This window comes from Orcinus orca, chromosome 17 (assembly GCF_937001465.1).
Source record: "Orcinus orca chromosome 17, mOrcOrc1.1, whole genome shotgun sequence".
In the NCBI taxonomy this organism is placed as follows: Eukaryota; Metazoa; Chordata; class Mammalia; order Artiodactyla; family Delphinidae; genus Orcinus; species Orcinus orca.
Window position 1 is genome coordinate 69,940,672 of NC_064575.1, and position 144,179 is coordinate 70,084,850.

The 144,179-nt window shown below is 37.5% G+C and overlaps 1 long non-coding RNA gene and 1 other non-coding gene across 3 annotated transcripts; both read left to right on the forward strand.

Moving 5' to 3' along the window:
- Positions 1–12,402: 12,402 nt before the first annotated feature.
- On the forward strand, positions 12,403–12,475 carry TRNAM-CAU (transfer RNA methionine (anticodon CAU)). The gene has a single exon. It is a non-coding gene; the product is annotated as a tRNA-Met (tRNA).
- A 7,686-nt stretch (positions 12,476–20,161) lies between these two features.
- Positions 20,162–110,209, forward strand: LOC125961724 (uncharacterized). 2 transcript variants are annotated; one of them, XR_007472654.1, is made up of 7 exons: positions 20,162–20,287; positions 87,028–87,115; positions 93,371–93,512; positions 104,887–104,958; positions 105,110–105,220; positions 108,696–108,760; positions 110,039–110,209. It is a non-coding gene; the product is annotated as an uncharacterized LOC125961724 (long non-coding RNA). The 2 variants fall into 2 exon arrangements; XR_007472653.1 differs by lacking the exon at positions 20,162–20,287 and adding an exon at positions 81,661–81,715.
- Positions 110,210–144,179: the final 33,970 nt, after the last annotated feature.

Here is a 144,179-nt window from a genome sequence, read left to right on the forward strand (position 1 = left end):
AGGTCTATTTAGGTCTTTTGCCCATTTTTGGATTGGGTTGTTTGTTTCTTTAATATTGAGCTGCATGAGCTGTTTATATATTTTGGAGATTAATCCTTTGTCCATTGATTCGTTTGCAAATATTTTCTCCCATTCTGAGGGTTGTCTTTTCGTCTTGTTTATGGTTTCCTTTGCTGTGCAAAAGCTTTGAAGTTTCATTAGGTCCCATTTGTTTATTTTTGTTTTTATTTCCATTACTCTAGGAGGTGGATCAAAAAAGATCTTGCTGTGATTTATGTTAGAGAGTGTTCTTCCAATGTTTTCCTTTAAGGGTTTTATAGTGTCCGGTCTTACATTTAGGTCTGGAATCCATTTTGAGTTTATTTTTGTGCATCTGCAGTTTTACTTCTTCTTTTCCAATTTGTATTCCTTTTATTTCTTTTTCTTCTCTGATTGCCATGGCTAGGACTTCCAAAACTATGTTGAATAACAGTGGTGAGAGTGGACATCCTTGCCTCACTCCTGATCTTAGAGGAAATGCTTTCAGTTTTTCACCATTGCGAATGATGTTTGCTGTGGGTTGGTCGTATATGGCCTTTATTATATTGAGGTAGGTTCCCTCTATGCCCACTTTCTGGAGAGTTTTAATCATAAATCGGTGTTGAATTTTGTCAAAAGCTTTTTCTGCATCTATTGAGAGGATCATATGGTTTTTATTCTTCAATTTGTTAATATGGTGTATCACAATGATTGATTTGCATATATTGAAGAATCCTTGCATCCCTGGGATAAATCCCACTTGGTCATGGTGTATGACCCATTGAATGTGCTGTTGGATTCTGTTTGCTAGTATTTTGTTGAGGATTTTTGCATCTATATTAATCAGTGATATTGGTCTGTAATTTTCTTTTTTTGTAGTATCTCTGTCTGGTTTTGGTATCAGGGTGATGGTGGCCTCATAGAATGAGTTTGGGAGTGTTCCTTCCTCTACAATTTTTTGGAAGAGTTTGAGAAGAATGGGTGTTAGCTCTTCTCTAAATGTTTGATAGAATTCACCTGTGAAGCCATCTGGTCCTGGACTTTTGTTTGTTGGAAGATTTTTAATCACAGTTTCAATTTCATTACTTGTGATTGGTCTGTTCATATTTTCTGTTTCTTCCTGGCTCAGTCTTGGAAGGTTATACCTTTCTAAGAATTTGTCCATTTCTTCCAGGTTGTCCATTTTATTGGCATAGAGTTGCTTATAGTAGTCTCTTAGGATGCTTTGTTATTTCTGGGGTGTCTGTTGTAACTTCTCCTTTTTCATTTCTAATTTTATTGATTTGAGTCCTCTCCCTCTTTTTCTTGATGAGTCTGGCTAACGCTTTATCAATTTTGTTTATCTTCTCATAGAACCAGCTTTTAGCTTTATTGATCTTTGCTATTGTTTTCTTTGTTTCTATTTCATTTATTTCTGCTCTGATCTTTATGATTTCTTTCCTTCTGCTAACTTTGGGTTTTGTTTGTCCTTCTTTCTCTAGTTCCTTTAGGTGTAAGCTTACATTGTTTACCTGAGATTTTTCTTGTTTCTTGAGGTAGGCTTGTATAGCTATAAACTTCCCTCTTAGAACTGCTTTTGCTGCATCACATAGGTTTTGGATCGTTGTGTTTTCACTGTCATTTGTCGCTAGGTATTTTTTGATTTTTTGGTGGATGAGGCTATCTAAGAGGCTTGATGGGAGCGACTGGTGGTGGGTTGAGCTGTGAAAGCTTCTATATTATGTGTGTTCTAGGCCTCAGAACAGAAGACACTGTAGAGAGACATTTCCTCCCAGGACCTCCTTTAATTATGGAGGAAAATCTTTAAGCTCCTGCTCCTCTCCATCTGCTTTCCACCCTCCATGTCCACACCCCTCGCCCCTGCTCCAAGCTTTCCCCTTAGTTTTTATCAACCAGGGTTGTCCACATGGCAGTCACCAAACTGATCACTGATTTAATCAATTAGATACTCCATGATTGAATTAGACTGATCATGATTCAATTCAACTCCTGAGAAAGTGATACAAGTCACCTCTCTGAGTGCCGGGGAGGATAGCTATGTGATCAGTATTGGCTATCTGCCAACAGGGAAGAAGACAGGGTGTAAATCTATTTGGTAACCAATGGTTCTGTCACACTGAAACTCTGATATGGGTAAAAGAGTCTTGTGAAGAGGTGTATGACCTATTGTAAAAATGGGTACTGATGCTGAAAATCACTGGGAAACTCCTGCATGGTTTTGAGAGTTTTATTTACTATATAGTTAACAGAATAAAAGGATGAATGAAAGGGAATTGCTAAGTTGAAAGGGGCAGTAATTATAAAAATGACAATAAAATATATACGCTAATATTTATATAGTGCTGATCTTGTGCCACACTTAAAGCTTTATATAGTTCACACAGGACTTCCCTGGTGGTCCAGTGGTTAAGTCTCCAATCTTCCAATGCAGGGGGTGTGGGTTCGATCCCTGGTCAGGGAACTAAGATGCCACATGCTGCATGGTGCAGCCAAAAATCTAAAAAACAAACAAAAACACATGTATACACACATATACATTCTGTGTGTGTGTGTAGTATTTATAATATATGTGTTACTTTAGTTAATCCATGCCATTCCTATGAGCTGGGTAATATTATTATCTGACTCTACAGATCAGCAGACCTAAGCACAATGAGATTAAACTGGTCCAAAGTCACACTGCATGCAAGAATCAGCACCAATATTAGAACAGTTGGCCATTATGCTACATGATACCACTGAGAATCATGCCAATGCCTATTTTTATTTTTTTTAATTAAAAAAATAATATCTAGTTTTTATTTTCTTTTTCTTTTTTGGCCATGCTGTGTGCCATGCGGGATCTTAGTTCCCCAACCAGGGTTGGAATCCGTGCCCCCTGTAGTGGAAACGTGGAGTCCCAACCACTGGACCACCTGGGAATTCCCCCACTGCCTATTTTTAGACAGTATATAAAGAGCCAAAGACTCCAGTCACTTAATAAATAAAGCTAAATTCATTCTATTTTTAGTCAAATTCCATTTACATACTCTTACAAAGGCTAAGCAGATTTGCTGAAAACAGAAAGATATGTAAAGATTTTGTCTAAAATAAGGCTCAACACCAAGTCTAGGGGACTACATTTCAAAGCTTATTCATTCCTTGATAGTTCTTTATAATTTTACCTAAGACCAAGATTCAACCCAAGAGAAAGGATTCTTTACTCCTATTTTGACTCTGAGAAGGGTGGAGGGCAAATGGGCAAGAATAGCTTTAGAATGTGGGGAGATAGTCTTAGAGACACATCTATAACCTAATGTTCTTACGGGGAAGTTAAATAAAAACAGATCTGTCCAGTTCTCTGCCCGATGTGTCACGCTCGGTGGTCCTTTAGGGTTTATTTTGGACCCTAAGATATGTCATTAACTGATCCAGTCACCTGTCCCCTCATAGTCAGTATTTGTAACTTAAATAGGTATTAAGAGAATGGGAACATTACATGTGGAAATTTTTTAGTTTATGAAAAACTGAATGCATATTTTTTAAATAAATAATATAAAAAGAGATATGAACAAATGGTAATCATTTAAAATTTCAGATGGTGTGATTATGAATGATATTTATTTTTCAACGTTTTATGTTTTATCTAATGTGCTAAGTTGATACTAACAAAAACAAATTCACATTTGTAGAAATAGCTATCAGTTGGAGAGAATTTACAGGTGGCTCTTTCCAGGTGCTGTGCTTTAAATGTCTTATCTCATCTGAAAGAATGGTGTTGACATGACACAGCTTCCCAGTGTTTTATCTTCTGTTCTCTTATCTTTATTTCTTTAAAGCCTCCTCTCCCCTGTTCTCCCATTCCTACCCAGACTTAAGCAACAGTGAAGGTACTTCTCTCTTTGCATATCAGAAATATATAATTGTGATTACACAAAGAAGCCTGACTGTGTTACTACATATGTATTCCTATAATAATGCCTCTGAGGAACCAGAGTCTGAAAGCCACAGAAGAGAAACATTATTAGTTGAATTTGAGGCAGCAGGCTTAAGCTGGTCCTAGATCTCATATTCAGTGTCCCCTGCCATCTCTGATTACTTGGCCCTAGGATTTGAAATCTGGAAGTTTCCATCCTAGGCGAATGGTTAGAAGAGGAAAGACCACAGATGCTCTTGGAACTGTTTCATAAACATAGGCAGGGGCCTCCAAGTGAGGGCTAAATAGTAACAAGCTGCTGAGGAAGGCAATAGAAATCCTCCCAGGATTGTAATTAGTGCTAATCAGATATTTAGTGTTACCTGTGTATGTGTGTGTGTGTGTTGGGGGGGGTGTGATAACCATTACCAAATTATATTTGTACATGTATCTAAACCTTCAAAATGATCCTAGGATTTATAATTTTTTTCCACCATAGTTAAAGTGAAGAAACTAAGGATAATGAACGAGTATACACACACACACACACACACACACACACACACACTCACAGACACACACACACACACACACACACACACAACTTCTCTTTGTTCTTCTGATTATAAAAGCTCTACTCAAAGCATGTAATAAAAATTTTGTAGTCCTTTTTTATTATTATTTATTATACCCCACAGCATTTTTTAAATCTATACAATTTATTCTATGCCATGCGTTAATTTAGTCACTGACTTGACTCTAATCACACAGTGTAGAAATGGCAGATCTAAGAACCAGAAATATACTTGTGATCATAAATCCTATATATTTTTTCATATGCTACAACAGCTTTCAGTCTGATTCTCCCCATCCCCACTCCTCAAAATGGTACAGACTTACTTAATTCCAGTATGTTGAACTGTGGGCCTGTTGACCAGGATGTTTCCATATGACTTATTGGGTTGGCCAAAAGGTTCGTTCGTTTTTTTCCATAAGATGGCTCTAGTAGCACTTAGTTGTCTTAAACTTCATTCGAAACAATTTTGTGAGATTGTATGTGACAGATGTCATATCAGTGTGCATTTAAAAAAAGACATCAAAATTGGTGAATTTTTGTGTAGCCATTTTAATATCAAAGATGGAAGAAAAAGGCAATATTTTTGGCATATTATGCTTTATTATTTCAAGAAAGGTAAAAATGCAACCAAAATGCAAAAAAAAGCTTTGTGCAGTGTATGGAGAAGGTGCTGTGGCTGATCGAACATGTCAGAAGAGGCTTGTGAAGTTTCGTGCTGGAAATTTCTCGCTGGATGATGCTCCACGGTCAGGTAGACCAGTTGAAGTTGATAGCGATCAAATCGAGAGATGAATTGAGAACAATCAACGTTATACCACGCGGGAGACAGCCAACATACTCAAAATGTCCAAATCAAGTGTTGAAAATCATTTGCACCAGCTTGGTTATGTTCATTGCTTTGATGTTTGAGTGCCATATAAGTTAAGCGAAAAAAACCTTCTTGACTGTATTTCTGCATGCAATTCTCTACTTAAACATAATGAAAACGTTCCGTTTTTAAAACAAATTGTGATGGGCAATGAAAAGTGGATACTGTACAATAATGTGGAATGGAAGAGATCGTGGGGCAAGCAAAATGAACCACCACCAACCACAGCAAAGGCCGGTCTTCATCAAAGAAGGTGATGTCGTGAAGGTGAGATTGGAAGGGAGTCCTCTATTATGAGCTCCTTTCGGAAAACCAAACGATTAATTCCAACAAGTACTGCTCCCAATTAGGCCAAATGAAAGCTGCACTTGATGAAAAGTGTTTGGAATTAGTCAACAGAAAATGCATAATCTTCCATCAGGATAACGCAAGACCACATGTTTCTTTGATGACCAGGTAACAACTGTTACAGCTTGGCTGGGAAGTTCTCATTCATCTGCCGTACTCACCAGACATTGCACCTTTGGATTTCCATTTATTTTAGGTCTTTACAAAGTTCTTTTAATGGAAAAAACTTCAATTCCCTGGAAGACTGTGAAAGGCACATGGAACAGTTCATTGCTCAAAAAGATAAAAAGTTTTGGGAAGATGAAATTATGAAGTTGCCTGAAAAATGGCAGAAGGTAGTGGAATAAAAGGGTGAATATGTTTTTCAATAAACTTCTTGGTGAAAATGAAAAATGTTTCTTTTATTTTTACTGAAAAACTGAAGGCATTTTTTTTTTTTTTTTTTTTTCGGTACGCGAGCCTCTCACTGTTGTGGCCTCTCCCATTGCGGAGCACAGGCTCCAGACACGCAGGCTCAGCAGCCGTGGCTCACGGGCCCAGCCGCTCCGCAGCATGTGGGATCCTCCCGGACCGGGGCACGAACCCGTGTCCCCTGCATCGGCAGGCGGACTCTCAACCACTGCGCCACCAGGGAAGCCCATGGTTTTAGTTTTTATATTAAAATTATTTTGGGCCTCCTTCTTCTCTCCTCCTTAGAGTGCATCCTGTATATCATACCAGCCTTAAACATTCTAAAGCATGACTCCTATTATGTTGTGTCTACGCTGTGGTGGCTTCTGATGCTATTAGAATAAAAACAGTAACAATAATTAGAATAATAAAGCATATCCAGTACATTTTCAAGGTCTCAGCAAGAAACAGAATAAGGGACTTTAATGAAATGACTTCTTTTAAAATATGGACAAGATTAGGAGAAAAATGAGGAATGTTGAGGCAACTGGAGACTAGCATCAAGGGAAGCTGCTTGAGCAAGGAGAGAAATTATGTTATCAGAGCTTGGTGATATCTGGAGCCATGGAGAAGCTCCTGACCAACAGAGGCTATTGTCATGGAAGGACAGGATCACTTCCTAAATAAGGAAGGAGCAGAAAAATATTCCATGGCTTGTACCTTTTCCCACTTTCAGATCTCCTGCCAGGGCCTTCCATTGACCAAGCCCAACCCAAAGCCAGAGAGTGTGGAAACCAAGGTGATGCAGACCACAGAAGCCAGCCTCCATGGGAACAGAGCAACGCAGAGAAGGGAGGATAAAGGACCTGGAGAGGAGGCTAGTGGAAAGTCGATATCAAACAACCAGAATATGTAGCATGTAATGTGCTAAAAATATTACATTTTTATCTTTTCTAATTCCATCAGCATTCTTGAAAGTTATTATCATCTTTAGACTACAGTTTGAGAAACTGAGACTCATATTGGCCAAATAATTTGTATAGATTCTGGTCTCTAGAAATTGGCAAAGTCAGGATCCAAATTGAGGTATATCTGAATTCAAAAATCAAAGTTGTTCATAAGTAAAACCCTAATATTTTTGGCCTTATATTCAGGGATTCAAGTGCCTTTCCCAGTCTCTTACTTGAATTCACTTCTTAAGCCAGCCTGAGTCAGTGTTGCCTGAGTTCCACTATCTCTCCTGATTGGAAAGCCCTGCCTTCTTTCCAGTGATCAAATACATTTATATCCATCTCTCCAAGCCCAACTCGGATTATTCCCTCTTTTGAAAACTTCCCAGAGTGCACCAGCTTTCCCCCCAAATCCTGAACTCCTTCGATGTCTCATTTAGCACTCACTCTAATGCTGCCTGTAATGCTGTTGAACTGATGGCTCACCAACAGATAAGGCAAATAGAACCCAGATAGGGCAAAGAAACGGATAATGATAACATATCTAGTAGGCAGTAGAGATGGATTTCAAACCAAGGTCTTCTTAATTGCACGATCAGAAGTTTTTTCATGACATAATTGTAATTGCAGAGTTGTTCTGTTAACATTTTACCTAGTCATCTGATACGTAAAAGATCCGAGTCATTTTTTGAATGAAAGTTATAGAAGAGTTAGGAAATTAGCACTCAGTGGGAGACTTTGAAAGTTTGTGACCAGTGGAATAACATGAAAGGAAATATGACATAATTTAGAATGTATCTCAAACCCAGATACTTCACACTTTCCGATCAAGAGATACCTGAAGCTCTGTCTCTGTTTGGCTGACACTTTCTAGGTCTTTTTTTCTAAAAGTTGAGAATCACACAGTCCTTATTAGGGGGTATTTGAACTGGTCTCTCTCCAGTTTTCCAGGCCTGCAAAGCATTTCTTATACCTTCTGTGATGAAGCAGCCATGAATGTAAGTGTAAGCTTCAGAATTTTTGAAAAGAGCAAATTCATTGAAAAGAGCAAATTCATTCAAACCTTGAAAACTGAAGACACCAGTTTCTTTCTTCCATATCCTATTTGATCTGCTTCAGCTATATACAAGTAGACATCATCTTAACAGTCATTCAGTTCAACAGTGGAAAACCAACAATGTGGCATTTTAGAGGCTAAGTTGTTATTATTGTTCCACATAAGACCTGGACATTAAAAAGTCTCTTAAGTCCTGTCTCAAAGGCTCTTGTCAACATAGCAAAAAGATTTTGAACCAATAAAGAACTTTGGGGAGCTTTTGGATATACTCATTTAAAAGTTTCCATTTTTCAGGACAGACTTACTGCACCCTATTGATGGGAAAAAACGGCTTTGTCCTTCTAAACATTTCCAGCTTGCCAAAATGATTTTTTTTTTTTTTTGTGGTACTCGGGCCTCTCACTGTTGTGGCCTCTCCCGTCGCGGAGCACAGGCTCCGGACGCGCAGACTCAGCAGCCATGGCTCACGGGCCCAGCCACTCTGCAGCATGTGGGATCCTCCCGGACCGGGGCACGAACCCGTGTCCACTGCATCGGCAGGTGAACTCTCAACCACTGTGCCACCAGGGAAGTCCTTAATAAATATTTGATGAAAGAATCAATGCACTGCCATCACATAGTCAAGGCTATGTTTTAGGAAGGCAGCAATGTATAAAATGAGTTATAAAAGGGAAAGACTAGAGAAAGGGAAACTGTTGTGTTTCAATCAGGAAAGAAAATGTGGGAATTTCACCTAGGCTTCTGGCAGTGGAAATAGAATTCAAAGGAAAGACATGAGCATCAGCATTAATGAACATGGTCAACACATGTTGACTCACAGAATATATGGAGAAAACTGAAAAAGGGGTTAGACATGGAACTCAAACTTTGAACCTAATGAGAAAATAAGACACTTAACAGAAATAGTTGATTCAGGAGTTGGAGTTGATTTGTTCATATATTCAAAGAATATTTTTGAGGGACTGTTGTGTGCCAGGAACTTTTCTAAGGCATTTGATATACATTGGATACAAAACAGATGAAATCCCTGCTCTCCTTGTGTTTACATTCTATAACAGGTTGGAAGACAGTAGAATATAAAAAATAAACAGTAATTGAATTATTTAGTATATTAAGTGTTATGAAAAAATAGAGCATGATAATGGGATTTGGGGTGCAGTGGCAGAGAATAGTCATTTTAGTCAAAGTAGTAAGGGTAGGCATTAAGTTAAGGGGATATTTGAGGAAAGAATTGGGGAGGGTAAATGAGCTAGATGTCTGAGATCTGGGAAAGAGAGACATTAGAAGTCATTTGCTTTAAGATGACAATAGATGAAGTGTGAGAGGATAAGAAAAAAGAACATCTGTCTCTTCTATCTGAAGACTGAGGGTAGCACTTTGGGGAACATCTACATTTTATGGCTGAAAAATGCCAGCATAATTATGAAGGAACAAAGGGAAAAAAAACCTTTATACTCATTTACAGATGAACGTACTATATACTATTTTATCTGATTTAAAACATCTCCCTGCCTAGAAATTAAGCCCAAGTATTTACAGCTGTGTTCAAAATAATCCAGTTTCTCCTTAAGCCTAAGAGGAAGACCTTACATGATGAGCCTTCTATGAACCTTTCAATTTTCATATAACAGAAAAAGCCAGAGGATGAAACACCAGTTGTAAATATAATTTGGGAATGAATCTTTCAGTTTTGCTCTATTATTTCTTACACCTACCAATACACCCATCATGGAACTTGGCACATAGAAGATTCTCAGTGCTTGTCAGTTGAAGTAAAATTAAGCTAGTCAGTGTCTGATTTAGGGGGGAAGTGTTGATGATAAGCCTATGTTACTACTATTTAGCAGAACAGACTTGAGTGATGTGATACCGGCTTTGACTTAGGGACTCAATCCAGTGTGGACACCATCTGCTGATACAAGGACTGGAATGACCTTCCCACACAGAGCAGAGTCACCGGAAGGTCATGGGGTTCAGTTCTTCCTCTAGGCATTTGAAATCTAAAACATCAAAGCTAGCAATTTTCTATTCTCTTTCATTAGAGTGGATGCTAAAACTCCTTATACACTTAAGACAATATTTTATATTGAACCAACCAAGCCTCTCTTGATGAAATTGAAGTTTACTTTCAACTACTCTCATTGTGTGTTCGAGTGTGTAAGAGATTCTAACATTTACCTACTTTTTGACTACAAACCTATCAATTTGTTCTCCGAAGAAACCAGCCTCTGCTTTTACACTGCAGTTAATGAAATGCTGCGCTTTCAGGACATATTCATTTACAATAGACTTAAACTTTAATTTTTAAAATTTGATTTTCAAGAATTCTATAGCTAGATGTATATACTTCAGATTTGGCTTCTTAGAAATTTTCCCTCTTGACTCTTCTGCGGGCGAGCCAAAGATGGCAATAGAATCTGGGTTCTATATAAAATGAAGAGGAAAAAAACTGCTCTTGATTTTTTTTTTTACTGAGATTTGAAAGATTTCACCAATGTTTTCTCTATTCAGATAAGGGAGCCAAAGGCTATGATAGCAGCTTGTCTGGATTAGAAGGTTGATTGTTTGTACTCTTGTTTAGTTTCCTTCCTTAATGTGGACCAGGATGTCTTCTGTGAGAGCAGCTGAGGAGAGCAGAGGCACGGGGTGGGACCTGGGGAAGACTGACTGTGATGTATGTGTGGCGGCAGTGGGGGATAGGGAGGGAGACAGAGATCAAAGAATCATCCAGAGCTCCTCAGCCTTCCACAGCAGAAAAGCCTTTGGCAACCCTTTGATGTCCAGTGTACCCTCTGCCCTCAGTCAGAAGCATGTCTAGGGACCCGAGTGAGAAGTGGATTCGGGCAGGGCCATTTTATAGGTCAGTGAGGCAGATAGCATCCTGCCAGTACCTTCTAAAAAGGACGTACATGCAGAAAAAGTTGCTATGATTCCTGACCTACAGGAGCTTACACTCTGGTTCAGTAGATAAAACCTTGAGCGTCTTGACCAATTAACTTTGCCAGTTTCCTCCACAAACAACAGAAACATTTGATGTGTCATTGTTGTGTTTTTTATCCTTAACACGACAGTTTACTAAATCTGTCATTCTCAGGAATAAAAAAGCACCAATGTCATCATGTTTTCTGGTAGGGTATCCATCCTCAGTCATGTTCCTTTATTGACCCTCTTTTCCTTCCCTGTGATCCATTTCTGGTGTTTCATATTTTGTATTCAAAGTGGGTGTGAGTTTTATACAATGTTATGTGTGTGTATATATATATATATATATATTTTTTTTTTTTTTTCTTTCAGCTAACAAAATAATTGTCTTACCTGCCCTCTGGACGGCATAGGCTTTGGCAACCTTAAGTTCAGAGCTCTTAAAAAGATGATTATGAATAAATATCACTGACAATATGGAACTGATAAAAATGACAGCTGGGGTAGCTGCTGATTAAAAGGCAAACAATCAATGCTCTGTTTTCTAAAGTGAAACAGTAATACTGAAGATGTGTGGATATGCAAATTAAATAACTAATATATGGTTTCCTTTAAATCAATGTCCTTCCATGAAGTTAACTTCACATTGTGCTTACATCTAACACACAGATGGCCCTACAGAGAAGTTAAAAATAAATAAACTCCCTTCCTCATCCCACCCAGGTCTGCCAGCCCGTTTCTCTTTGTTCTGGCTTACTAGATTTGTACCTAGTCATTCTTTTACCTACTTGGACTGGAAACAGTCTCTCTTTTCATCTTAACTAGTCGTCAGGGAAAGCAGAGAAGATCTGCAGGGAAAAATCATCCAAAACTACTAGGAGCTTTAGAAGGTTACAGAAATTACCTTATGTGACCTGCCCGGAACGGCATGGCTGTTCAGCCAGGGCTTCAAGAAAATGCTATCGTTTGTTTCCAAATAAAGGACATAATTGAGCTGTATTCTTCTCAATTAAGTTATATTAAATATCAGGACAATAAGCAACATTTTGCAAGCCACCCTCCTCCAAAAAGTGTACCTGCCATTTCCTTAGTTCTTTCCTGATCTTTAAGGGCAAGAAGCTTAATATAAGGGAAAGGTCATATAAAAACACTAGTTAACTTTATCTTAGTGTATTGCATCTCTACACTAGAAAATTCCATCTATATAATTAAAGCAACTTCAATTTTGAAAGACAATTCGAGCCAATCAATGGAATATACTTTGAAAACCATAAAAGACATTTGATTCTAGTATTCTACCGCTTTTCCATCTTCAAAGGAAAACGTTGTCTGTTTGTGTCAGGAGAGGAGTGTTCACAGGGGCAGTACCTCTAATCTGCCTCCTTAGTGCAGTAGGCAGCGTGTCAGTCTCATAATCTGAAGGTCCTGAGTTCAAACCTCAGAGGAAGCAGTTCTATTTTGCCTCCCTCTTCTTCCTAAGAGAATTTTCAGAATAATTTTCTTTCAGTGATTTTACATTCCTCTTAGTAACTTTACTTTCTTTGAGTAATATTAGTTAATAACATTTAAAATGAAAATGAAGAGGTGGCCAATATCAAAGAGTAGGCCAATGGAAAGTTACAATTATAATATTACTAGATTTCAAAATTCATGTCATATTTCATCAAAGACATTGTTTCAGATAGGAAGTGCTCCAAGGATTGAGATTATAAAATATGAACTGGACATAAAACTAAATATATTGTATAGGAAAAACTGGTTGTAAACTAAGATAAACATACTTTTTTTTTTTTTTAAATTGTCTTTGTAAGAAACGCCTATGGATTGAGTGCACTCCTTTTGACACCAGGAAGGGTGCTAGTGGTTAAGAAATGTGTGTGGGTATTTTAACAGGATGTGCTTTGAACCTTAGGGAACATATACTGACAAAAAAAAAAAATCTATGTGTATGTGTGTTCATGGGTGTTTGAGGGAGTGGGAGAGAAGGCAGGGACCTGGTAGAGTTCAATGTGAATTCAGTTTCAAACACAGAAACTGGGCCAAGAGGCCCGTATGCTTAGATATACATTAGGATTAGTATAAGCAATCACTCTCAGGCTTTTAAGAAATGGAGCCGTCTTTAAAACGGAACATTGGGCAATCTGTAAAAATAATCAAAGAAATGTGGAAAGGCTTCCTTTTTATCCCAACACTATCAGCCAATCACCAAGCATCCTTTTTGCCCCAATTATCCTGGTTTGAAGAGAAACAGAATGGGTTGAAGAGAAATGGAGTGTTCTGGAAAAAATGTGAATGGAGTCTGAGTATGAGGAGGTGAAACTAATATTTTTTTCCTTAAAAAAGTGATTAAGATAGAGGTCCATCTCAGTAGTGGTCATAGTTTGAGGTATATTTAAAGAGCCCTCATATGATGATAGTGAATTTACAAAATAAAAGGAAATTGAGTGTTTAAACATTTTATGTCAAGGAAGATCAAGGCACCAAGACAATAACATGAAAAAACAATGCAACAGAAAAAACAGTCATAGTAGAGGACCCTGAAATTGTCCCTTGTATTTCCTGGGAAAAATAGCATGTGGGACCTGACTTCGAAAGCCAACAGAGAACAGATGCATCAAAGTCTGGGTTACATTACACTAATCTCTTAAGGGTCTTTTATCTAATCTCTTTCTGGCTATTGCTAAGTTCCAGGGATATGATTGCCACTATATAAATATCAGAGATTATCTAAACTTCTCAGGAGAAATCCATCTAATAGACATCAAAACCAGTCTAGGCAGTGTGTGTCCTTAGTCTTCCTTTGGCAGAAACAGAGGCAAAGGCAAATCAAATCTGTCCTTCACAAAGGACCCATAATTCAACAACTTCTAAATATTTTCATGTTACTTTTACTTCCTGCATCTATAATAGCATTTTTGAATGTTAGATCCTCTAAAAGCAAAGAGCAGTAGAGAGTTAATATTTATTAACTCCTGAGTTAAATAGTCATGCAAATTAGCCCTAATCTCTATGCCTAGTCACAAGACCAAAAAAAAAAAAAAAAAAACCAAAGAAAAACAGTCAAGATATGAAGCCGAGAAGTGAGACTGTAGTAAACATCACAGTGACCTGCATTTCAAAATGTCCTGTCTTGAGGCAGTAGGTTAACAATTTGCTTAAGCACATGATAGGCTCTGGAGTTCAACACACATGGGTCTGAAGACCATCTCTGCCATGTGATGGTGGTAAGATCCATTTCAAGGTACTAATAACTTTGAGTCTCTAAGTTTCCTTAATCTATAGAGAAAATACAAATCTCGCAGGGCTGTTGTGAAAACTAGAGAAGGCCGCTTATATAAAATGCTTGGCACTCAATAAACACTCAGTAAAGAGCAGATGTTTTGTTCTCATTACTTGTGACCAGTAAAAGAAACAAAAGACTTAGGAAGGGTGAAGAAAATGGGCTTTTGTCAAAGAAAGGAACACTGTCTGCACCTCTAAGGAAAATCTAGGGGGCAAAAGTGCTGAATCAGACATATTACAGGAATAAAGGGGCAGATTTATTTTCAGACCTTTTCTTTACCACTCTGAGTCCCAGCTTCCTGTTGCTCCTTTGTAAGACATCAGCAAACGGAGACCTAGGAATCTGTTTTGATGTGATTCTCATGATAAAAGATATCGACTGTATAGCACAGGGAACGAACTCTGTTTAATGTTACGTAACAACCTAAATGGGAAAAGAACTTGAAAAAGAATAGATACATGTATATGCATAACTGAATCACTGCTGTACACCTGAAATTAACACAATGTTGTTAATTAACTATACTCCAATATAAAATAAAAGTTTTTTAAAAAGTTAAAAAAAAAGAAGATATCGATTCTCTCCTGATAAAAGGTGCCCTCCTCTCTTCATCTTTCTATCTTAATGTCTAACAAAATGCATGAAAAATAGAAGTTACTCATATTTGATCAGCTTCATTCAGACAGACACTACAATACATCTAGTGCTGCTTCTTGTTCAATAACCATTAGGAATTTTGGCTTTTTGAAGTGTGTATGTGTGTGTATATAATTATCTTTTTTCTCTTTAACTCAGTATAGATTGAATTAATACACGGGATCCCTAATAGGCTGTGTGATCGACCATTGTGATTTTATTTTTCTGGATAAACATAGTAGGGCCAAAAGTTAGATTGACTTTTGTTGTATATCTCAAAGAGTTAACTGAGAAATTAAATTGCTTATGATTTGACCCTGAAATTTGCTTATATTTGCACTGTGACTGCTCTTCCACTAACCCATTATAATGTTTCGTTAGCATCTTGCCTAATGTGTGCACTTGTCTTTCTTTCCCCACACAGTTGCAAAATGGCAGAAGGTAGGGTTATTTTACACATTTGTTCAGTACCGACTCAAAGATCCTTATTGAGCTGCAAAACCTTAGCTTCCTGCCTGAGTCCTTCACACTTCCGTTTCTCTTTGCTTAGTTCCCCATTCCCCATTCTTACCAGCATTTCTATTGAGTAAGGAGAACAAAGGCTTAACTTTATTGACATTTCTCCTCCTATGGTTTTCTGGTACAGAGAAAAAGAAGCATCCAAAGTAAAGCATATTTATGTGCAGGGACCCAAATGGGCCCAAATTGACCCCCTAGTTTTCTGGATGCTTGACTGTTGTATTCAGGAAACAATAAACCCCAAGTTCCTTGAAAAGAGTATCATTATACACTTTCAGTATTTTCTGAAACAGAATTTACTAGAAGTGGGTGCTAGATCAAATGATACGCACACTTGTAGTTTAAAAGAATATAGCCAGATTTATTTTCCAAAATTTACAGAAATTTTTACTCATCACTACTCTTGAGACTGTGTGAATGTTGCTTTCCTCGTTGCCCTAATCTCATGGGCATTGGGTGTTAACAAAATCTTACATTTTTATCAATCTGAAGGGATAAAAGTTCTATTTTATTGTTGCTTTTATTTTCATTTTCCTGAATATCAATTTTCCTTGTGCTTTACATTGTTCATACTAACTTGAAGAACTACTTGTATCTTAAGAGTATTGGTCACTTTTTTGTGTACGTGTAGCAAATGTTTTTCCCAGTTGGTGATTGCTCTTTTAATTTGATTAAGTTGCCTTTTTCCATTCAAAGGTGTTTTTGTTTCATTGTTTTCTAATTTCATCTGGTATTTTATTTTTCCATTATAGCTTTTTGTTTCCATCTTCCTTACTAAGCTTCCCTTTACCCCTAAGGATATATACACCCCTAACTTATTTTTTTTTCTTTTAATTCTTTTATTTTTATGGTGGGAACTTTTGTCTTAAATTTATATTCGTCTATGAGCACACAGTTGGAGTTACATTTATTTTCTTCCAATAAATAATGATTACCTCAATACCAATTGCTAGTAAATTCATAATTTCCCCACTGACTTGTAGACTAGTTGTTTCATTTATTGAGTTCTCCTACACATGGGAAGTTTTTTCTGGCTTTTGAATTCAGTTCCTTGATTTAAGTGTCTATGCCTAAGCAAGCGCTTTATTATTTTGAATATAGTAGCTTTATATTGTTTCAATAAACAGTAAATCATTTCACCATATTACATTATTGTTTTAAGACTTTTAAGCAATTTTGTATATTTTTCTTCCACATGGACTTCATAATCAGTTTATCAAATCCTAAAAATAATTGCAGCACTTCTTTTTTGTTATTTTAAGAAGCTGGGAACAATGTAAGTGTCTATAAGTAGGAAAATAGTTGAATAATTCAGTGCTTCCAAATTATGGAATAAATGTAGATCATCCAAATTATGGAATACTATCTATCAAAGAGAATGAGGTAGACCAAGTGTTTACAGAAGTCGACACATATATGTGCAGCAAAGATGTCAAGTATAATAAATATAGGAAATTATAAGATAAAATATTTAATGCAATTCCACATTTGTAAGAAAAACAACAATCCCTTCTCCTACATGTGCATGTATATTTGAATAAGCAAATTAAAAAATATGGAGTGATACAATATTTTTGGTAATGACTTTCAGGGATGTGGGCTTATTTCTCTGTGAACTAATAATCTTACTTTAGATGCTTTAGATTCCCTCATTCATGTATTACTTATATAATTAAAACATTCAAATGTCTGAAATTAAAATTAGTATTCTTGCTATATGCAAGGAAGCAAACAACAACAAGAAAAAAAGAGTTAAACCTCCATTGACCCTTTTATATTGTTATACACTGCAGAATCTGTATTAGGTAGTAAGCCTCTCATCATGAGGTAATTTATCCAGCTGTCTCCTGTAGCATGCAATGCACAATGTTTTGCTTTCAATTTATGTACAAATCTCAAATAGCATATAAATCCAGATCAAAGTATCTTCAGATATCTTACAGACCAAGTTCCCCAATGCATAGATGAAGTATGTAAAATGTTAAATACTTTGGCCAAGTGTAACGTGTAATGTGCCCAGACAGAAATAAATCAGCTTTATGAATAAAACTTCAGGTGGCATACCTTGACTGGCTCTGCTCACATCTTGATATTACAGGTTTCTAGGATTCACAATTTCAACATTTAAAATACCTATGGAGTTCTTTTACTTAAGATCTTATAATGACCACAAAGAATTCTTTATGGATGACTGAACTCCACGTAGAAATAAAGAAATCAAATTTGCTATCAAGTAACCAATAAGCTGGATGAAGCCCACAGGTGGTTTTGTTCCCCTGAAGGAAATTTTTATAAAATTTAAAATAATTGAAAATATATTTGGAAATCATGATATTTTTCTTATTACTCTTGAAAAATCAGAATATCTGAGGAAACTGGATTTACTTTTTGGTACAGTAACTAATGGTCTTGTGGGAGGATTATTTGGAAATCTCAAGCGTTATCTGCTAATGAAATCTAGCAATTAAACTTACCACTTCCTCCTTGGTTGTTAACAGCTGGAAAATCAATTATATCCCGTGATTGGATTCACCATAAATAAGCGGCCTTTGGTCATTATAAACAACAGGCTCCAATTCTATACAAAATATAAACCTGACCCCAAGCTAAGAAATTGAAAGTTAAGTTGTCAGTGACTTAAGTGCTGAAGTCCCCCACATTGCCTAACATGATCCTCTCAGAAGTTTCTGTTCTTGGATGCAAACCAGGGGTCATGTGCTGATTTATCAGGAAGCAAGCCATATCAGCAAGACCTGACCTTGGAGACCACACAAGGGTGGGACTCAGACTTTACTGAAACGAGGAGTATCCGTATTATAGCAAGTGTCCCCTTAGCTAAAATAATATAGTGCCTTTTGGTTAAGAGCTAGGGGAATCTATTCTTTTACTTTGGCCAAACATACATAGAACACATATGTGGAGAGCTAGGGAAGCATGTAGGAAAGTGGAGCTCCTGTTTATATTCAATACAAACTCCCACAGTGGAGAGCTCACTCCCTCTCAGGGCAGCCCTTTCCCTCCCTAACTGGTTTGGACTGTGACACAGGAACTTGGAATCCTGGTTCCCCAGCCCCTCTCAATTTCTTAGTTCCCCCGCTGGGGTCTCTTAGGAGGCATCTGCTCAAGGTTCCTGGGGGTGGGGTGGGGGCACTGTGTTCAAGCTCCACCCTCACTCCAGCCCAACTCAAGAAACATATATACACTAATAAGTATAAAATGGATAACTAATAAGAACCTGCTGTATAAAAAATAAAATTCAAAAATTCAAAAAAAAAGAACTAAGAAGCATTAAAACAGAAATAATTTTTATATGTGATGCTTTCCTCCATAATTTCGAAATAAACTGCAAATAAAAAAAAGAAAAGAAACATTTGCTCATTTATTCATAGTTATTCAGAGTAGCCTAGAAGTTAAAAGCCTGGCTCCTGGAAACTGACAACCCTACAATTCAATCCTGGTTCTGTAATTTTATGCAAGTTACTAAACAACTATGAGCTTCCCCTTGCTATTCTGCAAGGATATCATGAAGCTACTGATCGCCAGGATTAAGTGGGATAATTACTGTAAACAGTTTAGCACAGGATCTGGCACATAGTAAGTGCTTATCCAGAGGGGTAAGAATAGTCAAATGCTGAGACCAAGACTTAATTCCTATACAATTGGAAAAGGAGGTCTATGTAGTTCAACTGGAGACCCATGTAGATATGCACTAATGAGGTTTTATCACCAAATAACTTCGGGGATACTAAATTATGCCAAATTAAATACACTCCTTTCCTCAAAACTGCTCTGAGTATTAATAAGCTAATATGCACTGTTACTTTCTAAGAAGGTACGTAGTAGGTAGCATCTCCTCAATTTTCTTTTCATCCAAGGAATAATTTTACAAAGGAGCGTTTTGAAGAATTATCGTTCCTAGGAACAGCAGTTTGGGAAAGGATCATCTATTAGGTATGACATTTCAGTCTTCTATATTTTGATTAAAAAAATGTCCAGGCCAGGGCTGTAGTTTTAGTTTCCTAAAACTCATTTATAATTTGCTTTGGGTAATTTAGCATTTTAAATAATAATTACAGTAATAGTAATAACAATAATATGAGAACAAAATATTATATAGTGCTTATATTCCAGACTTTGTGCCAAGTGCTTTACATATATGAACACATTTAGATATTTAGAAATATTTTATCTGCCTGAAAAAAAAAAAAAAACCTGTACTGCTGGATGTCAAAGATGGAAGTCTATCTAGTTCAACATGCCTATTTTTCTGAAGCTCATAATGCTCTCAAATGGTAGAGTTAGGACTAAGGTGCATGCCTGTTAACCCCTTGCACTATTTTCCTTTTAAATCCCCAGTCTCTGATGCTATGGCACCACCTGGTCTTTTTTCCAGAGATCTAAATATTTAAAATAGCTGGGAGAGGTCACTTTGCTCAACTACGCTTTTCTACCATTATGAGGTCTTTTAAAATTCCACACTATAATTTATTATCTTTCCAACTTTAACGATTTCAAAATAAGTCCTACAAATTCAGACAGAATTCAGCTGTTCAGAATTTTCCTCTACTGAAAATGTCCCCTGAAGAATTTGATTTAAGATGGTGACCTTACAAATATTGCATTTTCCTATCTAAAATCGAAAGGGAAATGATAAGCAAAGAGGCTTTACAAATATTTTTTGTTTCCTTCTAGTGCTGCTTTGAACTCTTGACTCCAGGCTCTTTGAGAAAGAAGCATAATGGTGGAAATTAAAGTTCTCTAATGGGACCAAGTGGTAGAACAAGATTTCTTACCTTTCCAGTCTGTCCTGGAAGGACCACCAAGGTGAGATGTGATTTTAATCTCTGGGCCCACTGTGTTCTTGGCGTTTCTGTGTGAACTGTCAACAAGGGTGCTAACGACTGCCAACTGTTATGGCAAAAAACAGGAGTCCATGCAGAATTGAGCTGATATAACTGCTTCGTTTCACTGAAAGCATTAAATCACCTTCTGCTGCCAGCAGCTTTCATTTACTCTCAGCGTAAGCCAGGTTGAACCAATGACCCACAAGGCAGAATTACCAAGCATCACATTACCAAGCCAGGCAGTCTGGGATCACATGGGCTGGTTTACATCTCTCAGGCTGTGCCCCACTAATGACACCTCTCACACTGGACTGGATTTTTCCTCTGGCCTGTGGGCTTAGTATCACCTTTCACTGTTTTGTCCTTCTTAAGTGGGATCTGCCACTAGAAACTGTAATGGTTCATTAGGTGGTCCACACTGTATTATATTATATGAATTTGGAATCTATTATCTTTTTTCCACCCTTTGTCTTATACTAAGTTGCTTACATAAGAAAAAGAGGGAGAGACAGATTTCGTGGAGATGTTTAAAAGCCTCTTAGGTTGAATATCAGCTAAAATTCTCTAGGAACTTACTTCGAAGTGTTTATACTCACAAAATGTCACTAGTATCACCAGGACAGTTAATTTTTTGTATTCAGTGAATCCATATTATATCATTTGAATGAGTATAACATAAACTAGAGGTTTCCTCATATAACCTAAATTATTTAGGAACAATTTTCCAGTGACTTCTATTTGAATACTCATGACCCTTGGCAGTGCTATGGGTAAATGTTTAGCAACCATGTGGGGGAATAAATGCACTGATTTGTAGCATTCACCTATTTCTGTGGTTTAAATAGTCCTAAGGTGGCCAATTTCAGGCTATCAATATGACATCACTAAAATCAGATTTGGGAAAAGATGTGCAATAGAGAAACATTATGTAGTATTCCCACCATACAGATACAATGGACACATAGTCTCAAGACCCTTGATAACAGTAAAATGTAGTAAAATAATTAGGATTTGGAAATGTAGTAAAATAATGTATGTGTAGTAAAGTATATAGTATTAACAGTGGTAATGGTATTTGTATTATTAGTGTAATTTATTATTAATGTTCCTATCATTAATATTATTAGTATTAAAAATAAAATGGGTCACAAAGGAACAAAAGGATTTACATTTATTTTTAATATATTTATTTGATTATAGGTTTATAAAATTTAATTCTTTTTTTTAACACCTTTATTGGAGTGTAACTGCTTTACAATGTTGTGTTAGTTTCTGCTGTATAGCAAAGTGAATCAGCTGTATGTATACATATATCCCCATATCCCCTCCCTCTGCGTCTCCCTCCCACCCTCCCTACCCCACCCCTCTAGGTGGTCACAAAGCACCGAGCTGATCTCCCTGTGCTATGCAGCTGCTTCCCACTAGCTATCTATTTTACATTTGGTAGTGTATATATGTCAATGCTACTTTCTCACTTTGTCCCAGCTTACCCTTCCCCCTCCCCGTGTCCTCAAGTCCATTCTCTACCTCTGCGTCTTTATTCCTGTCCTGCCCCTAGGTTCTTCAGAACCTTTTTTTTTTTTTTTTTAGATTCTGTATGTGTTAGCATACGGTATTTGTTTTTCTTTTTCTGACTTACTTCACTCTGTATGACAGACTTTAGGTCCATCCGCCTCTTAAAATTTAATTCTTAATAATGACTATGTTTGACCATCAACTGAAAAATTTCCTGAAAATTTAACAGTTGGTTTTTGCAAATTGGTGTGAGATGAAGAAATGGACGTGGAAAGGGCATTGGGTTGGAAGATGGTTGACCTAGGAAGTGAATAGCAGTTAAGGGCACAGGTTCAGGAGCCAGACTGCCTGAGTCCACAGCCCAGATTCTCTGGTGACCTTGGACATGTTGCTTAACCACTCTGAATTTTAGTTTCCTTTAAAGTAAAATACAAGAACGTAACCTACAAGAATATTGGGACTTTAAATAAGATAATCTTTGCACAGTGACTCTGTATAGTAAGCAAACAAGATTATTATTACCAAATTTCATCTAGGCCATAAATCCCATGTAATTATAGACAATTTATTTCCCTCAGCATTTCTTCATATGTAGATAAGGGGTTAAATACAAAATGATGTATAATCTTCCTCCTAGTTTTCAAACACACACAGTGATTAAGACCTAGAGCTTTTTAAGTCAGATGGCCTAGATTCAGATCCTGGATCTCTTCATACAAGTTGTGAAGCTTTGGACAAATTAATTAATTTCTCCTATCCTTGCCTTATTCATCTGGAAGTCAGAAAGTAACGCAAGAATTTGTTGCACAGAATTTTTTAAGGTTAAAACAAGGTGTTTAAAACCCAGTGTTCGGCACACAGTAGGTAATTTATAAAGCTAAGCTTTTTAATTAATGGTATTAGTATTGTTATAGCATATAAAATATTAATAGTAGTAGTATTTTTAGTATACCATGTAGCATTATTATAATGTATAATATTAATGTACATTACTATATATTACTATATATATAAATATATATTACTATAATTACATATAAATATATATTACTATATATTTTATATATTGCATATATATTGTAGTAGTATTGGTATTATTATTACTTAGTAATATTTTTAAATATTATTAACATTAATATTATTAAGAAAATGGAGTACAAATGTACAAACGCTAATTTTTTTGTATATGGTATGCCCTTCCAAACCAAATCTTCATCCATGGGACATGTCCCATGACTTCTCAAAATTAATATTAATAATAAAATATATACTGTAAATAATAAGATAGGTAACATTTGGGCATTTTCTAGGTGTCAACCATTGTAGTAAGTGGTTCACATATAATTTAATGAACCTCTTCGAATGTCAGTTTTATTATTTATAAAATGACCTTAATACCTATCACATAAAGTTGTTGAGAGATTATAAACATTATAACACATTCAACATGGTGTCTGTAACAAAGTAGGCATGCGATAAATGATAGTTAGTAATAATAATTGTAATAATAATAGAATATAGTCTGTAGGTTGTGAGAATATATTTATACTTTTTGAAATGTCTTGCCATATTGCTTAGTGCATTACATATGCTAATTAAGCTATATATGCTATATATTATTGTTATATAATAAAAATAGGTTATAGGCATTTACTATTATTTACTATTTACTATCAATTTACCATTGAGAATGGTTTGGTAGGTCAGGGTGGAGATCAGAGTACAATTGAGAATACAGAGCTCAAAAGTGTTTTTTGGAAAGAGCTGCTATTGTGTTTTCATCTCTAGCTCCTTGTGGGCGAGGAGGTGGAAAGCGAAAATCTTTTCTTGAGGTGGAGATCTGGCAGGGTTCCTGCAGCTGGAATGGGTTAGACATCGCAAACACTAGGTTATGAGTTGTTACTATTGTAAGAAAGAGGTGTTAGAACAGCACTGGCATGAGATGGCAATGCTAATAATTATTCTCTCTAGTCTAATGGAATTGAATTGGGACAACTGGGTCTTCAGGGGAATCTGTTGAAAGCTGTGGGGTTTTGTTGTTGTCATTTGTTTATTTGCCGATACCATGTCTCTTGCTATCTTAAAACACATTTTGTTTCTTCTGCGAGACATCAATGTATACTGTTAACTGTAGCTGTGTCCAAAACATTATCAAATTATTAATGATCCCATTTTTCATGTCTTCGTGTTTATCCATTGCACTTACAATGAATCATTTTAATAATTTCTTAAAATATCATCCTCAAGTCAGTCCATATCGCCTTCTGATCTCATACGCAGTAATAAACATGGAGACATGTGGTTAAAACATAAAGTATTTCAGGATGCTCCAGTCCCTTATTCTGCTGCCCCTCAAAGGAACAGAGTGAGCTGATCCAAAAGGCCAGATAGGAAATAAAAGTGATCTCATCCTCTCTCTTGGCATAGGCTGCCCCCTCCTTGGGGAATAATTACCTGATAAACTCAGGCTTCCCCCTTCAATGGCTCCAGAAAACACAGGGCTAGCTTTTCAGAACAAATTCAACATTCATGCTGCTCATACCTGAGAACAGAGAAGATTAATTGATGTGGTTCTATTGAATGGTGTCCAGAAAACTGATTTTTGGTGAAACATTTTTCTGGACTATCTGGGCCTGAGTTCAAACACAGGGTGGAGTTCTCAACCAAGTCAGACACTGTGATTACATTCATAGAAATATAAATGCTAGAGGAAGACCCTGAAAGATAAATAAAGTTGCCATATAAGGGACACACCTGCGTGCATATGCAAGTAGGTGGACATTGAGGAATATGAATATGTGTGTGTCTGTGTGTGGGTGTGCAGAATACACAGATCATATTTCAGCAATCCTGGTAATCAAAAATGCCAATTAGAATAATAAGGACATTCCATTTTGCTCATCACATTTGAATGGTAAAGTAAATAATGCTGATATTCTTAAAATTGTAGTGAAAAGATTGTTCTTAAATAGTGCATATGAGAAAGTCAACTTGTACCATCTTTTTAAATGCTATTTAGAAATGGGGATCAAACAATAAAATAGGCCTCAAAATATAGATAATATATATTCTCTGATATAGTCATTTATCTTTGACACCATGCTTGGAAAATATAAAGATAATTGTGACTGCAAAATTTATAGTATTAAAAAAATGAAAACTACCAAAAAATCCAACATTAGTTAGCAATAAAAATAATGTTTGTGATGACATTTTTGATATGTGAATTACTCTGGGTAAAAAAATAAAAGTGAAAATTGTATAGAGAACTTCATGGCCTTAGCTGCATTAAAACATGAAAAAAATATCCAAGAATTAAGTTACTTCTTGCCAATGGTATTATGAGTCATTTTTGAGTATTTCTTTAATGTTCTCCATAAACTATATAGTTAGAAAAATAAAAGTAATATTTTAAAAAATTATTTATTTATTTATGGCTGCATTGGATCTACGTTGCTGTGGGTGAGCTTCCTTTAGTTGCAGTGAGCGGGGGCTACTCTTTGTTGCCGTGTGTGGGCTTCTCATTGCAGTGGCTCCTCTTATCACAGACCATGGGCTCTAGGTGTGTGGGCTCAGTAGTTGTGGCTCGTGGGCTCTAGAGCACAAGCTCAGTAGCTGTGGTACACGGGTTTAGTTGCTCCTCAGCATGTGGGATCTCCCTGGACCAGGGCTTGAACCTGTGTCCCCTGCATTGGCAGGCGGACTCCCAACCACTGCGCCACCAGGGAAGTCCTGAAAGTAATTTTTTGAAAAGTATACTGAGTGCTCATTTGGAACACCTTCATGAAATGCGTGAGGAGAGACAAAATAGGGAAAACTAAGGACATCAAGGGATATAAAATATTGGAGTAAATTGAGTTGACTTTTTCCAGAATTGAAGTAACTCTTTTCTCTCATTAATTGCAAAATTCCTTTTTAAAAAAAACATAATTTCACTTTCAAATATCCAGAGAGCTCAGTTTGAGGTTCATGGAGTCAAAGCAGAAAAATAAATAATAAGAAAAGGTGTCATTTTTAAGGAGGGTGGTTTCAAATGGGCGTGACACAATTGAAAATGTGACTTTGAAATGTGTTTAGAATTTCAAGACAAGGTAGAACTGTCACCTCATGTTGCTTGTGAATCACTGCACATCTGTCCCTCTGCCCTGGGATAAGACTGTAGCAGGGAAAGGAAGACATTAAAAAATAATGAGAGGACTTTCAAGCTGGCAGGGGAGTAAGACGTGGAGATCACCTTCCTCTCCACAAATACATCAAAAATACATCTACATGTGGAACAACTCATACAGAACACCTACTGAACGCGGGCAAAAGACCTCAGACTTCCCAAGAGGCAAGACTATCCCCACGTACCTGGGTAGGGCAAAAGAAAAAAGAAAAAATGGAGACAAAAGAATAGGGATGGGACCTACACCTCTGGGAGGGAACTGTGAAGGAGGAAAAGTTTCCACACACTAGGAAGCCCCTTCACTAGTGGAGACAAGGGATGGGCAGGGGAAAAACTTTGGAGCCATGGAGGAGAGCGCAGCAACAGGGGTGCAGAGGGCAAAGCGGAGAGATTCCCACACTGAGGATCGGTGCTGACCAGCACTCACCAGCCTGAGAGACTTGTCTGCTTACCCGCCAGGCGGGTGGGCCTGGGAGCTGAGGCTTGGGCTTCGGAGGTCAGATCCCAGGGAGAGGACTGGGGTTGGTGGCATGAACACAGCCTGAAGGGGGCTAGTGCACCACAGCTAGCCGGGGGGGCGTCTGGGAAAAAGTCTGGACCTGCCTAAGAGTCAAGAGACCATTGTTTAGGGGTGTGCGAGCAGAGGGGATTCAGAGCACTGCATAAACGAACTCCAGAGATGGGCACAAGCCACGGCTATCAGTGCAGACACCAGAGACGGGCATGAAATGCTAAGGCTGCTGCTGCTGCCACCAAGAAGCCTGTGTGCAAGCACAGGTCACTATCCACACCTCCCCTCCTGGGAGCCCGTGCAGGCCGCCACTGCCAGGGTCCCGTGATCCAGGGACAACTTCCCCAAGAGAACACATGGCACGCCTCAGGCTATTGCTACGTCACGCTGGGCTCTGCCACAGCAGGCTCATCCCGCATCCATACCCCTCCATCCCCCTGGCCTGAGTGAGTCAGAGCCACCGAAACAGCCGCTCCTTTAACCCCATCCTGTCTGGGTGAAGAACAGTCACCAGAGGGTGACCTACATGCAGAGGCGGGGCCAAACCCAATGCTGAACCCCAGGAGCTGTACGAACAAAGAAGAGAAAGGGAAATCTCTCTGTGAGCCTCAGGAGCAGTGGATTAAATCTCCACAAGCAGCTTGATGTACCCTGCATCTCTGGAATACCAGAATGCACAACGAATCATCCCAAAACTGAGGCGGTGGACTTTGGGAGCAACTATAGACTTGGGATTTGCTTTCTGCGTCTAATTTGTTTCTAGTTTTATGTTTATCTTAGTTTAGGATTTAGAGTTTATTATCATTGGTAGATTTGTTTATTGATTTGGTTGCTCTCTTCTTATATATATATATATATATATATTATTTTCTTTCCTTTTTCTCTTTTGTGAGTGTGTATGTGTATGCTTCTTTGTGTGATTTTGTCTGTATAGGTTTGACTTTACCATTTGTCCTAGGGTTCTGTCTGTCCATTTGTTTTTTCTCTTAGTATAGATTTTAGTGATTGTTATCATTGATGGATTTGTTTTTTGGCTTGGTTGCTCTCTTCTTTCTTTTTTTTATTACTTTATTATTTTTTTACTTTTAATATTTTTTATTTTAAAAACTTTATTTTATTTTTATTTATTTATTTTCTTTCTTTCATTTTCTTTTTTTTCTCCCTCTCCTTCTGAGCCATGTGGCTGACAGGGTCTTGGTGCTCCGGCCGGGTGCTAGGTCTGAGACTCTGAGGTGGGAGAGCCGAGTTCAGGACATTGGTCCACCACAGAACTCCCAGCCTACGTAATATCAAACGGCCAAAGCTCTCCCAGAGATCTCCATCCAAACGCTAAGACCCAGCTCCACTCAACGACCAGCAAGCTACAGTGCTGGACACCCTATGCCAAACAACTAGCAAGACAGGAACACAACCTCACCCATTAGCAGAGAGGCTGCCTAAAATCATAATAAATTCACAGACACCCCAAAACAAACTGCAGGACGTGGTTCTGCCAACCAGAAAGACAAGATCCAGCCTCATCCACCAGAACACAGGCACCAAACCCTCCACCAGGAAGCCGACACAACCCACTGAAGCAACCGTAGCCACTGGGGGCAAACACCAAAAACAACAGGAACTACGAACCTGCAGCCTGCAAAAAGGAGACCCCAAACAATGTAAGTTAAGCAAAATGAGAAGACAGAGAAACACACAGCAAATGAAGGAGCAAGGTAAAAACCCTCCAGACCAAAAATATGAAGAGGCAATAGGCAGTCTACCTGAAAAAGAATTCAGAGTAATGATAGTAAAGATGATACAAAATTTTGGAAATAGAATGGAGAAAATATAAGAAACATTTAATAAGGACCTAGAAGAACTAAAGAGCAAATGAACAATGATGAACAACACAATAAATGAAATTTAAAATACTCTAGAAGGAATCAATAGCAGAATAACTGAGGCAGAAGAACAGATAAGTGACCTGGAAGATAAAATAGTGGAAATAACTACTGCAGAGCAGAAAAAAGAACGAAAAGAATTAAGGACAGTCTCAGAGACCTCTGGAACAACATTAAACGTACCAACATTCAACTTATAGGGGTCCCAATAGAAGAAGAGAAAAAGAAAGGGCCTGAGAAAATATTTGAAGTGATTATAGTTGAAAACTTCCCTAATATGGGAAAGGAAATAGTCAATCAAGTTCAGGAAGGACTTGATACATCAGGATAAATTACAGGATAAATCCAAGGAGAAACACACCAAGACACATATTAATCAAATTTTCAGAAGTTAAATACAAAGAAAAAATATTAAAAGCAGCAAGGGAAAAACAACAAATAACATACAAGGGAATCCCCATAAGGTTAACAGCTGATCTTTCAGCAGAAACTCTGCAAGCCAGAAGGGACTGGCAGGACATATTTAAACTGATGAAAGGGAAAAACCTACAACCAAGATTACTCTACTGAGCCAGGGTCTTATTCAGATTCAATGGAGAAATTAAAACCTTTGCAGACAAGCAAAAGCTAAGAGAATTCAGCACCACCAAACCAGCCTTACAACAACGCTAAAGGAACTTCTCTAGACAGGAAACACAAGAGAAGGAAAAGACTTACAATAACAAACCCAAAACAATTAAGAAAATGGTAATAAGATCATACATATTGATATTTACCCTAAGTGTAAATGGATTAAATGCTCCCACCAAATGACATAGACTGGCTGAATGGATACAAAAACAAAACCCATATATATGCTGTCTACAAGAGACCCACTTCAGACCAAGGGACACATACAAACTGAAAGTGAGGGGATGGAAAAAGATATTCCATATAAATGGAAATGAAAAGAAGGCTGGAGTAGCAATTCTCATATCAGACAAAATAGACTTTAAAATAAAGACTATTACAAGAGACAAAGAAGGACCCTACATAATGATCAAGGGATCAGTCCAAGAAGAAGATATAACAATTGTAAATATTTATGCACCCATCATAGGAGCACCTCAGTACATAAGGCAAATGTTAACAGCCATAAAAGGGGAAATTGACAGTAACACAATCATAGGAGGGGACTTTAACATCCCAGTTTCAGCAATGGACAGATCATCCAAAATCAAAATAAATAAGGAAACACATGCTTTAAATTATACATTAAACATGATGGATTTAATTGATATTTATAGGACATTCCATCCAAAAACAACAGAATACACTTTCTTCTCAAGTCCTTATAGAACATTCTCCAGGTTAGATCATATCTTGGGTCACAAATCAAGCCTTGATAAATTTAAGAAAATTGAAATCATATCAAGTATCTTTTCCGACCACAACGTTATGAGACTAGATATCAATTACGGGAAAAAAATTAGTAAACAATACAAACACATGGAGGATAAACAATATACTACTAAATAACCAACAGATCACTGAAGAAATCAAAGAGGAAATAAGAAAATACCTAGACACAAATGACAATGAAAACACGGCAACCCAAAACCTATGGGATGCAGCAAAAGCAGTTCGAAGAGGGAAGTTTATAACAATACAGTCTTATCTCAAAAAACAAGAAACTTCTCAAATAAACAACCTAACCTTACACATAAAGCAATTACAGAAAGAAGAACAAAAATATCCAATGTTAGCAGAAGGAAAGAAATCATACAGATCAGATCAGAAATAAATGAAAAAGAAATGAAGGAAATGATAGCAAAGATCACTAAAACTAAAAGTTGGTTATTTGAGAAGATAAACAAAATTGATAAACCATTAGCCAGACTCATCAAGAAAAAAAGGGAAAAGACTCAAATCAATAGAATTAGAAATGAAAAGGAAAAGTAACAACTGACACTGCAGAAATACAAAGGATCATGAGAGATTACCACAAGCAACTATATGCCAGTAAAATGGAAAACCTGGAAGAAATGGACAAATTCTTAGAAAAGCACAACCATCTGAGACTGAATCAGGAAGAAATAGAAAATATAAACAGACCAATCACAAGCACTGAAATTGAAACTGTGATTAAAAATATTCCAAAAAAGCCCAGGACCAGATGGCTTCACAGGGGAATTCTATCAGACATTTAGAGAAGAGCTAACACCTATCCTTCTCAAACTTCCAAAATATGGCAGAGGAAGGAACACTCCCAAACTCATTCTACGAGGCCACCATCACCCTGATACCAAAACCAGACAAAGATGTCACAAGAAAGAAAACTACAGGCCAGTTTCACTGATGAACATATATGCAAAAATCCTCAACAAAATACTAGCAAACAGAATCCAACAGCACATTAAAAGGATCATACAGCATGATCAAGTGAGGTTTGTCCCAGGAATGCAAGGATTCTTCACTATAGGCAAATCAATCAATGTGATAACTATATTAACAAATGGAAGGAGAAAAATCATATGATGATCTCAATAGAGGCAGAAAAAGCTTTGGGCAAATTCAACAACTATTTATGATAAAAAGCCTCCAGATAGTAGGCATAGAGGGAACTTACCTCAACATAATAAAGGCCATATATGACAAACCCACAGCCAAAATTGTTCTCAGTGGTGAAATACTGCAACCATTTTCTCTAAGATCAGGAAAAATACAAGGTTGCCCACTCTCACCACTATTATTCAACATAGTTTTGGAAGTTTTAGCCATAGCAATAAGAGAAGAAAAAGAAATAAAAGCAATCCAGATCGGAAAAGAAGTAAAACTGTCACTGTTTGCAGATGACATGATACTATAAATAGAGAATCCTAAAGATGTTGCCAGAAAACTATTAGAGCTAATCAATGAATTTGGTAAAGTAGCAGGATACAAAATTAATGCACAGAAATCTCTTGCATTCCTATACACTAATGATGAAAAATCTGAAAGAGAAATTAAGGAAACAGTCCCACTTACCACTGCAACAAAAAGAGTAAAATACCTAGGGATAAACCTACATAGGGAGACAAAAGACCTGTATGCAGAAAACTATAAGACACTGATGAAAGAAATTAAAAGATTATACAAACAGATGGAGAGATATACCATGTTCTTGGATTGGAAGAATCAACGTGAAAATGACTATACTATCCAAAGCAATCTACAGATTCAGTGCAATCCCTATCAAACTACCAATGGCATTTTTCATAGAAGTAGAACAAAAAATTTCACAATTTGTATGGAAACACAAAAGACCCCGAATAACCAAAGCAATCTTGAGAAAGAAAAACAGAGCTAGAGGAATTATGCTCCTGGACTTCAGATTATACTACAAAGCTACAGTAATAAGGACAGTATGGTACTGGCACAAAAACGTAAATATAGATCAATGGAACAGGATAGAAAGCCCAGAGATAAACCCATGCACATATGGTCACCTTATCTTTGACAAAGGAGGTAAGAATATACAGTGGAGAAAAGACAGCCTCTTCAATGAGTGGTGCTGGGAAAAGTGGACAGCTCCATGCAAAAGAATGAAATTAGAACACTCCCTAACACCGTATACAAAAATAAACTCAAAATGGATTAAAGACCTAAATGTAAGGCCAGACACTGTAAAACTCTTAGAGGAAAATATAGGCAGAACAGTCTATGACATAAATCACAGCGAGATCCTTTTTGACCCACCTCCTAGAGAAATGGAAATAAAAGCAAAAATAAACAAATGGGACCTAATGAAACTTAAACGCTTTGACACAGCAAAGGAAACTCTAAACAAGAGGAAAAGAGAACCCTCAGAATGGGAGAAAATATTTGCAAACGAAGCAGCTGACAAAGGATTAATCTCCAAAATTTACAAGCAGCTCACACAGGTCAATATCAAAAAACAAACAACCCTAACTAAAAATGGGCAGAAGACCTAAATAGACATTTCTCCAAAGAAGATATACAGATTTCCAACAAACAGATTACAGATTTCCAACATGAAATGATGCTCAACATCACTAATCATTAGAGTAATGCAAATCAAAACTACAATGAGGTATCACCTCACACCGGTCAGAATGGCTATCATCAAAAAATCTACAAACAATAAATGGTGGAGAGGGTGTGGATAAAAGGGAACCCTCTTGTATTGTTGGTGGAAATGTCAATTTTTACAGCCACTCTGGAGAACAGTATTGAGGTTCCTTAAAAAACTAAAAATAGAACTACCATATGACCCAGAAATCCCTCTACTGGGCATATACCCTGAGAAGACCATGATTCAAAAAGAGTCATATACCACAATGTTCACTGCATCTCTATTTACAATAGCCATGACATGGAAGCAACCTAAGTGTCCATCAACAGACGAATGGATAAAGAAGATGTGGCATGTATATACAATCGAACATTACTCAGCCATAAAAAGAAATGAAATTGAGTTATTTGTAGTGAGGTAGATGAACCTAGAGTCTGTCATATAGAGTGAAGTCAGAAAGAGAAACACAAATACCATATGCTAACACATATATATGGAATCTAAAAAAAAGAAAATGTTTCTGAAGAACCTAGGGGCAGGACAGGAATAAAGACGCAGATGTAGAGAATGGACTTGAGTACACGGGGAGGAGGAAGGGTAAGCTGGGATGAACTGAGAGTGACTTTGACATATGTAAAATAGATAGCTAGTGGGAAGCAGCTGCATAGCACAGGGAGATCAGTTCCGTGCTTTGTGACCACCTAGAGGTGTGGGATAGGGAGGGTGGGAGGGAGACATAAGAGGGAGAGAATATGGGGATATATGTATACATATAGCTGACTCACTTTGTTGTACAGCAGAAACCAACACAGCATTGTAATTATACCCCAATAAAGATGTTAAAAATAATAATGAACATAGCTTTGCAATCAAATCTCAGATTTCTTTTTTTTTCTATGCTTACTGTATTTGAAAAAAAATACATAAATCATTTTTCTCCTTTCATGGGAACTTAACATGCAGCCTGGCATCATATTACTCTGCAATTCTTGTTCAGCCAGTCCGCCAAGGAGGTAACATTAAGTTTGGGGTGGTATTATGAACATGGTAAAGTGAACTCACTCAATTAACCAGCTTCATCTTAGTTTCTTTGAAGCTTCCCCCCTGCTTATTTGAGTGCTAAAGTCAATAATAGGGTACCTTCTTTACAGTTCAAATGCCACGATTTAGTCCAGCTAAGCTTTACAAATAAAGAAATAAAGTGAAGGCTCAGAACAGCAGTTTTATATCAAAAGTTAGTTTTGGATTAGTTAAGGCTTAGATTTATTTTTAATTCTCATGATTTGTTTTGGAGTGATAGGCTCTTTTTTTTCTTATGGCTTAGGCAACATTTAAAATGATTTTCTGTCTGGGCTGGAAATGTCCAGTACCACTCAGTATCTGTTGGCACAGGGAAAGGGCAAGTTCGGTGGGATGGAAGCCATGAAGGATGGATTTTTCTTTTTCTTAACAATCCTGTCTTCTTTTTCCCCTCCCTACTATGGGGTGTCTTTCATACATACAGTGCATCTTTGCTCAACTTTGTAACTACTCATTTCAGAAATAATTATTTCCTTGGGATTTTCAAGATGAAAGAACATAGCTTGTCTTTCTGAAAAAATAAACAATGTGACTTTTTTAATTGTCATTTTCCTTCTTTTTCTTCTTCCTTTTCTTTTTTTTTTCAATCACTATTAACAAGCTCCTTTTATATGCCTTACCAAAGAGCTACATGCTGGAAATATGAGTGAGCAAGACAAGGTCCTAAGCCTTAAAGAGTTTACAGTGAATTAGAGGTCACAGAAAAGTAAAGAAACATTTACCAAAGACTGTGATCATTGCCACGTTTAGTAGAGGTAAGTACAGTGGCTCTAGAAGCATCTAGTGTGGACACTTAACTCAGACCTGGGAGTGGAGAGAAGTGGTCGTATTTGTTATCATTCAAATTGTTGAATCGATGGGACTTGGGTTTGGAGGAGAAAGAGAAATGAGGCATTAAGGATCCCTCCTACCATTCAGAGAATAAAGAGAGAGAGAGAAGGAAATGACATGCCCATATTATAATTTTAGTTCAGTGTAAAGAATGAGTTGGAGAAAGATAAGACTGAATACAGAAAATCCAGTTGGGATTCCTTTATACTAATCCAAGCAAAAGATAATTGTGGTCTAAACAATAGAGGTAGTATGAATCATGAATAGATTTAAAAAGTATTTAAAAGACAGAATCATGAGGACTTGGCAATGTTGTAGGTGCTGAGGAAAGGAGAAAAAGGCAGTAATGAAGACTATGAGGGTTATGGCTTAAGCAACTGAAAGATTGATGGATTGCATTCATTGAAATTCAGAGCACAGATGAAAATGCGGTTTGTGGAGGATAAGAATATGAGTTCAGTTTTGGAAATATTGAGCACAAGATTTTGATCAGATATCTAAGTGGAGATATGTAATATGAAATTGATATAAAGGTTTGATGCTCAGGAGTAGATCTGGACTATAAAAAGATGTTTAGAAACCTAGATGTGGTTGAAGTCAAAGGAACATCTGAAATCACTCAAGGAGAATATAGAAATTGAGAAGATGGCCTAGGAGAGAATCCTAAGAAACACGAAGGAAAAAGTTCATTTCAAGAAGACCTTAGTGTGCAAGGGGCTGTTAATGACTTTGTCAAAATCAGTTTCAGTAGTACAGTAGAAGTAGAACCCCGATGGCAGGATGTCAAGAACCAAGGAGCCTGATAAACTGTAGATGTCTTCATCAGTTTATTCATATATATTTTTTGGACAGATTTAATTCTAATAAACTGAATTCTCTAAGTTGTTTTGGAAGAGGTTAGCAAATGCCATTTGTACTTGACAGCAAAATGATTCTCTTTTTGATTTTTCAATTACAGTTTGTTAAAATTACATCATTTTAGTTCTTTAAATATTTCTGATAATACAACCTGGTGAGGGTAACAGACTAGTTAATTAAGAATTTTGCTGTGCTTCTCAGTGTGGGCATTTGCTAAACTTCATGTTGTATAAAATCATTTGTTTTAATTGGCCTCTGAATAGGAAAGAAAGAAAAATAAATAGTTATTACTTTCTACTGGGGATAAGTGGTGTTCTCTAACACAAAATGAAATATTTAATAGTCACGTGCAATGAACAATGTGGAGTTTAACAGAATAAATATATTCAGTCACTGGAGATTGATAAAGATTAATAAACAAGACAATACAAACAGATTCCTATAAATCTTGAGGAATGCAGTGCTTCTCAAGAAAAAAATATTCAGTGGTTATTTGTTCTTCTTCAAATAAATATTAATACAATATGGCTGAAGTAAATCACAGTATTTAGTTTTCCAAAGATGGCGTGGGAATACATAGTTAAGTGGAGAGTGTGGCCAGCTGTTTCATCAGGATAGAAATATCCCCAAAGTAATTTTAAAATGCTCCTACTTTTACACAGGAAGATTCTGGAGGCAAGCTCACTTTATGATTACTTTTGGAATTTCATGGATCTTGACGTTCCCAATTTAACTGGAAGATTCCAAAAAGGAACATTTACATTCCTTATTGAATTTAGAGTTTGTTGTTCTTCAGGTTATTGTTTGATGATCCAGAAAAGAAAGATAGTTCCCTTCTCTTTGCTTATATGGTGGATTTTATCCAAAAATCTCAAAATACTTTGTACAAATTAACTCACAGTTCAGTCCCTTTAATATTTTGAATGAGGATTAATGAGACTCCTATTCCACATATGGTAACATGGAGTTTCTGGAAATCTTGGATGAAGTGAATGAGACATGACATAGCTGCCGGCAAGTTTGCAGATGAGCCAAAAATAGCAAACACCATTTCTACTTGACTGTTTTAACCACCGGACCCACACAAAAATTCATAGATATTAAATAATTAAAACTACAGACTAAAACATGGTCTAGAAGGAAGATTTTGACTCCAAGTCTGCCTGTTTGTGAACTTGAAAAAAATCTTCTTGATGGTCTCAGTGGTCTCATTTCCCCATCTGAGGTGAATCGATTGTTAAGATTCCTTCTCAATCTGCTATTATAATTCTATGTCGACCTTACTCTGGAAAGGGGGCCTTGCCTGAAAATAAGAATGGTTCAAAATATTTATGGAAGTAGCGAGGCTGGACGGTCCTGTGGGTCTCTTCATTCTTCTCCTTAGCAATATTTACTGAATTCTGCTTCTTTTCCCGTAGCCCTCAAAACTAGTTCTTATTCTTTTTACATTGCTATTTCCCTAACTCCTTTCCAACGAAGTCAGTTACAAATAAAGTCAGTTATGTTATTCTCTATATCACTATATAATTAACTTCACTCTTTATCTTTTCTCCAGGAATAAAGAACATAGGCAAATAAAAGCAGAGTGCTTAAGAAGGCAGGTTCTAGAATCATACTAACTAGGAATGAAACACAGCTCTGGGGTTTATTTAGTGTGTGACTTTGGACATAATAAGTATCCTTGCAACCTCCTGCTCTTTTGTTTTCTTCTCTTTCTGTCTGATGGATACCTACCCAGACTGCATCCTGTGCCATCCTTTGTATCACAGATTGGAAACCTAAGAACTATACTTGCCAGAATCCAATGCCATCAGTCTTCTCATTTAGATTCCTTTAACGAGATATATTTGCATGGGATTTTGGAGGCAGAAAAGAAAGAGAAATTAATATAACTCCTCCCCCAGGGACGGACAGATGCATGAGCATTGGTAGTAGACAAATATGAGGTTTTGCTAGTGGCTTTAATGAGTTCCCTTGAGAATTACCATCTTGGTGTCATAGGTAACTGAGGTCATTGGCAGTGGTTTCCAGCAATGTTTGTAATACCCTAATTTTTTCAAAAGAAAACAGTAGTTTCACTTAAATTTTACTTCTTTATATTTTCAACAGTTTTATAGGCACCTAACTCCCTGAATTAAAGGCCTTCCAACTTGAGTGGTTTCTGTTTTCTTGACTAGTCCCTGGCTTATATATTTTCTTTCTTCTCCTCCTGCTTATTGAATTCTATCACAGATTACTGAGTAAGAAAGGAAGGAAATAAAATAATAGTAATAATAATAACTGTTAACATTTACGTCTTTACCCAAATGACATCTTTCTAACTACTTTAGGTAAAATTTCAACCCTGCTCCCATTTCCCTGCTCTTTGAAAATTTCCCTAGCATTTTTCACTGATTTTCATAATAGTTACTTTACTTGTTTGTTTGTTTATCGTATTTCTTTCTGGGAATTTATTAAGCTCATGAAGATGAATATTTTTGACAATTTATTCTATTGGTGAATCATCAGCTCTTCAAACAGTGTTTGGTTTTTAGTAGGTACTCAATAAGTATTTGTTTAATTAATGAATGAATGGAGTACTTATTATGTACCAGATTTTATTCTACATGTCATATGTATGTTATCTAATCCTTTTAAAAAATCTTACCCAGTGACTATTAGTATTTGCCCAATTTACAAGAGCAAAGTCTTAGACACAAAAGTGGTGGAGCAAAGCTTTGAACTCAGGCAGACTGACTCTCAAATCTATGCTGTTAGCTATGATACCACACTGAGTATCTACTCTTTTTCTGGTATTGAACTAGATACTTGAAATTGTCTTGAAATCTCATAAGGACACCATGCCGTATGTATATTTATTCCATTTATAAAATGAGAACGTTGAGCTTTACAGAAATTAAGGAATTTTTACAAGGTGATAACGGCAACTTAGTGGCATAGCTCAAATCCTCACCCAGGTCTGTCTGCCACTAAAGTCCCAGGACCCTGCATCTTACCAAACTAGGGAATGTTTTCAAAGATCATCAGATGCTTTGCTCTCAAATTCAGATAAAACGTGTAAAGAAAAGTTATATATACTGCTCATGAGTAAAACCAGAGCAATAGGTTTAAATCTGCATATGCTTTTATTAAAACAGACACATTTTAGTACAAGGGAGGTCTTCTTGTCATATGTTCATATTATCTTGGTTATAACATATTATTTTCATTAAGCAATAACTGTTTCCAGGGTGTGAGCCTATTTAGCTTATAATAGGACACAGTGTAAATACCATGCCCCTAATTCTAAAACTCAGCAAAAGCAAAACAGCTGTCTAACATGAGACATTTTTATAGGTTGAATGAGCAGCTCATATTGTTATAGAAAGGCCAGTTTTATGAAACCACACTGGAAAGAGCAAGTTGGGCCCTGCTTATTCTTCTTTCTTTTGTTGGGCAAAAAAAAAAAAAAAGCAGAAGCATAAGATGTAGACAGCAGGATCTCTTAGAATGTCTCTTTGGAAGAGACCCTGCCTTCCATTCAGTAATCATGTAAACATAGGAGGGAGAGTTTAGCCAAAAGGAGAGAGGAGAGCTATAATTTCCATTAGGGTGTAGGAGAAGCTTATTAAATAGAAGTTCTGCATTGACTGCAGTCACCATTTGCATGTAAGAGGAGGATATGATTCACAAATGAGCTGCCCTTTCTCTCCACTGTTCCATTCCCTCCCAGATAACCCCAAGTTTTCGCATTCTAGTCTCTAGAATATGCTAACTTGGAACTTGTGTGTAAGAAAATTATTTTTCTTCTTTAGTAAATGTACATATACCTCATTCCTCACTTTTGCAGCCCTAATCAAATGCAGCGGGCTTTTAGACCATCTTGTGTGATGTTTACTTCTGCCATAATCATGTTTTTAGCTTGACAATTATTTCATTGGTAGGGATAAAAGGATTTCAGTATATAAGAAAACAATTTTTCTGTATATGATAATACTGTTGTTGAATGTAGTCAGTCTTTGAGGGTTTTTATGTAATGGAAAACTGAAGTCATTAGGAATATGAAGTGTAGTTTAGTATCAGAACATGTAGAAAGAATCCTAGACTGGTAATCAGGAGACCTAAATCCTGGCCTTGACTGTTCCACTAATTAAGATTGTCACCTCAGATAATTCATTTAACCTTTTTGGTCTTCAGAGTCTTCTTCTACAAAAGATAAAGTCTTTCAAGTCCTAAAAATGTATTATTTTATTTCATCACAAAATGAAAATAAAGGACGTAGTAAAAAAAAATTCAAAATTAGACAAATTAAAAACTTTAACAAATCAGAGTTTTATATAAATCCCCAGAACAATTTCTTTTTTCCATTCATGTCAGGCCAAGGATGACAAAATAAAGCCAAGGGTAGGATAGTTTATATAACTTAGTAAATAATAATAATAACAACAATGACAATAATAATAATAATACCTGAACTTAATTATGAGGACAGTTTGGTACAATCAGATGAGTTTGGGGCTTTGTAGATTGTTGTCTTTTATTATTTATAATGATAGACAGTCTTCATTGATATGTGGCTCCTATATTTACCTATGGGAATTGAGCCATAGGTAAATATGCCATTATAATGATGAGATAACATTTAACAGAACAGGGCAAAGTCATACATAGGATGTTCTCTCACTGAAATAGAGTATAAGTTAGGGCAGATTTTTGTGGTCCTGGAGTTATATTAAATTTTTTTAAATTGGTAAAGCCATTCAAGTGAATTGTATTTATAAGAGACAATGGTTTGGTAAAACCGACTATATAATGGCTTTGAGAAGCAAAAGACTCATCTGTCCTTGACAAAGGTGACTAGTAACTTGTCTGCTCCTTAACTGTTTTTTGCTACTTGCAACAGGCATAGTGAGTTTGAGTCCAAATATCTAAAGGCATAAACGGCAGTTAAGACAGGCACTATATGTACTACGCTTTTTGTAAATTGGCCTTTTTGAATTTGTCAGATAGCTTGGAACAAGTAGGTGGCGTGTAAAGCTAAGATGCCTTCTCGTGCTTTGGCATTAAGGATCTTCCACGGTTCCCAATTGCTGATAATCACAGGATGTGTTTGCACAATTTAGGCTTTGGTAAAATACTTTCTTCAGAGGGAAACTTTGGGTGGTTTCCCAGGTTTTATTATTTTTTTAATCACTAAAATATGTCTTTTGGCTTGATGCAAATTAACTTGTGTTATTGTGCTACAATTAAATGTGTACAGCTTGGCAATTATTTCCCTTCTCTTTGAAAGACATTTCTGTTTGTTTATTCTTTCTCTGTGGCTCAGAGGAAACCCAATCCATGCTGGAACAAGGCTTTTTAAGACATAGATGTAATTTGGTGGTGAGATGATTCAGCATTATTCCCATGCCCGTTGCTACTTCTACCTCCTTTCTTGTACATTCATTTCATCACAGAGGTGGAAATGTAAAACAATACAATCAGTTATGTGTTAAAGACCTCAAAGAAACCTATCTAAGACTCTTGTAAATTTAAATTGGCAACGTGAAAACGTGCTGACTGAAGGGATGCTCAAACTTACCAGCATCACACAATTATACAAAAGTACTATAATCCTGGTCAAGCAGAAAATTACAATCATTTTTTAGGAACGTATTTTTAAATAATTTGAGGTAAACTCAAAATGAAATCTAGAAACAAATGTTATTGGATTCAAAGAGCTCTATAACTTTGTTTGCATTTGTTTTATTTTATATGATCAGAATAGCTTTGCTTACACCAAAATATGCCCAAGGGCTAAGTTCAAGAAATAGTACCTAAGATGGAGTATGGTGTGTTCTTAGTCTCTGCAGTTTTATGGAGGAACACTGTGGAAAGTGGGAGAGAGGATCTTCTAATAGAGACTCTCTCATAGGTTTACCATCATATTTATTTAATTTTTTGTTCATGTATTACCTTTTAATTTTAATCCATAAAATGAACTCATTGAACACCTACAACATGTGAATTCCTCAGGGACATATAACCTCAGGCTGCCTTCTTTCTAGGTTGAGGTCACCTGAGGAAGGGGGAACTATCTGTAGGTGACCTTTGGAGAGGTTGTAATCGCCCTGAATAGTTTGTAAAATTTGAAACACGTGAGCGTGTTCCAGGGCGACTGCCCAGGGTTTTTCCAGTCCTCAAAATCATAATTTAGAAAAAGTTAAGAACTACTTAGGTAGATGTTTAACCACCTAGTTCAGGGTTCCCATATTTTATTTGTTGAGTTACTTCTTTGCTCCTCAAACCACAAGTCCTTTAGAGTATAGCTGGTAGAAGTATCTGCTGATTGAGAAATGGGAGTGAGAAGGCAAAGACCAGCATAGAGTGAGGACACCTACACTGCTCTCTGCCCATGTCTATGGGTTTTTCCATCTCTTTCTTGTAGGCAACTCCCCAGGACACAGAAGTAGAGAAAGAGTCAGCAGTTTCTATAAGAGAACTCGCGCTCTTTCACACATGTCCACCAGAGCAGAATTTTAAGAGCCCCTGACCAAGGGAGAAAGGCAGTGTCAGAGCAGGTCATGCTTCCCTAGGCTATCAAAATGTCTAGGGGTCCCGACCTCATCAGGCCAGCTGGACCTACAATGACATCCTTGAGATAATCTCACTCTTTCCAAGTAACTTTCACCTTGTTTTTCTGCAGGATAGTTTTCTGTATGCACCAAAGATTCTGACAGAGAATCAAGCCTTGTAAATATATCATTTGACTTAGATGATCATCCGGGTCAGCTCCAGTTATTGGACTGATGCTGTATCTGTACATAACTTGAGATGTGTCAAAACAACAAGGACATCTCACAGTTGGCTCTTTAGAGGCACTTTGCTAACAGACTTGGATCCAGCAAACCATCTATTGTGCTGGTCTTTCACACAAACATCTTGCTTTTGTCACAGTGTCTTTATGTACAGTTTTTCCAACTATAAATGCTCTTCTGGGTCTATCTCTGCCACTAAAGAATACACCTCAAATTTCATCTATGCACCACTTGGGTGACAGAGAAAAAGCAGATCAAGAGTAGTGGAGTAATTCATTCCAACCTTTTTTTCAGCAACCCCTTCTATCCTTCAGATGAAATCTTACCTGGAGGTCCAATAAGAAGAATTAAATAAATATTTTAAGTAGCTTTTTTTAAGGGTACAGTAGCTCCCTAGTTGGTAGGAGTGGGGAGTGAAAGTAGGGCTCAGGGGAACCCAGCTGGAAAAAACACTAGCCGAGGCATTCTTTAAGGTTTTGATTATGGTATCTGTAAATTATTTTTAAATATTTCAGCTGATACTATGTGGGACAATATGCATATTATTTAGTTTACCCTGTAAACCCAGATGCTTCTAATACTTAATAAAGGATGCACAATGAATGAGTGAGCTATGAATGTGCTAATCAGAAATGCACAATTCAGAACTGGATTTGGGGCCTCAGGAAGCCTATCTTCCAGAAGCTGCAACTTCAACTGCTTTGTTACTTGCATCTGGATCAATCCGTGTTACTTTGACAATTAATATACTGGATGTCAGAAATGGGGCATTTATTGGTGAAAGCAGTGAATGACTGGCAAGTATGAGTAATGTTAAAAGTAGGCCCTTGTTTGGGAAATTTAAAATGTTCAATGTATGTGTATTGGCTAAAATATTTAGAAGATACTTCCCACACATGTGTGAACAATAAGAATTCAGGGAGGGTTTTTAGTTTATCGCCTACACCCTTGCAAACAATGTCCTAATCTAAATCCCCAAAGATTCTTGTGTCCAGCCTTAGGTTCTGGAGAATTCTGCTTATTTGATTCAGCTGTAATAGTGACAGAATCCTGGCTGTGGAATGTTGTGTCTGCTTCTAGAACATTGCTGTCTGCCTTAAGTGAACTCTTCTTGAAATTCGTGAAAATGGTATCTAAAAGGACAGTGAGCTAAGACTTCCTTGAGCCAACACAACAGGATGTATGAACAATTTTTGTTTTTGCTTTCTAAGCGTTGCTTGGTATGTGTTTTGGTTGCATGTACGGCAGAATTTAGACTGAGACCTCATTTCATTTGAACTGGTAGCAAGGCTATAGATGGAGTAGCTCATTCTGACTCACCTGAAATTTCATTGTTGGTCACTGGTAAAGACCAAATAGTTATTCATAACCAAGTTGGCTGACATCCATTTTCCATTGTCTCTTACTACTAGAAATTTCTTTCATTTGAAGAATGACAGACAGTCGGCACAGTATCTATATCTATATCTATATATCTCCAGAATGACAGTATTTAACTTGGACCCTAACTTAGTCATTCACATCTATGATTTTCCTGAAATAACTTGTTTTGGTGTCAGGAGAATTTGGTGTCAGGAGATTCTGGTGTCCAGAATCAGCTGACAGCTACTTTTTAAAGAGTTTTTCCCAGTTTTATTATGAAATAATTGACATATATCACTGTATAATTTTAAGAGGTACAGCGTAATGGTTTGTTTTACATGTATCCTGAAATGATTACCGCAGTAGGTTCAACTAACATCTATCATCTCATATAGATACTGTAAAAAGAAAGGAAGAAGAAAAGAAAAAAAAAGTCCTGTTTCTGGATTTCCCTGGTGGTGCAGTGGTTAAGAATCCACCTGCCATGGGCTTCCCTGGTGGTGCAGTGGTTGGGAGTCCGCCTGCCGATGCAGGGGACACGGGTTCGTGCCCTGGTCTGGGAAGATCCCACATGCCGCAGAGCAACTAAGCCCATGTGCCACAACTACTGAGCCTGCTCTCTAGAGCCCGTGAGCCACAACTACTGAGCCCACATGCTGCAACTACTGAGCCCATGTGCCACAACTACTGAAGCCTGTGCACCACAACTATTGAGCCCGTGCACCTAGAGCCCCTTCTCTGCAACAAGAGAAGCTACCGCAATGAGACGCCCGTGCACCACAATGAAGAGTAGCCCCCAACTCACTACAACCAGAGAGAGCCCGTGAGCAGCAACAAAGACCCAGTGCAGCCAAAAATTAATTAATTAATTAAAAAAGCAAACCAACAAACAAAAAGAACCTGTTTCTCCTTGTGATGAGAATCTTTAGGATTTACCCTCTTAACTTCCCTATGCGTCATACAGCAGTGCTCAGTGGAAGTTTGTACCTCTTGACCACCTTCCTCCAATTTTCCCCTTTCCCCTACCCTCCACCTCTGGTAACTACAAGTCTGATCTCTTTTTCCTATGAGTTTGTTTTATTATGTTTTTTAGATTCCACATGTAAAGGAGAACTTTCTACGAAATCTACTTTTTGAAGAATTTACTCTAGAAAAAAAGAGTGTTCTCTTTCCTTAATACCTTTATTAGTTTATTGGTGAGATAAGATATTTATGCAGAAAAATTATAAAATATGAGGAGGTATAAAATGAATGAAACAACGATGGTAACTAAAGAAGATATGTATGTTGAAGCAGACGCATGATAGGCTTGAGATTTAGATGGGGCTTCATACGGGCAGGAAATCACTCTAACCAGCCTTTGGGAACAAAGATGGTTTAGGTTTAGGTTGTGTTAATGAAATACATTGAAATGCAGGCTAAAGATCTCAGATTTTAAAGTATTTGGAGGGGATTTTTCTCTCCACTAGATTCCTTTCATTCTAAATGCGATGCAACCTAAAACTTGTTGAAAGGGTAACAGCCTAGCTCCAGTAAGGTGTTACCAGAAGACATTATGCTTCTATAAGATTTACTAGATGGGAACATGAGCCTTCACATCTACAAGCGCTGGCAGGAAGTTAGCCCTCCTCTCCCACTTTTTAGGTACCTACTAGGAGATAACTTTTGGTCATTTTCCCAGAAAAAAAGTACAGGGTGAGATTTTGAAATTAACCTGGCCAGTGTTTTCCCAAGATAGGAAACTAACATTGAAGTTAATGAAGGGTCAGAGGGTAGCATTCAAAAACATCCTCCCCAAAAGATTTTGAAGTTTCAAATGTTTGGGAAGCTCATCTGTCTCTCCTCCCTGTAATCTATCTCCTTCTTCCACCTCTCTCTAATCTCTGTTTTCCTATCTCATTAATCAGAAAAGTCTGATTCTACCCTAAGTAGATAGTGCAGAGTTGTAAATTTCTCAATATTGCAATCAAACCTGTGAAGGAAACATGACTTCTTTTTTTTCTCTGAAATTACTTTGATCTCCTTCATGAGCTCCCAAGTAGGTGACTTGAAGAAATAAATTTATTCTAGGTAGATTTATCCCAGCCAGCTATTCTTACTCTGATTTAAAAGCATAAACTATTTTTCTGCTAGGGTGACTTAGGTTCTACTCACTATATCAGAGTTCTGTAGCATCTTCTCTTCCTCTCCAAGAAGGCAGTTGAGATTATGGGAGGAGGTAAATTTACTTACTTATTTTTTTTTTTTTTTGCGGTACGCAGGCCTCTTACTGTTGTGGCCTCTCCCGCTGCGGAGCACAGACTCTGGACGCTCAGGCTCAGCAGCCATGACTCACGGGCCCAGCCGCTCCGCGGCATGTGGGATCTTCCCGTACCGGGGCACGAACCCGTGTCCCCTGTATCGGCAGGCGGACTCTCAACCACTGCACCACCAGGGAAGCCCCCGGGAGGAGATAAATTTAGATGGCATCACAGCAGCGAACACAGTTGTGGTAGTTGGAACCTTTGGGAAGCAGATGCTGAAACAGAGTAGGAGTTCAAGGGATTTATTGCAGTGCAAGACCTGTGCAAACTAAAAGGGGGAGGAAGCAGGATTGAACGGGGAAAGCCTTCAGCCCATAGGTGTGGTATCTGGGAAAGGAAAAATGGAAGAAAGCAGAACTGTGCAGGTAGACTACAATGCAGATATGACAGGAGCTTTGCCAATCCAACAGCAAGCTCCCGAGGAGAGACTGACTATTAGAGGAGTCTTATGTTCAGCAGAAATAACCAGACCCTAGTACCCTGCTCTATTCAGTCATTGCAAAGGGCTACGCAGAAAGAGGGTACTCTTGTCTCAAAGTGGGTTTTACTGAAGGCAGTAAGGAAGCTGTTAGCTAACTGCACTATTTATACCTAAATAGAGAATTCTATCTTGAACAGAGATCTGAGCAGTATACTTCCAATGCTACCACAGGTTCTTTGGATTTTTAAGTTTTTATTGGTCTCTGCCTCAACTGTATTTTGTCTTGACAGATGACACTGCCAAGGGGCAACTGGTGCCATTCTTAGGGAGTCTGTCACTTTCCCTTAATGAGGCTGGCATAGCTTGAGATCTTTTCTCCTCTGTTTTGGTTAGGGTTTTTACTGACCTTCCCTGGAAACTTGGCCACACCTTGGCTTTCAGTATGCTGCGACACCCTCTGGCAAGATCCCCAGAGAGCTCTTAAATAACTTTCACATGCTTTGTAGGGTCCACAAGAATCTCTGAATACATTACACATAAAAAATGACAGCAGCAGAATTGCCATTTAAAATACCGAATGCTGTGTCACATTTGAATTTGAACATTTTTTTTAGTGCATGAGACATTTATACAAAACACACACACCCATACAAAAACACCCATGGGGGAAAAAAAAAAAACACCTCAAACTAACAAACAAAAAGCAAATTCACTTATTGATTCAAAACTCAAATTCAACTGGGTGCCCTATATTTTTATTTGCTAAATCGGGCAACCCTGGAAAGGAGCTCTGTATGAGTAGGTTCAGATTCTCTCTTTATCTAATTACAGTAAAGCAACCTATTTGGTGAAACTGCCTCTGGGTTGCTGAGAGAATAGCTTGCCAGGAGATAGTCTTCCAATGTCCAGAAATAAATAGAGCAAAAGCTCTTCCACTACTGGCATGACCACCAATCTATCCAGCCTATGTCTTCTCTCCCAGATTTTGGCCTGCACAAGGGAGCTTAAGACACACTTCTTCTTTTTTTGTTTTTAATTTTTATTGGCATATAGTTGATTTACAATGTTGTGTTACTTTCTGCTGTACAGCAAAGTTAATCAGTTATACATATACGTATATCCTTTTTTTTTTAGAGTCTTTTCCCATATAGGTCATTACAGAGTATTAAGTAGAGTTCCCTGTGCTATACAGTAGGTCCTTATTAGTTATCTATTTTATACATAGTAGTGTGTATATGTCAATCCCCATATCCTAATTTATCCCTCCCCTCTTCCTGCCCTGGTAACCACAAGATTGTTTGCTACATCTGTAACTCTGTTTCTGTTTTATAAATAAGTTCATGTATACCATTTTTTTAGGTTCCACATATAAGTGGTTTTGTTTGTCACGATCTATTTACTGGCACTGTGGTGAATGAGCCTGCCTTTTGCTAAGTTCAAAAGAAATTTGAAGAAATGTTAGGAAATCCTTTCTTACTCAACCAAGTCCAGTAATTATTACTTTTGTTGTATTAAAGAGATCAAGAGTATCAGCTCTCATTTATTCATTCGTTCATTCTATAAATATTTATTAAGTGCATACTACATGTTAGGTACTTATCTACTTGCTGAGAAAAGAGCAGGAAACAGAAATGAAGTCATTCTTCTCATGTAGCTGAAAGTCTAGAGAATTTAAAACTCAAAGTTGATGAAGGAACCAGGCAGTATCTGCCCTCCTCTCCTCTAATGCTATCATCCTCATGGTTCCACTTTGGTGGTAGAAGATTACAAGAAAACAAAGCAATGAAGCAGGGCAGGGGCCGGGGGCATAAAAAAATAGAGATTTGATATTTGAAAAAATATATGATTGTTTTAAAGAAATAACCTCTCTTATATGGGTGCCATCAAATCGTTTGTATGCAAATGGCAAAGCCAAGGTAAGGCTGAAAAGGGGGCTTATTAAAAAAAAGTAGGGATCGAGAATGTCAGAGAAAACGTAGAGAATGTATAATCCTAGATGGGAATAAAGCCTTCAGTAATTGTATGAGATACCACTTAATTTCACCAAAACCATAAATGACCTGGTAGAATTTTTAGTGTGTTGTACTTGGCTTTGATTCAATTATCCACTGATTTATGCAACAACTTTTTTTTTAATATCTTTATTGTTGTATAATTGCTTTACAATGGTGTGTTAGTTTCTGCTTTATAACAAAGTGAATCAGTTATACATATACATATATCCCTATATCTCTTCCCTCTTGCGTCTCTCTCCCTCCCACCCTCCCTATCCCACCCCTCTAGGTAGTCACAGAGCACCGAGCTGATCTCCCTGTTACGCAACAACTCTTTGTGGATTACTTCATACATGCTAAGGACATGAAAGGCTCTGGTGACATAACCATGTATAAAGCCATGCTCTCTGCCCTCAAAAGAGCTCAGGTAGTGAAGAGGAAGACTGTAAACATTACAAAAATAATGAAAAACATAACGGAGGTATGGAACAAGGTCACTTAGTAGCCCTGTTTGCTTGGTGAATTCAGAGCAGTCTTCATAGAGGTGGGGATGCTTATGTTCCAGTGTGAGCTCAAAGCAATTTTCTAGCTGACAAATCCAGGAGTGAAAGGCATTCCAAACAGGATTAGCCTTTCCACAGACATAGGGACCTGTAAGTAGTCCTGAAATTGCAAAGGGCTTATGGTGACAGTTTTGTGTTGAAAAAGAAAATGAGCCATATAAAGGATTCAGCATTTTTTGTAAGTAACGAAGAGCCAAACACAAATGTTGAGCAGGGAGCTAAGATAGAATAGTCTATAAAAATATGTCACTTATTTTTAGAAAATTTTTACTCAGACCTCTCAGTAACCTTTTTAAAAAAGCTAATCTTTGCTGTTTCCCATCAGTGAACGTTTTTCAGGTTGTAGTCCGTTTTTGCAAAGAAATGCATTATCTGCATTCTTAGGAATTGGGAAAAATAAGGAAAAACATATTGCTGGATCAAAACGCTTTTTTTTTTTTTTTAAGTGAGACATCTTCTGCTCTCTGTTTCATAGTCATGCAGAAATGTCAGGCCTGAACTCTTTCATGAGAGACCGAAGTGTGGTGCAATAGTTTTAGAGCCAGATGAAAACATCTGTTCCACATGAAACCCTATGCAGGTCACTTATCATCCTTAAGCATCAGTTTCCTCATCTGTAAAATGTGACTAGTAACCCTTTTCTCTCAAACTTAGTGGAATAATAAGTGAGATTATATACATAAAATGCAGATATGAATTAGGCAGGCAGATTATATTGCTTCTTTTTTTTAAAATAAATTTATTTACTTATTTATTTATTTTTGGCTGCATTGGGTCTTCGTTGCTGCGTGCAGTGAGCTGGGGCTACTCTTCATTGCAGTTCATGGGCTTCTCATTGTGGTGGCTTCTCTTGTTGCGGAGCACAGGCTCTAGGCTCGCGGGCTTCAGTAGTTGCGGCACGTGGGCTCAGTAGTTGTGGCTCACGGGCTTAGTTGCTTCGCGGCATGTGGGATCTTCCCAGACCAGGGCTCGAACCCGTGTCCCTTGCATTGGCAGGCAGATTCTTAACCACTGCGCCACTAGGGAAGTCCCTACATTGGTTCTTTTCCTTTTCTTGACCTAAATAAAAGTGTGAGTGTGTGTGTGTACACATATACTGGAGTAGAAGATAGATTGCAGTCAGCAGACCTAGAGGCAGGGCCGTGATTTGATGTAATTTCTCTTTTTTATGGATAATTTTTACTCCATCTTCTCAGTAGCCTTAAAAACAAGTTAATCTTTACCATCAGTGAAAGTTCTTTAGATTATAGTTCTTTTCCCAAAGAAATGCATTACCTGCATTCTTAGAGGTCAGGAAAAAGGAAACATAAGGAAAAACATATATATAAACCTATATGTGTATATATATATATAATCTATGTAAGTATATGTATATATGTATGTGTGTGTGTGAGTTTTTCTCTTTTTTTTGGTACTATTAGGAGGGAGTACCAGCTAGGGGAAAGCAAGGACCAGGGTTAAAATGTTGATTTTTTTTCCTACACAGTCCATGAATTCCCTACATGTTTTGACTTACCTCTTGGCTTTCTTGGGGTTCATTGTGCTTAAACCACGAAGTCAGAGAATGATGTCAACCCCAGCCCCCAGCCAGGAACCCCTCACACACACTTCCACCATCCTTCTGCTCTCATCTGTCCCGGGAACCCAGAGGAGTCTTTGTTCTGCTGAGTGGGTGGGCTTCTTGGAGGTCATTGAGCCTAATGACCTTTGCTTGCAGCAGAGAGTATACATTGTTTGGCCATCAGGCCGGGACACTTGCCCCCTCACTTCTCATCTGCAAAGATAGTCCTGGTCCTGTGAGCCTGGAGTGCAAGGTTGCTCCTTGCATTACTCGAAAGGGAAAGAATGATGAAAACCACTTGCACACGATGCAGTTCAGGCCTGAGAGTCTGGTTCTTGCCAAGGAAACACTTCACACAAATGTTTACTGGACATTTTAATATCCCCGTTCAGAACTTGACATGTGAGCCACATTCAGTATTTCCTTGATTGCTTCTGGATGTCATTAGTTGAGTCATTTTTATACAGATAGTATCATGCATATTCCTATATGTAACTCTGCCAATTAGGAGCTGGTTAGAAACTATAAATGAAAAGTCAGTCAGTTATCTAGGGCAGCTGTGATGTGGTAGAAAGAATACTGGAATTGCATTTTTTGAAAGCCGGTTGTGAGTCCTAAATCTTCTCAATAACATACTTGAGTGAACTTAAGCAAGTTATTGAATCACTTCGTTTCCTCCTCTGTTAGAAGGACCTAGTAATGCTTCCATCCCAGGACAGTGAGAGTATACATGGGAATGTATATTTTGTAATATGTCATGTGTGATGCATCATGTATTATAGACTGTGTGTTGTACATTATAGAGATATATCATCCATCCTCTACTCTTAAACTCACCTGATGACCACCTAATCCCAGCCACTATTTCCTCTCTTTTGTTAGAAGCACGGTAATACTTATATCACAGTGAAGACTCAATGAGAGAATATGTGTGAAACAACTTTGTAAACTATAAAATATGGCATATATTATGAATATTATGTATCATTTTAATATGTTAAAGCATAAAATGTATAGTTATATATTCATGTTTTATAATACATACAATATATTATTATGTACTGTGTTATAATTATATATAATATATATTAACACATATAATGGGTTCTTTTTTTTGACTGGAAGTAAATTTATTTCTGGATACTCCCACCCATCCCTATAATATATTTATAATTACCCTTTTAAAAATTCTTAAAAGCTACTTTAAAATTTAATTCCATTGTGATTGAAATCATGTTTTATACTATTTTAACCCTTTTAAATGTATTGAGACTTGTTACGTGCCCCAGAATATTATTTATTCTGAACACATATAATGTATTTTTTTTTTTTTTTTGGCCATACTGCACAGCTTGTGGGATCTTAGCTCCCCAACCAGAGTCCTAACCACTGGACAGCAAGGGAATTCCCATAATGTATTTAATTGTATATTATAATACATTAATATATAATACGCATATACTATGTTATATATTATATACTAGGTTGTATTATTTATGCATGGTTACTTATTAGTATTATTATTGTAACTGTTTCAGATAGTCTGATCATTGGATAATACAAAAATAATTTTTTAACATCTTTATTGGAGTATAATTGCTTTACAATGGTGTGTTAGTTTCTGCTTTATAACAAAGTGAATCAGCTATAAATATATATATATCTCCATATCCCTTACCTCTTGCGTTTCCCTCCCACCCTCCCTATCCCACCCCTCTAGGGAGTCACACAGCACCAAACTGATCTCCCTGTGCTATGTGGCTGCTTCCAACTAGCTAACTATTTTACATTCTTTAGTGTATATATGTCCATGCCACTCTCTCACTTCATCCCAGCTTACCCTTCCCCATCCCCATGTCCTCAAGTCCATTCTCTATGTCTGTGTCTTTATTGCTCTCCTGACCCGAGGTTCTTCAGAACCATTTTTTTTTTTATTCCATATATATGTGTTAGCATATGGTATTTGTTTTTCTCTTCCTGACTTACTTCACTCTGTATGACAGACTCTAGGTCCATCCACCTCACTACAAATAGCTCAATTTTGTTTCTTTATATGGCTGAGTAATATTCCATTGTATATATGTGCCACATCTTCTTTATCCATTCATCTGGCTATGGACACCTAGGTTGTTTCCATGTCTTGGCTATTGTAAATAGAGCTGCAATGAATGTTGTGGTACATGACTTTTTTTGAATTATGGTTTTCTCAGAGTATATGCCCAATAGTGGGATTGCTGGGTCGTATGGTAGTTCTATTTTTAGTTTTTTAAGGAAGTTCCATACTGTTCTCCATAGTGGTTGTATCAATTTACATTCCCACCAACAGTGCAAGAGGGTTCCCTTTTCTCCACACCCTCTCCAGCATTTATTATTTGTAGATTTTTTGATGATGGCCATTCTGACTGGTGTGAGGTGATACCTCACTGTAGTTTTGATTTGCATTCTCTAATGATTAGTAATGTTGAGCATCCTTTCATATGCTTATTGGCAATCTGTATGTCTTCTTTGGAGAGATGACTATTTAGGTCTTCTGCCCAGTTTTGGATTGGGTTGTTTGTTTTTTTGATATTGAGCTGCATGAGATGCTTGTAAATTTTGGAGATTAATCCTTTGTCAGTTGCTTCATTTGCAAATATTTTCTCTCATTCTGAGGGTTGTCTTTTTGTCTTGTTTATGTTTTCTTTTGCTGTGCAAATGCTTTTAAGTTTCATTAGGTCCCATTTGTTTATTTTTGTTTTTATTTCAGTTTCTCTAGGAGGTGGGTCAAAAAGGATCTTGCTATGATTTATGTCATATAGTGTTCTGCCTATGTTTTCCTCTAAGAGTTTGATAGTGTCTGGCCTTACTTTTAGGTCTTTAATCCATTTTGAGTTTATTTTTGTGTATGGTGTTAGAGAGTGTTCTAATTTCATTATTTTACATGTAGCTGTCCCATTTTCCCAGCACCACTTATTGAAGAGGCTGTCTTTTCTCCACTGTCATTTGTTTCTAGGTATTTTTTGATTTCCTCTTTGATTTCTTCAGTGATCTCTTGGTTATTTAGTAGTGTACTGTTTAGCCTCCATGTGTTTGTATTTTGTACAGATTTTTTCCTGTAATTGATATCTAGTCTCATAACGTTGTGGTCAGAAAAGATACTTGATACAATTTCAATTTTCTTAAATTTACCAAGGCTTGATTTGTGACCCAATATATGATCTATCCTGGAGAGTGTTCAATGAGCACTTGAGAGCAAAGTGTATTCTGTTGTTTTTGGATGGAATGTCCTATAAATATCAATTAAGTCCATCTTGTTTAATGTATCATTTAAAGCTTGTGTTTCCTTATTTATTTCATTTTGGTTGATCTGTTCACTGGTGAAAGTGGGGAGTTAAAGTCCCCTACTATGATTGTGTTACTGTCCATTTCCCCTTTTATGGCTGTTAGCATTTGCCTTATGTATTGAGGTGCTCCTATGTTGGGTACATAAATATTTACAATTGTTATATCTTCTTCTTGGACTGATCCCTTGATCATTATGTAGTGTCCTTCTTTGTCTCTTGTAATAATCTTTAAAGTCTATTTTGTCTGATATGAGAATTGCTATTCCAGCCTTCTTTTGATTTCCATTTGCAGAGAATATCTTTTTCCATCCCCTCACTTTCAGTCTGTATGTGTCCCTAGGTCTCAAGCGGGTCTCTTGTAGACCACATATATATGGGTCTTGTTTTTGTATCCATTCAGCCAGTCTAGGTCATTTGGTGGGAGCATTTAATCCATTTACATTTAAGGTAGTTATCAATATGTATGTTCCAATACCATTTTCTTAATTGTTTTGGGTTTGTTGGGTTTTTCCTTCTCTTGTGTTTCCTGTGTAGAGAATTTCCTTTACCATTTGTTGTAAAGCTGGTTTGGTGGTGCTGAGCTCTCTTAGCTTTTGCTTGTCTGTAAAGGTTTTAATTTCTCCATGAAAGCTGAATGAGATCTTTGCTTGATAGAGTAATCTTGGTTGTGGGTTTTTCCCTTTCATCACTTTAACTATGTCCTACCACTCCCTTCTGCTGAAAGATCAGCTCTTAACCTTCTTTACCTTATGGGTATTCCCTTGTACATTATTTGTTGTTTTTCCCTTGCTGCTTTTAATATTTTTTCTTTGTATTTAACTTCTGATAGTTTGATTAATATATGCCTTGGCATGTTTCCTTTTGGATTTATCCTGTATGGAACTCTCTGAGCTTCCTGGACTTGATTAACTATTTTCTTTCCCATATTAGGGAAGTTTTTAACTATAATCTCTTCAAATATTTTCTCAGTCCCTTTCTTTTTCTGTTCTTCTTCTGGGAACCCTATAATTTGAATGTTGGTGCGTTTAATGTTGTTCCAGAGGTCTCTGAGACTGTCCTCAATTCTTTTCATTCTTTTGGCTTTATTCTGCTCTGTGGTAGTTATTTCCACTATTTTGTCTTCCAGGTCACTTATCCGTTCTTCTCCCTCAGTTATTCTGCTATTGATTCCTTCTAGAGAATTTTTAATTTCATTTATTGTGTTGTTTATCATTGTTTGTTTGCACTTTAATTCTTCTAGGTCCTTGTTAAACGTTTCTTGTATTTTCTCCATTCTATTTCCAATATTTTGTATCATCTTTCTTTTTCAGGTAGACTCCCTATTTCCTCTTCATTTGTTTGGTCTGATGGGTTTTTACTTTGCTCCTTCATCTGCTGTGTGTTTCTCTGTCTTCTCATTTTGCTTAACTTACTGTGTTTGGGGTCTCCTTTTTGCAGCCTGCAGGTTCATAGTTCCCATTGTTTTTGGTGTCTGACTGCAGTGGCTAAGCCTGGTTCAGTGGGTTGTGTAGTCTTCCTGGTGGAGGGAGCTGGTGCCTATGTTCTGGTGGATGAGGCTGGATCTTGTCTTTCTGGTGGGCAGGACTGTGTCCGGTGGTGTGTTTTGGGGTGCCTGTGACCTTATTGTGATTTTACGCAGCCTCTCTGCTAATGAGTGGGGTTGTGTTCCTGTCTTGCTAGTTGTTTGGCATGGGGTGTCCAGCACTGTAGCTTGCTGGTCGTTGAGTGGAGCTGAGTCTTAGCATTGAGATGGAGATCTCTGAGAGAGCTATCGCCATTTGATAGTGCGTGGAGCTGGGAGGTCTCTGGTGGACCAATGTCCTGAACTCGGCTCTCCCACCTCAGAGGCACAGGCCTGACACCCGGCTGGAGCACCAAGATCTTGTCAGCCACACAGCTCAGAAGAAAAGGGAGAAAAAGTGAAAGCAAGAAAGAAAGCAAAAATAAAATAATTTAAAATAACTTTTAAAATAATTTAAAAGTTATTAAAATAAACTTATTAAAAATAAAATAAATTAAAAAGTAATTAAAAAAAAGAAAGGAAGAAGAGAGCAACCAAACCAAAAAACTAATCCACCAATTATAACAAGCACTAATAACTATACTAAAAAACCCCAAACGAAAAACGGTGGACAGACAGAACCCTAGGACAAATGGTAAAAGCAACGCTATACAGACAAAATCACACAAAGAAGCATAGACATACACACTCACAAAAAGAGAAGAAGGAAAAAAATATATATCTATATATAAAAAAAGGAGAGCAACCACATCAGTAAACAATCTACCAATGATAATAAACTCTAAATACTAAACTAATGTAAACATAAACCAGAAACTTATTAGATGCAGAAAGCAAACCCCAAGTTTACAGTTGCTCCCAAAGTCCACCACCTCAATTTTGGGATGATTCATTGTCTATTCAGGTATTCAGAGATGCAGGGGACATCAAGTTGATTGTGGAGATTTAATCCACTACTCCTGAGTCTGCTGGGAGAAGTTTCTCTTTCTCTTCTTTCTTCACACAGCTCCTGGGGTTCAGCTTTGGATTTGGCCCTGCCTTTGTGTGTAGCTCTCCTGAGGGCGTCTGTCTGGACGGGGTTAAAGGAGTGGCTGATTCGGGGACTCTGGCTCACTCAGCCGTGGGGAGGGAGGGGTACGGATGCGGGGCGAGCCTGCGGCGGCAGAGCCCGGTATGACGTTGGAACTGCCTGAGGCGCACCGTGTGTTCTCCCGGGGAAGTTGTCCCTGGATCCGGGAACCCTGGCAGTGGCAGGCTGCACAGGCCCCCGGGATGGGAGGTATAGAGAGTGACCTGTGCTTGCACACAGGCTTCTTGGTGGCGGCAGCAGCAGCCTTAGCATTTCATGCCTGTCTCTGGGGTTCGAGCTGTTAGCCGCGGCTCGCGCCCGTCTCTGGAGCTCATTTAGGCGGTGCTCTGAATCTCCTCTCCTTGCGCACCCTGAAACAATGGTCTCTTGCCTCTTCGGCAGCTCCAGACTTTTACCCGGACCCCCTCCCGGCTAGCCGTGGGCACTAGCCCCCTTCAGGCTGTGTTCATGCCGCCAACCCCAGTCCTCTCCCTGTGCTCCGACCGAAGCCCGAGCCTCAGCTCCCAGCCCCGCCCGCCCCGATGGGTGAGCAGACACGCCTCTCGGGCTGGTGAGTGCCGGTCGGCACCGATCCTCTCTGCGGGAATCTCTCGGCTTTGCCCTCCGCACCCCTGTTGCTGCGCTCTCCTCCGCGGCCCCGAAGCTTCCCCCCCCCGCCCACTCCCTGTCTTCGCCAGTGAAGGGGCTTCCTAGTGTGTGGAAACTTTTCCTCCTTCACAGCTCCCTCCCACTTGTGCAGGTCCCGTCCCTATTCTTTTGTCTCTGTTTTTTCTTTTCTCTTTTACCCTACCCAGGTACGTGGTGGGGGGGGGCGGTTCTTGCCCTTTGGGAGGTCTGAGGTCTTCTGCCAGCATTCAGTAGGTGTTCTGTAGGAGTTGTTCCACGTGTAGATGTATTTCTGATGTATCTATGGGGAGGAAGGTGATCTCCGCATCTTACTCCTCCACCGTCTTGAAAGTCTCCATGCAAAAATAATTTTAAAGTAGCTGTTACTTTTCTGATAATCACACTGTTGATGAGAGAAAAACCTAGAGGGTTAGTATAATCAAGTACTTTTGGAAGCTGAATGAGGATAATAATTTTACTCACAGTGGCAGAATCTAGTGAGCAGAGAGATTTGCAGAATCATTTTGTTTGTTCTTCTGAAAACTGTTCCAAAGAATAATGTTATAAAAACCCTGCCCTTAAGTAATTCTTATACCTCATTAAGTCCTGAAGATGGGTTAAATGAATTAGTTCTAAAATTTTTCATTCATATGGATCTGCCTCTTGACTCAACTTGAGGGAAGCTTGAATTAATTATCCTCTTATACTTTATCATCATTCGTGTGTGATGTGTGCTGTAATTTATAGATTTGATGTTTGAGCGTTTAAGTTCTCTCCACCTCCCAGGTTGTCTCTCCACCAGCAAGGCACAATATCGACAAATGGTAGCAGGGTACTACAGACCCATGCATTTCCCAATGTTATTACAAAAACAAGAACATCTTTATTAATATAGCTAACAGAAATTGTTAGTGAGTAAAACTAAACCTTATATAAGTTTCTTCCATCCATCCATTTACAAGAGCCTGAAAAATAGACCTCATCTTTGACACTTTTCTCTACTTTCACTTCAGTGTTGAACATATTGCCAAGAGCAGTCAATTTTTCTATCTGGAAAGGGACACACTCCATCCTCTTTCAGTCTCTGCTATGACATCCTACTCCTGGCCGTCTTCGCCTCTCGTCTGGTCTGCAGCAGTCATCTGCTCTGTGTGTCCTCTCATCTGTTCTGTTCTCCTTAGTGCAAGTGATCTTTTCATAGCAGAATCGGAATTATGTGAAATGCAACCTCTCGAGCCCTTTAGAAGCTTGTCTCTCTTCTTAGGATAAAAATCAAAACCTTTAACTCAATTTACAAACCTTTGAATTGTCTGCTCATCTACTTGAGTGTCACCTGCACTTTGCTTTCCTCACTCTGTCCTCATGCAGCCCTTATTTTCTCCAATTGCTCCTACGTACCAAGGTCCCTCCCCTTCTGCTCTCCGGTCTTTGCACATTCTTCTCCCTCTGCCTGGAATATCCCCACCCAACCCCCTTTATATCTGGCTAATATCTATTTATCCTTACATTCCCACTCATGTGTCACTTCCACAGAGAGTTGTCCCTAAACACACAATTCAAATCTCCTTATTAATGCACTCACATAACTAACTTAATAACTCTAATCACTGCTGAATTTCATTCCATTAATTTCCCTTGCCTCTAGCAATTATGGGCTAGCAATTAGTAGGAACCAGACTATTCCTACTTACCATGTATCTCCAGGATGAAACAAAGGGTCTGATCGGGACAGAGGCAGGCAAGTCAGGGTGAGTTGGTCACTCTCAAGTGCACTGAAAACTGCAGTTTAAGGATTAAAGCCCTTTTGTTCAATTTGCTGTGTTTGTTACCAACCTTTAACTTAATTAAGATCTTAAATGTTTTTTTTTCTTCAGATTTAACAGATGAAATATTTTACTTCTAAAGTTAATTGCTTTTGTGTCAATTTCATAAATTTCCCTAACTGGGGTTGCAGTTTCCTAGCTGGTAGAATTCATTAAAAAGTAGGTTTTAAAATCAAGTATTTTGTCGAAGGAAAGAATACATACCCCAGTTCTGCCACTTACTATATGACCTTGAGGAAAAAAACTCAATCTGTTCTCCCATCTGTAGATCTAATAGTTGCAAGTTCACAGGATCATGATAGCAATCAGATACAACTTTGTGTGTACAAAATAACTAAAATAGTATTTGCCATTGAGTTAAATAGTATTTGCCCAATGCATTCATGTTTCCCTCTTGAATTGGGAAGTTCCCTGTGTTCATTTGTACGAGCCCTGGCTTCATTTAAATAGAGCAGAGTATCTCTCTTAACTGTCCACTAGCAACCTGAAAGCTTTGTGATTTGCAAAGTCATTACATATCACTTCCCAGAGAATTTTTTTAAATCAATTTTTGTGTTATTTTGGACCTATATAAAGAAGTTTTGTGTCTTTTTGATGATTTTATTAGTAGATGTTCGGTGCTCATTTAAGACATGATGAGTGGTGTGGGGCAGAAGGCCATGTGCCAGCTGCACGGAGAGCAAGCCACTCTCTGTTTCAGGTGAAAGCCCCACTCTTTTGTTTCCATGAGACTTCAAGGGAAGGCTCTGCGGCGGTATTTATTTGGTTTATGGTAACCTCTCAGATGTACTGCATCTGCTTTGCAGTAAAGGATGTGGGGCTCCCTTCTGGTGACTTGCCGCCTGCCGCAGACAACAGGCATGTTTGTCCTCCTCAGCTTTGATCTTTGTCGCCTGGTATCTAAATGAAGCCTTTCTTGTGCCTTCAAAGCTAAGTGACTTGTTTGGCTTCCAGTTACAAGACAGTTCTGCTCCTGCCACCACCGGGGTGCCCTTCTCCTCACTTGCATTCTAGCACTGCAGTTGGAGGGCTACGGGATCCACGAGGAGATGTAACTGACATGTAAAAATCAAGAGGAAGGAACTTGTGCTTCCTGGGGTGGTGCATGCCTGGAGAGTCCATTTTACCTGGTGGTGAGACCTGGGAGATGAGGTTTGGAGGTAGACAAGGGAAGAAGAGAACCATAGAAAAATTTGCCATTCTTAAAAAAATGCATGCCATTATGGCTAAGGACATGGATGCCAGATTTAGACAGCCTGGGATGTGAATAATTATCAGCTGTGATAAATTCCCCAAGTTGCCAGTCTCAGTTTTCATGTCCATTAATGAAGGGTGATGATGGTACTTATCTATTTCACTGTGAGTATTAGATGAGAGAATACAAATAGAGTGCTCAGTGCACCTCTAATCATAGAGCAAGGACTCAGTGAATACTACCTTTTGGTTATTAACAGTAGTGATGCTCATTTTTTATCAATGTCAGGTAGTGTCCAGATGAAATGTTCTCTCCAATTCCCTCTCGGGGGAATTGGCACTGATACCTAAAAGCCAAATTCCAATGTCTACTTCTATGAATATTCCCTGATATCCTTGTCATCTAGTCAGCATTGTTGCTGGGTAATAGAGCAACACAGATAAAAACATAGTGTGCTTTACAGATTTACTCTCTGTCTTCTTAAAGCTCATTATTTATAACTTGATTCTAAGACTAATCAGAGTCTGAACTGAAATAGTTATTTGGTTAATTGGCTAGTACATGAGACTGTAAGATTTCTGAGGTCAGGGCCCTGGTACTGTATCCCTGGTTCTGCTAAAGATGCTTGATCATTCAGAGCAGTATTGTATAGTTACTGAGAGCTCAAGACCACCACTCACTAGCTATGTAACCTTGAGCATGCTGCAAAAGCTCTCTGTTCTTCAGTTTCTTCATCTGTGAAATGGGAATAATTGAACCTGATGCTTAGGTCAGCCGTAAGAATGAAACATGACAAGATATGTAAAGTACCTGAAACACACTGATTGCTCAATGTCAATTGCTGTCAATATTATAATAATATAGATGAATAACCTAAATCATAGGATCCAGATAGCGTCTGTGTCCTTTGACACAGAAGGGTTCCTGCTTTATTTTAGTTTTTTGTTTTGCACTATGTTATCGATTTCATTATATCTATTTAGAGGTGAGAGAGTGCATATAAATCCTATACAAGTAAGTAAGTAAATGAAGATGGAGGAATATTTGGACGTGTTTGTGTGCATGTGAAGCCAGAATATACTCATAATTTCTGAATGTCAGAAATGTCCTCTCTACGTATCACTGAGTTTATATGACAAACAGGATTTTTCAGCAAATTTTATTTGTTGGTTTTACAGTTCTTTATGTTTCCTCTATTGCAATTCCAGTACATTTAAATCTCCCTCTTCCGAGGTCCTCTTTTCTGAACTCTACTTCTGAAAATGTATGGTACTATTTCCAACTTGCTTAGAACTTAAAGCAGACAAACAAGTAAAATGTATCTTAATTTTATCCCTTCTGTTTTATTTCTCCCAGTGAATTGTCCATATGAGGGTTTCCCTTTAAAAATGTTGGTGAGTCATTCTTCCTACTCTTCCAGATGTGTTGCACTTTCATCTCATTAATGTCTCAGTGATATTATATATACACCATACATCAGACTGATAAATATATAGTATTCTGAATTGTCCCAAATTTCTTTTTAAACACAACTGAGTAAATTATTCTTGTCATTAAATTTGGATGCTTTGTACTAGATTTATTTTTTTTACATATAAAGATATAAATAAGGCAAAATCCTATATGTTTGTCTGCATTAATACATTTTCTTAATTAAATTAATACTAGTGACAATGAAGAAGACATTAGAAAGAATAGAAAGATATTAGATAATGGTAGGTAATAAAATGACAGAAAGATGAAAGAAAACGCAAGAAAGAAATTGACTTTCCTTTTGCTAAGGCAAAGCATAAGCTCAGGTTTTTCATATTTGTTTAATAAGCATGTGAGTATGATATAAATTATGTGTCACCATTCCATATATCACTGGTTCTCAAGGTTTTTGCTCAGGGCTCTTTTACATTCTTAAGAAGAAGTTAAAGACACCAAAGGTCTTTCATTTACGTGTATTATAGTTATGGATATTTACTATATTCAAAAATTTTTTAAAGATTTTTTAAACTACTCTTTCTTAATTTATTTTTTAAATAATAAATCCCTTATATGTGGACAAAAATAACCTATTTTTATCGATAATCAATATATTTTTCAAAACAAATTTTAAAAGTTTTAGTAAAAAGAGTGGCATTATTTTTACATTTTGCAAATATCTTTGATTCCTAGCCTAATAGACGACAGCTGGATTCTATCTGCTTTCAGTCTGTTGCAATGTGTTGTTTTGGCTAAAGTATATGAAAAAAATCTGGTCCTACACAGATGCATAGTTGGAAAAGGAAAACGTATTTTAGTAGCCTATTCAGATAATAGTGGATGTTCTTCTTTGATACTACATCAAAACTCTACATGTGTTATTTTCTTAAAGATCAGTTGCAATGTGCAAAGTGAAACTGGACTAATGAATTTTTTGTACTTGATATACTCATGGGATAATGAGAATAGAAAAGGCAAATCATGACTTTGTAATGTTATAAAAATAGTTTTGTCCTTGTAAATCCCATGAAAATGTGCCAAGGATATATAATGTGTATACAGGTGTTCCCAGACCATACTTTGAATATCACTGTCATATACTACCATAAATTCTTATAATCTTATCTTGGGACACAAAGAAACCAACATTACTGAGAAGAAGCTGTTAGGTAACTTGCCTAACCTTTGCTCAGTTAACTCAGGATAGAACCAAATTTGAATTCAGTGTTCCTCTTTTATCTCTCTGATGGGACATAGTCTTTCCAAAAAAATGTGGAAATGGGAAAATACAGAGGCATAAAATATGATTTTTTCCCTAGGGACCATAATTCTTAAGAGATAAGTTGGGTTTTATAGCTACTGAGTGTCAAGTTCTGCAAAGAACATGGTAGGTCTTTTAGCATGGCTATAAAATCACATTGGATGAGTAGATCTTCCATTTTAATGGGAAACAGATTCCAGGATGAAATTCAGGAAGCAGCAGAAGGAACAAAGTTGGAATATGGAAGAAGAGGTCGGGAAATGTCAAGGAGTAGATGATACGGTCTGTAATTAAAGCTCTGAAGATCCCAAGGGGAGATTGATTCTTTCACTCATGTCGAAATAAGTCTGCCATTTTCTCCTCCAGGACCCAGAAGAGATGTATGGGAAGGTGACTGAAGATCTATCACTTTTGTAATTTTTTTTTTTTTTTTTTGGCCACACCACATGGCATATGGGATCTTATTTCCCAGACCAGGGATTGAACCTGCACCCCCTGCATTGGAAGCTCGGAGTCTTAACTACTGGACTGCCAGGGAAGCCCCACTTTCATAACTTTTATTTGATCTCTTCTTCCTTGACAATGCCCTCATTCTAATTTTCTATTCCAGGCCAATCAAAAAACAGGGTTCTTTGTGATATTCACCAGTGCCTTTGTCACTTTGGTGCTATCAAAAGCAGAAAAGGTAGAAGCAGAATAAAGGAAATCAAAGAAATAAAAAATCAAAAAGTAGCAATATTAGTGCAGAAGATGAAGAAGAGAGTTAGCATGTCCTGTGCACCAACCACATGCATGGCACCCTGTTCCATGCTGGAGATAAAGTAATGAAAAAGTCAAGTAAAACCAAGGGTGTCCCATACTGCTCCCTAACAGAAAAGCTGGATTCACTGAGAATGTCTAAGAAATCTTTGACTATTCCCATTAAACCTATATGACACCTACAAATTCTTCCAAAATTGGAAACTACATCTAATGTTAAGGAATTAAACATTTCATATCTCATGGCCTACATTTTGACTATTTTGTTTCTTTTCAAGAAATTACGCAAGGTAGGCAATTAGTTTACAGGGCAAATCTAGGTAGGTTTCTATTTTTTATGTTAGCTTAGCAAACAACAGGGCTATGTTGTTATATTGGGAGTACAGTTATAAGCCTAAAATAACCACCTAGTGTTCCATTTGGTTTACAGAATTAGATTTGGTTAAAATTAAACTTTACTAAAACAACTGCAAATAGAAAAAAATTATTAGGCATTTTGAAAACATTTTAATGTAAGATATTGTTGCATTGGGTGAAGGAGAAAACCATGTGTTGGTTTGAGATTCCAAAGACTTGCGAGAGCTTCATGATATTTTTCTACAATGACTAGAAGTAGTCAAAACTGCCATAAGTTTTGTCTGTTAAATTTGCTGTCACTTATACAGCAGCAATCCTTGGTAAAACCATTTAAAATATTCTATTGCTAGTAACCAGATAATGCTAGTGATCAAATACATTAGTCTCTAAGCTTCCCATTAGTTGGATCTACATTTAACTGCTCTGTATTTTATTCCTAGGGTCCTGAACAGTACTTGGGACATAGGAGTTGCATAATATTTGTTAAATATTTTCAATGAATAAGTATGTAAAAGAATATTGTCTTTATTATTTTTTTAAGAAATGTAGAGATTTATAAATACTGAAAATTATAAATTTAGAAAATTATAGATTTCAATATTTATAAATACTCATCCAGGTTTTTTACTGCCTGAATGCCACCTGTAAAGAGGGGTATGGATGGAGTTATTACAGAGTCAAGAAGGAGAGATCCTGTATCAGACTGAGGCAGGAGAGGTTCTGCCTAGGGAGTCATGGGTAAAAACACAGAGCTGAGAAAGAAAGTAGAAAGCCCTAAGAAGATTGCTGAATTTAGAAGGAAGAGAGCCAAGCGAAAATGGAGAAGTGAAATGACATCAGGAAAGAAATAACCTATGAGGCCCGTGAAGTAATGGGTTAGGGAAAATTAATTGAGCAGTGGGCAAGACGTAAATCTATGCATATTGACCATGCAGTGTGCTATTCCTTTTACATGGAAGCGTCTGCGTTTTCCAAGGAATGAAATGACTCCCAGTCACACAGAATCACACCAGACACCACCAGTAACTCTGTTTGGTGATTTCTTTGATGGAAGAGAATTTCTGAGGGCCAGATACCATACTCTCCCTGCCTGCGGAACTAAGGAAAATAAGGATATCATTTCTTCAACGAAACTACATTTCCCTATCTTCAGTCGGTCTATGGAAACTACTGCTGGAAGATTTATCAGTATTAGAGACAGCAGCATATTTATTTAAGCCCAGAATGTCTTATACCATCTTAGACCTACCAACCTAGTTCTCGCCTCTATTCAGAGGATGGAATACATTTAATACTGCTTTTATTTAAACTTACTCCTATTCTTTTCCCCACTTCCAAGTCGATAACACCTCAACTTGAAAAACGTATGTCATACTTCCTTCACAAAAAGACATCTGGTATATGAATGAATGAATCAATCAATCCATGCACACATGCATGAATGAATGAATTCTTTTCAAAGTTAGGGCAAGAGGCGAAAAGGTGACGTTATTTCAACATCTATACCCTTTACCTGTACATATAAAGATGCATTGTAATTTCAAGAGTGATTATAATGACATAAGTAAGAGAAAATAAAGTAGAAAAAAATGGCAGGCTTTGTGATGATTTTTGGTTAGAGCAAGCTGTGAAGACAGAGTGCTTAGATTGGACTACTTGCTCTGCCACTGACAAGTTATGTGAACTTATTAAATAGGGATAACGAGTACTTCACCTTATAAGGTCTGGGAGAGGATTAAATATTTTAAAGCAGTATCTGGCATATTGTGAGAGATAGACTATAAGACTTTGCCTCTGTTTTCTAGCAGAAAAGAAGATATCTGGACAGAGAAGGCATCTAAAACTCAGTCACAGAGAAGTTAGATCTCTGTTCAAAGGTACTCAGATGAAGATGAAGCCCAGTGCTGTTCACTGCTTGGGTTTCAACTGGGCTTCACCTGTCTCTTTATTAGCCCTTTAGTTTATTTTGAAGCTTTCAGGTTTCACAATGACCATATCCTCTTTCACATGTCACATGTTCCAGCTACCTAAGGGTCTGCCATGCTATTCAATCATGACTTGATCTCATTCGAAATCATCAACTCTTCTTATTTTCAGCGGGTTTTAGGCGCAGTATGCACAGGAAGACTGGTTGGGTCTGACTTCAGCAAAATGGCTTGGCTGGAGTTCATACCAGATAGCCAGGAAGAAGCAACTGTCCTTCTATAGTGCCACAATTTTAACAAACGTAAACCACTGAGTTGGGCTTAAAAATGATTTGCTTTGGAAAAGCTGTGTTTACAGTACCTTACCTCTAAGAACTAGACCTCTGCATTCCAGAGCTGTGCCAGAAACTCATCTTTCCTCTCTAGGATCTGACTTGAGGCTGGATCTGACTTGAGGCTGGAGATGCAGGGAGATTTCTGGCAGAGGGCAGAATACCCATGTCAGTCTTGTCTTTCTCTTTAAACCAAGTTTCTCAGTCTACCAAAACATCAGGAAATGTGCTCATTTCAAGGTCTGTATCATTTCAGCTCTGAATTAAAGGATTGGCATTCCTCTTGTGGATTTCAAAATACACACACACACACACACACACACACACACACACATCACTATTACAAATTTTTGGTTAAGACTTTCAAATGACACATCCCTCTCTTTCTGTCTCCTGTATCTCTCTCCTGTCCCCCCCTCCAACACACACACTCACTTCTTGGCCTTTTATTTGTTTACAAGCCTTGCATTTCAAGCCACTCAATAACTCAGGTCTTTTTCACTTGAAAAGGGACTTTCCATTCAGGAAGGAGATTCGTAGGAGCAAAAAGGCTTAGCTGAACCCGTACTAAATAGCTTCATGTCCCGACGATTCAAGGAACTGGCACTTGGGCAATCCCTTTCATTATTCTCTGAATGCCATGACCTATATGTCAAAGTGAGAGGATGCTTGGGGATGTTTCTTGTCTTTGCAAAGCAATGCTCCAGGGACAAAGAAGCTCTTTGACTGGGCAGTCATGACGGCCACGAGGTGGGAGCCATAAACCAGGCAAGCCTGGGCAGTGTGCATGCTGACATTTTTCATTCCTAATATCCCACAAGTATTTCAGCATCAACAGAGCCTCTGTGCAGATGAAAAGGAACTTTTTTGTTCCTTGATTTTGTTATATTACGTTTGAAAATTCCTACCAGCCTCCCAATTACCCATTTGTAGATAGACTGGCAAAACCATTTTTTCATCACCTTCGTATCCTCCATTTTACAAGCAAGAAGAAATACTAGTATTGCTGTTGTCTCCTCTAGGTAAATGAAATCCACACTTCTTCCTTCCCCAGACTGCCTTACCTTTTTGCCTCTGGAGCTCAGAAATCCCAGCAGCTGTTGTTCAGTCTAGTCTGCCCACAGCCCAATCCTCGGGGACATGCAAGTAAGCAGATTAGCTCCCAGACATTTAAATTAAAAAGTAAAATAAAATAAAAAACCATGGCCAACTTTTGTAAACATAAATGACCTATTCTAAGAAAAGAACAGACATCTTGCACAAAGATAGACTGAGATGTGGGGGGGGCAAAACAGCTCAAGTCAGCAGGGGAGGTATGCATGTACTGTCGATGGAGCAGCTGTGATGCATTTCTTTTCTTCCTTTGTTTTTTTTGAATGGGGAAGGAGCACAGGATTATTTTATACTGTTGATAAGCTAAGTACTTGTCTTTGTTACTCATTTGGCTTGTTTTTTTCCATTTAGAGATATAATAGTTTGTAAGACTTTTGTCCCCTTTGCTTCCCCCAACCCCCAGAGCACTCAAACTATCCTTTTGGTGGAAAACTCCATTCAGAGCCTCCCTCCCTCTTTCCCTTCCTCCCTCCTTCCCTTCTACTCTTCCTTCTTCTACTCTTCAAACATTTTTTAAATGTGTGCTATGTGACAGGCACTGGGCTCAGTTCAAAGGAACAAAACCATCAAAAGTAATGACACAGTCTTGTCCCTAGTTTAGAGGCTGATTGGGAAGGGATATAAAATAGATAATTAAGTGAATAAATACACCAGTGTAACTGCTATGAAAGCAAAGTCTAGGGAGCTATAGGAGCTGAAGACTTAATCTCATGGTAAGTGTCTGAGAAGTTTCCCTGAGGAATAGCATTTAAGCTGATACATGAAAGGCAAGAAAATACGGTGAAGTATCACAGAATTCATGATAGAAGTCTGTTTAGGATGCTGTAAGAATGCAAAGGAAGGTGAATAAATTCTACAGGGGAGAAGAAGAGAGGTATGGAGCTTTCTAGAGGAGGTTATATTTGAGATTGAAATATTGAAACATTAAAACTACCTGAAATAAAAGCAAATTTAATCTCATCCAAAAAAACATTGATTTCCATTCAACAGATGCACTCTTCTTTACTATACTTAATTTTGTCTTACCTTTGGTGTCTATCCTATACAGTTTTCTTGGTTTATACCAGATAGTACCTCTTTCTTCACTCTGTGAACTTATAGTAAAAGGAAGAAATTACAACCAAAGTCAGCTCCTTTTTTTGTCCACTTACAATAAGCCACAGTAATCCTGACTATGTTTTAAAAAATATCAGAAGGAAATAGTGGTATCAACAATTGTAGGTGAGAATAGATTTATAGGTGAAGTTTCCCTAAAACTAACTGAAAAGTTTGTTCCCATATTTTTCAAATATATATTCTTTGTTTTTAACTAAAAATTTATATATTTTCATCTTAAAAATTTTCAGTGTTTATGAACAGTGTCATTATCAAGGCTTTTATCGAATTATTCTTGGGTAGATTCATGTCATTTGAAATTCACACTTCTTTAAAGCAAAGGTATTAGATATAGATTTCCAATAGTTGAAGCTTCCTTTACCTACCTCTTCTCTGAATTTTGTCCTGTTCTGCTTAATCAAATCTCCAATCCATCCTAAAATTCCCACTCCCAAGGCATCTTGAGCTCCTCCTCTGGAGTAATAGTATCGATTGAATGATAGTGTGATCTAAGTGATAATGTTTTACAGATGGCTTTTCCTCCAGACTATGGTCTATATATTATTGCACAGGATTTCATTTTTGCCTTTACTCATGTGATTTATATCTATCATTAAAATTTTTTTTAACTTAGAGTTTTTATTTAAAATTGTAAAATTGAGAGTATTTTGACTTTAAATTTATACTGAAAAGATAATATATTACATTTTTAATTGTAAAAGGGATCAACAAAAGCAGTTTTCTAATCTAACAACCTTAATATACTTTATTCCAACGGCTAAATTAAATCAGTTATTTATCTCATTTGTGATATGGAATAGCAGTACTCAGCATTTTCTCAGTACTTGTTGAGCACTGACTACTTCTAAGGGTTTGTGCTAAGCGCCGTTCCATTGGCTATGCACACCAGTACAATGTTGCATGCAAATAGTGATAACAATTCTCTTGCTCACAGGCTCAGTGAGAAATCATTAAATTTTGCTATAAAATGTAATGTTTTCTGGTTTTTTCCTGACTAGCATTTAACAGACTAAGAATGTTGTCTTCTATCCTGAGTTTTCTAAGAGTTTTTTTCATAAGTGGGTTACAATTTTTTGTCATTTTTTTGCATTCATTGAGATGGTGGTATGTTTCTCTTTATTCTGTAATATAATAAACTACCTTGATTTATTTTCAAATGTTAAACCACTATTGCCTTTATGCAATGAGACAAATTATGTTGTGATGCACTATCCATTTTGCGTATCATTGGATTTGATTTTCTAATATTTTGTTTAGTGTTTTTGCACCTATGTTCATGAGAGTGAGAGTGAGATTGGCCTGCAATTTTCATCTCCTGTAATGATCTTTTAAGATTCACTGGGAAATGTTTCTCCTTTTTATTTTCATTATATTATTATTATTTTCTTAAGATCTTTATTGGAGTATAATTGCTTTACAATGTTGTGTTAGTTGCTGCTGTATAACAAAGTGAGCCAGTTATACGTATACATATATCTCCATATCCCCTCCCTCTTGCGTCTCCCTCCCACCCTCCCTATCCCACTCTTCTAGGTGGTCACAAAGCACCGAGCTGATCTCCCTGTGCTATGCAGCTGTTTCCCACTAGCTACTTTTACATTTGGTAGTGTATATATGTCCATGCTATTCTCTCACTTCGTCCCAGCTTACCCTACCCTCTTCCCGTTTCCTCAAGTCCATTCTCTACGTCTGCGTCTTTATTCCTGTCCTGCCCCTAGGTTCTTCAGAAACATTTTTTTTTTTAGATTCCATATATATGTGTTAGCATATGGTATTTATTTTTCTCTTTCTGACTTAATTCAGTCCATATGACAGACTCTAGGTCCGTCCACCTCACTACAAATAACTCAATTTTGGGTTTTTTTATGGCTGAGTAATATTCCATTGTATATATCTGCCACAGCTTCTTTATCCATTCACCTGTTGATGGACCCTTAGGTTGCTTCCATATCCTGGCTATTGTAAATAGTGCTGCAGTGAACATTCTGGTACATGACACTTTTTGAATTATGGTTTTCTCAGGGTGTATGATCAGTAGTGGGATTGGTAGGTAATATGGTAGTTCTATTTTTGTTTTTTTAAGGAACCTCCATACTGTCCTCCATAGTGGCTGTATCAATTGACATTCCCACCAACAATGCAAGAGGGTTCCCTGTTCTCCACACCCTCTCCAGCATTTACTGTTTGCAGATTTTTTGATGATGGCCATTCTGACCAGTGTGAGGTGATACCTCATTGTAGTTTTGATTTGCATTTCTCTAATGATTAGTGATGTTGAGCATCCTTTCATATGTTTGTTGGCAATCTGTGTATCTCCTTTGGAGAAATGTCTATTTAGGTCTTCTGCCCATTTTTGGATTGGGTTGTTTGTTTTTTTGATATTGAGCTGCGTGAGCTGCTTGTATATTTTGGAGATTAATCCTTTGTCAGTTGCTTTGTTTGCAAATATTTTCTCCCATTCTGAGGGTTCTCTTTTCATCTTGTTTATGGTTTCCTTTGCTGTACAGAAGCTTTTAAGTTTCATTAGGTCCCATTTGTTTATTTTTGTTTTTATTTCCATTTCTCTAGGAGGTGGGTCAAAAGGATCTTGCTGTGATTTATGTCATAGAGTGTCCTGTCTATGTTTTCCTCTAAGAGTTTTACAGTGTCTGGCCTTACATTTAGGTCTTTAATCCACTTTGAGTTTATTTTTCTATACAGTGTTAAGGAGTGTTCTAATTTCATTCTTTTACATGTAGCTGTCTGCTTTTCCCAGAACCACTTATTGAAGAGGCTGTCTTTTCTCCATTGTATATTCTTGCCTCCTTTATCAAAGATAAGGTGACCATATGTGCGTGGGTTTATCTCTGGGCTTTTTATCCTGTTCCATTGATCTATATTTCTGTTTTTGTGCCAGTACCATACTGTCCTGATTACTATAGCTTTGTAGTATAGTCTGAAGTCAGGGAGCCTGATTCCTCCAGCTCCGTTTCTCTTTCTCAAGATTGCTTTGGTTATTCGGGGTCTTTTGTGTTTCCATACAAATTGTGAAATTTTTTGTTCTAGTTCTGTGAAAAATGCCATTGGTAGTTTGTTAGGGATTGCGTTGAATCTGTAGATTGCTTTCGGTAGTATAGTCATTTTCACAATATTGATTCTTCCAATCCAAGAAAGTAAGTTTCCTCTATGCCTACTTTCTGGAGACTTTTTATCATAAGTGGGTGTTGAATTTTGTCGAAAGCTTTTTCTGCACCTATTGAGATGACCATATGGTTTTTATCCTTCAGTTTGTTAATATGATGTATCACATTGATTGATTTGCATATATTGAAGAATCCTTGCATCCCTGGGGTAAACCCCACTTGATCATGGTGTATGATCCTTTTAATGTGTTGTTGGATTCCATTTGCTAGTATTTTGTTGAGGATTTTTGCATCTATGTTCATCAGTGATATTGGCCTGTAGTTTTTTCTTTCTTTGTAACATCTTTGTCTGGTTTTGGTATCAGGGTGATGGTGGCCTCGTAGAATGAGTTTGGGAGTGTTTCTCCCTCTGCTATATTTTGGAAGAGTTTGAGAAGGATAGGTGTTAGCTCTTCTCTAAATATTTGATAGAATTCACCTGTGAAGCCATCTAGTCCTGGGCTTTTTTTTTGTTGGAAGATTTTTAATCACAGTTTCAATTTCAGTGCTTGAGATTGGTCTGTTTATATTTTCTATTTCTTCCTGGTTCAGTCTCAGAAGGTTGTGCTTTTCTAAGAATTTGTCCATTTCTTCCAGGTTTTCCATTTTATTGGCATAGAGTTGCTTGTAGTAATATCTCATGATCCTTTGTATTTCTGCAGAGTCAGTTTTACTTCTCCTTTTTCATTTGTAATTCTATTGATTTGAGTTTTTTCCCTCTTTTTCTTGATGAGTCTGGCTAATGGTTCATCAATTTTGCTTATCTTCTCAAACAACCAGCTTTTAGTTTTACTGATCTTTGCTATCGTTTTCTTCCTTTCTTTTTCATTGATTCCTGATCTGATCTTTATGACTTCTTTCCTTCTGCTAACGTTGGGGTTTTTTGTTCTATCTCTAATTGCTCTAGGTGTAAGGTTAGGTTGTTTATTTGAGATGTTTCTTGTTTCTTGAGGTAGGATTGTATTGCTAAAAACTTCCCTCTTAGGATTGCTTTTGCTGCATCCCATAGGTTTTGGGTCATCACGTTTTCATTGTCATTTGTTTCTAGGTATTTTTTATTTCCTCTTTGATTTCTTCAGTGATCTCTTGGTTATTTAGTAGTGTATTGTTTAGCCTCCATGTGTTTGTATTTTTTACAGATTGTTCTCCTGTAATTGATATCTAGTCTCATAACATTGTGGTCAGAAAAGATACTTGATACGATTTCAATTTTCTTAAAATTACCATGGCTTGATTTGTGGCCCAAGATACGGTCTATGCTGGAGGATGTTCCATGAGCACTTGAGAAGAAAGTGTATTCTGTTGTTTTTGGATGGAATGTCCTATAAATATCAATTAAGTCCACCTTGTTTAATGTATCATTTAAAGCTTGTGTTTTCTTATTTATTTTCATTTTGGATGATCTGTCCATTGGTGAAACTGGGATGTTAAAGTCCCCTCCTATGATTGTGTAACTGTCAATTTCCCCTTTTATGGCTGTTAACATTTGCCTTGTGTATTGAGGTGCTCCTATGTTGGGTACATATATATTTACAATTGTTTTATCTTCTTCCTGGATTGATCCCTTGATCATTATATAGTGTCCTTCTTTGTCTCTTGTAATAGTCTTTATTTTAAAGTCTATTTTGTCTCATTTGAGAATTGCTACTCCATCTTTTGTTTGATTTCCATTGGCATAGAATATCTTTTTCCATCCCCTCACTTTCAGTCTGTATGTGTCCCTAGGTCTGAAGGGGGTCTCCTGTAGACAGCATATATATGGGTCTTGTTCTTGTATCCATTCCACCAGTCTATGTCTTTTGGTCGGAGCATTTAATCCATTTACATTTAAGGTAGTTATCGATATGTACCTCTCTATTACCATTTTCTTAATTGTTCTGGGTTTGTTATTGTAGGTCTTTTCCTTCTCTTGTGTTCCCTGTGTAGAGAAGTTCCTTTACCATTTGTTGTAAAGCTGGTTTGGTGGTGCTGAATTCTCTTAGCTTTTGCTTGTCTGCAAAGTTTTTAATTTCTCCATTGGGTCTGAATGAGAAATTTGCTTGGTAGTGTAATCTTGGTTGTAGGTTTTTCCCTTTCATCAGTTTAACTATGTCCTGCCACTCCCTTTTGGCTTGCAGAGTTTCTGCTGAAAGATCAGCTGTTAACCTTATGGGGAATTCCCTCGTATGTTATTTGTTGTTTTTCCCTTGCTGCTTTTAATACTTTTTCTTTGTATTTAACTTCTGAAAGTTTGATTACTATGTGTCTTGGTGTGTTTCTCTTTGGATTTATTCTTTATGGGACTCTCTGCACCTCCTGGACTTGATTGACTATTTCCTTTCCCATATTAGGGAAGTTTTAAACTATAATCTCTTCAAATATTTTCTTAGTCCCTTTCTTTTTCTCTCTTCTTCTGGGAACCCTCAATATCCTGTAGCACTGGAGCAGCAGAAGGAATCATGGAGCCATGAAACAAACCCCACATTCACTGTCTGCCATGGCCCAGTTGGCTACGGAGAGCTGCTGCCATGAAATAATGGCTTACTTCTCTCTTGCCATCCAGAGCTTACATGCATGCCTCCCATTTGGCTAGCCAAACAGGACACTGCTGGCCAAGGAATTGGTAAATAGTGTTTCCTACAGTCATACCCGGGAGGAATAAGAAAAATCTTAAGAGAGTGGTGATATTTCTGTTACAGTCAGTAGCTGGCATAATGGCAGAGTTTGAAATTAATATTTCACCCATTTTTTCTTAATGTACTTTAGTAATGCACTTGAATATGGACAATAAGAGTAAATAGCCTTATTATATTGTTAACTATTTAATAAAAAACATTTTTTCCTTCTTCTATTTAGCCTTTTGTTTATTTGCTTGTTTAATAGTTTTAAATTGTTTTGGCTGTGCCTTGTGACTTGCAGGATCCCAGACCAGGGATCAGACCCGTGCTCCCTGCAGTGGAAGCATGGACTTCTGACCACTGGAGCACCTGGGAATTCCCTTTATGTAGCCTTTTAAGATTGTGGTTTCAGTGTTCTTTCACCAAAAGATCAAGTAGATGGTGACATTATCATTTTTGTACGCAAGCACGTGTGAGTGTGTGTACAGACTATTTGATAATTATCTTGAGAATTAAGAAGTTGCAAAATGCTGCCTGACTTTTTCTGTAATGTCAATAATTACTGAAAGGCAGTACCTGGAAGTTTATATGGCTAGACAAAGAAACCTGGGAATTTTGACACTATTAAAAATAACCGTGAAATAATCTCATCTATATAGTACAAACACATCTTGCCATATAACCTATGTCATAACAAATAATGTGGACAGATAAATAAGAGATTACTAAATTTCAGGGGTAAAAAGTATGGAAAAAGTTGTGAATCTTCTCTCAGTGAGAAAACGCCTATAGCTATGTACAGGTAAAAATTTGCTTATGATCTAGGGATCGTGAATTTTCTAAAATCTATCCAGTCATGAACTTCTTTAACCCAGGTTACTAAACCCTGGTAATGAATAATGAAAACCAATGACCAAAATAAACTGCAAATAAAATACTTTAACCCTTTTTTTCTAAATATTTCAGATAAAAATGTGTTGCTTGACCTTTTGGAATAAATATCTCAATTCTCCATATTTTATTTATGTATAAAAACTGTCTTTAGGGACTTCCCTGGTGGTCCAGTGGTTAAGACTCCATGCTTCCACTGCAGGGGACACGGCTTCGATCCCTGGTCGGGAAACTAATATCCCACATGTGGTGTGGCCAAAAATTAATTAATTAATTAAAGTTTAAAAAACAAAAACTGTCTCTATAAGACAATTTCTCCAACTACAGCCAGTATGCATGATGGTAGTAACTATTTGGGGACACTCACTCTGTCTTTTTACATTCATTCTCTTGTTTAATTCTCATGGTGATCCTAATATTCTTCTCTTTATATAGATGAAGGTAGTGAATTTTAGGTAGGTTATGTAAGTCAAGTTCACACACCTCATCATTGCTGGAATGAAGCTCTATTTCTGAGCAATCTCAATCCAGAATCCATGGTCTTAACAATTATGTGGAATTACCTCCCAGTGAAAGACAGTTACATGAATAAAACTAAGCTTTAGTACAAAGAACACAGTATTTGGTGTCAGATAAACCTTATTTTGATTCCAAATTGTGTGTACCTTGAGCTCCAAATATTTTATTTTATTGTATTTTGGCAAGAACAGTTCACATGACGTCTATAATCTTGACAGAATTCTAAGTGTACAATAGAGTATTGTTGGCTGTAGGAACAATGTTGTACAGTAGATCTCTAGAATTTATTCTTCTTGCTTACCTGAAACTTTATGCTCATTGGTTACTAATCAATGAGCTCAGAGTCTTTTAACCTCTCTGAGCTTCAGACATGGGAAATTATTTAGAAAATTATAGAACTCAGCGTATCCAGAGGCAATTTTAAAACTCAGGATTTAAACAAGCCCCTCTCCCTCAATGCCTTGTCCAAACATGCTAAAGGGAGGTGACACTTGAGGTGAAAGAAAATACTGACAATTTGTTTATGTGGTTTAAAACCACATACATTATAATATCACAGTTTCCCAAACTTGTTCCACAAACCATGAGAGTTTCTTGAAATATATTAATATTTCAAGAGGCCAAATAAATATAGGAACTTTTGTGTGCTTAACTCTTTTTGAATGGAGCACAATGCATATTAAAATATTAAACTGATCTCTGAGAAGTCCCACGATAAACTGACTTAATGTATTTACTCAGGCTTTTTTTTTTTAACTTATTTTATCAGGGATCCAAGCTTAATTTTATTTTTTTATAAAGAGCACTAGTTAACATCTTACCTGTTACTCATGTTCCGCAGAAGATATTTTGGTCAATGATGCTTTACATACCTCGTTTGGGCTGTGTGTCTGTTTCAGAATAACTAAAATGGCAGTTACCTCATTTTTAAAGTAGAAAAATACAGCAATCTGCTTCGCAGATATTTTAAGGGCTAACGAGGAACATTCATTATGAACAGTGGGTCCTCAAAAAAGACATACCCTATTATTGCTGCTTCTGTGTGAGTTATAAGCAGTGCTTGGCTGGCTCAAGGAAAAGAATAAGGCTGAGCTTGTGTTTGTATCCACAGGTATATTTTGGTCACAGATTCTAAAAACCCATCCAATACTGAATCACAAAAAGTTGATTTTGTTTGGTTTCTGTGTAAGTCTCCTGAGTCACCATGATATTTTCTAGGAAATAATAAGAATTTTACTCTTGGAGAGAGCTTTAACACCTTGTAAATATTTTTTTAATGAGATTATATTTTAATGCTAAATGTTGTTAGCACAAATATTTTATATTTTACAATTCTTGTTCTATTATTATGACTTAGCTGTGATTTCCTGTGAAAAAATAAATATAGTTTTAAGGTATTTGATAATATTCTTTTTCTAGGTAATTCTTAAATTTCTTTCAGAAGTAGGCATTTTTCAAGGCTAATATTCCTTTAGCTATTTTACCTTTCTTGCCAATAAATATACCGCTAAGCTAATTGATTAATTTGTGTAATCATTCATGAAATATCCATTGAATGCCTCATGTGTTCTAGACACTGGGACAAGCTTTGAAAATAAGGAGCAAAATCAGACTGTTTCTGCCCTTACAAAGTCTACAACCTAATTGAGAGATAGATATTACTAAAAATATCAGACATAAATATAACATGACAACATTAATCAGAATAGGTACAGGGTGCTATGTAAACTTATAATTGGGTAATTTGATTTATTCAGTGTGATCTACAAGATTTCCAAGAGAAGGTAACAACTAAGTTATTATCCAAATATCATATCCAAATTATCCAGAGCTATGTTGGCCATCTAAAGAATTGTGTTCTTTATCCCCCAAATAATGGGAAACCATTGAAATATTTTAAGCATCATCAGATTTACATTTTGAAAAGATAACTCCAGTTGCATTGTGGACAGTAGACTAGAAAGGCACATGAATGGATGTCAGTGAAGTGCTGATGAGAGCAAAGTCGAGAGAAATTTAAAAAGACTAAATAAATACAGAAATAGACCACAATTGTGGATTAAGTTACTAAATACTTTTAAGATGTCAGTTTTTTTCTCAAATTGATCTTCTCAGATTCAATTCAGTACCAATCAATCCCACAAAATTTTTGTAGAAATTGACAAGTTAATCACAAAACTTATATGGAAAAGGTAGGTTCTAGAATGACAAAAAAAAAAAAAAAGGAAAGAACAAAATTGGAGCTCTTACATTACTTAATTTTTAAAACCTCACATAAAGCTACACTTATCAAGACTATGTGGAACTTTAGCTTAACGGAACCAGAGTTTAGAAATAGACCTGAACATGTATTGTCAATTTATCTTTATGAAAGATTGAAAGTATATCTATATGGAACAATAAGCTATCTCAACTATGCAAAATATATAAAAATTAACTTGAAATAGATCCTAGACCTAAATGTGAAAAACAAAACTATAAAATTTCTAACAAAAAAGGAGAAAATATTTGCAAAATTGGGGTAGGGAAATATTCCTTAGGGCACAGAAGTCACACAAGCCAAGAAAATGATAAATTCAACTTCCTCCAAATTAAAAACTTCTGCTTATCAAAAAAACTCTTAACAAAGTGAGAAGACATACTATTAACTTGCAAAAAATGCAAATGTAAGATAAATATCTAAAAAAGGATTGTATTCAGAATATATAAAGAACTCCTACAATCTTTAGTAAAAGGAATCATACCTCAATAAAAAACAAACTGGGCAAAGACTGAAAGAATGACTTCTCAAAAGAGGATATATGGATGACCCATAAGTACACAAAAATGTACCAAACATTATTAATCATCCAATTTGTCGACTGGCATATTTTAAGTATTTTAAAGTGACAGTTGCTTCCACCCTGAACAGTATTTACTTGCTTCTGCATTGATGTTCTAGAGTATCTGTGCAAGAATCTACGCATTTGTTTTGATTGAGAAGAATTTGTCCTTTTTCTTACCTAAGCAAGTCAGCTACTCAGATTCTCCACAGACTCAAAACAGTGTCCATATTTGAAATATACAGTGGACAATGCCAAACTTCCACTATCTTTTTTTGAGGATATAAGGCAGAGAGGTGAAAAAGCCTTTTCCTGGGACCTCAGTGCCATTAGTCATGAAGGTAGGTGTTTAAGTTTAAAGTGAAGTGACAAATGCACCCACGTATTTGTGTATGTGTTTTTGTAAACTATGTGTGTGTGTGTGTGTGTGTGTGTGTTGTGATATGCAGGACCTTTAAAGCACAGAGCATGGACCTAAATGACGACACTCAGACCATAGCACCTTCCTTGACTTACAATATAACTGTAACGTCCTCTCTCTCTACTAGTAACTTTCTATTATATCACCCTCTTTATCTTCTGTATAGGACCTCTCATAATCTGAAATTACCTTACAGTTTCCCCTGTTTATAATCTGACTCCTTTCTAAAAAATGTCCTGTGACAGAAGGAATTTTTTCTGCGTTGCTGACCGTGGTAACTTTGATGATAAAAAGGAGCGTAGCACACAGTAAGCTCTCAATAATTTTTTATTGAATGAAGAAATAAGCTATATGTTTAACTCTGATTTACTGAGCATTAGACAGAGCTACTCCTCTAAAATAAATCATTCTTTCCTCATGAATATGCTCTTCCCTTTTCCCAGTTTTGAAACGCCATTTCCCATAAATATGGCCTTTCATTCTGAAATGGATATCAGAGTGAACTATAAAACAAACCATTGTTCCTAAAAGTAGGGGGATATGAAATTGTCAGAATATGCTATGGAAGGCATTCATGCAACATTTTTCTTTCTATTATATATTATGTCACAAAATTTCACTCATTAAAAATAATTGAAACTGTTCTTTATAAGTTCAAATGAGTAAAATGTAAAAGTTGTTAACTTCTTCTTTTATTTTTCAAAAATAAAACTCTTGGTCTTCAAAAGTGAAATATCGATTTTGTTTCCCTAAGGCATCACACAATTCTTAGAACAATACAATAACTTTCAGTAAGTGAGACCACAGATTCCAAACAGTGATCATTTGAACAAGAACAGGTCAAAATTTACCTTTGAATTTGTCTATGGAGAAGGAGTTTACTTAGCATCTAATACTGTCAAGATAATTTCAAACAGGAGGTTTTGAAAAACAGCTGATTTCACACACTTAATAGCGATTTGTACCACAAGATAATACAGTAACTTCCATGATCCTTATCTATTTGTAGTACAAATCTGTTCAGCCAACATCTGGAAAATTTAGTCATTGGTCTCTGTTATTGCTTGTGTCTGAGAGTAATAACGAAATTGCTTAAGTAAGAAAGTCCTGTCATACAATCTAAGCCATAAATTCAACTTTGCTATTTACACACACATATACACACGAAGTGTTTTTTTTCTTTTGAAAAATGCCTGTTAATCTCCTTTAATAAATTTATATTACAAAAGATAAAGGTGTTATTTCCAGAAATAATGAGAGCTCAGCTTTTGAGGGATTTTCTCTTAGCTTTTTGAAGTTAATTAGAAAGGACATGATTGAAAGAAGAGTTTTAATGTTTTAAAAGTACACAGACACAATACATTCACACAAATATGTACAAAAACACTCACATACATGAAGGATTTCTTTTTCACGAAACTCGCTAATAATTTTCATTAAATTTATGACCATATTTCTCAAAAACAGATCCCATATCTACAACCAAAACAATTTAAAAACTGATGCATAACCTGGTATGTAGTACCTGATTAAAATTATAATATAAATGGACATATGCTTATGCTAAGAATTTGATCTTTCCGAAAGCTAAGCATTGTTTACTAAAATATGGATTTGAAATATCAGGGAGCATTCATATTTTTGTTCTTGTTGAGGTTGTTGAAGTGATATCATAGCACGCATTTTGATCTCCCTTAGTTTTTTTTTCTTTTCTTTTTTTTTTAACATCTTTATTGGAGTATAATTGCTTTACAATGGTGTGTTAGTTTCTGCTGTATAACAAAGTGAATCAGCTATACATATACATATATCCCCATATCCCCTCTCTCTTGCGTCTCCCTCCCACCCTCCCTATCCCACCCCTCTAGGTGGTCACAAAGCACCGAGCTGATCTCCCTGTGCTACGCGGCTGCTTCCCACTAGCTATCGATTTTACATTTGGTAGTGTACATACCTAGAGAAAATTCAAATATATAAGTTATTTACAACTTTTATTTTCTTGGCGCATCGTAGGCAAAGTGTAACAAAGAGGCTGAGTTTGATCTTATTTTTCCATACTTCCCTTTAGAGCTGTTCAATCAGTCATTCACTAGACATTTATTTAGAAAATTATGGGACAAGTATAATACTAAGTGCTAAAGAAACAAATTGACATATTCCCTCATTTTAAGAAGCTCACATTATAATGGGCTTAAAAGTATATAAACAAATAATAAGTACTTGGTACAGAAATGTTTTATTAATGCGTATGTGATAGGAAATGGCTTTGCCACTTTAGTTAAATAAATCCACAAACTTCAGTCACTCTCTCCTGATATTTGCTCTTTTTGGATATATGAACTATGACGTATTTAATATCTTCCCGGAGATTGATCCATCGTTTTCCCCTAATTATTGAAAAAAGGAACATTTTATGACACCTGTATATAAAAACCTATATCATTTGCCACAAAGGAAAGTAATCTTAAAAATAAAGTCAATTAAAACAGTGAGTTCTGGCTAAATAGTTTCACCAAACCAAGATTCTGAGTCTGCAACTGCTCTCCCTAGGTTAAAAAGGAGAGGTTAGCAATGTTACAGGAAGGCTAAAGATTTCTGTCACCAGACTGGGATTTCTGCCCGACTTGATAGGAAGTTAGAAAGGAATTGAAAAGGGAATAATGTTCTCACTTTGTAATTCAATATTATTTTTATTTTCAGTTTGTTCTTATTTTTGTCTCTATTTTCTTTTTCCTGTCTTCCTGTAGGTTATTTGAACATTTTCTAAAATTTCATTTTTATTTATCTGTAGTGCTTTTTAAAGTATTTATCTGTAGTGCTTTTGGGTGTATATTTCACACTCCAAATAGTGTAACTTTTTAATGATTGTTATGGATTTCTAACCACAGTCTACTTGTGTCATCATTTTATCAGTTCTTGTGCAGTATAGATAGCTTACCTCCCTTTACTTCCCTTTATTCTCCCCTGTTTGTAAAATAATTTTCTTAAATATTTCCTCTACATAACATTTAGAAGCATATTAGATGGTGTTATGTTTGCTTCAACTGGCATAATTTAGAAAACACAAATTAGAGAATTCAAGAGGAAAAGCAAAGTCTGTTGTATTTACACATATTTTTGCTTACTGTGTCTTTTCTTCCTTCCAAGGTTTATTCTTTATTTTCTTTCTGTTTAGAACATTCAGTCAATAGTACCAGCTTCTTTGGCTCCAAGTGTGGGATACATGAGGTAAGAAGAAAAGCCAGGGAGCTCATCATCATGTCATTACTTGAGTGTCAAATGCCTAGTCAGGTTGTCATCTTCTCTCCACACTTCAGAATATCCTTATGTTTCTTGTCATATAATGTCCAGGGTTTGTAGCTGTACTTTGTGAGATGAATAGGAAAAGGTGCATCGACTCCATCTTCCCAGAAGCAGAAGTACAATTCAAGATTCCACCCAAACTTATTTCAAGTACCACTAGTAAATACCTTCCAGCTCTGAACATATTTGCCTAAACTCTTTAGTATTATTTATTCTCACCCATCACATCTTTAAAAGTAGTATTATCAGTTGGATCTGTTTTCATTTAATTTAATTGATTTTCTAAGCCCGTAGAGTTGCATTGTGAAAATGTATACTGGATTTAGAGCCAAACAACCTGTATTTGTATTTCATTTCTACCATTTGCTAGCTGGGTCGTCTTGAAGAATTAATGTAACTACCTATGAATTATAGTCTTCTGTAAAATCAATATTAATATTGGTGATACTGGTAGTATCAATATCTTCCTCTGTGTGGACATTTTTGTAGTTAAAGTGTTACAACATATATGGAGACATCCTTGGACCATAATAGGTGTTTATGGAATCTGATGTCTTCAGAGCACACTATTTAGCTGGCACTATCCCCTTAAATAAGATTACTTTTACTATAGTTATTAAAAGGAAAGGTAATAATGTCTAACTTGAAGTGGGGATGGACTAGAGGGTAAAACTAAGTTACATAATTTTTGTGGCTAGCCACATCAGAAAAATTGCGGATAACCCCATTTGACCAACCCTAGCAGTCATATTAAACTGATATGTTGTAAAAACACAAATGGGGCTTCCCTGGTGGCGCAGTGGTTGGGGGTCCGCCTGCCGATGCAGGGGACGCGGGTTCGTGCCCCGGTCCGGGAGGATCCCACGTGCCGCGGAGCATCTGAGCCCGTGAGCCATGGCCGCTGGGCCTGCGCGTCCGGAGCCTGTGCTCCGCAACCGGAGAGGCCGCGACAGTGAGAGGCCCGCGTACCGCAAAAAAAACCCCAAAAAACACAAATGAACTTCAAGAAGGTTCCCTGTGCCTGCTGCCTTGGGTAAGCCTATGCTGGACCAGTCAGTGTAACGTGCGTGTAGCCATGGACATCTAAGGTAATCACAGACCTGTTATTGCTCAATCTCGGGTGGCTGAAGGCCGCTTGTCCCTCTAAGAAGTTGGAGGACGCCAAATGCTCCGCGGTTATGTAACAGTTAGCATGCTAGAGTCTTATTTGTTATTGGAATTAACTAGACAGATTGCTCCACTAAGATCAGCTGTGCAACACCACACTCTTCTTCCCTGCTTCCTTTCTGACTTGGTTGTATGATGAGATGAAACTGGGAGTTGCAGCATTTACTCTGTGATCTGGGGTGGGTAAGCCTGAGAACCAAATCTACCATGCTCAGAATGGCAGAGCAAAGAGATGTTAGGAACCTGGGTCTTTCATGATTTTGTTGAATCACTGAAATAACTGATCCTGTATATTGACCATGTTACTATGCGAGATCACAATTGCTTCAGTGTTTGAGTCACTTTCATCTTGGTCTTCTCTTATTTGGACACAGTTTGGGAACATCTCGTAAGTTACTGTGCATACATAAAAAGAATTATAGAAATGATTGAATTATTGCATATACATATTATATATCAAATGGAGTATCAAATGGTTTTTGAAATAACATATGGAGGTATGTTGTTTTCTCTATCTTGCCTCAAATAAAAAAAATAAAAAGAAATTTCAGCATAACCCCATCTCCCCATTTTTCAGGCTGCAATAATTTTGTCCCCAAAGCTAAAGATTTTCATGGATATTGATGGTGCTTAGTAAAGGAAAAGTCCATTGATGGTTCTGCCTTTATGGACTGTGTAAATACAGAGAAGAAATTCTACCACAGAGGCCAGTTGTTGATGATTAGCAAGTAGTAACGTCACTGCGTGAAGAAAAGGGTGGGTTGTTTTCTGCAGGTCCCCAAGGCCTAAGTCTTCTGACATCACCCACTTTTGATGCTCCTCCCTTAAACATTAGCTTTAACCTTCGGAAGGTTGATATTCCCAGTGGGTGAGCATTGACGTAGAGCCTGAATGGTGTCTGAGGTCAGTAATGCACTCTTAATCATTTTGGAACTTAACATCAAAGATAGGAACTCAAATAGGGGATTAAAGGTAACTAAAGCATGACTTAAGTCATCTTTCCTTACACTCCCCTAATATAAGCAGAATCATTCTTATGTCAGGCTCTTTAAAAATCCATTCAGAGAAATGTTAATCATTCTTATTTATTTATCAGACATTTACTGGGCAGAATGTGGGGTCCTATGAACAAGACAGAGCTGATGAGACCTGGCCCCAGTCATCAGGGAGGTTGCAAACAGCCCACCAGGGAATGCAGAGAATAAGAGAAAATAATACAAGAATAGAAATGACAAAGGTTCTCAGCAGTAGAGCAAATAAGAGAAGAGCACATTTCAAATCTAGGGGTGATCTATATGGGGGAATTAAGAAAGGTGTGTGCAGGAAGTGACCTTGAGATGGTCCATGAAGGAATGACTGAGTTTAAACTTAAGGAGTCACAAGCACAGAGCATTTTAGCATCACAACACAATGAAGAACAAAGGATTCATGTTGGAACCAACATAGGTTTGCAACCTGGCTTTGCTCTTAGTAACCAGACTTACTTTAGGAAATGAGTCACTTTGAGTCTGTTTCTTCATCTTTAAAATGGATATAATAATATTCACCTTATAGACTTAGAAGAATTAAGTTCTATGAACCATTATAAGCATTAATGTCTGACCTAGTTTTTACCTAAGATACATTAACTGTTATTCTTATTTGCATCAAGTTTTCCAGAAAGGGTGACCTTTGAGACGGATTCTTAAAGGAATTATAACAAATGGAAATGTGTGCATTATAAATGACTGAGCAACATATTTGAAGACGCAGAGAACTCAAAGCACGGGAACCGGGGAGTGGTCTTTTTTTTTTTTTTTTTTTTTCTGTACGCGGACCTCTCACCGCTGCGGCCTCTCCCGCTGCGGAGCACAGGCTCCGGACACGCAGGCTCAGCGGCCATGGCTCACGGGCCCAGCCACTCTGCGGCACGTGGGATCCTCCCGGACCGGGGCACGAACCCGCGTCCCCTGCGTTGGCAGGCAGACTCTCAACCACTGCGCCACCAGGGAAGCCCAAAGGAGTGGTCTTTTGGAGAAGAGTCATGGCAGAAATGGAGATAAGAACATAAAATGGAGGTGTGACTCTGAGAATACCAAAGTTCCAATCAAGATGTCAAAATATAGTATTGGTCATCTGGTTGTATTAGCATCCTAGAACCATAGCATAAACAATGATAAAGGAAGAATGTGTCAAACTAAATAGTCTAACAATAAGATACAAGAGAATCTTGTCACATACAAGAGAATCTGGTCAGTGTCACTGGAGTAACCTTCTTATGGTGACTTAATTTTCTAAAAATTTCCAATATAGAAGAGAATTCAGAGGACAAACATTTGAGTCAAACATTGAGAGAAATTTATGGATATTATAGGTTGCATATTAGATGCTGTACTGCACATGCATGACACACATGCTGAGACCTCCCCCTGCGTCCACCACCTCTAGATCAAACCAAGTCCACATAGACGGCACCACTAAATATCCCATTCAGGTTAGGTCTTGCTGAACTTCATGATAGACTCGCTGTCCTTCTCTACACAGCCTGTAAGACAGCTACTAGCCTTTGGTTGGAGTTGAAACCTAGTTCTGTCCCTTTTTTAGTCTCCTGCTAGTTTGTTGAACCTTGAATATACTGAGAACTGGCAAAATTAAAAATTTTGAGCTGTGAAACAGAAGACCAAGCAGAGGGATGTGGCAGAAGAGGAGGTCAGAGAGATTGGCAGCTTGACTTGCTTCACTACTGCTGGCTTTGAACATAGTGATAAGGGGCCATGAGTCAAAGAATGTAGTTAACTTCTAAAAATGGAAATGACCCTGAGCCAACAATCGGCAAGGAAATAGGGACCTCAGTCCTATAATCACATGAAGCTGAATGCTTCCAACAACCTGAATGTGTTTGAAAGTGGATTTATCTACAGATCTTCCCAAAAGGCAGATACCTGCTGATACCTTGCTATCAGTCTTGTGAGACTCCAAGGAAAGAACCAGCTGGCCCCTGCTATGCCCAGAATTTGACCTTCAGAAATTGAGATAACAAATTTGCATTGTTTTAAACCTCTAAGTGCATGGGAATTTGCTACAGCATCAATAGAAAACTAATATACTATTAATATACTATAAAAACTATTATACTATTAAGTGAAAATCTCTAAAAAATTTATCCCAACGACTAAGTACCATGAGAAAATACTCTACCCAAGTACCTTCATACTACACCAAGCAAGAGAGCATTCATGAAACGCTCAGACAGGCAGAATCGTTTAAATTACCTCCAGTCCAAAGTAAGGATCAATATATATGGAAGTCAGATTACTGAGCTCATGGGGCTATGGAAACCCCTCCTGTAACTTCATGGCATATGAACACATCTGCAACTTCCTGGTATAGAATTCCCAGTGTCAGCTCTGAAGAAATGGGAAACAGGAAACAGGGAAGTAGAAAACCTATTTAGTAAGACTAATCATGATAAAACCCAAAGCTAGTTTTCTGCTCTAACTGTGGATGATAAGGATACAATGCATGAAACTACAGATAAATCCTCACATTCATGAGAATTACTGTATAACAGGTGTTGTCCAGCCTGAGGATACGAGACCCTGGAGGGTGGGGTGGGGTATGAAGGGCTAAGAATAATAATTCTATGGCTCGTTTCCACTGGCTAGATGGCTAGGTTGCAAGAGCTGTAGCTGGCTTCCTCTTCTTGCCCCCCACCCCCTTTCAGAATGTTCTGCTCCTGCCAGATCACTGAGGGAAAAAGATCAGTAAACTTTACCTTGAAGTTGATGTCAAATGCAGTAATGTCATGCACGCATTGCCTGATCTGTGTGATGCTGTTATATCATCAGCATCATCATCATCAATCATCACATTTATTAAGCATTTTCGACATCCCAGGCACTTTGTGCATTATCTCATTCCATGCTCACCATAACACCCTATGAGGTGAGTAGTACTATTATCCCATGTTATAGATGAAGAAATTGAGGTTTAGAGAGGTTAAATAGCTTGCTCAAGGACTCGAACTAGAAAATGATAGTTGACCCCTAAAAGTCTGACTTCAGAGTTCTTATTCTTTCCTCCTTGTACAGGTGCTCCAGATCCTCTAAAGAAGCATCCAAGGGCTATTCTGAACCAAACTGACAAAGTGGAACAACCTTGAGTTGCAGGAAGTAAAAGGTACCTTAAGCTCCTGTGCTGGTGCTAAATCACAACTTTCTAAAATGTGTTCTTGTCGATATCAGCAGAGGCCAAGGAGCAAATGTCCAAGTTCCCAGAGCCCCAGGGATCCTCTCCAGACCTGTCTTCTATCCTCCATTCTGAACTTGGGGCTCCATCCTGATTTCTCTCGTTTTCTCTGCTTAACTTCCTTCTCCTTGTCTCTTCAGAGGGAGTGGCTTGGCTTCCTCCGCAGCCTTGTCTTTGGATGCTGTTGTGGCAAGACTCTTGCCTCTTAATTCCAAAGACCTTCCCCTGCTGCTGCCTCAGAAGGCTTAGCCCAGCGCCTTGAAACCAAGGCTTCTGTTATGTCTTATGTTCCAGGCTCTTCTGTTCAGCCTGTTGAGAAGACAGTGTGAACACCCCTTGAAGCTGCCAAACATTCTCACCAGCATACTCCACCTCTCACTGCAGGAGCCCTGCTTCCCAACCTGAAACCTGGGATGATTTTAATTTATTCCAAGTTGGACCCTACAGCACATTTTCATATTTTTAAAATAGCTCAGCTGCTTCTCCCCACTTTAAGTGTGTCTCTGGAAATGTATTCACTGAAGTTTCATCGACATCAACCGCCTGGGTTTCTTTCCCTTGTTCACACTTTTCTCACCCAGAGGAAGCATTTTATTTTCTGCAACCACGGTGCATACTCCAGTTGGAATTCCATTGCACTCAGTCTACACTATAGCACTTCCATCTTAACCCAACCTGGGACTTTAAAACAGACGTTAGTTTAAAAAGTAATAAATTCATATAGTAAAAAGCTAAAACAGGACAAAGGGTTTTTAATGAACAATGTACTTTCCACTTCATTTGGCCAAAGACACCACTGTGAACTGCTGTTGCTCTCGCTGTCTAGAAATTTTTCATACAATCATAAGTATACAAGCATTTATTTTAAATAAATGAAGTGTATTATACAAAATATACAATGTACAATATTTTGTGGATTTTTTTCTGTGTTGGAGATATTGCCTTATCAGCATATGCAGAAAACTCTACCACATTTTTTAACAGCTATATGATAAACATTATTTACCTAGCTAGACCCTACTTTTTTCAACCAATCCCTTATCAATAGACATTTATTTGTTTCCTATATTTTTTGCTACTATAGCATTATTTTAATGATTATATATATATATATGTTTGTATATATACATATAATGTCCCTATTTAAATAGTCTACCAATTCCCCTTTTATCTCCTTTATATTATTATAAAATTATCTAATTACATTTATTTTGTAACTTATTCATACTCTGCTTTCCCCCACTAAACTGTAATCTCCTTAAGAAAAGGGACTGTTTTGTTGTTGTTCACTTCTGTATCCCTGGCACTTAAAACAGTGTCTGGAACATAGGTGATACTCAATAATTTTTTGAAATCAGTGGGGAAAGACATTTTTCTTACACGTTATTTGGGGTATACCTGTGGAATAAAATCCTCAAGTGTAGGTGTGAATTTAAGACTTTTACTAGGGATTTACTAGGTCTTTTAAGAGCAGTGGTACCAATGTTTAGTTCACCAAGAATTTTGAAAAGGCTTTTCTTTCATATTCTCCAATCCTATAGACAGTTCTATACCTATATCGTAAGGTCAGGGCCCTTTTTCTCTCCCCACACCTGAATCTTTTACCTTGTAGGCATGTGGACACCCCAGACTGCACTTTAAATCACTGTTCATGACTTCCCCCACAGATGCCCCTTAGCCTCTGTGTCACTTGCTCACTCACACTAGTGACAGTCACCATCAAAACTACAAATACAGGGAAGATGGCCACATGGGCTTGGAAGCAGGTATCGGCCTTTGGGAGAGGGAACCCCAGAGTCCCCCGCTCAGAGCATGATCTAAAAAGATGAGTGTGTGTTTGTGTGTGTGTGTTCTGGGTAGGCACATCACCCTGGGTATGCCGGAGCAAGGGTTTTGTTTTCTCAAGTCTAATTTCAATACTGCCAACATTGGAAAATACAGGTATTTTAGGCATTCTTATAAGAGTGGGGTTGAGCATTTTTCATATATTTGTCTTTCTTTTTAAGAATTTAGCAAGTCTCCTTCCCTCAAAGTTTCTAACAAGAAGCAAAATAGGAATGTCCACAGGAATTAAGAGCATTGGAAAAGATGAAGGAAATTTGTTCTTTAATGTAAACATTACTATATTTTTGAAGCAAGTATATTCAGGAAAAATAAAAGGATTAATGTGCTGCATTATAGGTAATTAATGTATGGAACCTCTAACCTTGAGAAGATGTACAGATTGAAAATATAAAATACTGTATATTGCTCTTACCTGAGAGGCCATATTCCCAAAAAAGTATTTTGAAAAAAAAAATGTTTAAAAAAATAACATGATATGAAGGTAAAGCTAATACTAGAAGATAGAAATATAAATGCAGCTGTCAATGCCCTTATAAATATGTATTACATATATATCAAAATAAAAAGGATAAATTCAATGATTATGATCATTGATAATGATCTGATCCTTATGATAATGATGATAATGATATCATTATGATACCTAATAAGATTGTCAAGGACATTTTGCATATCTTAAAATAGGAATACTGGAAAATGTAAAATTAATCTCCATTTACCTTCTCTTGCTTGGTAGAAATTTTATATTTTCTTTCCCCACTGTTTTAATGTAATGGTTGTAAATTTGCTATACTTTGTAGGAAAAACCATTCATTTGAAGACAGTACTTCTCAAACTGTCTATGGAAAAGGGTCAATTTTTTTCTTCCCCAATCCATCCTTGACTGATATTTTTATAAAATACAATAAAGAATAAATTACTAGAAACAAAATAAAAAACAAAGGAATATATAAAACATACAAACAAAAGACATACATTATGGCCATATTTTTATCATCAAATGGAACAGACATAAAATTACGTCCAAACTGCTATACATGTTTCTTCAGCTTATTCTCAATGTCTAATCTTCCCTAGCAGACAGATAATAAACCTTCAGGGATCAGCTCTGGTCCACAGACCACAGTAGAGGACTTTCCCAAGGGACATATTTATTTTCTAGGGTTTGATTTCTTGTCCATATATTCAATTCATTTCAAACATTTTATGAAGTTTTGACTCTCATCATGGCATACTATTTAAATTCTTCCTGTATTCCTCTTAGAAATTCAAAGTACCTTTTGATGGAAAAAGCTTTGGATGACCTCAATTTAATTCAGTAGGCAGAACTGAGTTGGTAAATTCCTTTTACCAGTTATAACTCCTTTGCTAAGCAGCACATTTCAGAAGGCAACAGAGCCCAGTACCCCAGCCCTGCAAGCCTCTGTCTACTCATATTCCTACTCATCACCTCAGAGAGGTCCTCAAAGCATTTCTAAGTCTCAGGATTATTTTTATTCAATTTCCTTTTACTTCTCCCAAAGCTGAATTGCAAAATCCTTACTCTCCGTTCTCTTGACTTTCATTTTTATTTCCCCAATATTTTATTTCTGCTTTTGCTAATGCTCCACAAGAGGAGAAATGTAAAAATTAGTACACAATGAACACAAAACGCTCCTAGTTGAGGAAGATAGAAGCAGATGAAAAATCTACTTATACTAGAATCTCTAGTAAAGGGGGAACTCATGGTTAAAAAAAATTCATTTAGACACAAAAAATATTTTAGCTAAATTTATGGGATATCAATCTTTAAAGGATAAAACAAAAATCACGTATTTGAAGAATTTTCCTAAAGCTTTTGATGTTGGGATCAGGTAAGACTTTGAAGTGACACAATTTGCCAAAATATGTGTTCTTATTAATAGTTAAAAGTTGACTTTAACTTTTAACTATCTACAGCCAGCAATGAGTTCTTCCTTGAAGAGATTCAGTAGGAAGCACTGTATGAGATCAAAGCATCCCTGCTCTGAGCCCAGTTCTGGTGTTGACAATTTGTGTGAATTTTAACACATCACTTAGGGCTTCCAACTTGCTATTTGTCCAATAAAGACAGTGAAATCTTTCAGAGAAAGAGTGAAGACCAAAAGAAGAGGTATGTAAATGTAAGACTGGACACTATAAAACTCTTAGAGGAGAACATAGGAAGAACACTCTTTGACATAAATCACAGTAAGATCTTTTTTGATCCACCTCCTAGAGTAATGGAAATAAAAACAAAAGTAAACAAATGGGACCTAATGAAACTTAAAAGCTTTTGCACAGCAAAGGAAACCATAAACAAGACGAAAAGACAACCCTCAGAATGGGAGAAAATATTTGCAAACGAATCAATGGACAAAGGATTAATCTCCAAAATATATAAACAGCTCATGCAGCTCAATATTAAAGAAACAAACAACCCAATCCAAAAATGGGCAAAAGACTTAAATAAACATTTCTCCAAAGGAGACATACAGATGGCCAAGAAGCACATGAAAAGCTGCTCAACATCACTAATTATTAGATGCAAATCAAAACTACAATGAGGTATCACTTCACACCAGTTAGAATGGGCATCATCAGAAAATCTACCAACAACAAATGCTGGAGAGGGTGTGGAGGAAAGGGAACCCTCTTGCATTGTTGGTGGGAATGTAAATTGATACAGCCACTATGGAGAACAGTATGGAGGTTCCTTAAAAAACTAAAAATAGAATTAACTACCATATGATCCAGCAATCCCACCACTGGGCATATACCCAGAGAAAACCATAATTCAAAAAGACACATGCACCCCAATGTTCATTGCAGCACTATCTACAATAGCCAGGTCATGGGAGCAACCTAAGTGCCCATCGACAGACGAATGAATAAAGAAGATGTGGTACATATATACAATGGAATATTACTCAGCCATAAAAAGGAACAAAATTGAGTCATTTGTTGAGATGTGGATGGATCTAGAGATTGTCATACAGAGTGGAGTAAGTTAGAGAGAGAAAAGCAAATATCGTATATTAACTCATGTATGTGGAACCTAGAAAAATGGTACAGATGAACCGGTTTGCAGGGCCAAAGTTGAGACACAGATGTAGAGAACAAACATATGGACACCAAGGGGGGAAAGCCGCGGGGGGGGTGGGGATGGTGGTGTGCTGAATTAGGCGACTGGGATTAACATGTATACACTGATGTGTATAAAATTGATGACTAATAAGAACCTGCTTTATAAAAAAATAAATAAAATTAAATTCAAAAATTAAAAAAAAAATAAAAAAGAAGAGGTATGGCTAATACTTAAAAGCCAAGTCACCTCCCTTCAATAAAACAGTCACTACTGAATAATGACTTGATGAGAATTTACTCTGAGCTTTTCATTGATTGCTTCTTGCCAGGCTTTGTTCTAAGCGCCTTATAAGAATTAACTCCTATAAGTCTCAGAACCACATGATGAGGCATGTGCTATATTCATTCGCATTTTGCATTTGAGCAAACCAAAGCACAGATGGATTAAACCACTTGCCCAGGGGCACAAAGCTAGGAAGTCAGGGTGCTGGGGTTTGAGTTAAGAACAATCCAGAGCTTACATTCTTAACACTGTGCTATGTCGTCCTGGCGCTGCACATGATCTGATTAATACAGGCACCCCAGTGCCATTTTTAACTTTAGTTGATAAGTCCTGGTAATTTTACCTGTTAAATATTTTAAAAATCTATCCCTTGCTCTAAGCTTATTCCCACTGTTTTCAACCAGGTAATTCACTCATCGATCAAAGAAAAACTGTTCACTAATAAGGCTTTATCAGGCATTTGTTAAAGGCTGGGGCTATCATGGTGAATAAGGCACATTCCCTGCCATAATGGTGCTTATTATCTCACAAGAAGATAACATTGAACGCATGTGTATAGAAAAAAAGACTATTAATGACAGTGACCTCCTTTCCTCTTCAGTTACTTCGTATACTCTTTGCCTCTAGATTCTAGGCTGCAGTAATTAAAAGAGCCTCTAGTCTCTAGTCTCCTATGCATATATTTTTTCATAATTCTGTGCCTTTGTTTGGACTGCCTTCTCCACTCGAAGCCTTTTTCTTCCTTTATCCCCAGGCTCATACTTACTTTCAAGAGTCACTTCCCCTAGGACCCGTACCCAGATACTAGTTAAGATGGTCTAAAAGCAAACCACACTAGTGTGTGTTGATTCCTTGATCAAGTACTGTTCCTTCTTTGTTACTGAATAAAGATGCTGTCTTAGTCTGTTCAGGCTGCTATAAGAAAATAACTTAGACTAGTTGGATTATAAACAACAGAAATTTATTTCTCACAGTTCTGGAGGCTGGAAAGTACAAGATCAAGACACCAGCAGATCCAGTGTCTGATGAGGACCCATCTCCTCGCTCACAGATGGCACCTTTTCGCTGCATTCTCACAAGGCAGAAGAGAAGAGGAATCTCACTGGGGCTTCTTCTGTAAGTACCCTAATCCCCTTCATGACGGCCCACCCTTAGACCTTATCAGCTCCTAAAGGCCCCACCTCTTAATACCATCACCTTTGGGGTTAAGATTTCAATGTATGAATTTTAGGGGGAACACAGACATTCTGCCCATAGTAAGTGCCAAGGGCAGTCTCAAATACAGCACTGACATTTAGCATTTATTTATAGAAGTGAACCAGAGAAGTTAACGTGTTCAATCCTCTCTCTCAAGTCTGTACTTCCTCCCACTTGCCTGCCAGAGGAGGATATTTATAGCTACATCCTAGTGAGTATAATCAATATTCTTTCCAACCACCATTCTCAGGCACATACTGAGTTCTAGCTTCACCGCAGATTAGGCACCTCAATTCTACAGATCTGAGAAAATTCACAGTCCTGGTAATACCCATCATCTGTACATTTGAAGATCAGAAAACAATTTATTCACTTTTAGCAAGCATAGAGGAAAAACAAAGCATTGAGATGATTCTGTAACAATGTGACATTCTATTTTTTATCTTGAAAATTGGTTGGGAAGGGTTGAACACATAATATAGTACACAGCAATCATATTTTATCATATTCTAGAACCAGATTTCACATACACTGTGGATGTTTGACAAGCTGATTCTATTAATTCCTCTAAGTTATCAAGACATATTCTCTTTGTTCAATATAATGGGAAGGCCCAGAAACATTACCCAGCAAAGGTCATGGCTGAAATACAGTTTCTACCAAAAATGGGATAGAGATTATAGGTCAGAAAATAAATTGAAATTACATTTGTAAACTAAGTAACTACCCACCCCAACCCATTTGTCAATTGTGTCCTTTATGGTCACACTCACATTAATGAGAAAATCCACAGTTTTTTAAAGTCTAATTTAGATTTCCAAGGATATTATATTTCCTAAAAGTGTTCATTGTTGTATGCACAATGAAAATTAATGTACTGGGTTTTTAACTTCCATGAGAACAAGTTTAATACTTAAAGTTTAAGGAGAAGGACCATCATTATGCTTTTCTACCTCAATCCGTGGAAAGAGAAATTGAGAATATTTTCTGCAAGTTTTAGAAAAGTCTTAATGGTAAAAGCCAATGAACCAAAAGAATTCTATATTATTCTTGAAGTTATAATTGTGAGCAATGTATTCCTGGTTTAAGACAGAAGTAGTATCCAACCTTCAAAGTACAATGAGAAGAGAATCATTCCCCAAGAAATCGTTCACCTCAATCCATCTGTATTCTGCTATAAAATGTGGCAGAAGCAAATAAGAGTTTATTTACTGCTGCATAAAACTTTGGCTAAATAGGCAAGGAGAGGAAGTCTGCTTTCGATTTCAACCATCTGGAAATATTACAGCTCAAAGCTCAGATCTTCCAATTTTCTTGTAGGATAAGTAGTGTGTCTTCTCCTTAACTCAACACTCTGTAGGCCAGAGCAGAGGTCACAGAATGATGCTTGTTATAGGTCAATTTCCCCCACATAACTGTATCATTCCTCAAGAACTTTAAAAAACTTGAGAAGAAAAGTGTATTAATAATGGCCTTTTAAAATATGAAATCCCCACACATTTTAAATTAGAAATTATTTGCAAGGTCATCATTGCTCTGTTTTGTAATCCCTTGTAAATGTAGAATGTAGCTCTTTTACATCTATTTACCCTCAAAAATATTTTTTTCCCCTTCAAAATAAATAAGAATCATTTTTTCTCGAAAATATCTGGACTTCTAAAGCATCAACTCTCCCCACTGGACAGTGTCTATCCTCAATCACTACCCAACCGAGTTTCAAACTCTCTTATTTGTCTTGTTTATTTTGGTTTAATTATTTTTTCTCCTATACTCTTAATATCTGCTTCTATCCATATTCTTTTCTCAACACGTTTGAATTTATTTATTTATTTATTTTTGCTTAGAAAATATGAAAATTGTTATAAGATCCCAGAGCTATTCGGGGAAAAGTCTCTTGGAAATAATAAACATAAATATTTGGAAAGTTCCCAGGACAGATGAGGTCCTTTTGCTATTTCCAAGCAATAGGCTGAAATGAACTCAGGTTTCTTAATTTCTCCCTTTTACTGATCCTCAATCTATTGTGACCTTGGAGGAAAAAGGCATATATTTAAATCTTCGTGCCATTTTAATCTTAAATTAACACAAAATTTTGCATTGAGAGTTGAGAAATGAACTTTACTCGAGATAACGGACAGAGCTCAGGCAATAACAATTTAAAAATAAATAGTAGCAAAAATGTTCAAGGTAAGATAATCATGTAAGTTACAACTCACCACAGTTAATTCAAAGAGGCAAATCTAATTCATATTGTCTTTACTTGTGATTAGGGGCAATATTACTTAAAATAAGAGGACTTTCATACAGTGCTTAACAATTCTATTATTTGATGATTTGAGGTTTTCGTGATATTTGCTGTTCAGGGACATGATCTTTTAAAAAAAGTTTGCAGCTCTCACTCTTCCTCAGTAAAATAATTAGAAATGTGGCTTTCATGATGACAGATATAATACACTCTCAGTTTGTTTCTGTTGGGCACTTCTCTTTTATTTTTCAGTATGTTGATTACATTGAATCCTGGACACCGTTTGTAGACCCTTAAAAGTTGAATGGAGTAGAGAATAGGCACCTGTGACAATAGCCCCAGGTGGGTGTCAAAGTGCTTAAATGACAGCAGCAGAGAGCGTGGTTCATTGGCAGGACCTTTAAAGAAGCTGTGTTCACTTGGATCTGGTTGTGCTTTTCTTGGAGTGGACCATTGGCTCTTATTTCCCTATTGAGAGAGGAAAAATCTAGAAAGAAGGCAGAGAAACTGTAGGATGTTTTTAGTTGACATCAAGAAGTACATATTCCAAAATAAAATAGAGAAATGCATCTGGTTTTTAAAATAAAAAATAAAAGAAAATCCTTTAAAGGACATAGAAGTAAGGTAGTCCTCTGCAGAGAATCATAGTACAAAAATCAGGACTGTGCAAATTAAACACTTAGTCATGTAAAATTTGCCATGTTTTTCTATTTTGAAGTTTCACTCCAAAGCATGAATAGACACAGAACAGAAATACAAGCTGGTCCCAAAGGTGATAGAAGCTGTCAAAATAAGTGGGGGAAAAAAATAGGAGCTAAGAAAACAACATGTATCTAGCATAGTATGAGAAGAGCAAAAAGGCATGAGATACCCACATCCTTCACATGAGAACTGGATTAGAAAAATTAAAAAATATTTCAAGCACCCTGAGGAATAAGGAGCTGCAAAATAATGGAGAAGGAAAAGAAATTGGGAGAACAAACAGAAGGGCAACAACTGATCTGTGCAGTCCTTCGGATGAAGTCCAGATGAGGAGAACTGAGGTACCCCAGCTGACAGGCATCACCAACTACCAGAGATGTGAATGAAGTCATCTTGGGCCTCCCGGCCCAATCAATCCAGCTGCTATTTGGTTACAACTGCCTGAAAGAGTCCAGGCAAAACCGATAGAACCACGTTGCAAACCACAGAATTGTGGGGAAAAACAATTGTTGTTCAAAAAATAAGATCCACCCTTTTGAAGCCTGCACACCCTCAACAAAGGAGAGGCAACATTTTTGATTTGAACCATGTTATCCCATGCATAATAAGAACACTGCTTTTTAAAAAAATTATTATTGTTTTGAATCTGTAGTCAGTACTTTTGACGAAAACATCTATAAATTCCAAATAAGATAATTTGTCACCAAAAAACATTAATTTTGCCTTCATCCAGAAAGCAAAGTGGATTGAATATCAGGAGTATACTAAGTTTCTTTTACAACAATTGCTTAAGCTCTGGAAATTCCAAAGACTCTGATTTGGTAAGTAATTTCCAAACCAGGGCATAAAGGAATGTGTTTCTCCATGAATCCTGGTCAAATTTCTGAGTTTCTTAATGGAACTATCTCCAGGTTATTAAAAGAACTAGTGTTATGAAATAATGAACAAATGCTTCCATGACCAATGCTGGGGAGATGGGAATATGTTATAGCGTAAGATACCAGTTAGCCATACTTCCTTAGACGTATACAAATCAAGTGTATTCGAGGGATACATAAGTATGGGTTTCTTGCTATTCATTTAAATTGTTGAGTCCTTTAAGTCAGCTTGAAGAATCATTATTTTCTTTGTGAAATGGAAATTATGGTTCTCATATTACACAAGACTTTTGCCATGACAACATAATGGTCACAGAAAGAAACAAATCAAATCTCAAGCTACTATAAAAATATTTAACCTAGTATTGCAGAACCCTGACAACTACAATGGACAACAACAGCTGAAATGGTAGTGGGGGAGGGGAGGATTTTCAAGATCAAAACTGGCCCCCAAAAACACAAACCAAGGTTTTTCACTGAATGACCATTAATAATCAGTTAGTTTTACGAGTTCAAATATAAAGTATACCATTTTACCCTTTCCTCCACTGTTCTATTTTTTTCATCTTTAACGTCCCTGCATGTTTTCCAGCAGCTCCTTCAGTACATTTAGTAGAATCCCTCTTTCTGTGTGTTGGTCACTGTAATGCCAGGTATGTAAAAGTAGGCCTTAAACAAACAAACAAAAACAAACAAGCCCTCTATTCATTATATTTTTCAAAATTACTCTGGACAAGCCCTACCTGAAGCATTGCAGTAAACAACTTTGATTCGAAAAAGAGTAAAATCACTCACAGTGATCAATAGAAACCCTTGGATGCTGAACTTTTTATCTAATATTGGACCAACTATGCAATTTGGCACCAGTAAACAGGACTTGTATTACCGACTTCCTTTAACAGAGTTGGCTATAAACTCTTCTCTAGCTGTTGCTGCCATCGAGGATTTGTCTGCATATTTGAGGAAGAGAGCCAGGAAAAACAGTTGTCTTTGCCCAAGAACATAAGTCTATCCAGTAGTGGAATAAGCCAAGGATATCTAAGTGAGCTTTGGGTTTTACACTCAGCTTAAAAGTGATCCTTCCCTTGATCTTCTCAATGCATTTTCTTAAAGGTATTGAAAGCTGAACGTCTCTGAAGAAAGGTTTCTGCAAACAAAGCCAAGAGCACTCAAACCTCAAACCCATGTAAATAGGATCAAGCGTTTGCACTAAACCTCTTGTTCACTAGTAGCCAGTCAGCTAACTCAACTCTCCCACACACCCCAGCATGTTCTTTGAATAATAATTATATCTCCGGAGGGTTAAATAAGTGACCAGAAATCACATAGCTAGTGACTGGACTAGCAGAGTGAGAATTAGAATCGATCCCCAAACCCAAGCCTGTTCCTCCTGGCCATGCTGTTCCCTGTGTGCAATACATTATTTCTAGTCTTTACAACAAATTTAAAGAAGTATGAGACAAATAACTACCCTGAAGGAGCTTCATTCTCATTCAGGAAACAAGATGAAAACACATATTGATTAAATAATAATAAAACATTAAAGTAGTCCCAAAGGTCACACTGCACACAGAAGTGTCTTTAACATCAAAATTTCCCTGAAAGTTCCAACTGTAGAAAATACTAAATGTGTGTTCTGGAGATGATCAGTTGGAAAGGTTAACCCCTAAATGCTATTTCACTTAGGAAGAGCAAAAAAAGATAAAAGAAATTTGGGATTGGACCAAAGAGAGCCTTGATACATCATCTGGGCTCAATATTTTCTGATCAGGTCATTCTGCTGCCTGGGGAAACACAGACTCTCCTTTGAACACACTCCGTGTATTTTTCATTGTCTGTGTATGGTCAAGGTTTTCCCTGCATTTTAAAGGGATGGTTACTAATTGAATAAATAGATGTTGAATTTTTCAAAGGCTAGGAAAGCATATACTTACTGATAAAAACATATATTTTAATCATGCTTCTGGGAGCTAGTGGCCCCAACTCTTACTTTTTCCCCCAACTGGTGATTCATAGATAGAAAAAGTGACCACTTGTGCAAATGAGGTGGCTTAATATTTAGGTTAAAGAGAGATCCTTGGGTCCCTGGGTTATATCCAGAAGCCAACCTTGTGCATAATGTCACCATCTAGAGTAAGTAACTATTTGGTACTGAAGTTCCAAATACACACAACAATTAATATAACATTTTAATTTGAGAGTTATTAAACTAACACAGAAATGGTCATTTCCTTTTTAGAAGCCAATCCTTAAGTTCAGGAACTTCTAGTTTATAAATAGGGCTGCTGGGTCATGTAGTCATCCCTGCTCATGCTGAAGTCCTTTTGTAATAAACTATTTTATCCATGTGTTTATTTCTTCACTTTTTTATACAACCTCAAGAATTTCACATACAATTTAAGTAAGCCACAAATTGCTCTGACGTCCTCAAACTGCCCTCTCAAATTTGTAAAATAAAAATAACATTGAGCATTTGGATGGAGAACAGACATAAGAAGAAGAAGCCTCTTTGTATCCATATTATTTAGAACTTTTTATCTTTCTTTTTTTGTTAAAAATATGTACAATAGTATACTTTTCTGATTAGCAAAGGTCAGAATATGGAAATTAATTTTATACTACTCATTATTACTTATTTTAGATATATAAATAAAAATTGTTGGACCCAGCTTACCAAAAGTATCACCAAAAGCTATGCATCTGGCCCACGTTGTGTGGACCTTTCATAGAAACACTTTTACTGAATGTTTGATTTGTCTTTATTCTGGCAGTTACCAGTGAAAGATACAATAAGACACAATGTTATTTAACTGGCTTTTGCTTGAACTCTTAAGGTGTTATCAAAATGGTATCTTTCAGGCCTTGACTCTAAGAAAAGCTTTGTTTCTCCTGAAAGCAAATAAGAGTTTATTGAGATTGTGGGCTCCATAACTGATGTTGTTCACATCTTTTCCTTGGTCATTGGAAAATTCAGAATAAGTTGAACGAATATATTTAGTCAGGACCTAACAAAGTATATTTATTTGCAATAATTTAACCCCTGGCTTCATTTGCTATTCTACCCTTTTATCCTGAAAAAGTTTTAGTTTTTTTTTTAAACATGACATCTCCTACTGTATGGACTTAATTATGTCTCCTCAAAATTCATATGTTGAAGTCCAACCACCAATGTGATTCTATTTGGAGATGGGGCCTTTAAAGAAGTAATTAAGTTTAAATGAGGTCATAAGGGTGGGGCCCTAATCCCATAGGACTGGTGTCCTTATAAGAAGAGGAAGAGACACCAGAGACCTCTCTCTTTGTGCACAGAGGAAAGACCAGGTGAGGACACAATGAGAAGGTGGGCCTCTGCAAACCAGGAAAAAATGTCTCACCAGAAACCAACCCTGCCAACACCTTGATCTTGGACTTCAAGCCTCCAGAATTGTGAGAAAATACATTTCTGTCATTCAGTCCACCCAGTCTGTGGTATTCTGTCATGGCAGTTCAAACAAACTAATACACCTACCATAATCTTTTTTTTTGTTGTTTTATTAGCAGTCAAACATTCAAGGTAGGAAAGAAAAATTGTACTATGTAAGCCATGTGTCCATCCCTTCTTTTCTTGTCACCTTAGTGATATTGGTCTATTCTCTATCCTCACAGAGATTAATGTGGGTATGACATACTTCTGGGACATTTACCTGTACCATTCTATCTAATATTTGGAAGTTCTCTCTCCCTTTAACCATATCATCCTCTTTTATCTTTTGTGTGTGTCCAGAACAGGGCAGATCCTAAGGAACTGTGCTTTTTTATTCAAATAATAAAATCTCAGTTCATGTTAACCCATTTTTGTGTCTTGTAAATGCTCTAGTCTTAGGTTTCAATGGCTTTCTCAGCTATCCCTCCCTGGCCTAATGATAGCTGTTCCGTAAGTGCCAGGGATGGACTCTGATTTTAGTGCTTTCAGGCTGCTGCTCTCTTATAGAAACAAGATGATATGAGAAGAACATGCACTTGGGGTGACATCTGGCATTTTATAGAGTACCTAAAATCAAACACATCTCGCCACTTCCTTCTGAAACAGTATAAGTCCTCCCAAACAATCCGAAGAACAAAAAATTCGTACATACTTTACTGTGAAAACTTTATTACTTATGAATGAATAACTATGACCTTATTATGCCAAGAGAACATTTGTCCCTTCCCTGCCTTTAGTTACATTATGAATTATAAAAATTTCTACATTGACTAATAATACATGACATCCCACCAAAATGCCATCTCTCTAATGAAGAGGCAACTCCACTGACCAAGAGAGATAAGAGGAGATTTATAGTTCCTCTCACCACAATTATTGATATGAACTGAGTCATTTCTACCAAGTAAAGATGGCAGAAAATTGCAAAATTGATTTCCTAACACTGTGCAATCAACTTAGGACATTTATAACATATATTTTGCATCCAAAAGTAGCTTGCTATGTTAAGGGTGCTTGGTTGTTTGATCACCATTTGTCTTCGTTAGTTAGCTGCTATAACAAAATGCTATAGACTGGATGGCTTAAACAATAAGCTTTAATTTTTGGAGGCTAGGAAGTCCAAGATCAAGGTGCCAACAGATTCTGGTGAAAGTCCTCTTCCTGGTTTGCAGATGGCCACCTTCTTGCTGTATCATTGCATGGCAGAAAGAGAGATCATTTCTCTCACGTCTCTTCTTATAAGGGCACTAATCCCATTCTTGAAACCTCTACCCTATTGACCTAATTACCTCCCAAAGGCTCTCCTTTCATATACCATCATATTGGCGATCAGGGCTTTAACATAAGAATTTTGAAGAACACATTTACTCAGTCCCTAGCACCACTGCTTTGAGAACTAATGAGGCAAAAGCACTACTGTAGGAGATATTTCCTTGAAGTTGAGACAGAGCCATCATATACCCTGAACACTTTCAAATAGCTTTAGTTGTGTTGAAATGTTGGTCTTGCCTTTTTAAAAGAACATCTGAAACTCTCACAAAGTGACCTAAAAGGTCAAACTTTTGATCAGATGATAGGGTGAGAGCTTCTAGTGAGATATGTCCAAGAGTGTACTCAGTAGATGTTATTGTGACCAGGAGGTCTCAGAGAGCTCAGAGCTGTCAATGGTTTCAAAGATTTCAAAGGCCACTCTTCCTACTGCTTTTAATCCTAGACTTTAAAGAGCCACAAAGTTCTCAAAATGAATACATTTTGGAGCTAACCCTTGAGCAGACACTCTCTTTGAGCTTACCAGTTATTCTTGAAAGATGTATGGCAGTTTTAAGAGCTAGAATATTGACTGTCTTTGGCTTTTGAACTTGAATAGGACAAAAATTTTCTATCAGACTATTGAAACAAATATTGCTCTTGACTTAACTCAAGAAAATGAGACCCAAGACCCTCAATTTTTCCTTGCGGCTAAGGTCCATTTCAATCTTACCTCTAGTTATTTTCAGTTTGAGTAGGAAAATCTCTAGGATAAAAAATTATTTTTTTCTGATTCTATAAAATGAATACCCAATATATGTGTAAGTATACAATCATACATTTGTGTCTGTGTGCATGTGTTTAGGTAGGTATGTGTATGTAGATATACCTATATATCTAAGATGGAAATTTGCATCTACTTGTTTTTAAATTTTTTCCTTTGGAAACTTAATTATTGCTTCTGTCCTTATTTCTCAGATATAATGCTTATACCTTACAGAACTTCAAGGATATGAGTGTTTAGAGGACATTGTCTTCAGCCATGGTTTAATTCCTTGGCACTGACAGTCTCTACTTTACTAAACCTTTGGTTTGGGTATGGTGACCTATATCAACTAAGAGTGGGTGGAGATTAGGAGAGGTGTGTGGAAGTAGGACACAGCTGACATTCATTTTCTTGTCTTTTAAGACAGAGATATATGGATCAGATTTGTGAAAATAATACGTCTAAGAGTGTCCTATTGATAGTGAAATAGCTGGTGATGAAAATGTGTTAATAAAGCATATATTTTAAATTAATTACTTCTAAATGTTTTTGATTGCTTCTTCATCAAGAAAAAGTATCTTTATCATGCAACCCAAACATACATAAATTTGTACTACTGAGGAAATATATATATTATCAGACATATGCAAAAAAAAAATTTAAAAATCATTACATAAAGATAAAATTACATTAATAATTTTATGACATTTAATAATTTCCAAAAACAGTTTGTCTCATTAAAATATTATTAACAATTGCGTTAGCCTGAGTAGTCCTTTCTCCCTTGTAGTAACAATGAGTCTTCACTGGCTTATCATAATAAGTTTATTTCTTACGCACACTAGAATACAGTGTGGGTACGCTTTTGTTGGTGATTTTTTCTCATGTAACTCCAGGCTGAGTCCATCTTGTAAGGCTGCAACATGCGGCTTCCACAATCACTTAATAAAAGGAAAGTAAAATATGATTGCACAAAATATTTTAAGGTCCAGGCACAGAAGTTAGTGCACAACTCTTCAACTTCCATTTCATTAGCCAGAATTCAGTCAAATCACCCTGATCTTACAGCTAATGAAGCTGGGAAATGAAGTCTTTATACATGTCCAGGAAAAGAAAATGATGGAGTAAAAGCCTACCATTGTTTCTGTCATAATCTCTATTTTTGCTATTATTAATGCATTTGATTAATTTAAAGAGGGCAAGACAAATTATAAGGTTAATATTTTATAAAATATTGATTTAACACACTATATTACAGAAATTCAGAGACCTGCTTCTAAAGTTAATTTATTTCAAAACTGGCTATAAGGGCAGTGATTGCTGAAAAAGTTACTTTGTAAAGTTATGTAAATTTGAATGGGAGAAGAGAACTTGAAAAAGGTATTTTTGTGTTTTATGGACCTTACAACTCTTTTGCCTGACAAGGGATTGTATTTAGCTTTCGACTGCCATTCACCGGCAAATTTATGTAGGAAACAGATGAGGTCCTGTGTTTTAATATTCATCCAATTTGATGTTAAAAAATAAAAATTAACTGTTATTCTTGTATACAGTGAATTTCCTAAATTTGCATCTGGATTTTACAATATTTTGGGTTCAGTGTTATTATATCTACTAAATATACTAAGCATATTAGAGTGATTAAGATGGAGGGCTATGAAGTTAGATTTTCTGGGTTTGAATACTGGCCCTGCTGCTTAATACATGCACAGCTTTGAAAATTTATTTCATGTCCTTAAGATTCAATTTTATATGACCCAAATTTATTTGATGATTAAATAAAATAACACACAAACCTGAGTACAATGCCTGACAGATAATGTGTGTCCAATATGTTAGTTTTGTTATAATTATTACTCATATATCTATGACTACTTCTACTGAATAGTTAAGGATATATCATATATATATACATATATACGTGTATAAAAACTATTTTTTGCAAAATTTATTCTATTTAAAAATGTTTAAATTTCTTGCTTCTTTCTTAGGCCATTCATGCTGAAATCTTCTGGCTAACCTCCATCATGTCCATGTTCCTCTTATGCGACATATATCTAAGGGTAAGAGTATGGATGTCAGAATGTGAGTTTTACTGAAACTCTTAGAAGGGTTTGCTAAGCCCCTGGGACATTTTATTTTTAAGCACTATTGTTAATTTATATATGTATATATTTAATTTTTTACCATAATATTCTACTGTGATTTTTTCAGTGATCCATTGAAAAGGCACTTCTGGGTCTTATTGCAGAATACAAAGAGAAAACACAAGAACAACAACAAAAAATTGTTCTATTTGTATCACGGTCTGCTCCATGACTCAAGGTCAGTTCTGAAGCCAAGAAAGAAAAGTAAGCCAAGGACTGAATTCATATTTGGACTATTGCATTCTGGGTGTGTCATGGAGCTTCACAACTTTTTAGGTTAGATTACTTTCTCTGTCCTCGTTTCCCCATGATCCATGTGTTTTTCAGGAAGAACTTCCAATGGAAAAGGCTCTGGTCCATACCAGCTGCAAGAAATTTGTTTATAATGATCAATTCAAATGAGAAACAGTGACTGAACACCTATCATACAACAGAATCTGTGCTAAGTGGCAGGACACAAAACAAGGAACCAAATGCTGGGTCTGCCTTTCAAAGGCTCAAGCTGCAGTGGAAGAGAGAGGAAAGAAGATGGAAAGGGAGAGAGAGGGAGAGAGAGGGGGAGAGGGAAGGGAAGAGAGGGAGGGTGAGGGAGACGGAGGGAGGGAGTGGGAAGAGGGAAGGGTGAGGGAGAGGGAAGGGTGAGGGAGAGGGAGGCTGGGAAGAAAGGAAGGAGAGACAGGGAAGGAGGGGGACAAAGAGGGATGTCCCATAGGACTTCCACGGAGATAAGCACTATAATAGGAGAACAAAAAATTGCATAGGAGAGGAGGAGATATGAGCCAAATCGCTTAAATAGTTCAAAGAAGGAGTCTTTTCTTGAGTCCACCTATGAACTAAATTCTCTATTTGATTTTGAAACAGTAGAGGAACATCCAGTTTACCATATCATATTCCTTTTATTTTAAAATTAAGTTTTTTTAACTCGTAAAGATGTGAGTTTACAAATTGAGATATTTGCTAAGTTTATAGTATATCTCACTGCTTTCAACAAGCCTCCCTAGTCTCATACACAGTATTAAAAAAACCCAGAACTCTTCTAGTCTCCCCCAGCCCTTGCAACTGAAAGCAAAGGGAGACAGCCTGTAAGGGAGTCTTCCTGGCAGCAAGTGGGGGTTATTTTGGGAAAAGTTCTGGGTTAGGGAAAAGTTCTGCCAATGGCTGCCCAGGCATAGCAGGCAACAGGTCATCAAGATATGCATTTACATTCTCATTTTACAGTTGAGGAAACAGTTACAGAGAGGAACTGCATTGCTCAGGTTCATATGGCTAGAAAGTTCACAACTGAGATTTGAACCATGTCTGCCTGATTTCTAAGCTAGTCCTTATTTCTACTATATTGTTATCATCTCTGGTAGCAGTTTCTTAGACTTCCCTTGTTTTTGATGGCTTTGACGGCTTGGAGGATTATTCGTTAGGTATTTTCTAGAATGTCCGTCAACTGGGATTTGTCTGGTGTTTTTCTCTTCATTAGACTTGAGTTATATGTAATTTCTTTTTGAGTAGTGGATTCTTTATAAGTGTGCTGTATATTACCCAAATGTTTGGGATTATTTTCTGCATATGTTATTATTATTAATTTCTAATTTAATTTCATGTGTAAAGAAAGAATGCTATTAACTGTTTTTTTTTTAAGTTTGCGATTCAAACTATGGCCTTTCATGATAGCGTTTTTAAAAATGTTTTTACTGAAGTACAGTCAACTTACAATGTTGTGCTAGTTTCAGGTGTATAGCAAAGTGATTCAATTGTACATATGCCTATATATAATCTAGTCTTTTTCAGATTCTTTTACACATTATTATAAGATATTGAATATAGTTCCCTGTGCTATACAGTAGGTCCTTGTTGTTTATCTATTTTATATATAGTAGTGTGTATCTTTAATCCCCAACTCCTAATTTATCCCTCTCCCCACTTTCTCCTTTGTTAACCATAGTTTGTTTTCTATGTCTGTGAGTCTACTTCTGTTTTGTAAATAAGTTTATTTGTGTCATTTTTTAAGATTCCACATGTAAATAATGTCATATGATATTTGTCTTTGATTTACTTCACTTAGTGTGATAATCTCTAGGTCCATCTATGTTGCTGCAAATGGCATTATTTCATTCCTTTTTATGGCTGAGTAATATTCTATTATATATATATACATGGTACTGTTTTTGAAGCACCATTTTTTGGAGCTTGGTGAATATACCAGGAGCAAGTCAAAAGAATGTGTATTATGCAGTTATTGAGTTCTTTTGTGGCATAAGTATCAGTTAGGGCCACATTAATGTTGTCCATGTTATCTCCGTCTTTTCTGATTTTTTTTTTGTCCAGTTCTATCAGTTGCTGCAAAAAGTAATAAAATCTCCAGCTATGATTGTAAGATTGCCTATTCTCCCTTTCTTTCTGTCAGTGTTTGCAGCTTTGCTATTAAATACACACATTTATGGTCTCTGATGAACTGGGATCATTATCGTTATGTGATATCTCTATTTTAATCTGGTAAAACTCTTTGCCTTAAAATTTATTTTATCTAATATTAATATAGCCACTCCTGCCTTCTTATGCTTCCTGCCTGCATGATATATTTATTTCCATTTACTTTCTTTATTCATATCTGTGCCTTTTTATGTTAAATGTGTCTCTGATAGAGTAGACAGTATATAGTTGGGCCTGACAGTTTTGTACATGGCGACAATCCTGGACTTTTAGTTTGAGGAATATTTTGAATTTTTACATGGCAGGATTGTGGACCACAACAAAGGACAGAATTATTAGCTTTTAATGTCAAAATCCATTTTCTAGGTTTTTTCAGTCTTCAGGTTAGAGATTTCATAAACTGGATAAGGTGAATAGGAGGGCAACACACAGAGGGATGAAGTTTACATTTTGAGATGCTGTCCAGCTCACTCAGAGTTCAGCAACATTTGCTCCCAGAGCCAATAATGTTTGGAGCAGTTGTATTATCACGTAGAAACTTCCTGGGTTATTTATATCTGCCTTGTACAACCTTGAACAAGTTGCTTTACTTCTCTAACTATAATCTTTATTTTCTGTAAAGAATCTCAACTTTTTTGGATTCTTGAATTCTTAGCTTAAAAATTTCTTCACCAGTGAGACCTATCACTATCACATGATCAGAAGTTTGCCTATGTTCCTTTTTCATAATATTTTCTATCATGGCACTAATCACAATTTGTAATTTTTATTTATTGATGTGTTGAACTTTTTCAATGTCTTACTCTTCCAATAGTCTGTAATATACATGAGGACATCTTTTTTTTTTTATTTTTGCGGTACGCGGGCCTCTCACTGTTGTGGCCTCTCCCGTTGCGGAGCACAGGCTCCGGACGCACAGGCTTAGCAGCCATGGCTCACGGGCCCAGCCGCTCCGCGGCATGTGGGATCTTCCCGGACCAGGGCACGAACCCGTGTCCCCTGCATCGGCAGGCGGACTCTCAACCACTGCGCCACCAGGGAAGCCCATCATCTTTAATGAATATTTTCATCTACAAATATCTAGTCTCTACTCCAATACTCTGACATTATAATAATTGTTATCATTTGTTGTGTATTTCTGTGTGCCAGACATTTCTCTAATTATTTCTATGTAATTTTCACAGCAACCCTATGAGGCAGATGTAATAATTTTTATGCTTATTTTACAGGTGAGGGAAACAACGTAAGATCCAAAATGTTCAGTAACTTGCCTCAGGATAAAAGCTAGAATAAGGTACAGAATTTGGCTCAATACTATTTTCTTAACTAATCCTTAGAAATAGTCTATACTCGGAAACATAGAGAATGGACTCGAGGACACGGGTGGGGGAAGGGTAAACTGGGACGAAGGGAGAGAGTAACATTGACATATATACACTACCAAATGTAAAATAGATAGCTAGTGGGAAGCAACTGCATAGCACAGGGAGATCAGCTCGGTGCTTTGCGACCACCTAGAGGGGTGGGATAGGGAGGATGGGAGGGAGACTCAAGAGGGAGGGGATATGGGGATATATGTATACGTATAGCTGATTCAGTTTGTTATACAGCAGAAACTAACACAACATTGTAAAGCAATTATACTCCAATAAAGATGTTAAAATAAAATAGTCTATCTTGATTCATAGGAACGAGGTAAGTGCTCAGAGAGTATTTTTAAATGGAAGCTTAAAAGCTAACTGTTTGAGTTTTGTGCTAAATAATTTACACAGAATCATCCAGTTTAATTCTCTCAACAATGTTATGGCACAGAAGCTGTTGTAATACTATCTGATGACTAGGGATCAAGTGACTGGACATAAGTCACACAACTAATTGTTTAAAAGTTAAAATTTTTTTTATATAAATTTATTTTATTTACTTATTTATTTGGCTGCGTTGGGTCTTCGTTTCTGTGCGAGGGCTTTCTCTAGTTGCAGCGAGCGGGAGCCACTCTTCATCTCAGTGTGCAGGCCTCTCACCGTCGTGGCCTCTCCTGTTGCGGAGCACAGGCTCCAGATGCGCAGGCTCAGCAGTTGTGGCTCACGGGCCCAGCTGCTCGGCGGCATGTGGGATCCTCCCAGATCAGGGCTCGAACCCATGTCCCCTGCATCGGCAGGCAGATTCTCAACCACTGCACCACCAGGGAAGCCCTAAAAGTTAAAACTTAAGTGCGTATCTTCTCCATTAATCTTCCTTCTACAATTTTTGAGAGGATAAAATATAGGAGGATTGTGAAGTTTCTTTGTAAATTGCAGAACGACTTCTGGGAGAGAATTCGAATAGAATAGAGTCATGGACAGTCTGTGGTAGGGAGGAAACATCACCTAAGCTCTTCCCATCTCTTAATATCACATTCTTTGAAATGAGAGCTTGCAACTCCTCCCGCTAAGAGTGGGAGTCTATGTAACCACCCCTCTATTCTGCTCTCGCCTTTATGACTTGCTTGGCCAATGTGACAATAAACAATGTGACACCACCAAAGGCTGGAAAATCACTTATTTATTGGGGCTTTTCTGCCTGGTGCTTTTAGGAATACTACAACCATCGCCATGTGAATTAAGTCTGGCCGAGGCTGTGTGATAATGGAAGACATGTGGCCTGTCACCGTGCTGTCACTGATCCAAGCACCAGACCTGTGAGTAATGCCATCCCGACCACCTGGTCCCAGCTGAGGTGCTCCATGAGCCCAGACTAGAACTGCCCAGCCAACTCACAGAATTATCAGAAACAATAAATGTTGTTGTTTAAGACAGAGTGTTTTGGGATGACTGTTACATAGCAAGGATCAACGGACACAATTCCCACCTATAATATCCTCTTTTGTCTGCACCACCAGATAAATGTTCCACGTGGTAGTTGTGGTGAAGGAAGAGAAGTTGTAGTGAAGATAAAGTAAGCAGTGGGGATCAAGGTGCCCCATACTACGTAATAATCATACTATATAATTTACTTGTATTTAGAGAGAGGGAACTATGAAATCTACAGTGGCTAAACGTGCTAGGCTTAATTGCAAATAATCATGCTGTAGATGAAATGCTTGGGGTGATTATATTTTATTGAAAAGAATATTACAGAGGATCTTTTTTTCTGTTTTTATTTATCATCTTCATTGGAGTATAATTGCTTTACAATGGTGTGTTAGTTTCTGCTGTATAAGTGAATCAGCTATTGTATACATATATCCCCATATCCCCTCCCTCTTGAGTCTCCCTCCCACCCTCCCTATCCCACTCCTCTAGGTGGTCACAAAGCACGGAGCTGATCTTTTTTTTTTTCTATTATCCAAACACACTAGCTGGCTCATTTTTTAAGACATCTTGGAAAGGACATGAATTAATTTTCATGCTAAATTTGTTCTGCAATGTTGGTCTCATCTGAGGAATAGATGTTAAGAAATACTTCTGCAGTGTTTCCTCCATATCATTTTGTCTAATCCTCTTTTAAACAGAAGGCCTCTCATATAAATGCAAATCTTTGTTGTTACTTAAAACTGTAGATAGAATTTATTTAATAAATGGTAAACATTGCCAAGATGATGGTAGTGAGCTCACAAATCCAAACATACAGTTGACTATCGTCGATCAGAGATAAATTGGATATTTTTATCATAAAACCAACAGAAGTCCACTTAAAATATACAATACTTAACGAGTTATAGAGTTTATATTTGTCATTGTATGGGAGAACTCATTCAAATACCAAATGCCAGTTCTTTCTCCTTGGGCAACTAGGTCTAGTCTTTTATCTTTGGCCAGATAGCATATGCCATGCACGTGGAACAAACACACCAGAATGTAAAGAATTCTGCTTGATTCTCAGTACTATAATTTACAAGCCATGTTGTGGAGGATAGACTACTTAATAGCTTTGCAAATAAATTTTCTTATCTTTAAAATAGCTAATATTTATTGAATATTTTCTATGTGCCAGACACTGGACAATATGCTTCATATGGGATATCTCATTAATTCTCACAGAAACACTATAAAGTAGACTTTTCATTATTTTCATTTTACCTAAAAGGAAATTGAGGTTTGGAGAGTTTACGTATCTTGTCTAAAATGATAAAGCCTGTGATTTGTAGAGCCAGGATTCTAGGCGGTTCTGACTGCAGAGCCCAAGAGTGTGATTACTCTCCCATAATCCTTCTCTCTCCACCTACCTCCATTTCCCTTCTCTGGGGAATTTTCTACCGTTTCAATATCAAAAGATTATAATAAGGATAAAAAAATGAGAATGCATATGCAAGAGTTTATGTACTTGAAAGCACTATACATATTAGTATTCATTCAACAAATAATGATAAGCAGCTACCATGCAAGTTACAATTGCCAGACTTTATTTCAACCAACACAGTGTATAGATACAGACAGTTACTCCTGTGCTAAAAGTCAGAATTGTCCTCCATGACACCAGTGTCAAAAAGTTAGCAATGTATCCAAAATATTTTCATTGCGTTTAATAACTCTGTCGATCATCTGTGAACATATAAAAATATTTTTGAATTAATATGTATATCTTCATTCCCTACCTCTAGGGTAACAAGTTCCATATGTTTATTCTTAACTCGGTTGTCCTTTTGTTTGTGGCTTAAAGTCTTTCTCAGATTTCAAAGAATGTTTCTAGCATTCTGATCTACGAATGAGTTTATATTCAGTTTATTTAAATCCTTCATGATTGCATAGACTTCAGTTATATCTTTCTAAGTCTTTGTTTTCCCGTCTTCACAATTTAAAGAGTCATAATATTTTTGAAACTCTTTTTAGAAAGATTAGGTGTTGTCTGTGTAATGCCAAACAGCTGGCTGAAAATGGAATAAAGAAAGGAAACATCAGGATGTGTTCACATATCCAGCTGTTTGGCATTAGGTAACTGTGTTTCTAGTTCTCATCCATATATTCAGAGGCAGAGAATATGTGACCATCTCCTTCTGTCTCTAAAGGTTACTGAGTGGTGCAAGAGGACAATAGGGTTTAGAAATGATAAATCGGGATGTCAGGGTATCAACACATCCAAAGAGGTGATTGGATTCAATTTCTGTTCTCTGCCTTTGAAACAATAAGATGATTTTCCTCTAGTGACTTGCAGTGGCAGAAAACTGAAAGTGAGTTTCCAAAAAGGAAGCCTCCAAGGGTGTTTAGTAACCAGACGGGGGCTTTGTTGCTGTTGTGGTAGGTTTCAAGGTTAGGACATCCTGTGGTTTGCTAGGGATTAGAGAAAGTGGCCAGGAAGAAATAGTAAGGAAGTGTTCTTGAAAACCCTTTTCTCAAATGAGGCCTAGTTGTCTAACTTATATATAGTCACACTACTTTTGTCGTGTACTGCACAAGACAGCTTACAAGATAAATTAGCTACAATATTTGGATAATGGAAGAAAAAGGCCATTATAATATTACATGCAATGAGCAAAGTACTGCGGTTTCTAATTAAGTGCTCAAGTCTGTTGTACAATGAACTATTTGTTGAACTTTTAAAATATAATTTGGAATCTTTGAATAAATGACTTACAGCCATGCAATAAAAACAGAGACATTTATGCTGGAACACATGGATTGCATTATCTGTTCTGGGGCTTGCTTGCTCTTCCACTGACTGGGCCTGACTGCCTGGTATAGCAAGGAAGCAAGGAGCCAGGTGGCTTGGCAGGAAGGAAGGACCCTGCTCTACCTTAGCTGGCAGTAAGCCAAAGGCCATTCTGAAAGGAATACTTAATTCAGATTAGCTATTGTCTGGGAGAGGGTGCCTTCTGATATGGAAATGTTAGTGACATCAAGGACAAAGTAATTTCAGTAGGGCCCAGGGAACTAGGTAATATTTTAAGGATTCCTTGGGTCATGTTGTTCAACTACCCACTTCCTGAAATTCACCTTCAGGGAGAAATTGAAAACCTTCCTTGTACATGGATATATAACTGAAGTACAAGAGAGCACATGCTAGCACGTTCATGCATATATTTTGATCCCCTTAACAGTCTTAAGTAATTTGAAGTTCCCCTTTACTTGGATGTCATGGCCAGAAACCACCTCTCAGTTCTCAGAAAAAAAAATACCTTAAAGATCCACAGAGGAGGCTCTAGAGGCTTCTTGGACATCAAACCTCTCTTACAAAACACTTTCGATGAGTCAAGTGTAAACAAATCAGATTCATAGAGGCCAAATTTTTCTTGACAAAATGAGCTTAGTAACAAGGGGATGGGGGTTGGGAGGAAGAAAGAAGAGGTGGGAGGGCGGGGTCTTGGGAAACATGTGCTGAGTTTCACTGATCACAAAGTATTATATAAAGATTTCTTTTTTTTTTTTTTTTTTGCGCCATACAAAGATTTCTTGGTACATAAACACAACCAGAGCTGGATTCGCTCAACACTGCTATTGTTCCAGAACGAAATCTGGTGATAATATTTGGTTCAGTTACTATTTAGTGTTTGTGGTATTTGTCCAAAGTGACTAATACACAACCCCCCCATGTCACAGTTCTGCACAGTAATTGATACTACAAGTATCATTGGGAGCCTTTTTTTTTCTTTTTAAGAATTAAAACACTTTTTAGCTTAGGAAATGTGAATATAATCACATCTAGATTTCAGGAAGTACAAGTAAGGATTTCAGAAAAGACTTCCCGTATAAAGGTTATTTAAAATGAGTTTTAAAAGATATGAAGGATTTAGCCATTCATAAAAATATGGTCATTTCAATAAGGTAAAAAAAATGCTTCAAAGTACAATAAAACTGAATTGTATATTCAGGAAACTACAAATAGTCTAGATTCCTAGAATGTCAAATTTGAGAGGAGATAGAAGGTGATGAGATTGGAAAGGAAAGCAGGGCTATGATCATGGCCATATACTGAGGGTGATGATTGACCTTAGAAAGATTGTAATGAGGGATAGGAGTGGTTCTATTAAACAACATGTTGGCTGCAGTGAGGAAAATGGATTCGATGGAGCTAAAACTGTAATCAGGGTAAAAGACTGTAAAAGATTTGAGTGATATAGTATTCTAGGAAAGAGCTGAGATGGGATGACAAGATGGGGAGATTAAATAAAGACAATCCCTTTCTCAAGTTACAATACTTGGAGCATGGAGAAGTAGCACAGAACTTTCCCATAAGCACAGACTCTGGAACACAGGGTTTGGATTAGAAGTGTGGGTTTAAATTCCACCATCATCGCTTACCAGCTGTGTGACCTTAGATAACTCATTTAGTTTCCCCATCTGTCAAATGGGGATGAAATATATCTTACTCATAGAGTTGTTATATGAAGATTAATTAAGTCAATATATAAAGCTCTTAAAAGAGTGTCTGGCAAAGAGTAAGCATTGTATTATTAGTGCTACATACAAGTATCATGCCAAGTTCTTCATGTATATTTTCTAAGTTAACCTTTAAAATAACCTCATGAGAAGGGCACTGACATCCTTATTTTTCAGATGACAATACTGCAGCTTCGAGAGTTTGCATAACTTTTCCATAGTCACAGAGTTAGTAAGTAATAAAGATAGAGTATAAGCCTAGAGCCCCATGTTCTTAACATTTTGTTTTGACTTTGGTGAAAATTCAGGCTTCCTTGTCTCTAATAGGAAGAAACTTGGGAACAGTGTAGTGTGTATTATCCTACTCGTGTCAAGGACAGGCTGCATGTAGCACTACTCTTCATGGAGATGCCTTGCAATAGCAGAACATAGAGAAGTTAAAATTTAGGGCACCTGATTTAAATATCAGCTCCTCAATTTATGATTATTACTTGGAGAAATGTCTTCATCTGGGTGTGGTTGAAGATGGAAGATAATCAAGTTGGACAAAGCTCTTTGTAAATGATAACATGTCAGATAAACCTTAATCATTATTGTCCCCTTAAAATGAGTGAAATAATAGTTAATCATGATCATGACTCCCTTTTTCTCAACCACCAAAGTAAGCCATAAACGAAAACCATCCCTCTCCAATGTCATTGATTCTACATGTTCAGAAAGAATGTCTTCCATCACTTTGCACTGTACAAAAATTTGAAAAGGTAGGGCTTCCCTGGTGGCGCAGTGGTTGAGAGTCTGCCTGCAGATGCAGGGGACACGGGTTCGTGCCCCGGTCTGGGAAGATCCCACATGCCGCGGAGCGGCTGGGCCTGTGAGCCGTGGCCGCTGAGCCTGCGCGTCCGGAGCCTGTGCTCCGCAATGGGAGAGGCCACAACAGTGAAAGGCCTGCGTACCGCAAAAAAAAAAAAATTTGAAAAGGTAATTGTGTTGCATCTTACCTCCTTCCAGCCAGCACAACTTTAGTATGACTCAAACGTTATTCTATATCATTTATGGTACAAATTAAAGCTCCTTCAAGACAGGAGGAGACAGCAATTAGACCATCAGAGAGCAGCTCCAAGTTTCCTAAAATAAGACCTTTGGTTCCTTAGAAGATCCTTGAGCATATTTCCAAGGGTCCGTGAGGATTTTTCATTTGGCAGTTTCATATCAGTGGCAATCTAAAACATGTACATAAGCATATTTTTTGACCATCTGATGGCAACCTCACAACTAATAATTGTCACCATATTCAAAGACTTTTTTTTTTTCTCAGTTTTTGGCTGCGTGGAATGTAGTATCCTAGTTCCCCAACCAGGGATCGAACCTGCGCCCCCTGCATTGGAAGCATGGAGTCTTAACCACTGGACCACCAGGGAAGTCCCTCAAAGACATTAATAGTGTTTTTGTTTTGAGTTTGTTATACCCCGCTAGTTCTACTTTACCGTGGGCTAAAGTGGAAAAAAAAAAAAATGGAGGCAGAATTACTATGTAAATGGTGAATTTCTGCCAAGTGAGGGCCAAATGACATCATGTTATGCTTTTGCAGTAGTTGGAACAGAGAAAAGAGGTGGAAAAAATGACCAGTCTCACAACACACAGATGTATGGGCATGATGGCCGCAAAAGATCTTGAACCTTAGCAGTGAGCACCATGTTCCTTTGTGAGTGGTTTTTAGTTTCAAGTAAAAAACAACATCCATCACATTAAGTAAATGTTACTAAATTAAATTTTACTGGGTTGCATCTTTTGTCTGCATATAATTAGTAAATGTGTTTGAATTTTATAACATGATTTATAGGCATAAGAAGTTATATCTAGGTTTAGATTTGCACACATTTTAGCAACATTATAAGAAAAATCATTTAAATCAACATCAATATTAAACTGAACTTTTGTTTCTTCTAAGTCTGTCCGTTACTCAACTTTGAGAAAAGTAAAATAATGGAAATGAACACAGGCTTTGGAATCAGATAGAACTGAGTTCAAGACCCAGTTCTTCTATTCCCTGGCTGTGTCGTCTTGGGTGAATTGCTTGACTTTTCCAAGCCTTAACTTCTTTTCTAGAAGGTATTCATTACAATAATCACAAACACATATTCAATTTGTCCTATGTGCAAGAAATGTTTAAAGTACTGAACCTAATTAACTCTTACTGTTAAAACAGTCCTATGTATATTTTCTAAGTTAATTTTTTTTTTTTAAGATAATTTTTATTTTATGAGATCAGTCAGGAATAGGTTTTTTTTTTTCTTTTTTGCGGTACGCGGGCCTCTCACTGTTGTGGCCTGTCCCGTTGAGCACAGGCTCCGGACGTGCAGGCCCAGCAGCCATGACTCATGGGCCCAGCCGCTCCGCGGCATGTGGGATCCTCCCAGACCGGGGCACACACCCGTGTCCCCTGCATTGGCAGGCGGACTCTCAACCACTGCACCATCAGGGAAGCCCTTCTAAGTTAATTTTTAAAATAACCTCATAAGAAGGTTATTTACATTTATTTGTATTTACAGGTGAAGAAACTGAGGCATAGAAATACTAAGCAATTTGTACAAAATCAACAGCTATTAGAACATCTAGATAATCTGACACTAGAGTGTACTTGTTACACTGCCTTTCAAACATCCACTATGGTTTCTTAAATACACTTACATTATATATGTTCCTATGCAGCTTTCCAGGATTAGTTTCTGAGCTCTGCCCTGACACAAGTTCCATGATTGCTTCTGTCCAAACTGATAGAAGCACATTTGGGGAAAACCTGGGAACAGTTCCAGAGAAAATCGCTACTGGTGTCAGCATGAAGTCTAATTCTTACTGAATGTTTACTAACCATTGCACACTGTGCTTAGCAATGTACATGATTATCTTACGCGAATATTAAACAACGCTGCTAAAAAACGTTTCATTTACAAAGGAAACTTTTCTAAGTCTAAATAATATTCCAGGGTATGTATGTGCCACATTTTCTTTATCCATTGACGTAGATGGACACTGAGCTTGTGTCCATTTCTTGGCTATTGTGAATTGCACTGCAGTAAACAGGGGGTACAGATATCTCTTCAAGATCCTGATTTCAGTTCCTTTGAATATGTATCCCGACGTGGGATTGCTGGATATGGAGATCCTGCCATCTGTCACAACATAGATGCACTTGGAGGACATAACGCTAAGTGAAATAAGCCAAATACAGAAGGACATATACTACATGATACCATTTATAAGAACAGCCTAAAATAGTCAATCTCATAAAAATAGAGAGCAGAATGATGGTTGACAGAGGCTGGGAGGAAGAAGAAATGTGGAGATGTTGGCCAAAGGGTGCAAAATTTCAGTTATGCAAGATAAATAAATTCTGGGGATGCAAAGCACAGCATGGTGACAATAGTTAACAATACTGTTCTGTATACTTGAAATTTGCTAAGCAGACCAAAATAGTACCAGAAAGTCTCTGAAAATTAGATTGTCATTGGAATCACAGCTCACAGAAGGAGGCAGGACCTATGTGCTAAACCTAAACAGGGCGACTGATGCTTAAAATTAAAGTTTTAAGCAAGACTCAGAATCTCCTAACGTAATAGCCTAGATGTCTAGGAAATCATCCTTCATACCAGAAAAATCACGTCTTGAATAAGAAAACACAATCAAGTAGTACCAACACTGAGATAAATCAGATGTTAAAATGATCTGACAAGGATTTTAAAGCAACCACCATAAAATGATTCAACAAGCCATTACAAATTCTCTTAAACAAATGAGAAAGTGGTTAGGTCTCAGCTAGAACTAATTGAGTTCAGTAAGGTCATAGGGTAAAGATCAATACCTAAAATTAATAATATTTTTATATAATAAAATGAACACATGAAGCTGAAATTAAAAACAAAATACTATTTACAAATTGCTTTAAAGAAAATGAAATACTTAGATACAAATCTAACAAAGTATGTATCAATATCCTGAAAATAGCAAGAGATTTTTTTATTGAACAAAGCAGTCAAACAAATACCGATGAACGAGTCCCCTCCACTAAGTTAGCCAATGTGGGTGATACAAAGAAAGTCCAGCCTTGGACTATTTTCTGAGAGCTTAGGATATAAATCAGGAAGTAAAACAAGCATGAATAAGAGAGCTTCCACAAGAGAATGGGAGTGACATGGAATAATACAAAAGCTTGAGATTAGTAAAGTGGAAAATACGTGTTTCAATCCCAGATCTTCTACAACTAAAGCAGTGCTGGGAGGGAATTTAAGATTTGTGTGTAGATTTAGCAAATTCTTAAAATCTGCAAGCCCCATTTCCCTCATCCATAGAATGGAGCTAATAATAGCTATTCACAGTACTGCAAAGATTATATGAAATAACCTATTTGGGCTAACACTCAAGTACTCCTTCTGGTTCAGTCACCCTCCAGGTATTACCACATGTATGTTTGCATCATCCCTAAGAATTAGGTATGATCATCATTCCCACCTTACAGATAAAGTAAACTTCAGGGTATTATTTTCCCCAAGATGTCACAGTTATTAAACAACAAAAGTGGGTTCCAACTCGTATCTCTGTGAACCCAGAGCCCAAATTCTTAGCTGCTACATGCTATTACCTGGCAATTCTGGTTTGTTTTTGCTCATTATCTCACTTTTTTTTTTTTTCAAAAATCACTATGCTGAGGACTGGAATGGGATGATGGGCACATAAAACAAATTATTAGTCTAAGCTCTCCTCTTTAAAAAAAAAACTTCATTTTCTAAAAAAGACATATTAAGTTGTATACCCAACTCTTTGCCTCTACTCCCCCCGCCACCTTCATTAGATTTTAGTTCCTAAATCACTCCCATATACAATTTGTTTAATTCCTATAGGGCTTAATGCCCTGTATGTCAGGTGGCATTTTTATTCTCCTGTTTGGCAGGAAGAACTCAACTTTTCTCTACTACTGACACCTCTCATTCCCATTGTATCAAACATGCTTGTGGAGAAAGTAAAGCAAAATCTTAGCCTTACACCTCCAATTTCCGCTTTCCCAGAAAGTATCTAGAGACATATTCAGTAGGACATAATTGAAGAGATGCACCTGTGGGACATCCCCTCGAGGAGACTCCCACCAGAGAGAACCAAAGCTCACGGAAGATAATTCCTGTTTTTAATCCCTGGATTTCAAGACTTCACCTATAAAAATATAGCTTGAGCTTGGCTTCCATTTATAAAGTATAAAACCTGTATATTTTAGACATACCTATAAAACACTAAAGGTTTCAGTTATTAAGGCTCATAGAATGCTTTCTGAGGACAAGTTTTACATTATATTATAGGTAATAATTGTTTATCAGAGTGACCGATAGACCTTGTGATCCTCACATAGGTCACATTACCTGGGAGGACACAATGGTATTTATTTATCTTTGAATGTTCAGCTTGGTATGGTGGCTAGCACATGAGAGACAGTCAAATATTTGTCGATTCACTGACTGAATGAATATATGAATGAATGTCAGCAATGTATAACTCAGCCATCTAAGGGATTACTGTGATGGTTAATCTTAGGTGTCAACTTAGTCCATGGAGTACCCAGATAGTTTGTTAAATATTATTCCTGGGTGTGTCTTTGAGGGTGTTTCTGGATGGGATTACCGTTGGAATCAGTAGATGGAGTAAAGTAGATTGCCCTCCCAAAGGTGGGTGGGTCTTATCCAATTCATTGAAGGCCTGAGTAGAATAAAAGTTTGAGTAAGAAAGAATTCTCTCTCTCTGCCTGAACATCTTCAAGCTTGGGACATAGGTTTTCTCCTACCTTTGGACTCAGACTCAGACTGGAACTTACGCCATTGGCTCTCCTGGTTTGCAGGCCTTCAAACAGACTTGAACTATGTATTGGCTGTCTCGGCCTTCATAATCACATGAGCCAATTCCTTATAATTAATCTCTCTCTCTCTCAAGTTTACCTTGTCTCTACTCCATATCACTCAACTTCAACCTCATGATGCAGAAAGCCAGATTTTCCACTGTGTCTTTTGCTCTTAGACCAAGAGTTGACATCCTTTTCTATGTGCTTGAGGGAAGGTTTGAGGTTTGCCTGGCTCCAAGTAGCTAATCCAAGGAAACATCTTCCATTCCTCACTGGAATATTTATCCAAAAGAAAATTGGAGGCTGCTGTGGCTGAGCAACTGGAAACACTTTCCAGTTAACATGTCAGAGTTCTGCATTAGCCCCTCTCCTTTCTAGAATTGTAAGGGTGCACTGAATTTATATATATATATTTTTTCATATATATATATATATATATATATATATATATATATTTATAAATGTATTGGGTGCTTTCTATGTGGTAGGCATTGTGTCAGATGGTCCCTAAACATTATCTCATTTATTCTTAGCAACACTTCTGTGAAGTTGGCACTAATATCCCGAATTTACATCTGAGAAACTCGAAGCTCAGAGAGGTAAAGAAGGGAGAATTTAAACTCGGGTCTGCCTGAATGAAGAGCACCCCTTACCACCATGTCACCCCGGACAGCTTTATTATCGAATGTGATACTTGAGTGAGGTTAAAATGACTCAATTTGGTGAGGAAAGCCAGGCTCATAGGCTCATGACCTTTGGCTATGGTGTTGATCCGAGTCTATTTTAACCCTAGGGGGTGTTGCAGAAGTGACCACAGTGGTGCTACTTTCGGAGTAGGGACTGTTTCTCTCCACAAAATAGACAGCTTGTTGACTATGACTTGGGCCACAGAAAACCTGCCGGCCATGTGCTCCAAAGAAAAGTCAGACTCCTCAGGAGAAGTTATCTTTTCCAGATTGTACAAACTTTGGAGAGCTGAGCTTAGTCAGGTTAATGCAGTTTAACGCAAAGGCAAAGTAGGAGGGAAAGAAAGCCAAACTAATGAAGGTCTGCCTTTGATCTCTACTAATCAAGGCATTTCATGAGGTACTTTACAATCATGTAGTACTCAGTTGCTAATGAAAATGGTTTAAGTATGATTTTACTGGAGAGATCTAAGAAGCAGCCATCCAGGGAAGCAAGCCAGATATTAGGTAACTCAAGACCACTCAGGAAATCAAAACAAGTTACAGCTCCATTAGCCAAGTGTAATGTTTTTGGAGGGAAGGCAAAGGGGCCCAGGTAGCCAGAAATTTTCCCTGCCTTCATTCTCTCCGGGGAAAATATCAAGTACCTTGCACGTTCTGGGGCATCTTAATCCCTATTCTTGACCCTTATTCAGGCAGGGCTACAAGGCTTTTCCCACCTTCGCACACTAACACTCAGCCGTTTACCTTATAATAATTTGTCTTTCCACTCCTGGTGGAGTCTGACTTGCCAGATGGACACTTCGTTGAGTGTACACGTTCCGGAAGGAAGGAAATGTCTCTCGGGATGTGTCTGATGGAAAACAAAGATGTCCAGTGTATCGCTGTACATTTCAATAGCACTTCATATTTGCATAGGGCTTTATCATAATGTTCTATTAGTGATTGCCTACAGCAACCCAGTGAGGGAGATGGAGGTGTTTTCACCATGCAAACAAAACTGAGGCATCTTCAGGCTAATTTGCTCCAGCCCACACAGCAAGGATTAGAAATGCCATACCCAAGGTTACTGTTTTCAGAGCCTTGCTTGTTTCAAGTTCTCTGAGGTTGCGGCTCTGATGACACAAGTCCAAACCAAAGTTGAATAACAACTTAAGGTGGTACTCTGAGTATCCGTGCTAAATATAAATCTTGTATGATGTGCAATAAATACATCGTAATGGAAACACCAGAAGAGTGGTTTGCCACTTTCTTTTTTATTTACCCGATCTCACGTTTTTCTGGTTCTCCCAGTTGATCTTCAGTGATTCTTCTCTTACGCCTCCTTTCTCCATTGTACTTCCAACTGTGAGCATCTCCAAGGGTCTAGTTCCTTTTTTATGCTACTACTCTCTCTCCAGCTTCAAATAACACCACAGTAATAATAAATCCCAAATTACCAAATTATTCTCTCTCTTCCAAACTCTGTCTTTCATTCATTTGCTGAGTCAACACATATTTCTTGTATCTACCACATACTAAGGGCACAGGAAAAAGAGATGATTAAAACTTAGTGCTGCCTTTCATGTAGTTCACAAGCTAACAACACATGGCCACATAGAGAGATTCCAGTATTCTCTGCCCTAATGTCATAATGATTTTGGCATTAGTAGAGCAGAGAAGCATCTTGCCCTGTCTGGGGCTGGGGAGTTATAGAAGGAATCCTACAGGAAATAAATTTGTTTCTAATCTTCAGTCCCAATTTATCACGCAATCATTCATATATCTGGTGATTAATAATTTAGCAGTTACTGTGTGTAAGTCTAGAATGTGAATACAAACCGTTACGTAAGACACCTACCTGTGACCTCAAAGATTTTACTGTATAGGCAAGAAGGATGGAACTTTCTACAAAACCAGGAGGTTTCCCCATCATATTGATATTTGTCTTTATCTATCTAGTTAAACAATTTTTATTGCTCACCTTCAATGTTTGTTTTTATTTTGTATGGTTCTAGTGGAAACCCAGTTTTTAGAAAGATAATTTTCTTAATGGAAAACTATGTATCTATCAATTATTTACCATGTAGCTGAAAGGAAATTTGAATTTACTGCTTTTTTCCTCATATGGGAATTATTAATAGTATTGATACAGTAGGAGTGTTGTGATAATTAAATTACAGGGATGCTATTATAAAAAGTATTTTTGAAGTGTAGCCTGTGCACCATGTGAATAACGGCTAGATAATTTTTACATTTAAGTATGATAAATTTCTCTTAAATCTGAATTTTATTTTCAAATCCATGAATAAAGGGGTTATTAGGTCTGTTTCAAATAAGATAGATTATAAAATGTTTAATAATCTTGAATCTATTTTCATCGTATGCTCCAAATAATATGTACAATGTTAGTAACTGTCAAAAGGCCTTGAGAATCAGAATTTTAATTTTATAAGAAAGATTCTAGAAATCATCAAGTAATATCTCCCATTGTTGCAATAAGATAGTTGGGACTTAACGTGGTTTGGTGTATTTCCTAGGGTCACAGAACTAATTAAACATCGATGTGGAATTAGAGCCCACGTCTGCTGATTTCTCATGCACCACACATTATTTGTCAAATTGGGTTAATTTCTTACTGGAGGCAAATTACTTAGGTTATATTAGGCCAAGGCAAACAAGATCCCATCTGTGTGATACGTGATCCAAAGGGTTTTATTCCTCTGCTGTTCTGCTTTACTTAGCACCATGTTATACACGAGGTGGAGTGGGAAACATGTTGGCACCAAGAATAAGGGGCTCTTATAGGGCAGGCATGGAGACTTAGATCCCATTATGAGGTCCCAGAAGCTTGGATCACTTATTCCTAGGGCTTAATTCACTGCCATCTCCAAGTCCCACCCCTCCCATACACACCCCCCCCCCCAAAGGCCTATTTGAAATGATCCTCTGAATGGTCTCCTGAGAGATGGAAGAGGTAGGCACTTATTTACTGGTTCCCATTCCACATTGTTCAAGGGTTACTGCTCAGGGAGATAATTCACTCACAGCTCCAGATATGACGCCTGGTGGTTGCAGAGAGAGCAGCCACACCACAGTGGCAGGGCAGAAGTTGAGACACCTGAGGTGCAGCTGTAGTAAATGTCCTCAGGCTACACCTAAGCTAAGCTGCTGCTGATGCAGAGAACGAACTTATGGTTACAGGGGGAAGGGTTGTGGGGAGGGATAGTTGGGGAGTTTGGGATCGACATGTACACTCTGCTCTATTTAAAGTGGAAAACCAACAACGACCTACTGGATAGCACAGGAAATGCTGCTCAATATTCTCTAATAACCTAAATGGGAAAAGAATTTGAAAAAGAATAGATACATGTATATGTATAACTGAATCACTTTTCTGTCCACCTGAAATTATCACAACATTGTTAATCAACTATGCTCTAATATAAAATAAAAAGCTGAAAAAAATATAAAACAAGAAATAAATCTTATGATAAATTAAAGGTAATATACCTTTTATACATTATTAAAAAAATAAACTAAGCTTTGTTGCTGAAGCCATGGCTGGAGTAGGGAGTACCATAAAGAGGTGAGGACAAACATAAGAGATAGGACCTTTCTCTGTATCTATCATATATTCTTCTATGCAAACATTAATAAAGTACTTACTAGGATCATATATTCTTTTTATAAATCCTAATATAATACTAACTGTGCATCATACAAACACTAACATAGTACTTACTATGCATCATACATTCTTCTGAGTGTTTTCCACATGTTAAGTCATTTAAAACTCCCAATAACTTATGATGTAGACACTAGAACTATGTACATTTTGTAGATGATAAAATTGAGACAGAGAGGTTAAGTTACCTAAGTTCACACCTTTACTAAGTGATATAGCGGGGAGTTAAACTCAGGTAATCTGGCTCCAAAGACCATGCTGGGACTACACTGCACTAGGCAGTGCTTGGGAGGTGAGTAATGAGGAGAAATGTTTTAATTTCTAAGTTGGCATAAAAGGAGTAACTATGCATGACATACAGGACTCTTAACAAATGTGAGAAAGTTTAGTGTAATCATGCAGAGCATGAATTTTGGGGCCAGACAGGTATTAGTTCACTTTCTCAGCCTCTTTCTACCTATCTTGCACAAGCCACTTAACCTTTCTAAACCTCAATTCTTTCTTCTGTATAATGGATCGTATTTATTTCAGAGGGTTGTTATGAGAAATATTTTTAAAGGGCCTAGAGTACTCAGTAAGTCCTTAAGAAATAAATGGTAGTTTAAAATTGTATATTTTTGTAGAACTTTTATTATTTCACATACCTCTTCTGCTTTTGAAAGGCCTCTTTAAAGAAATGGGAAACTTCTGGCAGTATATGGCTCAGAAGGAGGCAGGAAAGTTATTTATTTACACATTTGCTTTTCAGCTGAAATTTTTAAAAATGTTTTCCCTGCCCTTGGGCAACATAAAAAGCAAACAGTCCTAACACTGAACATGACTGAGTTCTCTCAGAAGAAAAATCCAGAGGCTGCAGCATGTGTGACGCCCTGGAGACAACAGATCTGGGTTAGAAGCCCAGCTCCATAACTACTAATCTGCTACGTAGTTTTCTTTTTTTCTTCTTAATATCACTGAGCATTAGTTTTTGCATCTTTGAAATGGGTATAATAATAACGCTTATTTAGCAGTGGTGTCCTGACAATCAAAAGATGTCATGTAGGTAAGCTGACTGACCCATACTTTATACTAAACTAAGACTGGTGGGAAAGAAAAATATGAGACCAAAATTCTGTACAAAGGAAAAAACTCTTTGCTATGATTTTTCTTTTTTTTTCCACTCTTATTTGCCTCCTTATCCTCTAGGGGGTACCTTCTGTGTATATACAAGCACGTACTTGTCCTTAGCCCAATGAAGTGGCAAGCGGCTAAAGACAACGGGGTTAGTCTATGACAGAATGTCTAGCGTTGAAGTAGAGGCATTGGTAAACAATGACAAGGCAATGCAAATTTGGTTGGCAGGATATAATTTTTGAAGAATCATTTTCAATGCATGAAATAGTTGAATTTTTAGGGATAGAGGGTGTTCCAAAACTGTGTTTTATTGGTGGGTGATAAGAAGATGGCAGTAAGAGATGGGTAATAAGAGTCTCTCTCGGTGAGAGCTGTACCTGATGTGTTCCCAGGAGATTCAGATGGGACACATTTGACCACGCAATTGCTTTTTGGTACTACACCTAAAAAAAAAAAAAAAAAGGAAAAGAAAGATTAAGCAGAAGTTCTTGTAGTTTTGATGTCAGGGAATGAGGACTGGGTCATATATAAGACTACAACTACATGCCCTTTGTTTGGGTCTTAGTTTGATACTTGGCCAAGGTCAACATTGGTCAGATGCCTGATTGCCTCTTAGGAGGTGATTGGCTCCAAAGCACAGCATGTGGTTCCCAGTACATCATTAATGTGATGTTGTGGATGAGATATCCTGGCACTCATCATTGTCTAAATCCATTTGGTACCTGGTGTAGATTGGTTCTGGATTTGGAAATAAAGTAGGCATTAACCAAATTCTTGTGTAAAGTTAGTGATATTAATAGAAATAACATATATTTCATAGATCAGGACAAAGGCTCAGCCCCCAATACTTTCTGGGAAAGCCCTGGTGGGGAGTCTCATCTCTGTTTATAATCTTCTCATGAGGCATGCTCTTCCCCGGTAGCACCCGCCTTCCCCTCACCCCTACCAGTCTTCCATGCAGAGGGGTCCTGCCAACGAAGTACAGTAGTACCTCATACTGTTTGTTGCTTGTGACTCCTGAGAAATGCTATTAGCTCTATCAAGAATACTATTCCCCGGGCTTCCCTGGTGGCGCAGTGGTTGAGAGTCCGCCTGCCGATGCAGGGGACACGACTTCGTGCCCTGGTCTGGGAAGATCCCACATGCCGCGGAGCGGCCGGGCCCGTGAGCCATGGCCGCTGAGCCTGCGCGTCCGGAGCCTGGGCTCCGCAGTGGGAGAGGCCACGACAGGGAGAGTTGAATTGGAAGACTCTTTAGTTTGGATTTAGTAGAAAACATGTATGTAGTTTGTAGTTACTTCTATATTATAATTAATACATTTTAAGCACCCTGTATAGGAATGGCTTCTAGAAATATTTCTACCCCATGTGGTGCCTGATATAGCATTCGATATAAAGTTCAAAGCCAGATGACTTAATGTGATATTAATGGGTCCTCTGGCATCCAGAACTAGAATTATATGGCTAGAGGGGAGGAAGAAGCAAACTTGAAATGCATGAGCCAGGAGCTAATTTTGGAAAATTCTACCATTTTTTAAATGTATAAAAGTACAAGTAGGAGATTTAGTTTTCATCAAAGTCTAGAGAAAATGGAAGTTTTCTTCTGTTAAAAACATACTTGATGATATAGCGTAGATAATTTTAAATTTACCCTATGCTTTTGTCTTGATGTAAATCACAAAAATGAATTTTATCAAAATTCTGTGTTTGTAAGGGCACAGTCCTGAAAAATACGATACAAAGCTAATATGTTTGTAAGAGAAGTTGCATGTTTTATTGATCAGATACAACAGAGCGAAGACTGAACTACCTTTGTATTCTTTCTATTCGAAATATCACAAGAAATGTTGCTCTATGAATAGGTGGTGATCAAAGAGTATGTAGCCAATAAACGTTAAAAAAAAAAAAACTATAGAAACTATTGGGTATAAAGTAGGCTACAAGGATGTATTGTACGACACAAGGAATATAGCCAATATTTTGTAATAACTGTAAACAGAGTGTAACCTTTAAAAATGTATATATATGGAGGAAAAACAAGTAAATAAAAAAAAAGAATCGCAAAGGTGTGACAGTTAATTAAAATACCACTTTTTGTGGCTTTTTAGATAACGTTTATAGTGTTTGTCAGCTTTTTACATGCTATAACTTACTGTGGATCCTTTTTCTCATAAATAAATATTCCCTTTCTTATTTTGTCCTGATAATTTATATTCATTTTCTCCAAATGGTATATCCCAATTGTGTAAACTTCCAGCATCACAAAACCTTTACCTGCTTCTGCCTCTCCCCTCTACACATTTTGTTACCCAGTCCTGGAATGGTTGTGTGTCAGTGATGCCTCTGTGTTGCACAATGAGCTCCTGTTAATCATTCAGCTCCTGCCCCACCCTCTCTGCCACTGCACAGCTTCCAACATGGTGCATGGGATTGGGCCAGGAAACGGGAATCATTGTGACCTCTCCCAGACCTAGTGCGACCTCACTGTCTGTCTCTCATCTGAATCACTAACAACCCCCCACTCTCACCACCACATCCTTTCAGGCTTTCTCTGCCCAGGTAGTCAACCCCATAGATACCTGGGGAACCCTGACTCCTTACAGAGACAGGTCTGAATCTCAGGACCGGCTCATGCAGGACCCCAGCTCCAGAAGATACTCTAACTGAGGTAACCAAGAGGGGAAAGAGCCATGTGGGTGTGGGAACCAAAGTTTTTAGAAAATTTCTAGGAATAAGTTTAAGGGAACTGAGTCACTAACTAGACCATGGGCAAGAGAAATGCTCTTCTTTGAAAAATAAATTGTATCATACCACTCTCTGGCTTAAAGCCTGTCTGCAACTTTCCTTTGCATCTGAAATAAAATGGAAATACCTGGCCATGGTCTTCAAAGTCCCTCATGATCTGCATCTCTCCAAACTTTCCAACCACATCTGTTGCCACTTCAAGGCACTGTGGCCCACTTTCAGCCCATCAAACTTGTCTAGATCTTCGTCACCTCTGTGCCTCTAATATACACATCTGACTTTCTTTATACAGTTTTTACCTACTCATGCTTCAGGTCTCCACTTCAAGGTCTCTTCTTAAACTTCTTTTCAGAAAAGTCTTTCACAACCACACTACCTAAACTAGAACCCATCCCTGATTTTCTATCTCAGCATCAATCACTTATCACTTCTCACAATTGTTTGATTAATCTATACACTTGTATTTTTGTCTGAATCCTTCGCCACACTATAGACACTTCATGGCACCTAGAAGATTCTCCAAAGACGTTTGCTCATTACCTTCAAATGATATTAAAAAGATAGCCACAGGAACCTAGACAGAAGATACACATGATGCAACTTTAAATTTGTGTATAATTCCAGATCTATTTATCTAGATAGATAGATAGATAAATATTTACTGAATAAATACATGCATAATAATAAATACATAATACATGAATAAATGAATGAATCCATAAACTGAAGATAAGGATCAGAAGCAGAGCCAGGTGAACTAGAGTGGTTATAAAGATAGGCACATATTACCTAGGGCACGACATTTAAGAAGACACTCACTCTAGGTTTCTGCAGTGTTCTTGTAATATCTGCTGATTCCGCACTCGCATGAACTTAAGAGAGAGCTCCGTAAATTTTCAGCTCTAGCCACGTTTCTTATCTCATCCTACCCTGGGCACTGAAGTAGAGTTCTGGCAGTGCTTCCAAGCAGAGACACATGTACTACACTTGCCTTTACCGACTACCATTTGGGGTGGGAAGAAATTATGGTGACTTAAACATTCATGATTGGCATGAACAGCTTCATTCCTTAGCCATGTTCTTGCTGGCATGGATCTTGCAAACTTCTAGGACAGTAGTTTTCCATCTTCAGTATGCACAGAAAATCACACAGGATGCTAATTTCAAAGTGCAGGTTATCATCCTTCACTCCAGGGATTCTGATTCAGTGATCCTCAGAGCACATTTTGAAACTCACTACTGTAGTCCTTCTCGATATTATTGAGCTGGATAATTCATTGTTGTAGAGGGCTGTCCTGTGCACTGTACAATGTTTAGCAGCATCCCGGGCCTCCATCCACTACATGCCAGAAGCACACTCACTCACAGTTGTATAACCAAAAATACCTCTGGGCATTGTCAAATGTCCCCAGGGGGATAAAATCATCCCTGTTGAGAACCACTGCTATAGAGAGTCAGCACCTAGATGTAGATAGAGTTTTGGCCTTCATGTATAGGCGTGCACAGCACTCTCTCACACCAAACAGTTCATACAGTCTCCAACTTCTGTGCTTGGAACTTGTGAAGTTGTAATTTTGCAATCTGAATTGCTAGTATAATGCAGGAGGGCCTGAACTTTGACTCCCACTTAAGAAGTAGTGTTTTGCAGGTGGCTGTCTCCAGGGTGTGTTCAGGGTCTTCTGTCATTGTCATCTAAAGCTGGAAACTTCTGGCTGGGTGCCTGCGTAATATTTTCAAGCTGTTGTATACACGAGGCCAATACATTCAAGTTAGGGAAAGAGCCCTCCAAGGAGCTGGAAGTAGGTCTCTATATCTCAGTGGGAGCTCTCCACCAAAGGAGCCAAAATTGAAGCTTATCTTGGCTCTTTTGCAGCAGAACTTGCAAATGTTATTGAGACACATTTTCTGGGGTCTAGAGGAAGGTGAAAAATGAGATATTTGTCCTAAAAATTGCCAATGGATCAATTTGGCCCTTTTTAAATGAAACCTGCTACATATCCTCATCCTGTAGGACACTTTTTAAAAGAATCTGATAGTAGCTCCTCACACTTCATCATAAATTTGGTTCTTTGTGAAAGAACTTTGGGACTGAAAAGGAAGGGAGTGCATTTCGTGGACTGCAGAGGTCTGCTTCTTGGGGATGGGGGTCACTGTAAATGGGAAGCTAAGGATAAGTTTCTTGCTCATTATTTGCTGAGAAAAGGTTTTCGTGTTAAAAAGGACTTAGATGGTGAAATGATAGGACTTGCTGTGTGAGCTTGGGAATGGCTTATCCCTCTCTGAATCTCACTTTCCTCACTTGTAATTTGAAGGAGTCTAACTAGGTAATATCTGGTGTCCCTCTCAACAAACGTGTTTGAAAACAGCATGGCTGGAAGCTGGGTTTCCTGACCACTGGCCATTTGGTGGCTTCTCTTGGCAGATAATGGAGTCCTCAGTAAATCATCCTCAGAAAAGAAATTTAGTCCACAGTTCTAAGTGTCTCACAGATTTGTTCTTGTATATCAATAATTTAAAGGAGGGTTTCCAAGAAAAAGTGAGATGACTCCCTACTTGTAACTAAGATATTTCCATGACTCACTCCAGAGAACTTCAGACCAGATATTGGATTGGCCAAAAAGTCCGTTTGGGTTTTTCCATAACACCTTATGGAAAAATCTGGCCGAACTTTTTGGCCAACCCAATACTTCGATGATACTTTTGGTGCTGAGGAGCATTCCTTTTGCTCAAGATAGTGATGATTCCCTGCCCTCATAGAACCTGTGGCCTGGGGATTAAGAAAATAGTGGACAAAAACTTACAATTTCCATGAATCCTCTGAGCTAGAAAATGCATTTAGAGAGAGATAATCTAATTTTCTTAAATTATGATTATTTTTCTTTATTTTTTTCTCTTCTTCCCTGAAAAGTCAGAAGCAATTTGTGGTATTAAAGAGAAGAAACTGACATAAGTCTTGGAATCAAATATACTTAAACGCAATACTAGCCATGACTCTTGCTATCTGTATGATCTTGAACCTCAGTTTTCTATTTGCAAAATAGGAACAATATTTTGCTGGGGATATTTTGAAAATTAGATTTAATACAAATACCCAGCACATAAAATTTGTAATATGTCTGTATTCTCAGAATCACTGGACAAATGAAAAGTCAATAGCAAACAGGTCACTCACCATTTTAGACAGAAGAAACTTTCAAGAATGTTGGAGAATATTGGGTTCATGTAATTTGCAAAATCCAGGCACTGTGTCTCTATAATGCCAAGTACTTGTTAAACTTAGCATTATATGGAGAGGTAATTTTAATGTTTTTATGCAGATGTTTGGCATTGTATAGATATAATCAAAGAACAGTTGGAATATTTGCTTTTTATCATAACATATCCTTTGAGATCAGTCACATTCTCTGGGACAAGTGGGATAATTATGACAAAGAGCCCTGCGTCTACTCTATTTTCTGTGGCAGAGTTTTGAACCTAGCACAGTTGAAGAGACAAGAGAAATATAAAATTTAACCTTGCACATTTCCAGAACTCCATTTTTGCTTTTATTCATTCAAAATAATTTATTGAATTCCTGCTATATGCCAAAGATAGTGCCAGTATAGTCCTTGACCTTATAAGGACCACAGTTTAGTAGCTAGACAGATATTAATTAATTAATCACATAAACAAATATAAAAGTGCAACTATGATAAGGTCTTCAGTGGAGAGAACCATGGTCCTATGAGTGCACATGATTTGACTTTTCAGTGGTTTTTCTGAGGAAATGGAATTGATATCTGGGGGAAAATAAAAGAAAACAATCAAGTGGGAAGGAAAAGGGTTCAAGGCAGATGGAACAGGAGGTGTCAAGACCCAGTGCCATGAGTATAGAAAGTATACAGAACTAAAGAAAGTCTTCATGTCTAGGGATGCTCAGTGAGAGAAAGAGAGACGACAGTGAGTTTCAAGAAGTAGAGATGGCTGGCCAAATCACATATGACTGTTTCAGGTTTAGCAATAGCCAAATCTGTCCCATTATCCTAAGAGAAACGGGAAGACACTGATGAGAGCTTTAAGGCAAAGGAGATGATGGGTCAGATTTATGCTTGGAAAGGTCACTCTGGCTAGTAGATGAAGAATAGATTTTGGGGGGAAGCAAGTAGAGGATGCAATGAAACTAGTTAGGATTCTGCTACTGAAGTTTCTGTGAAGGATAATCACAGCTCAGAAGAGTGTTTTGTTTAAGAGTTAGAGAAGAAAAATACAACTATGGAAGAGACATACGGGATGTAAAATCCACTGGACTTGGTGTGGACTGACTGTGGGCATTGGATAAGTGAGAGGGGGGTGTCAATGGTGATTTTTAGGCTTCCTATTTATGCAGCTATCTCTAACGTGGGTCCTTTGTTGGTATCAGGACATGAGATAAGCAAGGGTCAAGAGTATTAGAAAACCATAAATTAAGTTTGGGATATAACTTTAGCGAGCCTTTCGGACATTGAAGAAGAGATATTCATAAGGATCCTGGAGGAGAGTCCAAGCCAAATTGAAGGTTTTTCCAGGATCACTACACCAGAGAAAGTGTAGTACATTGGAGAAGGTGAAGCATGGTAGGTGTCAGAGGGTAGATGAGAGATGGGTCCCGGTGCCCAGCCAGCCAGCCTCACCTCCAGGGCTCAGTGAGGAGCCACGTGCTGAGCCTCATGAAGAGACTTGGATGATCTGGGTATTTTCTGGGACAACCACTTCCATCTCTTTGTGTCATCTCGCCTGCTTTTCTCCTAGATTCAAATTTCTGTTTTTTTATTTAATGTATAATTTAATATTTTAACACATATATGCTCACATACATGAAATAAAAGTTAGTGTTTACATTATCATGTCTGATGACTACTACACAAAGCTGTGAGTGATATCTACATATATGTATATCTATCTCTCTCTGTATATATATAATCTCATGCATCAGTTTGCTTTTTCTTCTCCTGTAGTTTTCCTTCCAGAGCCGCTCGAATGCCTGCTTCAATTTGCACTGCTTGCTCTTTGGCCCTGCTGCACTGTAGTGGTCCTAGGAACTCCCTTTACGGATATCCTTGGATGTCCCTTCATGGCTGTCCTGTGTTGGGTCCCCTTTTCATTAATCCTATGTCTTTCTTAAGTTATTCCTTATTCTGCTTAAGTATTAGATTCACAATTTTAGCTACCTTTTCCCTGGAACTGTAGATCTTTGGGGGCATCTGGAGAGGGAGGTTTGCAATGAGAGCCAGGAAGAAGGTTCCACTTGGCTCCAGAAAGGATGCCTCTGATTTAAAATGTTTTTTCTTTTTCTTTTTGCCATTCAGAACTCAGAATCAAACACATGGCTCCTTGAGGGTGAGAATAAAGTCAAGTAAAAATAGCATGTTGAAAGGAACATGTGCAGAAGAGGGAATCTAGAAAAGGTTCTTGTTTTCTTACCTATATAGGAGATGATTTTATCCTGAGGTTAAGAGAAAAGGCAAGCTTAAAAGCATTGTTCGAGGGCTTTCCGGGCTTCCCTGGTGGCGCAGTGGTTGAGAGTCCGCCTGCCGATGCAGGGTACACGGGTTCGTGTCCTGGTCCGGGAGGATCCCGCGTGCCGCGGAGCGGCTGGGCCCGTGAACCATGGCCGCTAAGCCTGCGCGTCTGGAGCCTGTGCTCCGCAATGGGAAAGACCACAACAGTGAGAGCCTCGCGTACCAAAAAAAAAAAAAAAAAAAAAAAGCATTGTTTGAAAGTGCTCTTTTTGATTAAAGTTACAAAACCTAAATAATGTTTAATTACTAGATAAGCTTACTTCCCACTTTTCCACATTCTATTTTTATTTGCCATATTTACTCTTACATCCTTTTTTTTTTTTTTTTTTTTTGGCGGTACACGGGCCTCTCACTGTTGTGGCCTCTCCCGTTGCAGAGCACAGGCTCCGGACGCGCAGGCTCAGCGGCCACGGCTCACGGGCCCAGCCACTCCGCGACATGTGGGATCTTCCCGGACCGGGGCACGAACCCGTTTCCCCTGCATCGGCAGACGGACTCCCAACCACTGCGCCACCAGGGAAGCCCTCTTACATCCATTTTAAGAGAAAAAATAAGTATATTTGTGTGATATTCTTCTCCCCACTACCCCACCAGATATTTCCTTCCCTGAAAATATGAACTATTACTTTTAGTAGAGTAGCTAATGAACTGGTGCCCAGGCAGAGAAAGTATTATATTAAAGATTTGCGGTGATTTAAACGCATATTCTTGGGCCCTAAGTTTTAGAGATTCTAATTCATTAAATCTTCAGTAAGGCCAAGTGATCTACATTTTTAAAAGCTTTCTAGGATGGAGTAATGCACACCACATTTTGAGAGCTATAGATTTAGAGCAGAAGCACATTGCTTTTCATTTGACAAGAGTACATTTGAAGGGCTTGGGTAATGTTTGCTTTTTAAATCATCCAACTTTCTCTCACCTTCCTCTTTGTTTAGCTTATTTGCAGAATTCCTACATCTAGAAATTGTTGATATGTCTAAACAGCTTCAAAAAGGCAGAAAACCAAGTTGTTATTTTGCGACTATCACAGCTTCTATGTCCTTCTGCAAGACTGAAGAACCTTTATCTGTTACCTGCCACTGAAATGTGAAAGGAAAGGAAACAGGAAACAAAACATTTTATTTTAATCTCTAATAATTTTTTCCTCTTTCTATTTTATAAGCGTCCACATTATTTTACTTGAAATAATACTTCATATGAACAGTGAGAAAATGCTGAAGCAAAGGAGAAATTCTATTCAAGTGTTTGCATGATACTTTAAATTGGCTTTCTTGACATCTTTTCCACCCTTCTTCGGGTGTTTTTTCCAGGCTCACAGGCTGCAAAACTGTGAGATGCTCCAGATGTGATTTCAGTTCTGCCAATTGGGTGCAGTTGTTGGCAGTGAAACCGAATTCCAAATGGAAGTATGGAGAAAGGCAGCAGGATCTGAGACACCCGTTTTGCTTGTGCAACATAGTAGACAGAGCAAAGCTCTGGAGGCAATAATTTGAGAGGTGGTCACTTGTCTCTTGACATGGAACATTATTATTCTGAAGGCAGGCATTATTTCCAATGCTCCAGCTCGTGTCCGTGCTAGAGCTAACCATCTCCTTCATAGGTCAGTTCCGCAGTGTTATCCTAGAAGTCAATCCTGGAGTCACAGCTTTTCCAGTCCTGTCAGGAATTTGGAAAGTACCCTTAAGTACCTTGTTCTCTGTACTTAAAGGCAGGAGAGTGTAGTAATTAGGTACATACGCACTGAGACCAAGTTATTTGGGTTGAAATCCTGGCTCAGCTAATCAGTAGCGTATTACTTTCGGCAATTCTCTGAAGCTCAGGCTTTTCATCTGTAAAGTAAGGAAATCACTTACTGCTAGGACTGTTGTGTGGACTAAATCCCACATATACATAACATAGAGCAGAGTCTAGTACACAGGGAGTACTCAATAAAAATTTTAGTTGCTATCATTATTAAAGTTTTTTTCTGCTTAAAATAGTATTTCCTGTCTCTTGCAACTAAATCGTGACTGATACAAAGTGCATTCAAGTTTATCAATTGTGCAACTCTGGGTGAGTTATTTCTTTTAGTTCAAGGTTCATAGTCTCAAAGATGAACCTGATTTTGATGGCCAACTAGCTAGATTCGAACACTTGCAAAATATATTTCTCCAACGCCTATAATATACAGAAAATATTAAGGAAATAAGAGGTGAAAATAAAACAGTAAATGCAGTATTCTATAGGATAATAAGGGGAAAATATTTTTTCGAATATAATATATTCACTGTTTTAAATATCAACTCTCAATTTTCATGAAATCCACACAGAAGTTATGGTTTATACTCTGCACCTGCAATTAGAAGCACAGTTCTGAAGTGCCGTGCCCCATCCTTTACAAAATATTTATTAAATTCTTCTTCACACGCGCTGCCAATTGGAGAAAGTGTTTAGAAGCAAAAGAAGGGAGCTTGTATGAATTTTCACCTACAGATTATTTTCAGAATTAAGAACTAGCATATAAACAATAGACAAGCAACTGTAGTGACTTTCTCATTGCTTTTGAGAGTTGCCTTGTGCTCAGTCAATTAACATCAAATAAAAAGGAAAATAAAAACTTAACCAACATTAATTATGACAGTTACTACTGGCTATAGGCTTACTATTTGCCAAGCCCTATCCTCTTAACACAAACAAGATCCCCGTGAGGTAGTACTATTATTATCCCCATTGTATAGATGACAAAACTGAAGCACAGAGAAGTTAAGTGATTCTCATTGCCACACAGTTATAAGTGACAGAATCAGGGCTGAACACAAAACACATGCAATACCAAGGTCCATGCACAGAATCACTGCATCATTTTGCCTTGTAGGTATCAAAGGAGCCTTGCCAGTTTTTAATCTTTAAGATTCTATGGCTAATATTCCATTGTATATTTGGGGATAGATGTATATGTATAGCTGATTTACTTTGTTATAAAGCAGAAACTAACACACCATTGTAAAGCAATTATACTCCAATAAAGATGTTAAAAAAACAAAACTAAACTAAACTAAGATTCTAATATAGAGGAATCTATGCTCATCCCATGTAGGAAAAACAGTATAGACAGCTTGGAGATTCTTCTGATGAATCGGGGCTAGGCAGCCACAGATCTCTTTTTAAACACAGCAGAAACCAATTTCCTTGTTTAATTGTGTGTGAGATGTAGCAGTTTATAAAGTATGACATATTCAGCCATCCATACACAGGTAAAAGACTCAAGGTGAAGAGTAAAATTACATGTCTTCTCACAAGACTTGTGTCTTCTTAAATGCTTTGCAGACTAATTGATCTAGGTGGAGGCAAAAAGTGCTTGAGTTTCACAAGGTCTTTAGTCTTTCACTCATCTTCATGTTTCCCACACATGAAGACATCCCGATGGCATTGTTAAGTGTTCATGCTTGATACCAGAGAAGAGCCTCTAACTTTTCATAATTTGGCAAGTGTTCAGGTATTGCTAACCTTCAAGTTTTAGAAACTAAGCATGTATTTTCTCATGAAAATATATCCTGATTATTATTATGGAATAAAAGAAAATTTCAATTAGAATCTTTGGCTACATGTACATAATCTTATTCATTTTTATTTTCTTTCCTATCCAGTGAAGAGCTTAGTAAGTGCTGTGAAAAATATTTACTGGAATTCTCATTTTGCTTTTCAATAGTAAATAAAGGCTCTTTTTAAAACATACACACACACACACAGAGCCATCACGTATCATGAATGGGATATATTACTGAAAACATTATGATATCCTAAATTCAGAATAATACAAAACAAATCCTTAAAGGATGGTCATTTTCCCTGCATATTTATCTTATCACTTGGTCCACCAATTTTAAATTATATAAATGGTCACACTTTTCTCAAATTATGCCCATAAAATGAAGCTCTATTAATATCTACATTGCCTTATTTAAAATTTTAAAATGAAATTCATGTAATATATGCAAACAAAATACAAAAGAAGAACTGCATTCAATTTTTCAACACTATGTGGAAAACAGCCTATTTACCAACAAATAGATCTGTCTGCAATTGGGCTAAATGATGCTGGTCCATTATGAAAGTATATAAAGTACCCTTCAAAAACAACTCAAATGTGCATGTACTTTGACAGAAGCCTGTTAGTGATTCAGACAGAGGGACACGTGAGCAATTTAGGCTTTACTCTTGAGGCTGGGATTGAGTTGGAACTGGTTTGAGCAATGTTTGTTTATCCCATGTATCTAAAGTCAGAGCCAATAAGTCTCCTAGTTTTGAATAACTTTAAATGTCAATTCCGATTTGGACAGGGTTGATAAGCCTATTTGCAGATAACTAGTACTTACCTATGAGCTGTTGCGTGTGCATTGGTTGGACCAAGACCTGTTTGGAGAAATAGCCTTCTTTGCAATTGTATCTGTATTTTGGGCATATGGGGTTTCCTTCTTCCTTGAGTGTTCAAGGTAAATGTATACACTGGCAAACGGGACTCTAATGGTAGGCCTCTCAACCAGGAGATTAATGAGGGGGCACCGAACAATAGATCAAAAGAAAGTTATATTGATGTGTGTTCCTGGGGAAGGACGGGTCAGGGCACAGTGAGAGAACCCAAGTTTCAGATTGTTTAGTCCAGGAAGAAAAATGAAGAAAGAGAACAGAATGGTTGTAAGGCAGCCAGCTAGCAAAAACCTAGAGAGAACAGGAAAACATTATGTAGGTGGTTAGCTGAGAAAATTTTGAAGAAAGATAACATTTTTGCAGAGATAACCAGGAGGAATTACAGAATTCAAAGTGTGAGTGTTTGGGGTCGTATTAATCTTAATGAATATCTTAAATAGCTTCCCAAACAATAGTAGTTGTTCTTATGTTAATAGTTACTTGTTTTTAATTGAAAACAAGTTTCATTTCGTTTTTTCCCTCTTCACAACTGATAATATTCGACTGATACTCACTATATCTGTGTCTGTAGTCTAGTCTCTTGCAAAAATGGACTCAAATCACTAGATTAGAATAATTGTTTCGAGATTTAATTTTCATAGTCAACTATTATTAAAGCCAGAGTCACTTTCATAGGCATGTGACCAGTGCATTTGCACAGGAACCCACACTTAGAAGGAAGCTCATCCTTGAGGTGTAATGCTTTGTGGACACCATCTTGAAATTCGTGACAGTTTTATCTTTGAATGTGGTTTTTGTAGGTAAAGTTTGATGGGACAGAGAGTATGGGCCAGGGGCTCGTGGACTCAGCAAACACTCCATCCTGCCCCCCTGCCTCCTCTTAACCACCTGCCCCTCTCCTCCACCCAGCAACCACTGTCACCCTTCACAACCTTTCCGCCCTCCCCTGCCATGGGGGCTTGGCGTGGATACAGGGAGGGTTGGCGTGACGTGCACATACTCTGCATGTTGAGTACTGGGATGGGGCCCTGAGTGCCTGTGAGGGTCTGACTCACCTTTGAATATCCCTGTGCCCAAGGGAGCACAAGATTAAATGAAAAATTAAGACCACCATGACAGAAAGAGAGAGAGAGAGCAAGCCTAAGGAATGAAAAAAACGTTGGTACTGCCTTTGGAACAAGGGGTTCCACATTTTACTTTTGAACCGGGCCGCACAAATTACGTAGTTGGTTTAAATTAAAGATTCCTCTTACAGTGATTATCTAGTTCAGTGCTATTCAAACATTGTTTAAGGAATAGGACTCACTATTTAAAGAAACATTATGGGGAACTCCCTGGCCGTCCAGTCATTAGGACTTGATGCTTTCACTGCTGAGGGGCCCGGGTTCAACCCCTGGTTGGGGAAACTAAGATCCTGCAAGCCACATGGTGTGGCCAAAAAAAGAAAAGAAACATTATGGGAATCACCAATGATTATAAGAAATCAAAGCAAAGCTACTTTTTCCTGATCTGTGTATGAAAGTGCAAGCTTCCGCCGGTTGTCTTGCCTGGGTTCCCTCCTCTCACAGGGGATCAGCAATCCTAGGGCTCTGAGGAATACAGTCTGAAAACCCCATCAACTACGCCAGACTCTTCATTTGACAGAAGTGGAAATCTAAGCCCAGAAATGAAGAAACTTATCCATGTTCGTGGAATGTTTCATGGTCCAATCCTGATTAGAATCCAGATTTCTTGATTTCCAGTCCTGTCATTTTTTTCTCTCATATCATCTCTTTACTGTCTCCCCTAAGATATATTCTTGCAGTTTGGGGAGGAACAAACCTGCCTTAATTATGTTTAAGGGAGCCCAAAATGGCATCCATCATCAGCATGTTGGTTGTGGCTGGCAAAGCTTACCATGGGAATGTCCCATGCCCGGGACATAAATCTTTCTCATTCACCTAAATTTCCTTTTCTCCCTCACATCTTCTGCCCTTTCACTGTGCAATTTCTGTTTGTTAGACACTGAGCTGAGAGGTTTACATAGAATAATACCACACTTAAGTCTCACGGTATCTCTAAGTGGTCAGAATCTGTGCTCCTTATTTTATACATGAGGACGTGAACCCTTAAAATGGTTAAGTGAAGTTTGCCTGGCTAGGGATAGCAGAGCTGAGATTTGAACACAAATCTGGCTGCCTCCATTGTCCTAGGCAAGCTGTCTCCCTTTCTGAAAGGAGGCAAAATCAGGACGAGTCAGTCCTGTGTTTCCTAGCGCCCCCTAACCCCTTTCAGCCAGCAGCGAGGAGAGATTTGAGGCACCAAAGGAACCTCTCGTTCTCTCTCCAACGAGGTAACAAGACTCACTCACTGCACGAGGCTGCCTGTGGTCCAGCATCTCCTGGACTCCCAAGGGTGGGAAGGAGATGACTATCAATGGCACCCCGGATAGAGTTGCCTAAGGTGTGTATCTCAGGAGCATGTTCTAGGGGAAAACACAATCATAATTTTTAATTACTGTGCGAGCTTCTGAAGCTGCAGCCCCAGCTGGAGGTTAAGAGTTGCCAGAGCCTGCTGCTGCCCTGGGCTGTTTTCCAGCAGCCACTCTTGGAAAGTTGACAAATTTTACCCATGAGTGGCAACTCTGTTGCAGCTTCTTATTTTGATCAATCATAACGCTTACGGAATTTGCTACAGTTGATGTCCTGAACCACTGGATTCTGCACACTGGGTTTGTTTACTGCGCTAAAGAACGGGGGGAAGTTTACATTTGTCATCTGTTTTATCAAGATTGCTTTTTTTATTCCTCAAATAATTGAAATACTTTCTTTCACAGCCTCTAATCTCAATCGTCAAATATCACCTGTTTAAAAAAAGAAATCAGCTAAGGTTTGGAAATATCATTAGCCAAATGTTAAACTATTTTACAGAGCAATTATGCTTGACTTCTGTGTTTAATTAAGTAAGTACTCATTTGGGGTGGCTTTATTATTTTTGGATAAGTGTCTCAGCTTAATCAACACTGAAAATTTCCTTCCCAGACACACCAAGAGTGAGGTTCTCATGCTAAAATTTGAAATGATTATGTTGCAACTTAAACACTATTTAAAATATAATACCTGTATGCATTAGAAATACTCGATGGATGTGAAAGATAGTTTTCTGATTTTAAAATTACTATCAAATTTCCAGGAACCCACATCTGCTCTGTCCTTGAAAGCTTCAACAGAGCAATACAAAATAATAATGGTATACCTTACATTGTATGCATTCATGTATTTGTTCTACAATATTTATTGAATACCTGTTATTTTCCAAGCTTTGCCCTAAGTGCTGGGGATACAGGGATGAACTGGCTCCATTCACTCCCCCATAAGTAATTGATATCAAGATTTTCGGTGTTATGATTGAAACAGGTACTGGGTACAGCAAGGGCAGAAAAGAAAGAGTGGGCTCGGCAAATCTGGGGCTGAGAGAGACAGAGTTCAAGAAAGCTTCATAGGATGGGAAAGTACAGAGCACACAAAGAAAATCAGTAGGTGGAATTCAATTAATTTACATGCAGTGCTTTATTAGCTACTACCTTGTTTAATTTACGTGATATTATTTGGCTTTTGTACTACACCAAGAGTTATATAACAAAGGGATTATCTCCATTTTACCAGTGAAATTATTAGGGGAGAGATCGAGTAGGAGGTAAGAGACTGAAGCAGGACCCAAACTCCAGTGTTTTTCGTTTGTTTTTGGTTTCAATCCTAGTCCCTGTCTCTTTCTGTTAAAAAGATTGGCCTTAGGGCTTCCCTGGTGGCGCAGTGGTTGAGAGTCCTCCTGCCGATGCAGGGGACGCGGGTTCGTGCCCCGGTCGGGGAGGATCCCACATGCCACGGAGCGGCTGGTCCCATGAGCCATGGCCGCTGAGCCTGCGCGTCCGGAGCCTGAGCTCCGCAACGGGAGAGGCCACAACAGCGAGAGGCCCGCGTACCACAAAAAAAAAAAAAAAAAAAAAAGAGTGGCCTTAGCGAATGAGGGCAGGACACAGGCCTGATACTCTTAGTTGTTACTGTCCGAGCTTCGCAGCGTGTGGTCTATCTCAATGACTCAATGACCCTTTCAACAAGAACAGAGTAGCTCATTAAAACTACAACACAAACACAACTCTAGTGTCATAAAAATAAAGAAGCCCTTGGAATCCGGTTACCAAATTCGAGTAACTGCACAGTCACTAACTAGCAAGATGACAAGGAGTCAATCACTTGGCCCATTAGTTAGTTCTGTACAATCAATCATAACCATGCCACAGAATTACTGCAGGGGAATGTTTCTGCTGCAGAGAAGGAAACATTTAATTTTAGTTGAATCTAAATTTCAATTCCTCACTAGACTTCTGTTCTAGACTCTTCCTCTGTCACTCCTGTAATCCATAGCAACCACCACCCCCGACCTCCAAACCCATCAGAAATAATGGAGAGCTATGGAAAAGTTGTAAGCAGTGGAGTGACAAGGTCAAAACTGCTTTTGAATTCACCCGTTCTCTTCATATCACAGTTCCTTTATAACTTTATTTTTTTAGTTTTTTATTGGAGTATAGTTGATTTTCAACACTGTAAATAGTATTGAGCAGAGTTCCTTGTGCTGTACGGTAGGTTATTATTAGTTATCCACTTTATATACAGCAGTGTGTATATGTCAATCCCAATCTCCCAATTCATTCCTCCCCTTCTTTCTCCCCAGTAACCACAAGACCATTCTCTACATCTGTGAGTCTATTTCTGTTTTGCAAATAAGTTCATCTGTACCGTTTTTTTAGATTCCACATATAAGGGATATTGTATGATATTTGTCCTTCTCTGTCTGATTTACTTCACTCAGTATGACAATCTCTGGGTCCATCTATGTTGCTGCAAATCGCATTATTTCGTCTCCTTTATAGCTTTATTCATCTCACTTGAAATTTTTTTTTACAGAAAATGTTTGACTTACAAACTCTTACTTGTATCCATTATTCCATCCCACTTCCACCTATTGAAGGGAGGAGATCCATTATCTCACTGCAAAGGATTTGGATACAACTGGGAAATGTGGACAACTGAGGCCACTTTTGTGATCAATCTTACTGAAGAAAGGGGCAGAAATGAAGAATCTCCCTTCATAGCCACAGTAAAATAATGCCCCAAAGTAAAGTCAACAGTGATTTTTGGTGATTTATTTTTCCTTAATGGATCTATTTCTGATCATTCTGTCTACACTGAAACTATGGCTCTGAACATGGGAATTCTTCTAACATTTAAGCTTGGCAGGGTCATCAGAAATCAAATGAACAAGGATGCACTGGGCATGGGAACTCATAGGCTTCAGCCAGTTCCCACCAAGCTGGCAATCAGAAAACAGGGCAATCAAGTTAGAAGAGGGA